The 139,555-nt window shown below is 55.1% G+C and overlaps 6 protein-coding genes across 6 annotated transcripts; 1 reads left to right on the forward strand and 5 right to left on the reverse strand.

The window, feature by feature from the left end:
- Nucleotides 1-24,146: 24,146 nt before the first annotated feature.
- Nucleotides 24,147-25,490, reverse strand: ADRA2B (adrenoceptor alpha 2B; the record flags this gene model as incomplete). The annotated part of the gene is made up of 1 exon (XM_080712097.1): nucleotides 24,147-25,490. One exon carries the CDS (start codon nucleotides 25,488-25,490, stop codon nucleotides 24,147-24,149), a length of 1,344 nt encoding a protein of 447 aa, XP_080568223.1.
- A 737-nt stretch (nucleotides 25,491-26,227) lies between these two features.
- ASTL (astacin like metalloendopeptidase) lies at nucleotides 26,228-41,331 on the reverse strand (the record flags this gene model as incomplete). The annotated part of the gene is made up of 11 exons (XM_080711453.1): nucleotides 26,228-26,397; nucleotides 28,502-28,723; nucleotides 29,445-29,687; nucleotides 31,403-31,557; nucleotides 31,649-31,730; nucleotides 34,936-35,117; nucleotides 35,627-35,744; nucleotides 36,485-36,578; nucleotides 37,251-37,312; nucleotides 40,621-40,746; nucleotides 41,286-41,331. The coding sequence occupies 11 exons, from the start codon at nucleotides 41,329-41,331 to the stop codon at nucleotides 26,228-26,230; spliced, it is 1,500 nt and encodes a 499-aa protein (XP_080567579.1).
- Nucleotides 41,332-55,477: 14,146 nt separating this feature from the next.
- STARD7 (StAR related lipid transfer domain containing 7) lies at nucleotides 55,478-75,138 on the reverse strand (the record flags this gene model as incomplete). Its single annotated transcript, XM_080711519.1, has 8 exons — nucleotides 55,478-55,913; nucleotides 56,744-56,828; nucleotides 60,975-61,074; nucleotides 61,668-61,750; nucleotides 61,829-61,939; nucleotides 63,109-63,158; nucleotides 63,675-63,883; nucleotides 74,846-75,138. 8 exons carry the CDS (start codon nucleotides 75,136-75,138, stop codon nucleotides 55,726-55,728), a joined length of 1,119 nt encoding a protein of 372 aa, XP_080567645.1. The 3' UTR covers nucleotides 55,478-55,725.
- Nucleotides 75,139-90,479: 15,341 nt separating this feature from the next.
- Nucleotides 90,480-101,585, reverse strand: TMEM127 (transmembrane protein 127; the record flags this gene model as incomplete). Its single annotated transcript, XM_080712057.1, has 3 exons — nucleotides 90,480-90,787; nucleotides 91,415-91,579; nucleotides 101,342-101,585. 3 exons carry the CDS (start codon nucleotides 101,583-101,585, stop codon nucleotides 90,480-90,482), a joined length of 717 nt encoding a protein of 238 aa, XP_080568183.1.
- Nucleotides 101,586-102,456: 871 nt separating this feature from the next.
- Nucleotides 102,457-106,311, forward strand: CIAO1 (cytosolic iron-sulfur assembly component 1; the record flags this gene model as incomplete). The annotated part of the gene is made up of 7 exons (XM_080711026.1): nucleotides 102,457-102,595; nucleotides 102,937-103,085; nucleotides 103,278-103,389; nucleotides 103,493-103,581; nucleotides 103,789-103,990; nucleotides 104,520-104,607; nucleotides 106,071-106,311. The coding sequence occupies 7 exons, from the start codon at nucleotides 102,457-102,459 to the stop codon at nucleotides 106,309-106,311; spliced, it is 1,020 nt and encodes a 339-aa protein (XP_080567152.1).
- Nucleotides 106,312-109,642: 3,331 nt separating this feature from the next.
- Nucleotides 109,643-138,766, reverse strand: SNRNP200 (small nuclear ribonucleoprotein U5 subunit 200; the record flags this gene model as incomplete). The annotated part of the gene is made up of 45 exons (XM_080711207.1): nucleotides 109,643-109,786; nucleotides 109,874-109,966; nucleotides 110,688-110,769; nucleotides 110,857-111,017; nucleotides 111,426-111,602; nucleotides 111,703-111,846; nucleotides 111,984-112,105; nucleotides 112,411-112,575; nucleotides 112,661-112,850; nucleotides 112,942-113,050; nucleotides 114,413-114,521; nucleotides 115,345-115,496; nucleotides 115,573-115,751; nucleotides 115,834-116,025; nucleotides 116,261-116,488; nucleotides 117,173-117,333; nucleotides 118,575-118,748; nucleotides 118,922-119,111; nucleotides 119,185-119,339; nucleotides 119,554-119,672; nucleotides 120,206-120,312; nucleotides 120,732-120,815; nucleotides 121,096-121,176; nucleotides 121,276-121,428; nucleotides 121,873-122,070; nucleotides 122,176-122,364; nucleotides 122,524-122,655; nucleotides 123,171-123,281; nucleotides 123,430-123,579; nucleotides 125,554-125,677; nucleotides 125,885-126,078; nucleotides 126,581-126,751; nucleotides 127,328-127,483; nucleotides 127,939-128,076; nucleotides 128,330-128,503; nucleotides 128,592-128,675; nucleotides 129,959-130,095; nucleotides 130,268-130,367; nucleotides 130,469-130,621; nucleotides 131,276-131,374; nucleotides 133,213-133,268; nucleotides 134,112-134,304; nucleotides 135,427-135,598; nucleotides 138,171-138,334; nucleotides 138,722-138,766. 45 exons carry the CDS (start codon nucleotides 138,764-138,766, stop codon nucleotides 109,643-109,645), a joined length of 6,411 nt encoding a protein of 2,136 aa, XP_080567333.1.
- Nucleotides 138,767-139,555: the final 789 nt, after the last annotated feature.

The raw sequence follows: 139,555 nt of genomic DNA on the forward strand, positions 1-139,555 counted from the left end.
GTGTCTTGGGCGCCCCTCTGGATCTCGTACACACGAGCGTGGATATTTGCCATTTACTGTACGTGTTACTGTTCTAGACACATGGGTCACTCTCAGCCAGGCGAGGTGGTGATCGCTTGCAATCCCAGTACTCGGGAGGCTGAGATGGCAGGGTCACAGGTTCGCAGCCAGCCTCGGCTACTTAGTGAGGCCCTCTGCAACTTAGTGAGATCCTGTTTTGAAAATAAAGAGTAAAAAATAGGGCTGAGGACGTAGCTTGAAGGTTGAATGTCCCTGGGTTCCATCCCCAGTACAGGGTCACTCTGTGTGTGGTCCTGCTCCTCAGGCTTCTCACAAGTGACCTTTGATGTAGCCAGCGAGCCTGTAGTCCTTTCCCTGGGGTGACACCTGGGGCCTTTTCGTGCCCGGGCAACTCCCCCTCTGGGGTACAGTTGGGGCATCTGGCCATAGCCAACAGGCACTCAGCAGGGCCTGAAGACTTCTGCAGGGACCTCGGGGTGCCTCCCAGGGAACTAGAGGTCAGGCCCCACTGAGAACCTCCCAGCCTCCCCAGGGGCGGGCCTGGGGCCACTCTCCTCCCGTGCCTGCCCTACCAGACACCCCAAATGCTCTGTCTGTGTTTGCTTTGCACCTTACCCCTGACTCCTCCCTTCTCTCCCAGGACCACTAAGTCCCCGGCCTCTCAGAGACACCGGCCCTGCGGCCAGCAAGGCCCAGGTAGGAGACCCAGCAAGAAAGCGCCGCCAGGCAGAGCCTCCGTCCCCTCCCCTGCTGCCACTCCCCGCCCCAAAATAAAACACCCTCGCACCAAAAATTAAAAATAAATAAATAAAAATTCAATATTTCTGGGATGTAAATCTCCAAATAGAGACAGACGCTGCTCTGTGGAGTTAGGCAGAGGCAGGGCGTAGGCTTTGTTTTCATTTTACCTGGGAGGAGTCTCTAGTTCAGACACATTCCTGGGGGTCTGGGGGGCCCAGGGGTGAGTGTTTGCCTGCCTGCATGAGGCCCTGAGCTCCATCTCTGGCACTGCAAAAAAAAAAAAAAAAAAAGAAAAAGAAAAAAAAAGAAAGGAAAAGAAAAGAAAAGAAAAAGAAAAATCCCTGGAGCGTGGTCTTCATGCGCCTTGCTGGTAATTAACAGCCGTTTGTTAGCATTTCCTTTGCCTGTTTATCTTGCCTGCTTGTACGCTGGCTGAGGTTTCTGAGTGGCAGGATGTCATCGCAGGGTCAGGGGAGGAATGAGTCCCCAAGGTCAGAGGTGTCCCCCGGCATTTGGGAGCTGAGCGGGTCCCACAGCCAGGAGGTCTGACTCCTGGAGTTGCAGTCTCCTGCTCAGAGCTTTTCAACTTTGTGCAGTACTGGGGATTGAACCCAGGACAGTCTACCTCCACGCTGCACTCCCAGCCCTATATTATTTTTTATTTTGAAACAGGGTCTTGCTAGATTGATGAGAGTCTCATTGTTTGCTGAAGCTGTCCTTGAACCCGCAATCCTCCTGTCTCAGCCTTAGAAGTACTGGGATTACAAGCGTGTACCACCACGCCTGGCTTCCTGCGGACTCACTAGGCTGATGAGAGCCGATGCTGGCCTCGAACCTAAGACCTTCCTGTCTCGCCCTCCCAGGTACTGGGATTACAAACATGCACCACCATACCCAGCTGCTCAGAACCTTGACAAACACGGCCACTCTGCCCACCATGCGTGTGGGACCCCAAAGGCAGTTCAGATCGCCCCCCTGTTACCCCTTCCCTTAGGAAACATCTGGAAGCTGTCCTCCGTATAAAAGAGTGTCGGCCGGGCGTGGTGGCGCACTTGCAATCCCAGCAATCCCAGCATTAAGGAGGCTGAGCCCTGAGCCGGAGGTAAGGGAGGAGACAGATCCGACCGGCCGGGGGTGAGGGGCCAGGCCATGCCGTGGCTTTTCCTCCAGTCATCTCTCCCAGGATCTCAAGTGAGATGGGTCCAGGGAGGAAGGGGACGGGCTTCTTCAGGAACATAAAGTCAGTTCCCTTGGCCGGGCGCGGTGGCGCACGCTTGTCATCCCCGCGCTTGGGAGGCGGAGACAGGAGGATCGCGCAGGTTCGAAGCCAGCCGCGTGCGCTGGCTTAGGAGACCCTGTTTCCAAAATGAAAATGTAAAAAATAGGTCTGGGAGTGTAGCCCGGAGGTAGAAGGGCTTCCAGGAACCCCAGTACCACCAAAAAAAAAAAAAAAAAAAAAAAAAAAACAGAATTACACGCATCATTGGAAATTTTTTCCTTTAAATTTTTTTTTTTTTTTTTGGCGGGTCTGGGGATGGAACCCAGGGGCCTTCTACCTCTGAGCTCCCCGGAGCCCTGTTTATTTATTTATTTTTTGTTCTTTAGAAATAGGGTCTCACTTAGTTACTGAGGAGCTCCCTAAGTTGCTGAGGCTGACCTTGAACCTGTGATCCTCCTGTCTCAGCCTCACAAGAACTGGATTACAGACATGTGCCACTGTGCCCAGATTTGTTTTAATATTATTTCGAATACTGGGGATAGAATCCAGGGACATTCTACCTTCAAGCTATACTTACACACACACACACACACACACACACACACACACACACACACACTTTTTATTTTATTTTTTTGCAGTCCTGGAGGTGGAACCCAGAGGCATTCTACCTCCAAACGACACCCCTAGCTCTAATTTTTATTCTTTATTTTGAAACAGGGTCTCACTGAGTTGCAAAGGGCCTCACTAAGTAGCTGAGGCTAGCCGCGAACCTCAGTCCTCCAGTCTCAGCCTCCCGAATGCTGAGATGGCAAGCGTGCGCCACCACACCCGGCTTTACTTTTTATTTTGAAGCAGGGCCTTGTAATGGTCCTGCTTTGACTCGCAGCTGATGGAGGGCTGTTTCAAAGCTGCTGTTTCTCTTCCTCCCCTCTGTCCTCCTCTCTCTGTCCTCCCCTCTGTCCTCCTCTCTCTGTCCTCCTCTCTCTCCCCAGTTATCAGTTTCCTGAGCAGAGGGGAGAAGCCTTGGCACCTGTGAGTCTGAGAAAGAACCAACTGGACGTCGAGGACTTGGCATGAATGGAGTCTGACAAGCCCGCCAGCATGGCTCTGCAGAGTGCTCACAGGGGTCTTGATCTCTTTGTTCAAAGAGAATCCTGAATGCTTAAAATCCACTAGCTTCTCGCTGGGCGTGGTGGCACACACTTGTAATCCCAGCATTCGGGAGGCTGAGACTGGAGGATTGAGGTTCTGACAGCCTCAGCTACTTAGTGAGGCCCTTTGCAACTCAGTGAGACCCTGTTTCAAAATAAAGAATAAAAATAGGGCTGGGGGTGTAGCCCGGAGGTAGAATGCCCCTGGGTTCCATCCCCAGACCCACACACACACACACAAAATCACTAGTTTCTCCAATTTGCTAGCAAATAATAACAAAAAAAAGTATTTTCCCTTCTTCCCAAAGGCTTGTTCCAATGATTTGATTTGGCAAAGTGTAAATTTGGTTACAGTCCCACTAAGTTGCTGAGGCCCTTGCTCAGTTGCTCAGGCTGGTGTTGGACCTGCATCCTCCTGTCTTAGCCTCCTGAGTACTGGAATTACAGGCGTCATCACCACACCCAGCTCGGGAGCCCCGTTTTCTAAGGAACCCATAGGCTGCCTCTAGGCCCCACAAGAGCCAAGGTGACCGGGACTCGGGGGAGCCAGACGTGGCCGTAGATTGGCCGCGCCCAGCCTAGGTGGCCTCTCAGATCCTTTCCTATGGGTCAGCTAGAGGCCATCTGAGGTCACTCAGGCCAGGCAGCAGAGGTCAGGGGCCTCCTTTCCTGGGAAGTTCCCCTGGAGGAGACACACAACCCAGGGGAAGAAGCGGGGTGATAACCCACCAGGCTGTCCCCCAGAGCCTGTGACAGCCAGCTGGCGGCTGGCAGCCATCTCCTCCCAGGAGCCACCAATCAAGGAGAACCCATTAAGCTTTCTTTTACTGCTGCATAATTATTGCTGTTAGGAGGGGCTTTATTCTCTTGATTTGGGTAATAAAACAGTTTGAAATTCCCACACTCCCTGTGGGGGAGCTGCAGGAGGCAAGGCGCTGTCTAGGGTGGATGGCCGGCAGGGCAGAAGCTCTACTGTCCCCAGGCTTCAGCGTCACCGGGGAGCAGAGGCCAGCGCCTCTATAGCAGAGGTGGACAGCGCAAGCCGGCGTGGGCTGTGGGAAGCAGCGGTGCCCCACCACCCTCTCCAGGCCCCTCCGGGTCCCAGCCAACATCAAACCACCTGTAACCTCAGCACACCTGCGGAGCCTGGCAGCATGGGACAACTAGTCTTTTTATTTTTTATTTTATTATTTTGATTTTTGCAGATTTTGGGGGATCGAACCCAGACCTCCAATATATCAGGCAAGCTCTCCAGCGCTGCGCTGGCCCAGGCTGGCCTGCATCTCAGGGTCTCTCTGAGCAAGGCCCTTGCCCTGAGAAGGTGGTTGGACAACCACACTCCCACCATATGCCTGGTGCTTGGAGAGAAACTGGCTGTTTGCTTTCTGCTGATTTCTTTCTTTTTTCTTTCTTTCTTTCTTTTTTTTGGTACTGGGGATCAAACTCAAGGTGAACTACACCCCAAACCCTTTTTATTTTTTATTTTGAAACAGTATCTCCCCAAGTTGCTGAGGACCTCTCTAGGTTGCTGAGGCCGGCCTTGAACCCGGGATCCTCCTGTCTCAGCCTCCCACGTCCTAGGATTCCAGATGTGCACCACCCAGCCCAGCACACCTACCAATTTGTTTTCCCGAGATGTGGGCCCCAACTCACTCCAGCCCTTCTTGTGAGTACATTCATTTCAGTTTGCAAAATCCAAACTGACGACCTTTGCAGGCTTGCAGCCTCTGCCCGCCGGGCCTGGGGCCCGGTCATCCTTGCAGCTGCCTGCTGGTCTGAGAGTACGAGAGAGAGAGAGAGAGAGAGAGAGAGAGAGAGAGAGAGAGAGAGAGAGAGAGAGAGAGACCTGCCGTCCAGCCCCCGCCTGTCTCCAGATCCCAACTCCCATCCCAGCGCACTTTACAGTTCGCAAAGGCTGCTTCTCAGCCCCTCACAGTGTCTCTGGCCGCGTAGCTTTCAGAAAGAGGAGGAAGCAGGTCATCCCCAAGACAGCACTGGTGAGGGGCAGTCAGAACTGGGAAGACACAGCTGTTTCTTGGGGCGAACCCAGCGCACCCCACTTGCAGCAGCTCTGGGGCGGGATGCCCAGGGGTCTCTTCCCCAGCTTGACAAGGCCACAAGGCCTTGGACCGACACACCCAATGGCTTTGGCAGGCACCGTGGGCCTGAGGAGGCAGCGAAGGTGGACGCTTCACAGGATTCACAGTGAGCCCGCCATTCCATCCCCAGGGCCCCCAGCCCGCCCCAGCCCAGTCCTAGGCCTAGCCAAGCCGGTTCAGCCATCAACCTGAGGGGGGGCATGGGTAAAGAGAACGTCAGCCCGGCGCCTCGACTGGCCCTCCAGGGCCAGGGACCGCAGAGCTCGCACGTCCACACATGTCTGAACATTGCATCCCATGACTGCCTGCAAAAGCCAGGGCCCCACCCCTCCACTGGGGGCAGCCGCCTCCTGCACTCAGCCAGGGTGACCCAAGAACTTGGACCTCAGCACAGAGGAACGCAAGAGCTGTGTCCTCCAGCCCTCCCGGGCCCGACCCTGCCCCCGCATGCACGGTCAGAGGCCGCACGATCACATTCTGACCCGTGGGGCTGCTGCCCCGCCTGGGCTCCCTGCCACCCTGCTCCCTGCAGGCCGAGCTGGAGTCCTGCTCCTCGCTCTGCCTTCCTCCACCCTGGGCCTCTGTGCCACTCAGCCTCGCCCACAAGGTGCCACGTGCAGTCTGGTGTCTCCTCATCCCCTTTCCCTTCCATCGATGTCCCTCCCTTGCTATCTTTAAAACTACCCAGTGTAGCCGGGCGTGGTGGCCCACACTTGTAATCCCAGCACTCGGGAGGCTGGGACAGGAGGATTGCAGTTCCCAGCCAGCCTCAGCTACTTAGCGAGGTCCTTTGTGACTCACTGAGACCCTGTTTCAAAATAAAGAAAAAAAATAGGGCTGGGGGTGTCCCTCGGAGGTAGAATGCACCTGGGTTTCATCCCCAGTACCGAAAAAAAAAAAAAAAAAGACTATCGAGTGTGGGCTGGCGTGTGCCGGCACTCACGCGTGCGGCCGCGTGGGTGGCCTCTGTCCATCAGCCCTATATTTTTAGGATCTTCGTGGGTTGGATGGCACCGTGTCCGAGGCCTCTGGTGGCAGCGTGACTGTTTATACCTGTCCATTTTCCTATTCAACCCCACTCTTCAACTCCTCACCATAAATAGCGCTGCAGGGCACACCTCGTGAAGGGCCCCGGCACAGTCACACGGGCTTGCCTGGAGGTAACCCCAGCAGCGGGACAGGAGTGTTAATATGACAGGGGCTACCAGGCTGCTCCACGGCCGACACCACCAGGCATGGCTTGCTTGCTTATTTATTTATTTATTTATTTATTTATTTATTTATTTATTTTCAGTACAGAGGATGGAACCCAGGGGTATTCTACCTCCAAGCTACACCACCAGCCCTATTTTTTAGTATTTTCATTTTTGAAACAGGGTCTCACTGAGTTGTGAAGGGCCTCGCCAAGTAGCTGAGGCCATCCGTGTACTGCAACCCACCCCCCATCTCCGCCTCCCAAATGCTGGGATTAAAAGCCTGCACCACCACGCCCAGCTAATTGCTGACGCAGACCTCTAAGCTGTGATTCTCCTGTCTCAGCTTCTTATTTTCTGGGATTTACAGGTGTGTGCCACCACCCCAGCCAGCAGCTCAGAATATGATTGTATTTGGAGCCAGGCGCATGCCTATAATCACAGTACTTGGGAGACTGAGACAGGAGGATTGCAGGTTCAAGGACAGCCTCAGCAATTTAACGAAGCCCTCAGCAACTCAGTGAGGCCATTTTTGAAAAAAAATAAATAAGGTTTAGAGCTGGGTGTGGTGGCACATACTTGTAATCCCAGCATTTGGGAGGCTGAGACAGGAGGATTGCAGTATGCGGACAGCCTCAGCTACTTAGTGAGGCCCTTTGAAACATAGTAAGACCCTGTTTCAAGATAAAGAATAAAAAAATAGGGCTGGGGGTATAGCTTGGAGGTAAAATGCCCCTGGGTTCCATCCCCAGGACCGCAAAAAAAAAAAAAAAAAAGAAAGAAAGAAAAGAAAGAAAGAAAGAAAAAGAAGAGGAGGAGGAGGAGGAGGTGGTGGTTTGGGGTATAGCTAAGAAGTAGAATCCCCCTAGTTCCAATCCTCAGTACCACAGAAAGTTTGCATTTTGAGAGTTTTCCTTTTTTAAAAGATGGCTGAGTTCTAGTGAGGTCATTAGGGTGGGCCTGAAACCAGTGTGACTCGGAGCCCTGTGAGAACGGGGACACTCAGGGGGAGGCCGCATGAGATCACAGGGAGACGCCCCATCCTCGAGCCAGGGGCCTAAGGCCAGTGTGCCCTGCAGCCTCCAGAAATGGGGGCTGTGAGCGCTGCTCAGAAGCCGGCAGCCAGGAGCGGTGGCGCACTCCTGTCATCCCAGTTCTTGGGAGGCTGAGGCAGGAGGATCATGGCTTCAAGGCCAGCCTCAGCAGCTACTTAGTGGGACCCTGTTTCAAAAAAAAATAAAGAGCCGAGTATGGTGGCACATGCTTGTAATCCCAGTAATCGGGAGGCTGAGATAAGAGGATCACAGATCAGAGACAGCCTCAGCTACTACTTACTGAGGCCCTCTGAAACTCAGTGAGACCCTGTTTTGAAATAAAGAATAAAAAATAGGGCTGGGGGTGTAGCTCGGAGATAGAACACCCCTGGGTTCCATCCCCAGTACCACGAGAGAGAGAGAGGGGGAGAGAAAAAAATAAAGGTGTGTGAATTCTACCTCAGTAGATGTTTATTTAAGACACCACCCACCTCCGTGGATGTCACTTGCGGCAGCGTGGCCCTCGTTCGCAGGACACGAGACCTCAAGGGGCCGCTGCTCCAGTACCGGGGTCCCGAGCTCAGTGGCAGGACTGCCGTCGAAGGAGCCAACCCTGGGGCCGGCTCGGCGAGCGCAGCGCCCTCTGGCCTCAGCGTCCTGGCCTCAAGGAGGGAGGCGCCAGCCGCTGGGGCCTTTCCACCCCTGGGATGGAAGAGCCGTGCAGCCCTGGACCAGCAGCCCCCGTCCAGAAACCTCACCCGCCCCGTCCTGGAGGGGAAATCTCGCCAGGAGCAGGGGCTTCCTCACCTTCAGAGCGCTCCAGACGTCAGGGCAGCCAGCGTTTCCTCGTCATGGTGGAAACAGTGAAGGAATGCAGGAAGAAGAATCTAAGATATTGACAATACTAGTATAGGGAATCTACTAGAAATAAGAAAGCAGGATATTAGAATTAAAATAGGACCCTTGTAGAAGTAAGAGAGTAACAAAAACATGTGAGAGTACTGTGAGGAAACATTCCCCTCTCCTGATAAAATTAAAATGTGAAGAATTAACCTAGAATAAAACTGTGAGTCTCTGCTTCGGTAACCCCACTTGCCAATATAAAGTACAACTTGTAAGTTCCTGCTTATGATAACTGCCTGAGTTCTGGCTTCTGTGAAACTGCTTGCTTATGTCCCAGCTACCTTAATGTTAAAAGTTGTTTTAATTTAAAAACCTAGGTTACTATTAGAAATTATTTTAAGGATAGACTTGTTTTTCAAAATTCTTGATGTTAAGAATTGTTTTTTAAAGTTTGAGATATTTTAAAATAGTATAAAGTAATTTAGGGAATGAAGCTATTTTTCTTGGAAGTGAGGCCCAAGCTCACCGCAACTTTATCTCAAGGAAGCACCCGGAGGGCTCCTCAAACGGTCAGTACTCAGGGGCCGAGCTGAAGGTTGCCATAGTAACCAAGCATGAAAGAGAAAGTCACTCTTTGGCGGGCAGTGACGTAGAAAGGCTGTCATTTAAGACTATTTGCTGTAATTCAAGTGTGTGTGTGCTTTCTTTTGAAATTATTGGTTGTACTTGTTTACCTTTTTATCTGATTGGTTATATCCTACCTTTTGGCGGGCTGTGACGTGTGTAACCACCCCTCCAGGGGCTATAAAAATAGAGCCTGAAGTGTGCTCAGGGTCGAGCTCCGACCACTTTCCTTGCTGTCTACTGAGGCTGAACGCTAGCTCGGCCAGAGGCTCCCTCTGGTAGCTGCTGGGCAATTCCTCTACTGACAGTCAAGCTAGTGAAGGAGTCTCGACCCCTGGCATGCCAGTGAGAGCTGCAGCACTATAAACTCTGCTTGTGAGTTGCAACCTTGGTGTGTCCTTCGTTATTTGGGTAAGGGGGTGACTCTCGGACCCTAACAACAGAAAGCACCTGCGTCTCGGTGAGCAGAGACGCTCTTAATAATGGGCGGCTGTGCCGCTAGGAGCGGGGCCTGGCAGCGCGGGCGGCCTGGGGATGGCTGCTGCACGTTGGGCCGAGAGGCAACGTGCGGAACTGAGCAGGCCAGGATGGCGGCGGGGACCAGGAAAACATGTTTCCAGCGAGAGACAGCGGCGGCTTGGCGCCAGCGGGATACATTGGGACTGCGGCGCAAGCGCGATCCCCTGTGCAGCGCACACTGTCGCGGTGTTCCAGTGTCTGTGTGCGCCCATGGCCTGAAAACGGGTTCCTTGGGTCAGGCAGCCGGGCGTGGTGGCGCACGCTTGTAATCCCAGCATTTGGGAGGCTGGGACAGGAGGATTGCGGTTCACGGACAGCCCCAGCTACTTAGTGAGGCCCTCTGCATCTCAGTGAGACCTGGTTTCAAAATAAAGAATAAAAAATAGGGCAGGGGGTGTAGCTCGGAGGGCGAATGCCCCTGGGTTCCATCACAAAAAAAAAAGGAATAAAAATAATAGGGCTGGGGGTGTAGCTCAGAGATAGAGTGCCCCTGGGTTCCACCCCTAGTACCGCAAAGAAAGAAAGAAAAAGAAATAAAGAAAGAGAGAAAGAAAGGGAGCGAGAGAAAGAGAAAAAAAGAAAGAAAGAAGAAAGAGAAAGAAAGAGAGAAAGAAAGAAAGAAGAAAGAGAGAAAGAAAGAAAGAAAGAAAGAAAGAAAGAAAGAAAGAGGAAGAAAATGGGTTCCTTGGAGTGCGGTCCATGGGCACATGCCGATCACAGGTGCTCCATTGGACAGGCCAACTTGAGGGCCAGGAAGCCCAGAGGCTTCCCCTAAGATGGCAAAGCTCCCTGGGGGCAGCTGCGGCAACCATAGCAAGCTAGGGGGCTGATCTGGGTCGCACCCCTGAAGATGCTACCAGGGCTCCCTCTGGGTAGGCCGCTGCCCACACAGAGCCCATGACCGAAAGCCGGGGCGAGGAGAGCGGAGGAAATGGGGAGGGGCAGGTGGGCTCCCCAGCCTTCCCTGGGCGCTGGGCCAGGCGCTCCTCTCCGGCCAGCGTCCGCCCTGTACGGCTCTCCTATGCCTCAGTTGGCCCAGGTCACAGCAGGTGCCCCCAGCCCCGGCCTCCTGGCTGGCTCCCTGGCCCGCCACGCTCCACGGGCACAGAGGCAGAGCGCCCACACTCCTGACCCTGCGGGAGGGAGGGGTGGAGGGAGAGCTCTGGAGAAGGGCTGGCTGCAGAGGGCTCCGCAGGCCAGGACACCAAAGTCCTCTTAAAGCCTGGAGCCTGGAGGGGACACAGCGGGGGAAGGCAGAGGGCAGAGGAGGGAGTCAGCCTTCCGGCCTGCTCCCTGAGCGCCCCTGCTCCCCGCCACTCTCCCAGCTCTGTCAGGGTGCTAATCAGTGCACTCACTCCCGCCCCAGAGCTCCCCGCCTCTGCGCTGAGCGCCGGCGGCTCGCTCTCCTCACAGTCCAGGCTGAGGCCAGAGGTGACGTGCGCCCAGGGTCCATCTGCCCCCTGGCGCTACGGTCTGGCGGCGGCCACCAGGGTGGCTGCCAAAGGGAAACTGATGAGGACCACGCATGGGAGCTGTCCACCTGCCGGGCTCTTCCCTGGGGAGCAGGGGCTGGGCACCGTGGCCAGGCCCTGGGTGGCGGCTCCCCGTCCCTGGCCTGAGGCTGCCCTCACAGCAAGTCACTCTGAGGGCTCTGGGCTTTGTCGTGTTGTGGTCAGCCGGGAGCCACTGTCAGCCTCTAATCAAGGAAGTGCTTCAGGCGAGTCTGGGTTGCGGGAGATAAGGCTGCCTGGGGGGGGCTGGGGGGCCTGGGCAAAGGACCAGGCCAGGCTGTCCCTGTGACTGGGAGCTGAGGCTGCCCCACCCTGTTGAACGCCCACCAGGGAAGCTCAGCTCCCACCTGGCCCTGCCATCCTGCGACCCTGAGGCCGACAGCCCAGCGCCACCCTACAGAGCCGCTGAGGGACCCATGATCACATTGTGAGGCCAGTCACTCAGGCCCAGCAGGAGTCAGCGCAGACCCAGCTGAGGCTGAGACGGGAGGATGGCAGGTTCAAAGCCAGCCTCAGCAACTTAGCAAGACCCTGCTTCAAAATAAAAAGAGGAGGGGGCGTGGTGGCGCACGCTTGTCATCCCAGCCCTTGGGAAGCTGAGACAGAAGGGTCACACAGGTTCAAAGCCGGCCTCAGCTACTTAGCGAGACCCTGTTTCCAAAAAAATATAAAATAGGTCTGGGAGTGTAGCCTGGAGGTAGAAGGCCCCTGGGTTCCATTCCCAGTACCACACACACAAAAACTTAATTAATTAATTATAAAAATAAAAATAAATTTAAAAAGCACCGGGAGTGTAACTTGGAGGTAGAACACCCCTGGTTTCAATCCCCTGACCCCTCCCCCAAAAAAAGTGTCTAAAAGGACATTCTCTGCAGGCCCTGGAGGCAGAGATGGTGAGACCCAAGTGGCGGTGGGGCAGGCACCCCCACCCTCCTCCGAGGGGTCAGGAAGAAAGTGGGCCCTGCGGCCAGTGTAGCATCTGGCTCAGCAGGGACTGAATAAACGGGGTGCTGGGGCCAGCAGTAGCAAGCTGTGAGGTGTCTGAAGAAGTGGGGCTCACACTGTCATCTAGAATCCACGGGGCTCCAACTCAAACCGCACAGGGCCTGCGGGGCTCAAAGGAGGGAGCAGGACCGAGTAGGCCCGGCCCGAGCACAGCCCTGCGGTCAGCTCCCAGACACGCCGCTCCTAGGGAGGAGCTGCACTGGCTTCTGGGGTCCCCCACTGTCAGGCCCTCCTGGGGGGCTGAGGGCCAGGGGCAGCCATGCACTGCCTGCCCTGAGCCCCGCAGCCAGAGCCGCACTGTGATCCTGGAGGAAGCGGAGGGCGCGCCTGGCGTGGCCCCCGTCTGCCTGGTCCCTTCCCCCGGCCTGGAAGAGGCTTCTGTCCATGAGTCTTGGCGTTAAAAATAACCTGCTCTTCATCATCGCGACAGCGGCACGCCGGGACAGCGTGTTCCAAGGCCCGAGCCCCTCCAGGGACCGGAGCGACAGAATAAGAAGGGCCACGGATGCTCCCAGCCGGGCCTCAGCCTCCTGCCTCCTGAGAGCCTGGGTGCTGGGCGAGGGGAGGCGCGTGCTGCCGGAGGACCTGCCGGCCTGCCAAGTGTGCCCCCTCCCCACCCCCGTGACCTGGAACTCAGCGAGGAGGAGCAGAGGGTCCCGCACAACGGCCTCCGCTCTTTCCCAAAGCCCAGCCTCAGTCCTCTCTCTACCACAGGGGTGGTGGCAACGCTCAGGGTTAAGAGGCGGAAAGGCCTGGGCTCAAATTCCGCCACAGCCCTGACCACCACACACGTGATCCTGAGAAACTTACTCGGCCCCTCTGTGCCCTGATTCCCTCGTTGGGAAAGTAGATAGATGCAGCCGGGCGTGGTGGCACACACCTGTCATTCTAGTACTTGGGAGGCTGAGACAGGAGAATCACAGGTGCAAGGCCAGCCTCAGTAGCTTAGTAAGACCCTGTTTTAAAATAAAAAGAATAAAATAGGGGCCAGGCATGGTGGCACATGCCTGTAATCCCCGCGCTTGGGAGGCAGAGACAGGAGGATCATGCAGGTTCGAAGCCAGCCGCGCATGCTGGCTTAGGAGACCCTGTTTGCAAAATAAAAATGTAAAAATAGGTCTGGGAGTGTAGCCCGGAGGTAGAAGGGCTTCCAGGAACCCCAGTACCACCAAAAAAAAAAAAAGAAAAGAAAAGAAAAAAATTCTATCAACCTAGAGAAACCCTGTTCCCAAATAAGAATAAAATCAGGCTGGGGGCTGTAGCTCGAAGGTAGAATGTCATTGGGTTCAATCCTCAATATTGTTAATTAATTTATAATAAAATAGGGCTGGGTTGTAGCTCAGAGGTAGAATGCCCCTGGGTTCAATCCCCAGTCACACACACACACACACACACACACACACGCACACGCACACGCACACACACGCTCAGGGTCCCGGTCTCGGAGGGTTGCAGTGTGGGTTAAACCAGTTCCAAGTGTTCCCAAACGCAGCATCTGACACACTGAGCACGCACTGAACAGCGTCATCACTGTCGCTGCTCTTACCATCACGGTTATTACACCTGGTTAGTGAGCCTTGGCTATGGGGTGAAGTTTTTTGTGCGTGTGCAGTACTGGGGATGGAACCCAGGGACATTCTACCTCCGAGCTCTACATCCCCAGCCCCATTTTTAGACTTTTTATTTTTTGAAACCGGTCTCACTGAGTTGCGAGGGCCTCACTAAGTAGCTGAGGCTGTCTGTGAACCGCGATCCTCCGGTCTCAGCCTCCTGAGTGCTGGGATTACAGGCGTGCGCCACCGGGCCCGGCATGGGATGGACTTTTCTAATCCTGCCTCCGCTACTGGCCAGCCGCGTGCGGAGAGCAAGCTGGGGCCTCGGATCCGAGGTTCCTGGCCTGCTGCTTGCCTCCCGGGCCTGGCGGGCGGGGCCGAGGGCGGGGCGGGGGCTCCTTTGGGAGCAGTGGAGCCCCTCCTGGCAACACACACAAAACAGCCCGGCTGGGGCTCCAGCGCCCCCCAAAGCCCGCCGGCCCCGCGCTCCCCACTGCAGTTCTGCCTGCCCGCCACCCGCCCTCCTGCGCCCCTGCTCCCAAGGGTGGCAGAGAAGGAGGGAGAGCGAGGGGGGGATGTGGGGGAGCGGTCAGGAGAGGGGAGGAGCTGGACCCAGGACCAGGGAGAGGGAGGGAGGGAGGGCGGCCCAGGGACGCAGTCGGTGGGAAGCAAAGCGACAGAGTTCTAAGACATTGGAAGACAGGTTTGACTTCTTCCCAAGAAAGGACAGCTGGCACGTGCATGTAATCCCAGTATTGAGGAGGCTGAGACAGGAGGATTGCAGGCTAGAGGCCAGCCTCAGCAACTGAGAGGCCCTCAGCCACTTAGTGAAAATTTGTTTTAAAAATAAAATCGGGCCGAGGGTCTAGCTCAGAGGGAGAATGCCCATGGGTTCAATCCCGAGTACAAGGAAGGAAGGAAGGGAGGAAGGCAGGCAGGCGGGCGGGCGGGCGGGCAGCCGGCCGGCTACGGAGCCCCAAGGTGGTGTCAAGGACCACAGTGATGGAGCCCAGGGAGCTGGAGACAGCAAACTCCCCTGCAAACAGGACTTTTATCTAGGGATGGTAATATGTCGCCATGACAACAGATGTAGCTCGTAGAACAATTATTGGTGAATGACAGAGGAAGAAGGGGCAGCCCTGGTGATGCCGGGGCTCAGCTGGATACGCCCAACCCGAGGCCACGCAGGGCCGGCCTCCAAGTCGGGCCCCAGGCCCCGCTTCCCTGTCCATCCTGCCCAGGGCTGGAGACGCAGGCACTGTGAGGTCTCTCCAGGTCGCCCTCGCCACGGCCTCGGGCGAGGTGCAGCAGCGGCCTTGTTTTACGGATGATCTCACAGGAGCCAGAGAAGGCCAGCGGCTTGTCGGGGTCACACAGCAAGCCAGAGGGTCGGAGGGGCCTCTCTCCAGGGGTCCCAGCCCGAGGCTTTCCCCCAGAGCCCAGCCCTCTGGCACCTGCTGAAAAGGGCCAGGGCTGCAGACAGGACACCGTGTTCTTCCTTGTCGCTGCAGTCTACGGCACCGGGGGGCTGCTGCTTGCCTGCAGGGTAACCGTGGGACCTGGCTCAGCGCGGCTCTCCTGAGTCAGGGGCGTGGGAACCCAGAGGCCGATGCTCCTGTCCGGCCCCCTCCAGTCTGGGACAGCCCCAGCCACAAAGCTGTGGTGGCCGCGGCTGGCCTTCCGGCCTCCATCCTGGATGTCCTGGGTGCCATCGGCCTCTCCCCCGAGCCCCCGGGAGCGGGGTGGGAGTAAACCAAGCCCTGGGGCGGCGTGCGGGAGGCCTGCTTGTTAGCGATGCTGGACCCTGGGAGGACGAGGTGCTGGCTTCTCACAGGCATCTTGGCCAGCGCTGACCAGCTGCTCAGGGCAACACCCCCAGCCCACTCCAGGCTCCTCAGTGACAGAACGCAGACCTCTGCACCCCTGAAATAACCCCAGCACTGGAACGCCCACCAGAGAGGGGCGCACTGGAATAGTGGGACCGGCCTGTGGATGGGAGCTTCCATGGGCTTCCAGAAGCTTCGAGCTGCCTTTCTCCAGGAACAGGGCTGCTGAGAGAGGAGGATGTTTGTGTAAGAGAGAGATTACTAGGCCGGGTGTGGTGGTGCACGTTTATAATCCCAGCACTCGGGAGGCTGAGACCGGAGGATGGAGCAGGTTCGAAGCCAGCCGCGCTGGCTTAAGAGGTCCTGTTTCCAAATAAAAACTATAAAATAGGTCTGAGAGTATAGCCCAGAGGTAAAAGGGTTTCCAGGAACCCCAGTACCACCAAATAAATAAATAAACAAAATAAAGACTAAAAAATAGGGCTGGGTGTGTAGCTCAGAGGTAGACTGCCCCTGGGTTCCATCCCCAGACCCGCAAAAGACAGAGAGAGACTGAGATGACTACTGAGAACAGCGGCTGAGGCAGGGCACAGAGTAGTGAACCCTTCTAGAAAATTCAAAAACAGAGGCTTTATAAAACAGGAGGCAAGTCCAGGGGCCTGAGGGGCACAGATTGTCAGCCCCGGGGCCTGCCCTGCTGCTGAGGGTGGCAGGGGCCTCTTGGGCCACCCGAGACACTCACGACACTCTCCCGCCACCCGAGCCCACTGCCGTCAGGGCACAGGGCGGCGGCGGCCACCAAGCGGGACCTCTGCGGGGCCAGGGCCGCGTGGCGGAGGCTCTTTGGAGCAGCGAGGACTGCAGGAGAGGAAAGAGGGAGGGTGGGGACGGGCGGCCCCGGGCTGGGCCTGGGGAGCCGGTGTGTGCTGAGGGAGGCCGGGGCCTGGTCACCGCAAGGGCAGCGGCGTCTTCGGAGCCCCCTCGGCCAGCATCAGGGCGAAGGGCTGCTCCGCGTCGCCTCGGTGTGCTCTGCAGGCCGGCGCCCTCTGGGCACCGCAGCCCCGCCGCGGAGCCGGCGGCAGGTGGTGAGGGTGTCCGTGGGCCACGCTGCCCTGTCTGGGCTGAAGCCCCAGGCGGAGCCGTGCCCTGGGCTGTGGAGACGGAGCTGGTGGCTCCCGCCGTGGGACAGGGGCAAGGCCCTGAACCGCCTGGGCCTGCTTTCTGCCTCTGGGGGACAAAGAGAAGGGCTAGAGATGGCGTCAGACCCGACAGGTCACGCCCATCCTCCAGACGGGGTCTCTGACACCTGGTCCTCTCACTGCCAAGCTGCTCTCCCCTGGCAGGATTTCTTTTCTGCTCTTCTTTTAGGTCCTGGAGATTAAACCCAAGGGTGTTCTACCTCTGAGCTACACTTCCAGCATCACCTCTATTTTTTTTTTTTTTTTTTTTGTACTTGGGATTGAGCCCAGGGACATTTTACCTCTGAGTTATATCCCCAGCCCTATTTTATTTTTTTAATTTTGAAACACAATGTCAAGCTGGGCGTGGTGGCGCACGCTTATAATCCCAGTACTTGGGAGGCTGAGACAGGAGGATCACACAGGTTCGAGGCCAGCCTCAGCTACTCAGTGAGGCTCTCAGCCACTTAGTAGGACCCTGCTTCCAAATAAAATATAGAATAGGTCTGGGAGTGTAGCCCGGAGGTAGAAAGTCCCTGGGTTCCATCCCTAGTACCTCAAAAAAGAAAGAATGAAGAAAGAGAGAAAGAAAGAAAGAAAGAATGAAGAAAGACAGAAAGACAGGCAGGCAGTGTTACCAAGTTGCAGAGGGTCTCAAGCCTGTGATCCTCCTACCTCAGCCTCCCAATGCTGGGATCACAGTGTGCAGCACCACGCCCAGCTCCCAGGCAGGATTTCTCAGGGGTCCCCAGGAACCAGGCATGTGGGGGGACCCAAGGGCACCACACATTCAGGGGTCCTGGCCTGACACAGGAGCAGGAGCCTAAGAGATGTCAGGCAGAGAAAAAATAAACAAGGTTTTTGGACGCCGCGGCTGAGGCTCTGCCTCCTCCCGCCCCTCGCCCGCGCTTGCAGAGGCTGCTCCCAACGCTCCTGTCCCTCCCCGCTTCCTGGAGGCTGGGGACCCTGACATCCCAACTTATTTTTAGTCAGAGACCTCTGGAGCTGGGCCCTGGCTGGGCCTCCCTCCACCCTGTCCTCCGCCCCCTAGGGGGCAGCCCGGGGCGAAGGCAGCTCAGAACCTGAGGAAGTCCAGACCCTGGGGAGATGGCCCCAGCCCCTGGCCCTGTGGTCTGTCTGCCCGGGGCGCCAGCCTCCGGGCCTCTACAGGACACAGCCCTTTCCTCCTGCCTCTACGACTGCCACCCACCGGGGACGTACTGAGCCCTGCCTCCCTTCCCCCAGTGGCACCCACTAGACCCCTGGTGGCCGCTCTCTCACCTGCTGGACCCAGGGAGCTGGGCACCAAGCTCAGCACACTGAGACACAGGGTGGGAAGGAGCCAGGTGTCCAGGCCGAGTCAGCACAGGGCCCTCCAAATTGCTTCTCCTGGACCCGCTATCCATCTTGTGCCTGCCTACGCCAGGGTCCCCAGCGCACCCCACCTGTCCCAACCTGCACGCCCCGCTCAGCCAAAGCTGCACTGTGAGGGTTCAGCCACGTGCCACATCTGTTCTCGCTCGAGTCTATTTCTGGACCCTCCAACCACTCCCCTCCTGGAAGAGCTCTCCTGAAGATGGTTTTCCCCACCTCGCCGCACTTCCAGGGGTGGCTTGACATTACTTGCTGGGCACTGCTAGACAGGGCCCCAAGACAGAGGGCAAGACATGGATGAAGGCCCACTGGCGGTGGGACGGGGGCCTCAGGGCTGAAGCCCATCGGCAGGAGGAGAGAATCGGGGTGCAAATTCCACTCCTAGAGCCCGGGGAGCAAGAACGCCCACTCTGGAAGCCAGCAATCAGACGCACAAACAGCAGGGGCAACTCTCAAACCATCCTTGCCTGCTTTTCCACTCCTGAGGGAATGCGCCTGAGAGGCATCCCTGCCCCCTTGTCCCTCTCTACCAGCAGCCATCTGCCAAGGTCGGCCTCGGCTCCCTGCAGCTTATGCACTCGGGGAGAGAGCTCTGGGGTCCATTATTGATGTCTGCCATGGGCGCTGCAGTGGGGGTTAGGGTACAGATGTAGCATTTTTTTACCACACATTTGCCTGAAAACCTTCCCACCTCCGCTACACACTGAGAGGACCTGCTGGAGCACTCCAAGAACAAAGCTTTGAAGCCCATGAAAGAAAGCAACGCGTGAAAGAGGGCAGGTACCACAGCCTGAACGCACAGGACAGCCGCCTTCCAGGACAATCACCTTCCTTCCCTCAGGCCGCTGGGCAGTAAGGGGGCGCCAACTAGCGGAAGAGGACCTGGGTTGCAGGTCGGTGGCTCTGCCATTCACAGGTGCCAATCCCAGGCCCCCGTGCACCTTAAGGAGGGCCTATTATATACGTAGCAGCACCCCTTTAAAATCTTTTTTTTTTTTTTTGGTACTGGAACCCAAGGGCACTCTACCTCTGAGCTGCACTCCCATGCTATTTTATTTTGAAACAGTCTCACAGAGTTGCTGAGGGCCTCCCAAAGTTGCTACAGCTGGCCTCAAACCTGAGATGCTCCTGTCTCAGCCTCCCAGGCATGACCTTTCCGATCTTAAAGTAGCAAGTGTCATCCTACTTCAAATGTGAGGAGATTGAGCTCAGAGTGGGTTAGCGGTCTGCCTGAGACCACACAGCCAGGAAGCCACAGGGTCAGGTTTAACTCCAAAGCCGCTCTGTGCCGGGATGACGCCAGCCACCCTCTCAGGGGCCCTCTAGCCCTCCCACTTGCACACTCTGAAGCTGGTCCCTGAACGCCCTCTGGACACCCCTGTATTTCCCTGACTCTGCGAAAAGCTTTTCCGTTTCTAGTTCAGCCGAGGGCAGGGTAGAGTCTCCCAGCAGAACTTCTCCAGGATACTGTAGAGAAAACAAAACAAAACCCGAAAACCCCAAAGCAGAGGCGTGACCCCAGAGCCCAGGGTCTCCAGCCAGGCTGGCTAAGGCCAAGGCTGCCCTGGTCTGCCAGAGCGCTCCTGGCCCGCCACGGTCCAGGGCAAGGCCGCAGGGTCCTGGCTTTGGGGCGGTCCTGGCAGGGAGATGCCCTGGACACGGGGACACAGGGCCTGCTCAGGTGGCCGCCACGGCTGAAGGACGCAGGTCTCTAGCTTCACCTGGTGACCTTCCAAGCCACGACCCCGGGGGAGCATGGCTCTCCAGGAGCCCACCTCCCTGACGGCAGCCCTGCAGCCTCACCTCACAAGCTGCTCCAGCCTCCCGTGCCCTGGTGCGCCACCTCCAGGGTGGCGCTTCTAAGGCTCAGACACCTAGGGTGGGAGGAGCCTGGTGGGCGGGTGGAGAGGCTGATTCCAGAGCAATAGATTCTCGCGGAAAAAGACAGGGCAACATGGGGCAGAAGGTCCTGGTTTCCCTCTTCCCTCTCCCTGCCCGGTGGCTCCTGGGCCAGCGACCAGCTGTCCTTAGAGGCACACGCCAGTCCTTCATCTGACAGCAAAGAAGTCCAGAGACGTGAAGGCACTTGCCCCAGGTCACCCAGCAATGTAGTGGGGGGCTCCAGGGTCACCGCCAGGGCTTCCGGGAGAGCTAAGATCAAAGGGTGCTGCCCTGTCTGCAGCCTGCTGCGGGAGAGGGCACTTTGCAACCCTGTCTCCTTCCTCCTCCCTCTGGTGCTCCCCCCGCCGGTGCTCCAGGCAGCCTCAGCTCCTCCCTCACAGCTGCCTGGTGGCTGGGTGGGAAAGGGACACAGGGACACCTGGGTCCTCTCTTGAAGTGACCCCAGGCCCCATGGGAGCTGGGGGGCAAGGGTGCTTCATTAGAACCCCAGCTGCTCTGGGATGAAGGATCCCACCTGCAGCCCAAAGAGGGCCTGCCCCTCCCGAGGGAACCCAGGTCAGGACCCCCGCGGGTCAGCCCAGCACCTCCCCCACCTGCCCACCCCTGAGTCAGGGGCCCCAGGGGGCTGTGGCGGGACAGAAATAGTCCTGCCTTCTTCGCAGGGAGCAGGGAGCAGGGAGGACGCTCTTTTTGTCCACAGTCACTTCCAGTCCCCTCCCGGCCCCAGCTACCACGACCCCGGAGCCCGCAGGACCCTGAAGAGCCGGCTGGCTGACCGGGGGCAGAAGTCAGAGGGTCCACACGAGGCTCAGGGGAGGGGCGCGGTCGCCGAGGGGGCGGGAGGGGAGAGGAGAGGACGCGGAGCGGGAGGAAATCGTAGCTCATCCCTGGACAGCCAGGAGCCCAAGCCAAGGGCAGGAGCCTTGGGCCGAGGCCAGGCCGCGGCGTGAGCGGATCAGAGCCGCAGGCCCCGGGAGGGTGCGGGTGCGAGCTGACATCCGGGCTCCCGACAACAGCCTTCCCACCCCAGTGGAAGGACAGACAGATGTAGAGCGTGAAGAATCCCGGGACCTAATTTTAGCTGAGCTCGCCCTGCCTCCCTGCTGACCGCGAGCCAGCAGGGTGAGTGGGGGCTTTGCACCCTTGCCTGGGCTCTCGCGACGCCGATCTCCCCCCAAAAGACAGAGGTCAGCGGGGTGTGGTGAGCACGCTTGTAGTCCCAGCATTCGGGAGGCTGAGACAGAAGGATCGCGGTTCGCAGACAGTACTCTGCAGCTCACAGGAGCAGCCTTTGCTGGGCTGTGCAGGGAGCAGAGGCCCAGGCCTGTTAGCGACACAGCTGAGACTAAGTTGGGCAGCTTCGGCTCTCTTAACAGGCCTCAGGCAAGTCCCCGGCCTCAGTATCCCCGCCTGTCACAGAGAGGGAATAGCCAGGTGCAGTAGCACATGCCCATCCAATAGGTCACAGGTTCAAGTCCGGTCTCAGCAACTTAGCAAGACCCTGTTTCAAAATAAAAAAATAAAATTGGCCGTCATTTGGAAAGCTGAGACAGGAGGAGCTCAGTTCGCGGATCCTCACTTCTTAGTGAGGCCCTCTGCAACTCAGTAAGACCCTGTTTCAAAATAAAGAATAGAAAATTGGGCTGGGGGTGTAGCTTGGAGGTAGAATGCCTCTGGGTTCCATCCCCAGTACGGCAAAAAAAGGGGGGGGACTGGGGGCGGAGCTGTAGCTTGGAGGTAGACTGCTCCTGGGTTCAATCTCCAGCACCAAAAAAAAAGATAATAGTAATAATCACACTGATCAGAAACAATTCATGTAAACATAGGTGTTGGGTCCTGATAGCCGTGTCCCTGGTGGTAGGCACACTGGGGTCTCTGCTGCTGTCCCCAGCAGAGGTGTGACCCTAGAAATATATGGGGAGGGTAGAAGGTCCCTGCACCCCAGAGGCTGGGCCCCCGCGCCCTCCCTTCCCAGGGTCAGCCGCACCCAGACCTATTTTTATATTTTTTATTTGGAAACAGGGTCTCTTAAACCAGCGAGGCTGGCTTTGAACCTGCACGATCCTCCTGTCTCCGCCTCCCAGGCGCAGGGATTACTGGGGATTGAACCCCGGGTCATTCTACCTCTAAACTACACCCCCAGCACTTTTATTTTGAAACTGAGAGTACAAAATTGCTGAGGGTCTAAGTTGCTGAGGCTGGCCTCAAACCTGGGGTCCTCTTGTCTCAGCCTCTCAAGTACTGGGATTACAGGCACGTGTCACCACGCCCAGCCCTCGCCTGACCCTCTGTACACTCCTGCCCCTCCCCTAGAACCCAATCCAGAGCCACCTCCTCTGGGAAGCGCGCCTTTCTCTCCTTTCTAGGCAGACGGTCTCTAGCCACCCTCAGCATGGTCACACCAAATGCATCAAGGCGGCCTGGTGGGGGACCGGCCAGTCACACCAGGCGGAACCACCGGGCCTGGGAGGGAGCCCCAGCTCACTGGGCCCCACCCAGAGTGTGATGTGGGGATAACTGGCAGCCATGACACTGCTGGCTTATTACAAAATATCCTTTATTGATAAAATAGCTCAGACTTAAAAAGAAAAAAACCGCATATCACAAGGGGGCCATGAGGCCACATTACCCGGGGTCCCATGGGGCACTCGAAGGGTCGGCGGTAAGCAGATGGTCACAAACCAGTCCCTCCCCGGCCCCAGCCCGCTGGCCACACCCCAGGCCAATGTCCTGGCCTGGCCTGGGAACTGCAGCCAAAGACCAAGATGGACAGCTGCAGGGTGCTGGGGTCTGTGCCGCTCACCCCTTCCCCGCCCCAGTGTTGAAGCCAAGAGGCCCGTGGACTGGGAAACACCCCCCATAGACTCCCATGGCTCCTGGCGGCAGGGTCTGGGGTGGGGGAGAGCCAGGAGGGAGAGGCCTCGGCTGAGCCACATCGCTGTGGGGTTCCAGACTGTCAACAAGGCGCCCGCTTGGGGGCGACCAGTGATGCCTCCCAAGGGTCCCCCGGGGCCGGCACTGGGCAGCGGCAGCGCGGCGGCTCCAGCCCCAGCACCCCAGCTGGGGGCTCCGCCACCCCCTCGGCCTCTCAGCTCACATCGCTGCTGCCGAGTGGGTATTTTTAGCCGTCTCCGGGAAAACTGTGCCTGTTTGATGACAAAAGACTTAGCCCCAGCCGGGTGGGAGTCAAGCCACCGCGAACCCTCTCGTGGCGGTCGACATGCGGAGAGGCTGCCACCCGGCAGTGTAATAAGTCAAACCTTTGTGGGCTCAGGAGCACGTTCCCAAAGGAAGCCTGCGACTCGAAGCAGGGATTCTGCGCGCCGCTCCCCACTTCCAGTTTGGGGTAGGAATTCACACACCCCAGGCACAGAACAAAATTCTCCAGGAAGGCGGGCGGCGGTAAACTCGGAGAATAGGGATTTTTATATCACTGGGTAATCACATTTGATGGTTCTCTGGTGCGTCCCCCAAGGAGCTCAGAGCTTTCCGCAGAGCCTTTCATCTCCCTGCAGCGAGTGGGCGGCAAGCCATTGTCACCCTTCTTTTGAGGGGGTGACTGCCAGTGAGCCAGGTCTCCCATGGAGGCAGAGGCCGGGCCTCTCCACGAGGCAGCCACGTGCCTCCCACAGGGGTGTCGGCGAGAAAACTGATTCATGATTCTGGTTTTAAAGGCGCCACCAGTCCAAAAGCCAAGCCCAGAGGCAGGCCGGCTGGGAGCGGCGATGCTCACCTGTAACCCCAGTGGCGGCGGAGACAAGAGGATCACAGGCTCTAGCCAGCTTTAGCCGCTCGGTGAGGCCGTCTGCATCTTAGTGAAAACCTGGTTCAAAAATAAAAATGGGGCTGGGGTGCAGCTCAGAGGTGAAATGCCTCTGGGTTCAAACCCCAGTACCAACAAAAAAAAAGGAAATGCTCCAAGACAAGGCCACCCGTGCCCATCCGGCACCCCACGGGGAGCGTGGGTGCGGTGGACGGCCTCCACTCCCTCGCCTCCCTCCGGAGCAGGTCCTTCTAGGAGAGTGGAAGCTTGGCGCCCTGGTCTTTTGGGGGCAGAGGGTGAATAAACAAGAAACACCAGACGCCGGTGCCCCGCCGAGGCACACGGATCCTCAGGAAAGGGAAGCCCGCCGCCGGCCTGGGGGGCCTGGGAGGGAGGCGCTCTTGCACCCTGGCCTCTGCCACACTGGGGAAGGTCCGAGGCTCGGGCAGAGGGTGGAAGGAGGTCCCCCGCAGCAGAGCGCAAGGAAGGCTTTGGGCGGACCCCGTGGACCTCGCCTCTGCCCCTGCCTCTCCCAGGGGGCTCCGAGCCCCAGGGAAACCCGACCCCACGCCGCAGCCGCGGGCGGCTCACCAGGCCGTCTGGGTCCACTGGCGGCAGAGGACCCTTCGGAAGGCACGGCGGAAGTCCTGGTTGAAGATGGTGTAGATGACGGGGTTCAGGGAACTGTTGCAGTAGCCGATCCAGAAGAAGAACTGGAAGAGGCCACGGGGCACCTTGCAGTGCTGGGGGCAGATGGCACCCAGGCTGTAGCTGAAGAAGAAGGGGAACCAGCAGAGGACAAAGACGCCGATGACCACGGCCAGCACGAAGGTGAACCGCTTCTCCCGGGACAGCTGCGCCCGCCGGCGCCACCACTGCACCCCCACCGCGCCCGCACCCCTGCCCAGGAGCACCTGGCCACGCAGGGTGGCCAGCACCCGGGACCCCTGCGGCTTCTGCAAGGGCGGGCCGCCAGCTGCGGCGGGTGCCGCTGGGGCTGCTGGAGGCTCGCACTCTTCCTCCTCTTCCTCTTCCTCCTCTTCCTCCTCGGGAGATGTCCCGCAGGCGCCCTTCTCCTGGCCCTGGCCTGAGCTGGGAAGGGCAGCCCAGCCGGGTGGCAGGGCCCTGGTCCCAGGCTCGGCAGGGGGCTCCCCTTCCTCCTTCTCCCCAGGAGGCCGGGGGCGCCCACCGGCCTCTCCGACGGAGGACAGAGGCGAGTCCAGGGTTGGCGCCCTGGCCGAGGCTGGAGCTCCCCCAGGGACGGGGCGCCTGGGCTGGGCCTGGCCCCCGCCGGCGCCGCCCTTGGCCCTGGGGCCTCTGCGGCCGCTGCGCTTGGCGATCAGGTAGATCCGCAGGTACACCAGGATCATGATGAGGCAGGGAGCGAAGAAGGAGCCGACGCTCGAGGCCAGGATGTACCAGGCCTCCTGGTTGAGCTGGCACTGGGGGCGCCCGCGCGGCTGGGGGCCCGGGTCGCCCTTGTAGACGAGGGGCGGCAGCGAGATGACGGCGGCGATGAGCCACACGGTGAGGATGGCGCACTTGACGCGGCGCGGGGTGCGCTTGGAGCTGTACTCGAGCGCGCGGCTCACCGCCCAGTAGCGGTCCAGGCTGATGGCGCACAGGTGCACGATGGACGAGGTGCAGAAGAGCACGTCGAGCGCCAGGTACACCTCGCACCAGGCGCGCCGGAAGTACCAGTAGCCCAGCAGCTCGTTGGCCAGCGAGAAGGGGATGATGAGTGTGGCCACCAGGATGTCCGCGGCGGCCAGCGACACCAGGAACAGGTTCTGCGGTGCGCGCAGCGAGCGGCTGGTCAGCACGGCCAGGATGACCAGCGCGTTGCCGAAGATGGTGAAGAGGATGAGGAAGGTGGTGACGGCCGCGATGGCGGCGGTGGCCTGCACCGAGTAGGGCTCCGGGTGGTCCATGGTGGCCGCGGGGCGCCGCGCTCGCTAGGCGGGGGGCTGGAGGCGGCGCGGGAGCCCCATGCCGGCCTCGGAGGTCCAGGGACGCCGGCGGCCCGCGCCTCCCACCGGAGCCGGCCTGGCAGAAGTTTTCCAAGTTGCCCCTCGCCCGGCCCGGGGAAAGGGCGCTCGGCGGCCCGGGTCCCCTGCAGACGCCGGCCGAGCCCGAGCGAGCGGAGCCGGCCGGCCGGAGGGAGGGAGGGGCGGCGGGAGGACGCCAGCCCCGCAGCCCCGCCCCGCCCCGCCCCTCGGGGCCGCGCCGGGTCTCCAGGACCCCGGGAGGACGCGCGCGGAGGAGGGAGGGGCGGCGCCGCGGACCTCGGCGGGGACTGGCTCCGGGCTGCGAGGCTGGGGTCCGAGTTGATGCCTGGCCGCCGCCCAGAGCCGCCAGGAGAGGCTGGGGGTGTTGGGATGCTGCAGCAGAAGCCGACCCCACCCGGCACCCCGGCCGCGAAGGGACGCGGGGACCTCCCGCAGCCCCCGCCCCACCCCGGGAGGACCGGCGCGTGGGACCCGCGGACCCCGGGCGAGCGCCGCCGGCCGCGAGCGCCCCCTCTGCCGGCGGCGAGCCTGCTGAAGAGGCCCCCACCCCCGGAAAGCGGCCGCTTAGCCTGGGGGTCGTGGCCCCCGCACTTTCCCCCGGGGAGGGCACGGAGGCGAGCGGGACAGCGGCCTGGACCCCCAGCGGCCACCGAGTCGGGCTAAGGTCTGTATGGGGCGTCGCCTTTAAGTGTGGGAGAGGTCTTTCTCCTGGCGTCCTGCCAGGAGACCCAGCAGGGGTTGCCGGTGGGGTCTTTCTGCAGACATTCTGGGGAGGATCCAGTCTCCGGGCCACGGGGAAGGGAGGAGATCCCCCTTGCCCTCCGCGTGCCTGCGGCGCAGCGAAAGAGGAATGGAGCCCGAAGAAATTTCACCCTAAGCCCCACCCCGCTTTGGAGAGCCGCTTTGGAGAGCCGCTGAGCGGCCCCCTCCCCTTCCCCACTCTCCGGCCACCAGCGCCAGCCCCAGCAGCCTCAGGGACGCTTTTTAAGGTCCCCAATAGCCCGGCGTGGTGGCGCACGCTTGCTGTCCCAGGACTTGGGAGGCTGAGATGGGAGGGCAGGCTTGAAGCCAGCCTCAGCTGCGTAAGGTCCCCAATACCATACGCTCAGTTTAGAGCCGGGCTTTGGCCTACACCCCCAGCTCACTCCATCTCTGAAAGGGGGCTCCCTGCACATCCCCACACCCCCTTACCTCTGTGAGAGCTGGATGTGTGACCTCTAGGTGCCCACAGACAGTGCCATCCCTCCAGGCTCAGACAAGCCAGACCCCAGACCAACCAGCCCTTGATGGCTGAGCTGCCATCCTGCCAGACAAACCCGGCTTCCCAGTTTGGTCTCAGCCTCCCAAAAGCTGTGATCCACGCCCAGCTCAGGGCTGGGTTTGGACAGGTGACTGGTACCTAACGGAGAGGCTGGCTCGAGGTCTGGGAAGTGCGGGTGAGACTCATCAACCTAGTGAGACCCTGTTCCAAAATAATAAAATAGGGCTGAGGGTATAGCTCAGAGGTAGAATGCCCCTGGACTCAATCTCTAGTACCACAGAAAGAGAAAGAAAAGGCAAGAAAGAAAAAAGAGAAAAAGGAGAGATAAGAGGAGAAAGAAGGTAAGAAAGAGGTTATAGGGGGAGGTGCCCTAGGATGTAATTGACACCATTTTTTCCAAAGAAAAGTAAGACTGTCACCCCCCGACCTGGCCGTGAGAGCCCAGACACCGCATCTTAAACAGCCTGGCGTTGCTGCTCCAGGCCAGAGCGGCGAGGTGGCAGCTCCAGGCGTCCTGGGCTGGGCTCCCGCTTCACCCTCTGCCTTCAGGACAGATCCCCCTTGCGCTGGGACCCTCACCCCAGAACATCCAACCTCCGCACTTTCCAGACCCTCGAGCCAGCCTCTGCGTTACCAGTCACCTGTCCAAACCCAGCCCTGAGCTGGGCGTGGATCACAGCTTTTGGGAGGCTGAGACAGGAGGATCGAGGTTCGTGGACAGCCTCAGCTACTTAGTGAGGCCCCTTGCAACTCCGTGAGACCCTGTTTCAAAATAAATAAATAGCGCTGAGGGTGTAGCTTGGAGGTAAAATGCCCCTGGGTTCCATCCTCAGTACCACAAAAAATTTAAAAATCAAATAATAAAGAGCCACTAGGCTCGCCCAATCCCATCTTCTTGGGGACTCACGACAGGAAGCCTGAGAATTGAAAGGCCACATGAGACGAAGCATGTGGCTTCCCAGACCCAGAGCGGTCACGGAGACCCCAACCCAGTGCCGGAGGCCGACCGGTGGCCTCCGATGTTCCTGTTCCTGACAGCTGGGGGCACTGTGTGTGGTGCCTCTGCCTGGAGTCTCCTTGGGACTGTCACCCTCCCATGGGCATGGCCAGAGCCTCTCCCTCCCCTAAATATCACAGACCCCACCTCACCCCCGGGTCCAGAGAGAATAGAAGATAGTACCCGCACCCAGATTCCTCCCTGAAGCTAGCCCCAGGATGGAGGCCGGCTCCATCTCAGAAAACTCTGGACTGGAAAGCCGGGCGTGGCGGTGCCATCCCTCATCTGAGAAGAGGGTCTGGCCCAGGGGCCTTCACAGGGCAGTCAGCGGTGACCGGCACAGAGCACGCAGCAGGCAGCCAACCTTTATTTCTGCTTTTTCCCCCAACAGCTGAGGCTCCCTATAGCACCGAGACCACACTGGCTCCTGCCTCTCCCACCCTAAGCGCCAACTCCAACCTTAGACAGACCCCAGGCAGACTTTCTTTGCCCTGAAACAGGCCTAGCTGGGCACGCTGGGTGCTTGGGAAGAGGAGTGCAGCGCTGCTGGAGGACCCGCAGGTGAACCCCCCCAGCCCCTGGGCCGTGGGGCCTCCGCTGGCCCAGCCCTTTGGGGCAAAGCTCCTGGAAAGTGCCATCGGGGGCGCAGATGAGCTGCCAGGCCTCGGTTAGGACCTGCGTTCTTGTTGAGGTTCCCCTGGGGCAGTGCGGTGGCTCCCGGGTCCCTGATGCCTGGGGAGCACACTGGGCTGTTGAAGCCCAGGTGCAGGCTGGGGGCCGCGTCCTGGACAGGGCTGATCCAGGTTCGCAGCTGTATCACAAGGCCGCCCCAAGGCAGAGCCTGCGAGGCCCCGGCTGTCCATGGTGGGAGCTGGGCCTCAGCCACAGGTGGGCTCCCTGGAGCCATCAGGGCTGAAACTCCTCACCCTTTTGAGGAGGTGACAGAGAATGTCAGCTCCCATTTTCTGTGTTCTCCAGGGCTGGTGCAAAAGTCCAGAGGCAATCCAGGCGTGGGGGCGCACGCTTGTAATCCCAGCATTTGGGAGGCTGAGACAGGAGGATTGTGGTTCGCAGGCAGCCCCAGCTACTTAGTGAGGCCCTTTGCAACTCAGTGAGACCCTGTTTCAAAATAAAAAATAGGGCCAAGAGTGTATCTTGGAGGTAGAATGCCCCTGGGTTCCATCCCCAGTACAACAACAACAACAAAAAAAATTTTTTTCTTAAAAAAAATAATTCCAGAGGCAGCAGAGGTAGGCCTGCCCTCTCCTAAAAGATCTGGGGGCTCCTTTTCCCTAGGAGCCATTGGGGAGATCTAAGGAAGGGACGGGAGCGGCAGGGGCCTCGGAGAACGTGGCCAGGCTGGAGCAAGACGAGGTGCTCAGAGGGGAGAGGGCTGGGTGACCGGCAACTCCGGGCAGAACAGGCTCTCGTGGGTAGAAGCGACGGGCTCAGTTTCCGCACATCTGTCTGAAGCGCCCTCCCTGGTCACAGCCTCCCGTCATAACTGGGCTCCCCAACGCAGCCTGCAGAGGTGCTGGCTGGTCTTCTGCAAATGGGGTTGGGGGTGCGACTGGCACTTGGGCCAGCCAGGGGTGCTCCGCAGTGAAATCAGGCACACCTGCGCCAGGCTGCGACCTCGGGGCGGAGGCCAGGGCCCCCAGCGGCCCTGCCAAGGCCTCCGCGTTGAACTCGCTCAGGTGGGGGAGCCCCCAGGCACTCGGGCTCTCTGCGGGCCCTGCAGCTATGCGCGGGCCTCCGGGCTCAGGGCTCTGGGGCCCTACCGCCAGCGCCTCCAGAAGTCTCTGCAGGTGTGGTTTGGAGACAGGAGTGGGGCTTCCACTACTGCTGAGGGCCTGGAACCCTGGGGCAGGAGAGACAGGTCGTCAGGACCAGGACTCACCGGAGGGAGATTCACGGCCGGCTCAGTCAGCTGGCTCCAGCTGTGACCCGGGGACATGGCGCCCAGCTCACATGTCCTGGTCATCGAGGTAGCTGTGTTCAGATTACAGCTGGACCCTGCTCATACTACACACAAGTCAACACTTGTGGGTCATAAACCTGACTGTCTGGACTGAACACTCCTGGAAGAACCCAGAGGCATAAATCATGGCCTGAAGTTAGGCACAACTCGATTTTTTTTTTTTTTGGGGGGGGGAGGAGGTACTGGGGATTGAGCCCAGGCGTGTTTCAAGCTACACCCTAGCCCCCTTATTTATTTGTATTTATTGTGGTCCTGGGGATGGAACTCAGAGGTCTCTACCTCCGGGCTATACCCTAGACCTATTTTATACTTTATTTGGAAACAGGGTCTCACTCAGTTACTAAGAGCCTCACTAAGTAGCTGAGGCTGGCTTCGAACCTGTGCATTCCTCCTGTCTCAGCCTCCCAAGTACTGAGATTACAAGTGTGCATGCACCATCACGCCCAGCTAGCCCCCTTTTTTAAACTTAAAAATAGGGTCTCCCTAAATTGCTGAGGCTGGCCTCAAATCTGCGATCCCTCTAGCTAAGCCTCCCAAGTACTAGAATTACAGGCATGTCACCACCTCTGTGTGCTCTGTATACAACCAGTTATGATCGGGTCCAAAGACCTCTTCCAGCTTGTAACTTGTATTTTTGCTTTGCCAGTTAGTAATTAGTATGGCTAATATAGTTGAATTTATGAATCCTTCTAGTTTTAGGGTTATTTGTCTCACTTGAGAAATCCTTCCCCATTTCAGAGTTATAAAGACATCTTCCTACGTTTTCTTCTAGAAGTTTTAAAGTTTCTCCATTTATAAGAAGACTTTTATAAATAAATGGATTTATTTGTGCATGATACGAGTTAGAAATCAATTTCTTTTTGTGTATGGTACTGGGGATGGAACCCAGAGACAGTCTACCCATGACCTACACCCCCGACCCAGTTTATGTCTTATGTTTAAATAGGGTTTCACTAAGTTGCTGAGGCTGGCCGCAAACCTGTGTTCTCCTATCTCAGCCTCCTGTGAGGCTGGGATTACAGGCATGTGCCATTAGTTAAGGAATTAGTTTATTTAATTAATACCTAATTGTCCTAGAACCATTTAGTGACTCATCTATCCTTTCCCTGGTGACCATGATTTTTTTTTTTTTTTTTTGGTGGGATGTGGATTTAACCCAGGGGCATTCTACCTCTGAGGATACACCCCCAGCCAGGTTTTATATCTTATTTGAAAACAGAGTCTCACTAAGGCATGGAGGGCCTCACTAAATTGCCAAGGCTAGCTGAATGTGGTGGCGCACGTTTATAATCCCAGTACTTGGGAGGCTGAGACGGGAGGATTTTGGTTCGCAGACAGCCTCAGCTACTTAGTGAGGCCCTTTGCAACTCTGTGAGACCCTGTTTCAAAATAAAGAATAAAAAATAGGACCAAGGGTGTAGCTCGGGGGTAGAATGCCCCTGGGTTCTATCCCCAGTACTGCAAAAAAAAAAAAAAAAAAGCATGTTATTTTCAAATGCTTTTGTCCATCAATGGCCGAGCCCCCAGTGACCACAGCCTCCCCCTCTGCAGCCTTGCCCCACCCACTTCAGCTCTGCCGCCCTCCCGGCACTCACGGCTCCCGCGGGGCTCAGGGGCACCCGGGCTGCAGGCATAGAGCCTGCGGATCCGGGCGATGTCGGAGGCGCTCAGGTTCCATCGCTGGCCCATGTGGACGCCCGAGGCCCACAGTGGTACGATGGTGGGCTGGCCTCGGCGGCTGAAGGCGAGCCTGGAAGCCAGAGCAGGCGGAGCGGGGTCATGAAGGGGCTGGGGCAGCGCGGCAGGCGGGCGGGCGGGCGGGGAGGGAGATGCTCGCTCACCTCCCGTAGTGCAGCACCGAGGAGTAGTCGTAAGGTGCCAGCATGTTGCTGCTCTGCGACTTGATGAAGTTGATTTCAAAGCCTTAAAAGATAACTTGGAGATGTAGAAAAAGAGGAAGCAGGCAGGGGTGCAGGGGAGACTTCTGGGAACTTCTAACTCCCCACCCCAAGCCGACAGGTCCGAAACCACGGCCAGGCCTGCTGCTTCTGCCCTGTCCAGCCTCCTGCGCACCGTCTGCTCTGCCCAAGCCTGGAAGAGACTCCCACGCACAGCGGGTGTGGAAGAAACTCACAGCAGGTGTGGAAGCACAGACACCCTGGCGGCTGACCTCCAGCCACCACGTCTCCATGCCTCTCCTCCCTCTTCTCAGATCCACCTGCTGTGGTCCGGTCTCTGCAAACCCACAGTGCAGTCCCGTGCCGCTTAGTGGGGTGGACACCTGCACCCTGGCTGCTCCTTGGCCCAGTGTTAAAGATCTGCTGTGGCTGGGTGCAGTGCGCACGCCTGTAGTCCCAGCACTTGGGGGGCTGAGACAGGAGCATCACAGACTTGCAGCCAGTTTTAGATACTTAGTGAGCCCCTTTGCAACCGAGTGAGACCCTGTTTCAAAATAAAGAATAAAAAATAGGGCTGGGAGTGTAGCTCGGAGGTAGAATGCCCCTGGGTTCCATCCTCAGTACCATAAAAAAGTAATAAAATATAAAAATAGGACAGGGAATGTCACTCAGAAGTAAAACACCCCTGGGTTCAATCTCAGTGTCTGTCTGTCTGTCTGTCTGTCTCTCTCTCTCTCTCACACACACACACACACACACACACACATCTGTGGTCGTGATCCTCATCCCCCAGCATCAAACCACCTCAACCTCCTGCCTAGGGCCACAGACCCCCCAGTTTGGAGCCCAGCGGTCCCTGTCACCTTAGCGGCCAGAATGCGGGCTTCTCCTCTCCCTCGGTCCTCCAGCCCTGGAAGGGGCGAAGTCCATCTCCCTTCGTCTTTGCTCCTAGGTGCTCCCAGACCCAGGCAGCCGTATCTGCCCCTCACTCCCCAGGTTACCAGCAGCCCCTTGCTCTAAGCCGATCAGAACCCCAATACCTTCATATCCCACTACCTGACACGTCTGCCCATAGGCAGTGTCAGTTTCTTCCCTTTAAAAACATTTAATTTTATTTTTTTGTGGTACTGGGGATGGAACCCTTCTACCTCCGGGCTACACTCCCAGACCTATTTTATATTTTATATAGAAACAGGGTCTCTTAAGCCAGTGTGGCTGGCTTTGAACCTGCACGATCCTCCTGTTTCCACTTCCCAAGCACGGGGATTACAAGCATGTACCACCATGCCCGGCTAAAAACATTTTATTTTTTAAATAAATTTGAATATGTAATGCATCTGACTCAAAAATCAAATATTAAAAGCTATATAATGAAAGTCCCTTTTCTAGCTCCCTTCCTGTGGGTCCCATCCCCTTATCCCTGCAAGTTACTGTGATTAAGTTCTATGTCCTAGCAGGGTTCATTCTCTCCTAAATGCAACAGTATTTCCCTATTACTAAGAGAAATGGCTGGGCGCAGTGGCGCGTGCCTGTCATGCCGGTTCTCGGGAGGCTGAAGCGGGACGGTCACAGGTGCGCGGCCAGCCTCAGCAGAGTAGGCCCTGAGCGACTTCACAGGTTCCGCTGCTTAGTGAGACTGTTTCCAAATAAAAAATAAAATGGGGCTGAGGGTGTAGCTCAGAGATAGACTGCTGCTGGGTTCAGTCCCCAGCAGAGAGAGAGGTGTGGGAAGGAAGACCATATTCTCCTCATTAGGATAGCTGGTGCCCTCTCTCACAGGCCTGGGGGTGGAGCCCAGGGCCCCTGCAAGCCAGGCAAGGGCCCCACCCCAGCACACCCCACCGGGGAAGCTGGCGTGTCCTCCCGCTTTCTTGCTGGGAAAAGCGCTCTCGAGCTCACTGGAGCTCCTTCCTAGCAGGGCTGCAGCCTCATCATGGCGATGGGGACCTAGGTGCTGGGCACTCCCGGCTCCTCCTGCCCCACACGACTGCTCATCTCCCTAGACAGCTGCAGCGGCAGCCTCTCCCTCCTGTTTCTGTGGCTGTAAGGATCTAGAGCTCCGCATTTTCTCAGAGCAGTACCTTAGTGGGGGACCCTTGGCTTTAATCCCCCCCTCTCTCTATATATAGATAGATATGGTGTGTGTGTGCTACCAGGATGGAACCCAGAGGCATTGCACCGCCAAGCTACACCCCCAGCCCTATCTTTTAGTCCTTTTTATTTTTCAAACAGGGTCTCACTGAGTTCCGAAGGGCGTCACTAAGCAGCTGAGGCTGTCCACAAATGGTGATCCTCCTGTCTCAGCCTCCCAGATGCCGGGATTACAAGCGTGCCCACCACGCCCGGCAATTCTATAATCTTTATATCTGAGAATTTTGACTCCAGAGCTAAAAGAATCAAATGTAAAGCAATGACAGAGGTGGGAGACATTTTTAGTTTGATTTGTTATTAGTTTCTACTTTAAGTCATGATTGAAACTTTGTATTGACCCTGCCTTTTCTGTGTGTGTGGTGGTGATGGTGGTGCTGGGGATTGACTCCCAGGAGCATTCCACCTCAGTCACGCTCCAGCCCTTTTTATTTTTTATTTTGAAGCAGGGGTCTTGCTAAGGGTCTCATTAAGTTGCTAAGGCTGGCCTCCAACCTGCGGTCCTCCCGTCTTTAGCCTCCCCGGTGTGCACACCATGCCCGGCTCTGGACCTGCTTTTACAGAGTTGTGGTTTTTTAGGGCATATGATAGTGCAGATACCCACAAGTATTCCATGGTATGGAAGGACCACGGTCTCCTCGGGCCCGGAGGCCTCCATCACCCTCGCACGTCCCCGGCCCAGTCCCACTGGATCCCCATCCCTTTGTGAGGTGCCACCCGTGTGCCCCCAGAGCGCCCCTGTCTCTGGGGCCTCAGGTATCTTCTGGTCCCTGGAGCAGCCAACAGCAGAGCCCTGTCTGCAGGAAGCCCTCCTGCTCCTTCCACACCCCAGATCCCACACTTCTCTGCTCCCCTCCCTCAAAAGCCTTTGTTCCTACCTCCAGCGGCCCCGCACCCGGCACGCACACCCCACTACCTCCCGGCCTTCCATCTTGGCTCAGTCCCGCATCTGGGCGCCCACCGCCCTCCCCGCGCACCACGGAGTACGCTAGTTAAGAAATGGCGCTCTCACTGCAACAGGAGCCCTGGGGAGAGGAGGCTGGAGCCCCAGGCCAGCCTGGCCCAGACACCAGCGGGCTTACCCGGGAGGATCTCGTTCCAGTTGACACGGATGTAGCGGTCGCGGTCAGCCCGTGCGTGCTCGTGCCAGAAGCCCAGCACGTGCATGAGCTCGTGCAGGACGATGCCCCGGCCCCTGCGGAGGCAGGCGGGCGCCAGGGAGACCAGCTGCATGCCTCCGCTGCGCCCCACGCCGGAGAAGCACCTGCGAGACCGTGAGCGTGAGCTGGCCGAGGCCAGCCAGGGAGGGACAGGAGACCCTCGGCACTGGAGCGCCAGGCGGGCGGTCCCCACCCCAGCCTGCAGTCCCCCATGGTGTACGCCCCAACTTGAAACGTCCACCCGCGTTATCTCAGGCCCCCGACGAGCCAGGAAGCAGGCATTGCCACTAGCCAGCCTCAAACAGAAGGCACGAGAGGCTCGGATGCGGCGGGACTCGCCTGGGCTCAATGAGCACACGTCCTAGAAGCAGGACCCCTCAGAGACGAAGGCCTCGGGAGAGGGAGGCCTGGCACAGGAGGGCCCTGCACCCAGGGCCCGTCACCTCCCGTCTGCCGCCCCGCCCCGCCCGCTCAGGTGGGACGAGCCACTTGGAGGGCAGGGGGAGTCTGAACCCAGGACAGGTCCAGATAGGTGTTGCTGGAAGACCGCCTTGTGGCTCCTTCCGAGCTCCCCGCAGCCTCTGGCTGAGGCCCACATCCCCGGAGCACTCACCCGGACATGGGGATGATGGAGATGAAGTCTCTCTGGCCCCGGTAGGCAACAAACCTGACGCACGTGAACCGTTCAAACTCAGCAAAGGCCTCCAGGATGAGCCGGCGGCTGGCGTCATCTGCGGGAGACGCGGCCTGGCTCAGCCCTGCCAGGGCGCTGCAGCCCCGGCCCTCTAGGCCCGCAGGGGCGGGACAGCCTTCCGGCTCACTCTCCCAGGGTGACGTCAAGGGAAGGCGGTGTTGGGGAGGAAGGTGCTCTCCAGACTGACACTAGCCTAGCCGTGAGAGCCGGCAGCCTGGGGGGCCACACGGCCCCTCTGTGTTCCTTCCCTCTGTTCTTCCAGGATTTCAACTCGCCAGACTCTGGAGGGAGGCCCTGAGAATAAAAGGACCTTGGCGGAAAGGCTCTTTGGGTAGTGGTCAGAACGTGGGAAGACCCCAGGCAGAGCAGGGCGTGGCGGTAGACAGCTATAATCCCAGGACTTGGGAGGCCGAGACAGGAGGATCACACATTCAAGGCCAGTCTCAGCAAACTAGTGAGACCCTGTTTCATCATTTTAAAAAGTCTTTTTTAGGAAGCCGAGCGTGATGGTACACGCCAGCCTCAGCTAAAATCTAGGGCTGGGGTGTAGCTCAGAGGTAGAATGCCCCTGGGTTCCATCTCTAGTACCACAAAAGGAAAATAATAATAATAATAAGATTTTTAAGTAGGACTAGGGGTATAACTCAGAGGTAGATGCTCCTGGATTCAATCCCAAGTACCATAAAAAAAATACAAGTAAGTAGGAAGAGCCGGGACGGGAGACGGACCTCGCTGCGTGAAGGAGGGCGTGGAGCGGGCAGTGCCGCCCTCACTCACCGTACTTGCTGGAGAGGAGGAAAGGCACCTCCACCGCCCCGCTGGCACTCCTGGGCCACTTGTTGCTGGTCACGGACAGCAGTCTGAACGGACTCTAAGGACAGAGGACACAGCTCAGGGTCTCTGGAGACACCGCCACCACGCTGTGTTCCCCCAAGGGCGCCTTGGACCACAGAACTCTACGCCTTATTGGAGACGGGGTGTGGGGTGTGGGGTGTGGGGAGACCACGAGACCTGGATGAATGGAGGGAACTGAACAGGCCACCGTGGGACTTATGGCGCCAGACACCCAGTCCTGTGGTCTAGGGCGACACGGGACTTGCAACGTGTGTGTGTGTGTGTGTGTGTGTGTGTGTGTTACTGGAAAATGAACCCAAAGGTATTCTACATCTGAGCCACACCCCCAGCCCTATTACATTTGTGTGTGTGTGGTACTGAGGATGGAACCCCGGGCATTCTACCTCCGAGCCTCGTCCCCAGCCCTACTTTTTAGTCCTTTTTGTTTGAAGCAGGGTCTCACTGAGTTGCAGAGGGCCTCACTAAGTAGCTGAGGCTGTCTGCGAACCGTGATCCTCCTGTCTCAGCCTCCCGAACGCTGGGATGACAAGCGTGGCCACCACGCCCGGCTAGCTTGTTCTTAATAGAACAGCCCCCTTGACTTTGACAAGAAGAGGTGTCTATTCAGATATAAGAGATAAAAACAGGGACCCCCCATGTGAAACCCCTGGGGCCTGCGTAGGTAGAGGCTCCGTCCTCCTGTGCTCACCGGCCGGATGATGTCGCCCTCCACAAGGAAGCTGCTGCCTGGGGTTTCCTCTGGGATGAGCCCTGGGGAGAAGGAAGAGAAGGATGTGGATTATAATGTGCTCCCCACAATGTTCTAGGGCCCTGGGGCTGCAGGGTCATCTACGCCTCCTTGGACTTTATCTTTTAAAATTTATTATTGTGTGTGTGCTACCGAGGATGGAACCCAGGGGCATTCTACCTCCGAGCTACACCCCCAGCCCTATTTTTTATTCTTTATTTTGAAACAGGGCCTCACTGAGTTGCAGAGGGCCTCACTAAGTAGCTGAGGCTGGCCGCGAACCGCGATCCTCCTGTCTCAGCCTCCCGAGTGCTGGGATGACGAGCGTGCCCACCGGAGTGTGCCCACCGCCCCGCTCTCCTTGAACTTTAGAGCTGTAGCTTCTGAGCCCTGAGGCTCAGTGACCTCAGGCAAATCCCACAAGCCCTGTGAGTCCCAGCCAACAGTACAAGCGTGCATCCCAGCCCGGTGACATCCCTTCCCTGCTTACACACAGCCCGTGGCCCCCAGGCCCCTGCGATCCGGCTCCACTGTGGGGAAGTGGCCTCTTCTTGGTCTCCCCCGGCCCAGCCCAAGCCAAGCCCTCATAACATGCCCCGGGCCCTCCTGCCGCCTCACCCCCATTTAACCCCCACCCAACCCTATTACACCCAGGGCCCATGAGGTGGCAAGGGACGGAAATCCCTGGTCCCACCACCCTAGAGGGCGGGTGAGTACTGGCTCCTGCAAGCCCCGCTCCCCCTCCCGCCTCCCTGCCTCTGCCTCTGCCTCCCATCTTTTTAGAAGCCAGGGAGGAGGGGCGAACACAGGCTCCACCTGGCACCACCAACGGGCCCATCGTGAAGCAGGGACCCGACTCACGACCCCTCCTGAGCCACTGCGGGCCACCAGGGATGGGAAGGAGGCAGCCTGCGAAGGCGGCCGCCTCCACCAGAGGCTGCTCTCGGGGACAGGTGAGGCTGTGCGGGGCGCTGGGGGTGCTCTATTCACAGCAGCTGGGCATGCACAGGTGCTGCCCGCAACGGGCATCGGCAGCAGTCAGTGATTACGCGGGCGCCAGAGTCTGGGGCCGCCAGCACGGGAGGGCTGCAGAGCCAGGGAGGGCACGTGGGCTCTGGCTACGCGGACCACCCACGGCGGAGCCTCGGCGGGTGCCTGCCCCGAGTTGCTCAGAGCAAGAAGGGGGCAGATCCCACGATGGCCCCACGTCCAGTAGGTTCTCAGCCCAGGACCATGTCCACCTGCCCCTCAGCTCCTAGCCCTGACACCTGACAGCTCCACGCCCTACCAGCTTCACCCAAGACGGCCTTCACCCTTGGTTTTGTTTTTTTTTTTTTTTTTTTTTGCGGGTCTTGTAATGGAACCCAGAGGCATTTGACCTCTGAGCTACACCCCCTGCCCTATTTTTTTTATTCTTTATTTTTAAACAGGATCTCACCAATTTGCAAAGGGCCTCACTAAGTAGCTGAGGCAGTCCACGAACCGTGATCCTCCAGTCTCAGCCTCCTGAATGCTGGGATCACAAGCGCCACCCCAGGTTTACCCTTGTTTTTCATTTTTTGTTGTTGCAGTCTGGGATGGACCCAGGGGCACTCTCCCTCTGAGCTACACCCCCAGCCCTATTCGTTATTCTTTATTTTGAAGCAGGGTCTCACTGAGCTGTAAAGGGCCTCAGTAAGTAGCTGAGGCTGTCCGAAAACCACGATCCTCCTGTGTCAGCCTCCTGAATGCTGGGATTACCAGCATGCGTCAGCAGCCCAGTTTACATCTCTGTTTTCTGCTGCAGTCCCCAGACAGGGCAAAGCCGGCTGCAGCTGGCCTTGCCTGTGTGCCCCCAGCCAGTCACACTGCAGACTGTCCTGCGGAGCGGCTGACCTGTCTACAGCGGCCAATTATTTTCTTTCTTTCTTTCTTTCTTTCTTTCTTTCTTTCTTTCTTTCTTTCTTTCTTTCTTTTACTGGGGATTGAACCCAAGGGCATTCTACCTACAAGCTACACCCCAGCCCGTGTGTGTGTGTGTGTGTGTGTGTGTGTGTGTGTGTGTGTGTGTGTGATGCTGGGGGTGGAACCCAGACTTTCTACCTCCGGGCTACACTCCCAGACCTATTTTATATTTTATTTGGGAACAGGATCTCACTAAGTTACTGAGAGCCTCACTAAGTAGCTGAGGCTGGCTTCGAACCTGTGCGATCCTCCTGTCTCAGCCTCCCAAGCACCCGGATTACAAGCGTGCGCCACCATGCCCAGCTTACACCCCAGCCCTTTTTAATTTCAAACAGGCTTGCATTTTCATGATCTGTATTATTGACCTGCATGTATTTTCTTCACCCCAACTCTTTCCTTAGCATGCAGGCTCATTCTTTTCAGTTTTTAGGTTATAGGTTCAACACAAGTTAAGAAATAACTTTGTAGCTGGGCATGGTGGCACATGCTTATAATCTCAGTACTTGGGAGACTGAGACAGGAAGATCACAGGTTCAAGGACAGCTTCAATATTGTAAGACACTCAGCAACCTAGCAAGACAAAGAATAAAAAGGGCTGTGGGTGTAGCATGGAGGTAAAATACTCCTAGCTTCGCCAGGAGTGGGGCACATCCCTGTAATCCCAATACTTGGGAGGCTGAGACAGAAGGATCGCAGGTTTATGACCAGCCTCAGCTACTTAAGCCCTCTGCAACTCAGTGAGACCCTGTTTCAAAATAAATAAAAAAAATAGGGCTGGGGTATAGCTCAGAGGTGGAATGCCCCTGGGTTCCATCCCCAGTATAGCAAAAGAAATAAAGACAAAATAAAATAGAATTGGGCTGGGGGTGTAGCTGGGGTAGAATGCCCCTGAATTCAATCCCCAGAAAACACACACACACACACACACACACACACACACACACACACACACACACACACACACACACACACACCAGCAGCTGCGTCCAATTCTGGTAGCCAAACAAATAAGTAGATAAAAACAACAATACTCTAGGAAAGACAGGGAAATACACGTGCGGCTTGGCCCCAGGACTTCAGCCAGGTGAGCCGGCGGGGCTCCTCCCAGCCTCCCTGCATACCCAAGTGCTCACCGTGGTTTGTTTTTGGGGGGGTTTTAGGTGGTACTGGGGTTCCTGGAAACCTTCTACCTCTGGGCTACACTCCCAGACCTATTTTATATTTTTATTTGGAAACAGGGTCTCTTAAGCTAGTGTGGCTGGCTTCAACCTACGCGATCCTCCTGTCTCCACCTCCCAAGCGCGGAGATTACAAGCGTGCGCCACCTCGCCCAGCTCGGCATGGTTTTTACATCACAGGGAGACCAGCAGAAAATGCGGGTCCTCACCTTGGTTAATGGCAGGGATGTCCTCGTCCCAGGCTGCCTGCGTCCCCTCCGCGGGGAGGCCTTCTGGGACTCTGGCATCACGAGCTCCTGGACATCTGGAAGCTGACGGGGCTCCGAGGATGAAACCTGGAGAGAGGGAACGTGAGGGCAGGGGTGTGTGGGTGTCGGCCGAGAGACACCCCTTCGTGAGGGACAGAGCCCAGCATGGCTCCTCCAGGCCTGCCTGCCTCCTCGCTCAGCCCGGCCTAGACTACTTCAAAGAGAGGTCTCCTGGACCAACCCTTGGCTCAAAAAGGCACGCTCTGCTCCCAGGAGCTGGAGAGGAGGGAGGAGAGAGGCAGGACGGCCTTGCTCCCGGCAGGGGTAGGGTTACGCTCAGACCTTGGTGCTGCCTGGCTCCCTCAGCCCCCAAGCTTTGGGAAAATGGGCTCTGCCTCGGTGACTCCTGCGTGGCCAGCTGAAGTGGGGACCCCACCCCCAAACTAATAGGCCTGGGGCATGACACCCACTGTCTGCTGCCAGGTACACCCTTTGCTCCCAGGCCCACCCTCGGCGTCCCGGCGGCGTGCTCTGAGCCGCTAAGTTCAACTGAGACCCCAACTGTGGCCTCCAACCACTTTGCTGGCCTCTCCTGGACACGCCCGGGGGCCGGAGCAGCAACTCACCTGGCGAGCACAGCAGGCCCAGCACGCAAAGCCAGAGGCCGCCCATGCTCCCGCACCCCCTCCGCAAGCAAAAGACCAGCAGCCTCCCCTTAAATAGCTCCCCCTCCCAACCACCTCCACCTGCAGCCCCGCCCGCCCGATGGCCTCCACCTGCGGACAGTCGGCTGGGCTCCTACCCGCTGCCCTCAGCCCCAGCCCAGGCCTCCGCCTTGGGGGACCCTGGTTCACCCCCGAAATGGCTGAAGTGGGTGAATGGGCGCGGAGGGGTCCACTTGGGAGTGTGGCTCCTGGAAGATGCCCCCCTCCCACCAGCAGAGGGCAGAGAGACATTGTGGAGGGAAGCACTGCCCGGGGGGGGGGGGGGGGCGCGCTGGGAGGGACCTCATCCTGCAGCCGGCAGACCGCTTCCTGCCCCGGCCCCAAGGAACTCTCGCAAGAGAAAGCGGGGCACCCCGTGTGTCTGGACAGAGGGATGGGCACTGGACCTTTGTGAGCTCGTGTTTGCCACGCTTATGGAGAAGTGCCCAGCCACAAGCAACATGCTCTGTGGAACCTCACACTGGACACCCGTGTCACCAGCACCCGAGAAACCCGTCTTGTGGGACACCAGCCCCCCATGCCCACGGCGGCCCGGCACGCCCAGATAGCGTTTATTCCCATGTCAGATTCAGAAAGCAATGCTCCCAAGATTCCTCCTCCTGTGTTACCAGCTGGGTCACCAGGGACCCAACCGGGTTGAAATCCTGGAGGCAGAACAGAGAGGTGCGGGGCAGGATTTGAGGACACCCACCGCTGTGACCCCCACACCCCTGACCTGGTCGTGGGACTCTGCGTCCTAAGAAGTCAGCTTTCATGATGAACCTCGGCTGGGGTTAAGGCTACGGGACCGCTGGGTGCGGGGACTGTTCTGTGCCGGCTTTGGTGGGTGTGACTGGAGGCACCGAATGGGGGCCGGAGACGCTGAGCAGCAGGATGGGGCTCGGCACGGCCACCCCCGGGGCTCGGCACCCTGTTCCCAGGCAGCTCACGGCGACCAGACATTCAGTGGGAACACGCTGGTTGAGCAGTGTACGAGCAACTCATCCAAAGTGACAGGTCCTGGCACCAGAGACTGGGTCGCATGCCTTCCGGAGATGAGGAGGAGCTCTGAAATGGAGGTGCCCCTGAGCCCAGCGTGGACAGGCAGGGGCCCAGCCCGGGATGCGAGAAGAGCCAAGGCCATGCTGTCTTCCCGAGAAAGGCCTGGGCTCAGAGGTGGAATGCCCCTGGGTTCCATCCCTAGTATTGCAAGTAAATAAATAAAATTAAAAATAAATATATAAATAAATAGGATTGGGGTGTAGCTCACAGGTAGAATGCCTCTGGTTCCATCCCCAGTACCACACAAGAAATTAAAAAATACACCAGGGGTGGTGGCGCACGCCTGTAATCCTAGTACTTGGGAGGCTGAGACAGGCAGATCGCAGGTTCGAGTACAGCCTCAGCAAGCAGTGAGACTCTCATCAACCTGTGAGACTGTTTCAAAATAAAAATAGAGATGGGGAGCCAGGCACACACTTGTAATCCCAGTACTTGGGAGGCTGAGACAAGAGGATCACCGGTTCCAGGCCAGCCTCGGCTACTTAGTGAAGCCCTCGCAGCTTAGTGAGACCCTGTTTCAAAATAAAGAATAAAAAATAGGGCAGGGAGGGTAGCTCAGAGGTACCCTCCAGTACTGCAAGAAAAAATAAAAAATAAAAGAGACGAGGATGTAGCATGGAGAATGCCCCTGGTTCAAGCCCCAGGACCAGAAAATAAATAAATAAAAAATAAAAACAAAATAGGGCTGGAGGTATAGTGTAGACGCAGAAATCCCCAGGGTTCAATCAATCCCCAGTACCAATAAATAAATAAATAAATAAATAAATAAATAAATAAATAAAGAGGGACGAGGGGAGAGCTCGGCGGGAGATCACCCCCGGGTCAACCCCCATAAGGAAGAAGAAGGGGAAGAAGGTGGCAGCTCCAGAATCTCCCTTCCAGGCATGAACTTGATACTAGACACTTGGAGATTTGTTTCTTAAACAAAACAATATTTTATTGACATATCCTCAAGGTTCTGTATAAAGTGCTAAGCTTCCGAGCCCCGCCCTCGGGGCTGGGAGGAAGTGGGGGAGGTGTTAAATGTCAGTTGAACACAAATAACTTTCCACGCCAACACAGGCCGGAAGCGCGCTCCCGGGGTCCCCGCGAGAGGTCTGTAAGGCATTACTTCCGGAGTCCCCAGCTCCCCAGGAGCGCCGGCTCCGGCTCCAGGCAGGGCTCCTGGCGGTCACAGCTTGTTCCTGGAGTACTCAGGCATCTTCTGGTCCTGAGACCAAAGGCCGTCCACAGGCCGAGCCCGGGTGATGTCTGCTGGAGGGCCGGGGAGAGCAGAGGTGCCCCCTCCTCTGCCCCTTGAATAAGGGCCAGCCCTTAAGCCCCCTGGCAGAAAAGCACCCATCAGAGACCAGCATCGACTGGGAGAGCCAGCGTGGGGGGCCTGCAGGCAGAGAGCCCCCCTCAGTGACACAGCGCCTAGGTTCAAACCGTAGCAGCTGCCCCCATGAAACTGAAGTCGGGGAGATGACGCCCCGGCGCTGCTTGACAAAGTCGAAGGCCCCGGCCAGCCGCACCGGTGGCTCTGCATCAGGCACGCCAGAGAGACGGAGGCCGAGCGCCAGATGCCCGCCTGGCGGTACACCGCACCCGGCCCCGCTGTTCTTCACCGAGTCTGCAGAGGGGAGGGCCCATTAGAGGGGAGACAGGTCCCTCCCCCTCCCCACTCAGGTCCTCTTACGATGAACCCTAGGCCTCCGGGAACCAGGCGCTGATCTCTGCCACGGTTGTCCTCCACTGGATGCTCTTGTAGGGGAAAAGGCCCTCGAAGTGCTTGGGGCAGCTGGCGGAGGCGTTGAGAGCGGTCATCCCGCAGGCCCGCAGCCCTGCAGGTTGGAGGAGTGGCTGCAGCTGCCCAGGAAGAGGTGAGGCAGGGTCCCCACGGCCACCCTGCAGGGGGAAGGCGGGAGGCGGTGGGACGTCACTGCCCGGGCCAGCCAGGCCTCTGCAGTCCTCCGACCAACCCAGGACCCGGGAGCTGGGGCCACTCGCGGAGACACCTGCCACGCACGCCTGAAGCATCCACGCGGCCCTGCGCGGTCACAGCAGGCCGCACACCCACGCAGGGGAAGGCGCACCTGCGCCTCCACGCTCTCGGGGATGCGGGCGGAAGCGGGAGGCGGCCCAGAAGCCTGTCCCCAAGCACCTGGTCCTGGGCGGGTGCCCTGGCTGGGGCTGTAGCCCCTGGCCCCTGCAGGCAGTGGTGACGCGGGGGCCTCGGCGCAGAGGTCGGGGCAGCAGGCCTGGAAGGTACCTAAGTGCCCACGGGCAGCCTCCAGAAGCCAAACCAGGGCAGCGGGAAGTGCCGCCCCAAGGGAGGCCGCCCGCAGAGCGCCCCTGCCCCGTGCCAGGGCCCGGCCTTGGGTGCTGCACACCCCCAGCCAGAGGGGTCTCCGCGCCCAGCTGCCTCTCCCTTTTCCCTTCTCCTTCTCGGGTTTCCTCCCAGGAATTGGTTACAGTAAAAACTGGTAAACAGCCGGGCGTGGTGGCGCACGCTTGTAATCCCCGCGCTTGGGAGGCTGAGACAGGAGGATTGCGCAGGTTCGAAGCCAGCCGCGCGCGCTGGCTTAGGAGACCCTGTTTCCAAATAAAAATGTAAAAATAGGTCTGGGAGTGTAGCCCGGAGGTAAAAGGGCTTCCAGGAACCCCAGTACCACCAAAAAAAAAAAAAAAAAAAAAAAAACTGGTAAACAAGTGGGGCATCGTGGCCCACGCGGGTGATCCCAGCATTTGGGAGGCTGAGACAGGAGGATCACGGTTGGAGGACAACCTCAGCTACTTAGGCCCTTTGCAACTCAGTGAGACCCTATTTCAAAATAAAGAATAAAAAAAAATAGGGCAGGGGGTGTACCAAAAAAATATTCCTTACAGTGGCGTGTGGACGTGCCTGGCTGTGTGTGTCGGAGCGTAACCAATGCGCAGCTCTTCTGTGTTTGACATGAAGCTTGGCGCGTGTGTCAGGAGGGGACAGGGGAGGCGGGCAAGAAGCCCAAGGGCTCCAGGCTCCGGGGCCTTCCTCCGCGGCTCAGGCCCACCGCGCCCTGGGCGCTCCCGAGGCGGGCTGATGCAGCAGGCAGCAGAGCCGGGCTGTCTGGCCCACAGATGCCAGAGGCCGATAGGGTGCTTATCCCTGGCATCCGCCGGGCAAGTGACTTAATGGCTGATTCCGGGGGCAAATTACAGAGCGTGGGGAAGGCCCGCTCAGGTCCAGCCTTGCTGACCAGCGGGGTCTGCGCCAGTCACCGCCCTACTGGGCCCCACAGCCCCCAGCTCCAGGGGAGGGACGACTGGACCCCTGGAGGGCAGGCATTGCTGAGGGCTTGCTCCCAAGTCACCGACCCCTCCCTGCTCAGAGGGTCATCCGGGTCGCACCCATGGCCACTCTCCTTGAGGGGTCCCCATTTCAGCTCTGGGACGGCATCGAGGAGGTCTGACAGCCACGGAGGAGGGGGCTCCCCTTTACCCCTTCTATTTTAAAACTGGGGAATCACCCCCATCCCGTGCCAGGGGTAGAAGAAGCCGTACTCCCCCAGCCATGGGTGCTGCGGGGCTTGAGTTAGGACGTAGGAGGCCTGCTCCCCGGCACCCTGAGGGCCCTGTGCCCCGAGCTGACCCTTGGGAGCCCAGAGCAGACGCGGGCTCGGTGCCCTGCGAGGGAGGACCACGCACCTGTGTCTAGGTGGGAAGCCAGCCACAGCTTCCTCTGCTTCTGTTCTGGTTTTCTTGTCTGGGCTGTTACAGAACATGCTCTACCAAGTATTTGGGGCTCGGCTTCTTTTTTTTTTCTTTTCTTCTTTTTTTTTTTTTTTTTTTTTTTTTTTTGGTAGTATTAGAGAGTGAACCCAGGGGCACTTTGCCTCTGAGCTACCCTCCCCAATCCTGGCCCTACTTTCTTTTTTCTTTTATATTTTGCGGTACTGGGGATGGAACCCAGGCGCATTCTACCTCCGAACTACAACCCCAGCCCTATATTTTACTTTTTATTTTGAAACAGGGTCTCATTGAGTTGCAAAGGGCCTAAGTAGCTGAGGCTGTCCGCGAACCGCGATCCTCATGTCTTAGCCTCCCAAATGCTGGGATTACAAGCATGTGCCACCACGCCTGGCTCCCAGCCCCATTTTTTTTTTTATTTTTATTTTGAAATAAGGTCTCACTGAGTTGCAAAGGGCCTCACTAAGTAAGTAGCTGAGGCCGGCTGCAAACCCAGATCCTCCTATCTCACCCTCCCAAGTACTGTGATTACAAGCGTGCGCCACCATGCTCGGCTCTCCCTAATATTTTAATGAAGAAGAGCAGCCCCTTCCCCAAGCATCCACATTTAGGTCACTCATTCTCTTCTGCATTTGTCCAGTGATTCAACAATTCATTTAAAGAATGCACTCTGCCGGGCGCGGAGGCACACTCTCGGAATCCCAATACTTGGGAGGCTGAGACAGGACGGTTCATGGCCAGCCTCAGCAACTTAGTGAGGCTCTCAGCAACCTAGGGAGACCCTGTTTCAAAACAAAAAATAAAAAAGGGCTTGGGGAGTAGCTTGGAGAAAAAATGCCCCTGGGTTCAATCCCCAACACCACACAAAAAAAATAATGATAATAATATATTCGGGTCAGGTGTGATGGCACAGGCCTGAATCCCAGTGACTCAGGGGGCTGAGCCCAGAGGGTTGAAAGTTTGAAGCCAGTCTGGGCAATTTAGTGAGACCCTGTCTCAAAATAAAAAGTAAAAAGGGCTGGGGCTCTGGGTTCGCAGCCGGCCTCAGCTACTTAGTGAGCCCTTTACCACTCTGTGAGACTTTATTCAAAATAAAGACTAAAAAAATAGGGCTGGGGTGGAGCTCGGAGGTAGAATGATCCTGAATTTCATTCCCAGGACAAAAAAAAAACAAAAAAGGGCTGTCTGCAAACCGCGATCCTCCGGTCTCAGCCTCCCTCCGGTCTCAGCCTCCCTCCAGTCTCAGCCTCCCAAATGCTGGCGCCGCCACGCCCGGCTTCACTTTTTTATTTTTCTTGAGACAGGGTCTCGTTGGGCTGCCAGCTGGCCTCAAACTCCCAGCTACAGGGGACCGTCCTTCCGCTGCCCTTGGGGGGCTGGGCTAGAGGTGCGCGGCCTGTGCAGCCTTGACTTCCCCGACGTCCACAGGAAAGTACTTCTGCCCGGTGCTTCTGCCTCGGCCGAACCCCAACATTTGAGCATCTCCCAAATGCTTCCCCCGGAGGGCCCGTTCTCCTTGGCAACCAATGGAGAAGGAGAGCCATCTCCCCCAGGAGGAGAGCCATCTGCCCCTCCTCAGAGGTCCTGAGGTTCCCGCTGGCATGGCAAGAACCTGACACACTCAACCAGGAAAAGCTGAGGACTCGAGATCTCGAGAAACAGAAAGTCAGGCAGGGAAGCAGTCATCCGCCAGTCATCCGTCCGTCCCGTCGTAAGCAGCGACACTTCCAAGCTGCCGACAATTGAAGTGCTGCGCAGTGGCGTGACCAAGCCGCCAGAACCAAGCACCCTGGGAGGGTGGGGAGGGAGAAGCCGCCTCATTGGAGAAATGAAATGGCTGGGCATTGTGTCATTGTGTAGAGACCAGAGGGAAAGACCCAGAGGACCCACTGGGATGTCTACACTGGCTGGCCCCGGGCAGCGGGAAGGCTGGGGAGAGTTTCACAGCAAACCCTGTAAGAGTGATTCAATTTGTGTGTGTGTGTGTGCGCGCGCGTGTGTGGTACTGGGGGTTCAACCCAGGGGCTTTTCTACCTCCCGGCTACACTCCCAGACCTATTTTATATTTTATTTGGAAACAAGGTCTCACTAAGTTGCTGAGAGCCTCACTAAGTAGCTGAGGCTGGCTTTGAACCTGCGCGATCCTCCTGTCTCAGCCTCCCGAGCGCGGGGATGACAAGCGTGCACCACCACGCCCAGCAGAGCTATTCAGTTTTTTTAATTATGTGCACAAGCCCCGTGTAGTGGTGAACACCTGTAATATGAATACATGGGAGGCCGAGATAGGAGGATCACAGGCCAGACTCAGCAACTGAGCGAGGTGTTCCGCAAGGTAGGCAGAAAACTGTTTCATATATATCTATAGATATCTCTGATTTGAGGTACTGAAAACCAGTACCACACACACATACAAAAGATGGAACCCAGAGGCATTCTACCTCCGAGCTACACCCCAGCCCTATTTTTTTCTTTTTTACTATTTTGAAACAGTCTCACTGAGTTGTGAGGGCCTCACTAAGTAGCTGAGGCTGTCCACGAATCGCGATCCTCCTGTCTCAGCCTCCCGAATGCTGGGATGACAAGTGTGCGCCACCATGTCCAGCTTCGAAATTTAAAAACTTTTAAAATAGAGCTGGGCGTGGTGGCGCACCCCTGTCATCTCAGCATTCGGGAGGCTGGGACAGTCCTGGCTGGACCCGGGGGGGGGGGGGGGGGGAGCAGCAGCTCATAGCTGCTGTCTGTCCCCAGGAACACACCCGGCGCCGGCCTGCAGCCCGGGGCTCTCCCAGGCCCAAGGACTCCCCTCTCCTCACCCTCTGCTCACACAGCTGTGGTACTCTGAGCCACGTCCTCCGTTTATTCACAGGACTGGATGCAAATCAAGGCCCTGGGGGCAGTGGCGCCCAAACAGACCCCCGCTGCCCTGTAGTTGAGTTTTCAGATCTTCAGTTGCCCCGCTGCCCTGTAGTTGAGTTTTCAGATCTTCAGGTCCCGACTCCTGGGAGGAGTCGGGACCCAGCAGGCAGCTCAGCGCTGCCCCCTGCTGCCCCACACGGGAGCTTCTGGGCTCAGCCGAAGCAGCAGCCTCCAGACATTTATTTTTAAGTGTTTGGTGTTTTTGTTTTGTGACGCTGGGAGGTCTTGCGTATGCTAGGCAAGCAGTAAACGACACCCCCAGCACTCCTTTTTTGGTACTGGGGATGGAACCCAGGGGCATTCTACCTCCAAGCGACACTTCCAGCCCTTTTGCTTTTTTACATTAAAATAGGGTCTCACCAAATTGCTAAGGATCTTGCTAAATTGCTGAGGCTGGCCTCAAGCCAACAATCCTCATGTCTCGGCCTCCCAAGTACTGGAATTAAGATGAGCGCCACCATGACCAGCTCCCAGCCTTCTGAGTCAGGGTCTGACCCGGGCTGGCCTTGAACTTGCGACCCTTCCGCCTCAGCCTCTGGAGTCACTGGGGTCAGTGTGCACCATGCCTGACTAAAAAGATTTTCTTAAAGCGGGATCTCTGCAGAGCTCTCCGTGTTACGGGTTGGATTGTGTCCCCCTATTCGTATGAATTCCCGGTATTTCAGAATGTGACCTGATTTAGTGTCATGGCAGATAGGATAGGACGCATCATAGTGGTGCAGAACGGGCCCTGATGTGTTAAGACATCTGTCCTTATGAAAGGGGGGAACAGGGCGAGGCGGAGACGGGGCGATGTGCCTACAAGCCAAGGATACCGAATTCTTCCCGTGATTACAAGCAGCTGAAAGGCCTGCAAGTTTCCCCTTTATGGAGTCATACAAACCAGTCCTGTGTGTGTCTGCGGTATTGGGACTGAACCCAGGAGGCCATTTTGAGCTTGAAGGGGGCCTCACCAAGTCGCTGAGGCTGGCTGCGAGCCCGTGAGCCTCCCGTCTCAGCCTCCCCAGCACCGGGCCTCCTCCATGGCCGTGAATCCCCGTGTTGCAGCCACTGTCTGTGGTGCCTGGTGTGGCGGCTGATTATTAGCCAGCTAACACACCCCTACCCAGGACACTCTCAGGATACTCCAGAGGTCTGCCAGCATGCGCACTGTGAATTTTAAAGGCTGCCTCAAAACCTCTGCCTACCATCCGCACAGAGGAATGGGGAACACACTGGATCCCAGTGACCAAGGCTTCGAGCCAGGCCGGGAGGAGCTGTGCAGCCCGGGTAGATCCCAACCCCCAGCACCATCTTCACGTCATTTAGAAATCGAAAGCTCCGCACGGGGGTCCTCTAAAGTGCCTTCCTTAAGACTACCGTATCCGTCCAAAGAGCGGCTCCACGTAGCTAGAAAAACTCAGTGAAACTCACCTGCCCCCGTCTCAAGGCTGCCTGAAAAGTCCCACCTGGCCGCCCAGGAGCTCACCAGCAGGCCTGGAGGGAGGCAGGGCAGCAGACACCCACCCGCGCATGACCTTCCAGAGCCCGCAGGCTGGGCTGCCGCGCTTTGGTCAGTGTGGCCCTGGCCAGGCCAAGGCCTCACCCACGTGCTGGCCGGGGACCGAGCCCGGGGCATTCCAGCTCAGAACTACACCCTCAGCCCTCGCTATCACTCTTCTTAAAATAGGGTCTCGCTAAGTTGCCGAGGGTTTTGCTAGTTGCTAAGGCTGGTCTCAAACCTGGGATCCTCCTGTGTCAGCCTCCAATTAGAGGAATTACAGGGTTTACTAAGTTGCAGCGGGCCTCCTGTCTCAAACTCCCAAGTAGAGCCGGTGTGGTGGTGCACGCTTGTAATTCCAATACTTGGGAGGCTGAGAGAGGACCCGCAGGTTCGAAGCCAGCCTCAGCTACTTAGTGAGGCTCTCAGCAACTTAGTTTCCAAATAAAATATAAAATGGGTCTGGGAGTGTAGCCCAGAGGCAGAAAGCCCCTGGGTTCCATCCTAGTACCACCAAAAACCAAAACAAAACACAGCAAAACAAAAAACTTCCCCAAGTCCTGGGATTATAAGCGTGAGCCACTACACCTGGCTAAGAACTCAGATTTTATGAAGAGTATTTTCATTTTTCATTTTTCAACAGTCTGCTGGGCAGACTGATGAGATACATTTTGAAATTAAGTGTTTTTAGAAAACATTATTTAAAGCTGAATATAGTGACACACACCTGTACTCCCAGGAGGCTGAGACAAGAGGATCCTAGCAACACTGTGAGACTCTCATTTCAAAACAAACAGAAAAAAGGCTGGGGGATGGCAGGACACGGTGGCATGTCTGTAATCCGAGTACAGACGTGGAAGGCCGAGACAAGAGGACCACACATTCAAGGACAGTCTCAGCAATTCAGTGAGACCCCATTTCCAAACAAAACATAAAACAGCCTGGCATGGTGGCACACACTTGTAATCCTGTGACTGGGGGACTGAGGCAGGAGGTCACAAGTTTGTGACCAGCCCCAGCAATCTGCGAGGCTATCTGCAACTTAGTGAGATCCTGTTTCGAAACAAAGAAAAAATAGGGGTAGGGGTGTAACTTGGAGGTAGAACGCCGCTGTTCAATCCTCGGCACCATAACCAACCAACCGACCAAAAAACCTCGAGGATCATCGCGGTTCGCGGACAGCCTCAGCTACTTAGTGAGGCCCTCCGTAACTCAGTGAGACCCGGTTTCAAAATAAAGAATAAAAAATAGGGCAGGGGCTGTAGCTCAGAGGTCGAATGCCCCTGGGTTCCATCCCCAGACCCGCAAACAAACAAAAAACAAAACAAACCTAAAAAATAAAATAAGCCTGGGGGTGTAGCTGAGAGGTAGAATGCCCCTGGGGTTCAATCCCCAATACCAATTTTTTTTCAAGATATCCCCAAAAGGCGCCCCCCGCTATATTAAAGTGCCACTGGGAGGGATGCACGTCCATTAGTTTTCCAGTCCTCCAGACACTCATGAAAACAGCAAAGGAGCCGGCTGCTCTGCTGTGGAACCAGGGAGAGTGGGTGTAAGACACATTTAACTTGTTTGTTTTGCAGTACCAGGGACAGAACCCAGGGGCATTCTACCTCCAAGCTACACCCCCAACCCTATTTTTTATTCTTTATTTTGAAACAGGGTCTCACTAGGTTGCAAAGGGCCTAAGTAGTAGCCGAGGCCACGATCCTCCTGTCTCAGCCTCCCAAATGCTGGGATTACAAGCGTGCACCACCATGCCCCGCTAAGCCACATAAAATTTCACAGATGAGTAAAAACAAAGCCTATGATCCAAGCTTGGAAATAAGCCAGAAGCCGCAGGCCTCGGCTTTAAGCCAGGTTGAGGGGAGCTGGAGGGGGTGCCTATGGGGAGGCCAAGGTGACATCACATCCCGAGTGCCCTTGAGCAAGACCAGGGCCTCTGCCTCTGGCGCCGGCGTGGTCCCCTGCAGTCCCTGAGGCCACTGAAGGGCTAAACCCCACCTCCCTCAGATGCGGAGGTCGGGCCCGGGCCCAGCCCTCCAGGTGCCGTGTCTGAGAGCTTTGGTGCTGCGTTCTTTGGTTCTGGGGCCTCGAACCCAGGGCTATTCTACCTCCAAACTACATTCCCATCCCTATGTCCTACTTTCGTTTGGAAATAGTCTCACTAGTGTCTCACACTTGCTGAGGCTGTCCTCAAACCTGTAATCCTCCTGTCTCAGCCTCTTAAGTACGAGGACTATAGGCGCACGCCATCATGCTGGAGTTCTGGAACATTATTCTGAATGATGCATGGGTGAAGTTACCTAACAATGGCCATGCTGTTATAGGTTAAAACTGGCGGCAGGCTGGGCATGGTGGCGCACACCTGAAACCTAGCATTCGGGAGGCAGAGACCGGAGGATGGTGGTTCACAGACAGCCTCAGCTACTTAGTGAGGCTCTCCACAACTTGGTGAGACCTTGTTTCAAAATAAAGAATAAAAAATAGGGCAGGGAGTGTAGCTTAGAGGTCAAATGCTCCTGGGTTCCATCCCCAGACCCACAATAAATAAATAAATAAATAAATAAATAAATAAATAAATAAATAAAGTACTTGGGAGGCTAAGACAGGAGGATTGAAAGTTTGAAGATAGCCTCAGCAACTTAGAGGTCCTCACCAATTCAGTGAAACTGTTTCAAAATAAAAAATAAGCTGGGCATGGTGGCACATACCTGTAACCCCAATACTTGGGAGGCTGAGATAGGAGGCTCACAGGTTCAAGGCCAGCCTCAACAACTTAGCCAAGATCCTATTTTCAAAATAAAGGGTAAGGCTGGGCTTGGTGGTACATGGTGGTACTTGTAACCCCAGCATTTGGGAGGCTGAGACCATTTCAAAAAAAAAAATAGGGCTGGGGGGTATAGCTCAGAGGTAGAATGTCCTTGGGTTTCATCTCCCGTACCAATAAAAAATAAGGGTTGGGAGTGTAGCTCACAGGCAGAATGCCCCTCCCACAGGCAGCCACAGCCACACGGAAGCCCATCCACACTCTGCGTGCAGCACCGTCACCAATCTTCCCTGAATACCGCTGGTTCGTCAGCCGGGCGTGGCGGCACATGCTTGCATGAGCATTTAGGAGGCTGAGACAGGAGGATTGCAGTTGGCGGACAGCCCCAGCTACTTAGTGAGGTCCTTTGCAACTGAGACCCTGTTTCAAAATAAAGAATAAAAAATAGGGCTGGGGCTGTAGCTCGGAGGTAGAATGCCCCTGGGTTCCATCCCTAGTACAGGAAAAAAAAAAAATCTTGGTTCTTGTTTTGCAGTACTGAGGGTTGAACACGGTATTCTGCTCCAAGCTATACCCCGAGCCCTATTTTTTATTCTTTATTTTGAAGGAGGGCCTCACCAAGTATCTAAGTATCTGAGGCTGGTTATGAACCTGATCCTCCTGTCTCAGCCTAAACACTGGGATTACAAGTGTAATCTGGGCTAAATCTGGGTTCTAGAGACCCACCCTGCACAAGGCCCCTCTCCACCACCGACTCTGGACTGCCCGAAGGCCAGAACCTCGTACTGGAGTCTCTACTGAGGTTCACGCCTGCAGGCGGCACCACTAACTCTGAGAACTCAAGTCAGCTCATGAAGACACTGGCAAGTTATTTTCAGTCATCAAGCTGGCGACCTAGACAGGGCTGCAGCCCGGGTGAGGTGCCAGCTGTTGGCCACGACCTGCCGAGGGAGGACGAGCCTGCCACTTGCCCTGGCCAGCTCCTGTGCAGACACACTTTACAACTGTGTGAACCAGAAGAAACAATGGGCCCAACACTCAAGCCCCCACCTGTCCAGACACTCGTTTGTACCAATCTTTGTTTATTCACACATTAGATAAAAATGTCACAGTTAGGAGCAAAATCATAACGTAAGTAACTGTACAGTCAAATCACCCTAGGTTAGAACACGGGCCACGCCTGCTCAGCACCTGCGCAGGCACACACGTTCACGCACGCACTGCTCTCAACCACAGGCGCCAAGTGTAGGCGCGGGCCAGGAATTCTTCCTGGTGCCTGTTAGGTAGGTCCTGGGAAGGAAAAGAAAAAAGCTTGATGAAAAGATGCCAGGTCACTCAAGACGCCTGCTGTCAGCGACTCAGGACACAGCCGAGCGCTGTGCGGGTATTTTCTTGGCACAAAGCCCAACAGGCAACAGGAAGGTCAAGGAGGGTTAGGTCAGTCTCGGTTTAGATTTCATCACAACAGGCTAGCAAGCAGGAAAAAGGAAGTTCAGCCATTTGAATCGCAGAGTTAAAAGGGCAGGGGAGGAGTTAAACTAGACCCCCAGCCTCCAGGCTGCACGGAGCGCAGCGAGCCAGGGCCGGTGGGCGCCATCCAGAGCGACCTCTTTACAGTGTGGCTTATTTTAAACTCTGGAGAGAAGAGAAAAATCTTTTTGGAGGAGCAAGAGGGTCATATGGGCCACATCCCCACTCTATCTGTTTCGGGGCAAGATCACACCTATTTGTCCACACAGCTGCTCCACGGTTCTCAGAACTCCAAGGCAGGGACACGGCCCCACCGGTTCGGGCATCAGCCTTCTGAGCTCAGGAGGACGGGGGACAAGTCAAATCTGAAGCGGGAGGTGAAGCCTGACCAAGAAGCTGTTTTCTAGACAAGGGCACTGTGAAGTACCCTGTTCAACTCCTTTGTGAGACAAAGTTAAAAACCAAAATGAATTTATTAACCGTGATGGTTTGAGCCTATCAGCACGGAGACACAGGCGGCGCCGTCTGCAGGCGCCCCAGCACCCCTGGTGGCGGGAGCCAGGGAGGCGGCGGGCAGGGCAGGCCTGGCAGGCAGGGAGTGACTTCTCGGTACCAGGTACCAGCTCCGTACCGGGGCTGAGTGCAAGTGAAGACAAGGCACTGGACGTGGCCGAGCACTCACACGCACCTGCACACCGCTGAGTCCTCCCAGTGGCCCCGTTGAGAACCGCCGGCCACCACGGCACCAGTGAGCAGAGCACACGCGATGGTGGGGCCTGGAATGTGAGAGGAAGCAGAGGCCAACCCTTCTGGCGGGAGAGAATCGCCCCAAGCTCGGCGAGACGCCCGATGTCCACGGTGGGCTGAGAGCAGCAAGGCCTCGGAGGCGGACTCCTGTGTGCTGAGGAGCTGCGAGCCAGGCCGAGGGCGGGACGCTCAGGGCGCCTACCCAGCCCTCAGGCGTACTCGATCCGAGCAGGCGTGCAGCTGCCCTCCTTCTTCCGCTCGGAGGCCTGCGCGGCTGCCTTGGCCTCGCTGCTCATCTCCAGAGGCTTAGCCGAGGAGATGTAGTCCTTCACCTTGATCTCCATGTTCTTGGCTTTCAGAGTGGCCATGTGCAGCTTCTCCAGGAAATCCGGCATGCCTGTCAGGAGACGAGGGTCTGGTTACACTGGCACAGAAACCAGCGGACACTTGAAGGTGGAGGTTCCACCTCGGCCTCCCAGGGATTACAAGCGTGTTCTACCAACCTGCCAAGAGCTGCCCATTTAGATAAATGTCAAATACCTAATCTCTAATTCCTCCTGAGGAATAAGAAACTGCCAACAGAAAACCAGAAGGAAAAGCACATCAACAGCTGTGTGTGGTGGGCACACTTGTCATCCCAGTACTTGGGAGGCTGAGACAGGAGGATCACGATTCACAGACAGCCTCAGCTATTTAGTGAGGAGGCCCTCTGCAACTCAGTGAGACCCTTTTTCAAAATAAAGAATAAAAATAGGGCTGAGGGTGTAGCTCAGAGGTAGAATGCTCCCGAGTTCAATCTCTAGGAACACAAAAAAAGCACGTGAAGATGATTTCCCAGGACAAGAAATGGGTAGGTGGGGGTGCCTACAGCCGTGACCCACCACCTGTCAGGTGGCGGCACTTTCCCCAGGTGACTCCCCACAATCACTGTCCAGGCCAGATCCCATGGCTTTCAACAGTGCTCAACAAGAAGATCTAAAGACATTCATGTACACAGTCTATTTATGGCACTGAAGCAAATGCCTTAGTCTCCTGTAGCAGAACGTTCCTTTCTGGAACCCTACTAATTGCGACCCCTCGAATCCCTGCTGGAAGGTAGAATGAACTGGGCAGGATGCGAGCTTCCCAGAAAGACAGTATGAACACTCCCGCTGCCATTACCGAGACAGGGAAAAAGGAAATGGCTGCCCCCACCCAAGGCGCCGCGCACGCGCACACCCTACTCACCACTGGACACCATCCAGCTAACGCAGTAGCGAGGAAACACAGTCTGCGGATTGTCGCTGTAAGTGAGCAGGTAGTCAAAGCCGTTCTGCAAAGGAACGCAGCGGGATGAGCAGGGCGGGGCACCGAGCCCTCTGTGCGCCCTGCGCAGACGAGCTCACGCCCATGACCCGGGGCCGGCCTGACCGCAAGGTGACCCTGGCCCCAGCTCCTGAGATGTCCCCTGAAATGTGAACACTTGGGAAGCTGGCTCCCCGTGCCTGGACGAGACAGACCACGGATTCTGCTGAACACCGCTCCCCTCAGAGCGTGGGATGTGGGTGCGTGCTACCTAGGGGGACTGTGTGGCAGTAACACTCTGGTGCGCAGGGCCCAAGCCGGGCACACCGCGTGCGCACGCGCACACACACACACACACACACACGTGTGTGCAGCCCTTGCTGTGCCTTCTTTCACTGCTCTCGCTCCGTCACCATCATAACTCACAGCAGAGGAACACTTTATCATGGGAAGCCCAGTGTCTGCAGCCTCGAGACCTCGGTCATCACGTGTGCAAGGCCAGCCACCAGGGCACGTCAACTCCTTGCCATGACCCTGCAGCGTGGGCAGGGCCAGCTCCCATCTCACAGGGGATACTGAACACGGGCCAAGACACTGCCCCGTGCACGCACGGCGAGCGCTAGGAGCCCTGACCACTGGGCCCACGCTGACGCGGCCCTCACTGTCGAATACAGCAAAGGACACGCAATTATTAAGGAGACAAGGCACCCCGATGCTCAGAAATCTCAATCAGTTATGTTCCCACAAAGGAACACAAAAGAGCTTTTACACCTGCGCTTTGTGTGTGTGGTACTGGGGATGGAAGCCAGGGGTGCTCTACCTCCAAGCCACACCCCCAGCCCTGTTTTGTGCAAACATTTAAAAAGCTCAAAGCCAGGCATGGTGGCGCACGCTTGTCATCCCAGCATTCAGGAGGCTGAGACCAGAGGATCACGGTTCGCGGGCTGCCTCAGCTACTTAGTGAGGCCCTTTACAACTCAGTGAGACCGGGTTTCAAAATAAAGAATAAAAAAAAAAAAAAAAATAGGGCAGGGGGTGTAGCTTGGAGGTCCAATGCCCCTGGGTTCCATCTCCAGCCCCCCACAAAAACAAAAACAACGCTCCTCTCTACCTATTTTTTCACTCCAAACACCAATCAATTATATTACAACTTGTTTATTGTCTCAAGACCACTGTGAGATCTCTAGTTACACATTTGTGTATTGATTAGGATTAGGCCCTATTCTGTTTTTTTTTTTTTTTTTGGGGGGGTGGTACTGGGAATGGAACCCAGGGGCCTTCTACCTCTGGGCTACACTCCCAGACCTATTTTCTATTTTATTTGGAAACAGGGCCTCACTAAGTAGCTGAGGCTGGCTTCGAACCTGTGCGATCCTCCTGTCTCAGCCTCCCAAGCGCGGGGATTACAAGCTTGCGCCACCACATCCGGCTTCTATTCTTTATTTTGAAACACGGTCTCACTGAGTTGCAGAGGCCTCACTAAGTAGCTGAGGCTGGCCGCGAACCGCGATCCTCCGGTCTCAGCCTCCAAATGCTGGGATGACGAGCGCGTCACCGTGCCTGGCTGCACTTTTTTAAGTGGATGGGTCACAAGGAGGGATGGTGTGGCTTTCTCAGCAGAGTCTATTTTTCCCTTTTAAACAAAGTGAAGCCGGACAGTACTTGGGAAGCTGAGACAGGAGGCTAAAGGCTTGGGGACCTTTAACCTCTCAGCAACCTATTGAGATTCTGGTTTATTTGTGGTACGGGGGTGGAACCCAGGGGCTTTCTACCTCTGGGCTATACTGACAGCCCTCTTTTACTTTTAATTTGGAAAAGGCTCTTGCTAAGTTGCTGAGAACCTCACCAAGTTGCTAAAGGCGACTTCAAACCTGCGATCCTCCTGTCTGCCCCCCACATACTAGAATGACAGGTGTGTGCCATCACTAGCTGAAACTTTTTTTTGGCTGTGCCAGGGATAGAACCCAGTACCTCACACCTGCTGGGCAAGTCTCACATGTTTCTGACAGGTAAGTGCTCTTCCACTGGGCTTCATTCCCAGCCCTTATTTTACTTTGAAAATTAGTAAAGAGGGAGAACAAGTCAAGCATCACCCTTTCCTTTATGAACTATAAAAAAATAGTCAGCTGGGTGTGGTGGCACACGCTTGTCATCCCAGCATGTGGGAGGCTTGAAACAGGAGGATCGCGGTTTGTGGACGGCCTCAGCTACTACTTAGTGAGGCCTTCTGCAACTCAGTGAGACCCTGTTTCAAAATAAGGAATAAAAACAGGGCTGAGGGTGTAGCTTGGAGGTAGAATGCCCCTGGGTTCCATTCCTAGTACCACAAAAAAAGAAAAAGTCAACGAGTATTTCTCTAAAGTTTTCAACTAATAAAAAGAACAAAGGAGTCACAAAGTCAGCATCTTAAAACCTGGTGAAAGCACCGGTTCACTAACAGCTCACTAATCCAAAGGCCCAGCAGGCACTGCCTGCCTCGTGATAAAGTGGCCGAGCCCAAAGTAACCAGCAACCTGAGTCTGTTAACCAATACCGCCCCAAGCCGGGAACCGCCGACCCTGTCCAGTGAAGCTGCAGACCCCATGGGGACACAATCTGCATGGGTGAAGCCAGAGAAGGCTGCTGCCACAGCACAAACACAAATGCGAGAAAAAGGCCAGGGGCTTAGCTGGCTTAAAGAGGCTCAAATGAAGCCAGGCGTGGTGGCACATGCTTGTAATCCCAGTTCTTGGGAGGCTGAGGCAGGAGGATTGCAGGTTCGTGGCCAGCCTCAGCTACTTAGTGAGGCCCTCCACAACTTAGACTGCTTCAAAATAAAGAATAAAAAAATAGGGCTGGGGGTGTAGCTTAGGGGAAAATGCCGCTGGGTTCAATTCCTGGTACCACCACAAAAAAAAAAAAAAAAAAAAAAAGCTGGGCATTCAGGAGGCCGAGACTGGAGGATCATGGTTCACAGACAGCCTCAGGTATTTAGTGAGGCCCTTCAGAACTCAGTGAGACCCTGTTTGAAAAATAAAAGACTAGCCAGGCGTGGTGGCACACGCTTGTCATCCCCGCGCTTGGGAGGCGGAGACAGGAGGATCGTGCAGGTTCGAAGCCAGCCACGCTGGCTTAAGAGACCCTGTTTTCAAGTAAAAATATAAAAATAGGTCTGGGAGTGTAGCGCGGAGGTAGAAGGGTTTCCAGGAACCCCAGTATAAGGAAGGAAGGAAGGAAGGGAGGGAGGGAGGAAGGGAGGGAGGGAGGGAAAGACTAGCCAGGTGTGGTGGCACACGCTTGTAATCCCAGTGCATGGGAGGCTGAGACAGGAGGATCACAGTTTCCAAGCCAGTCTCAGCTACTTAGTGAGACCCTGTTTCCAAATAAAGTATAAAATAGGTCTAAGGGTATAGCCCAGAGGTAGAAAAGCCCCTGGGTTCCATCCCCAGTACCACACAGAAAATTAAAATAAAAAAGGGTCAAATGACAGTGTGGCGGAATCTCCATTGGTAGTGCTCTGGATCAAACCCGGGGAACTCTAGTCTGAGCTATACTCAGAGGCCTTTTTATTTTTATTTTGAGAAAGAGTCTTGCTACATTGCTGAGGCTGTCCTAGAAGCCGTGAGCCTCACGTCTCAGCCTCTAAGTACTGGGATTGCAGGTGTGCGCCACTCTACCCATCACTGCAGTAAGTACTCTTTTCCAGGCAGGCCGCACCTCAACAAGAGCATCAGCCTAGCGTCCTCTTCACTGACGAGGAAGCAGCAAGGCTCCCGGCCCTGCTCTGGCGGCGCAGTGCTCACGGGAGGCACGTGCTCACTCCCTGCCGGTGCTGCCCAGATGTGCCCGAGAACCGGCGGCCCTCGTCTCCTGCTTCTGAGACACAGGGAGCGCTAGCATCACGACTCCATTCTTCCAGGTTTAATTCCCTATGGTGGGGGCTCCCAAAATATGCCCATACCGGCAGCCCGAGCCTCACACGAGGACTTCTCAGCAATGTAAATCCTCAAGCCGTACCCCAGGCCTGCTGGCGCAGAGACTCTGTAAGACTGGGTCCAACAACGTACCCAACAAGCTCCAGTCGATTCTGATGTGTGCCCCGATAGCAAATCGGCCCTTCCCCAGTTCAGACACAAGGCACGCCTCGAAAAGCCCACAGCATGACAGACGGCCTCTTGCGGGAAGCGAAACTCACCTCATCGAATGACTTGTGGGGACGGATGACCATTTGGGATTCGTATGATCGGACCCTGACGAATTCTGGAGACTCCGGCACACTCGGGTGCTCCACGGCGCTGGTAGAGGAAAAATGAGGCCAAGTTTAGTAAAGTCCACGTGTACAAAGGGAGCTAGGGTTAAGAACAAGACCGAGAAAGCTCTTCCCCTTGCTGTAACACTGGGATAGCGCCTGGGGCTCTGCCTCTCGCAGCAGCCTCTCAGCCCTTGTCATTTTTATTTTGAAACAGGATCTCCACTGGATTGATGAGTCTCACTACTTGAAGCTATCCTCAAACCTATGATCCTCCTGTCTCGCTCTCACATGGACAGGCGTGCACCACCACGTCCAAATTTGATTCTACTTTTTAAAACAAAACTGAGGACTCACTAAGATAAATGTACACAAAGTTCTGAAAATGAAGTGCATTCTCTGGCAACGGTAACGTGTGGCTACACTAGCCTGGGTGCCAGAGCTGACTGTATTTCTTCCTTCATCAGCAACATTAAGGAACTGAGGACATTTTCAAATGAAAAGCTTGCATCGCTCAATCTTCCTCGCCAATCACAGCCCACTCCCAGCTGGGGCGGATGGAGGACTGGGGGCTGCTGGGAAGCCCACGGCGACTCATCAGGGCTAGCAAACCTGGCGGGGAAAGGCAGCCACACGTACCGCGACACCAGCACCATCACGTTGTTCTCCTCATCCACGTTGTACCGCCGAACATAAACATAGTCCCGAGAGTACATGGGATACTAAAGAAATGCGGGGCAGGATCAGTATTCTGTACCACGCAGACTTAGTAGAGAAAATCCAGAAGTTGAAATACTCACAGGAAAATGAGTTACCCAGTGAAGAACCTCGGAGCCACTAACCACGTCCCTCTCGATCACCTCCAGCTTGATCACCAGGGCATCCCACTTCTTCCTGTACTCTGTATCCAGCTGTGAAAGACAAGACCATGAGGACCCCAGGACACCAAGACAATGCAAGCGGCTTCTCCAGACGCCCAGACTGCACCCTGGCCCATGACCTTATCATGGAGGAACAGCGGCCTGGCCTAACCACAGCACCAGACTGCAGAGGCCTGGCGGTGATCACAGACCATTCTCCAGGACCCTACCACACCGAGAGCAAACCTTACAGACAAAGTCAGCAACAGGAATGCAGAACACACTGCCTGGGAAAACAGCACAGAGATACAAACGTGAAAGTAAGAGAGATCGAAGTAGGAAAGTCACAAAGAAGTCAGCAGCATTTAAAACGACTTCTGGGCCGGGCGTGGTGGCGCACGCTTGTAATCCCCGCGCTTAGGAGGCAGAGACAGGAGGATCGCGCAGGTTCGAAGCCAGCTGCGCGCGCTGGCTTAGGAGACCCTGTTTCCAAATAAAAATGTAAAAATAGGTCTGGGAGTGTAGCCCGGAGGTAGAAGGGCTTCCAGGAACCCCAGTACCACCAAAAAAAAAAACAAAAAAAAAAAACGACTTCTGGCATCACAAGTAACTAAGAAACGTCAGACACCTAAACCAACAAAGCTACAATACGAACTGCAAAATTCAGTGCTTCCCAGAAAGGACATTTGCACATCACCAGTGGGTATCATTATGATCAACTTAGCTATAAGTCTGCCAAAACAAATGGGAATACAAGAAAGGAGAATTTGCGCCGGGCGTGGTGGCGCACACTTGTAATCCCAGCATTCGAGAGGCTGAGACTGGAGGATCGCGGTTCACGGACAGCCTCAGCTACTTAGTGAGGCCCTCTGCAACTCAGTGAGACCCCGTGTCAAAAGTAATTAAAAAAAATAAATAAAAAATAGGGCAGAGGGTGTAGCTTGGAGGTAAAATGCCCCTGGGTTCCATCCCCAGACCTGCAAAAAAAAAAAAAAAAAAAAAGAAAGAAAGAAAAGGGTGGGAGCTGGGAGTATAGTTCAGAGGTAGAATGCCCCAGAGTCCCATCCCAAGTACCACAAAAAAGTTTACCCAGACACCACACTGAGGTGGGATGGGCTACAGAGACACAGATGGACACGACACAGTCATCTGAGGCAGAAAAATCACTCCATGTCAACTGTGCTAACTGGTTTGCAGGAATCTGGAGCCAAAAATCTCACCTGGACATTGAAGAACTGCCGGGGCGTCACATCTGCGTAGGTTCCAAACACTGGAAAGACAAAGAGACTCAGGGTCGCACTGCAGCCCACGCAGCCGTCCCACCACCAGGCCGTACTTCAACTCAGTACACCCATCCTATGCCCGCCCCCCTTCCAAAACAGGGTCTCACTAGGTGGCTGAGGTCGGATGTGAACCTGGGAGCTTGTCTCTGCCTCTCCAGAGCTTACGCACTGGGATTCCAAGGATCGAGGTTCACGGCCGCCTCAGCTACTCAGTGAGGCCCTTTGCAACTCAGAAAGACCGTGCTTCAAAATAAAGATTAAAAAACTAGGGCTGGGGGGGGTCGCTCAGAGGTAGAATGCCCCTGGGTTCCATCCTCAGCACAAAAATAAATAAATAAATAAAACTTTAAGAGCTCCTAAGGGCAGGTTCAGAAACCAGAAGCCACGCTGGGCAGCCGGAAGGCTGTTAAGACCGACACTGGCTGTCCGGGAGAGGAAAACAACAGGTTTCCCGCGCAACAGCCGCAGCGGAGCGGCTCAGAAGGCGGGACCGTGCCGCGCACCCCGGTACTGGTAAAGGTGGGTGCCGGCAATCGGGCGCCGCCACAGCTTGAAGTGCTTCTTGTCCATCACCATCTCCCAGGGCTGCTCTCTGTCCTTCGCGTCTGCGCTCCCTTCTGTTTGGGTCTTCGATTCTTGAGGGTGCCGCTCAGCTCCAGAGCTCTGAGCTCCACCTGACATTTCCTCCAACTGTTTCATCTCATTAATGGATCTGGAAAGGACAAAAACAGGCCCGCTAGGTCAGCAAGCCCGAGAGCCAAGGGTCCACACAAAGCCCTGCAGAAGAACGCAGTGGTTTATGATTTTTTATTTTGGGTGATGGGGGTTGAACCCCCCGGGCATTCTACTTCCAGGCTACTACACCCCAGCCCTATTTTATTCTTTATTTTGAAACAGGGCCTCCCTAAGTAGCCCAGGCTGGCTGTGAATCTGTGACCTCCCGTCTCAGCCTCCCCAGCACCAGGACCGCAGCGAGTGTCCCCAAACCGGGTGGAAGTGTTTGAAAGCAGCCTGCAGCAGTAGATAAATAACTGAGGTCCAGAGTTTGGCCCTAGTCTAATGCCCATTAATGAGAACATATTACTAGGCCGAGACGGGAAGCTCACTGGTTATAGGCCGGCCTCTGCGACTCAGTGAGGCCTGTTTCAAAATAAAATAGGGCGAGGGAGCAGATCCAAGGTATGATGTCTCTGGGTTCACCCTTTAGTGTAAAAATAAATTACTTAGCCACTTCCCATTTCGCATGCGCGCGTGCGTGTGTGTGTGTGTGGCTCTCTCACTGGGAATGGAACCCAGGGGCATCTTATCTTCAGGTACACCCTGAGCCCTATTTTATTTATTTGGAAGTGGTCTCGCTAGGTTACTTAGTCTCACTAGTTGCCGACGCTGTCCTTGAACCTGCGATCATCCTGTCTCAGCCTCCCAAGTATCAGTTCCCATTTCTAAACCTATAAAATGGAGCTAACAGTACCTACACCTACCTGTTAGCTGTGATATTACAAACAAGCTTCTGGCGAAAGGCTGAAGACCCAGCATATAATAATTAGCCCTCAAGTATTAACAATTCAAATTTATTACTCTAGCAGGGTAAGGTGGTGCCTCCCAGTATTTAGGATGTGAAACAGGAGGATCCCAGGTCCAAGGCCAGTCTTAGCAACTTAGCAACTTTGTTTAGAAATAAAAAATAAAAAGGGCTGGAGATATAGCTCAGAGGTATAAGGCCCTTAAGTTCAAACCCTAGTATCACCACCTCCACAACCACCAAAAAAAAAAAAGTTTGTTAAATGTCATCTGAGCTAGGCATGGTGGTGCACATGCCTGTAATCCCAGGCTAAGACAGGGATCACAGGTTTAAGGACAGCCTCAACAAGTAGTGAGATCATTAATTGAGCGAGACCCTATTTCAAAATAAAAAAAAATAGGGCTGAGGTTGTAGCTCAGGGGTAAAATGCCTTTGCGGTCAGTCCTGGCACCACAAACATTGCTAGTGATGTAGCTCAGAGGTGGCCGGCTCCTGTGTTCAGTCCCCAGCACCAGGCACAAGTGTCGTCCGATACCTCTCATACCAGAAGACTCACCGCTCCAGTGCACAATCAGTGTCTTGTGGCGCCAGGCACTAAACTCCGGCACATTCTGCCTCTGAGCTACATTCCCAGCCCTATTTTTTTTCTTGTTTTCTTTCTTTTTTTCGTGGGTCTGGGGATGGAACCCAGAGGCATCTAAGCTACACCTCCTGCCCATTTTTTATTCTTTATTTTGAAACGGGGTCTCACTGAGTTGCAGAGGTCCTCACTAAGTAGCTGAGGCTGTCCGCGAACCGTGATCCTCCTCTGTCTCAGCCTCTCGAATACCGGGATTACAAAGCGTGCGCCACCATGCTCGACTATTTTTTTTCTTAACTTGTATTTTGAACAGGCTCTTGCTAGGTTGCTCAAAGTCTCACTACTTGCTAAGACTCTCCTCAAACCTATGATCGTTCTGTCTCAGCCTCCCAAGTACTGGGATTATAGGTATGTGCCACGCTTGGCAGTGCTTTTTAATATATTTACAAAGTTGGGCCATTATTACTGCTAGCTAATTCCAGATTATTTTCACAACCAGCCAGCCACTCCCCATTCCTGCTTCCGGCCAGCCCTGGCATCCCAGGGGCACCTTCCGTCTCTCTGAGCTGGGCTAATCTGGACATCTCAGATAGAAGCCTGCACCACGGGGCCTCCCGCGCCAGGCTTCTCTCCAGCAGGTTTGGGGTTCTGCCAGCCTCGCTCGGATGCTCTGTGACTGCGCACTCCCCTGTATAAACCTATCACCTTTTGCCTCTCACACACGGGGACTTGGGATGCTTCCACGTTCTGGCTGTTATGAATAATACTGCTAAACATTCTTTTTTTTTTTTGGCGGGGTGTGTGTGTGTGTATGTGTGTTTACTGGAGATGGAACCCAGGGGTCTTCTAACTCTGGGCTACACTCCCAGACCTATTTTCTATTTTATTTGGAAACAGGGTCTCACTAAGTTGCCGAGAACCTCACTGAGTAGCTGAGGCTGGCGCCAAACCTACGCCATCCTCCTGTCTCAGCCTCACAAATGCTAGGATTACAAGCATGAACCACCACGCCTGGATATAAAGTTTAAAAAAAAATTTTTTTTTTTTTTTTTGCGAGTTTGGGGATGGAACCTAGGGGCATTTGGCCGAGCTACACCCCCTGCCCTATTTTTTATTCTATTATTATTATTATTATTATTATTATTATTATTATTATTTTGGTGGTACTGGGGTTCCTGGAAGCCCTTCTACCTCCGGTATACACTCCCATGGGCTACACTCCCAGACCTATTTTTTTTAACATTTTTATGTGGAAACAGAGTCTCTTAAGCCAGCGAGGCTGGCTCCGAACCAGCACGATCCTCCTGTCTCCGCCTCCCAAGCGCGGGGATTACAAGCGTGCGCCACCACGCCCGGCTATTCTTTGTTTTTGAAACAGGGTCTCACTAAGTTGCAGAGGGCCTCACCGAGGCTGTCCGCAAACCATGATCCTCTGGTCTCAGCCTCCCGAATGCTGGGATTACAAGTGTGCGCCACCACACCCAGCTAAGTTTTTAATTTGATAAAGTTTAATTTACTATTTTGTCTTTGTTTTTGTATTACGTCTAAGAAATCACTACCTAGTCCAAGGTCACACAGATTGATGACAAAATTTCCTTCTAAGTTTTATAAGCTGGGCATGGTGGCAGATCTCTGTAATCCCAATACTTGGGAGGCTGAAACAGGAGAATCACAGGTTTGAGGCCAGCCTCAGCATTTGAGAGACTCTCAGAAACTTAGCAAGACTCTGTTTCAAAAACAAAACAGGCTCGACACACAGCTTGGAGGTAGAAATGCCAGGAGGAGTTATTCCAACACCGGGCACAGTGGTGCATGCCTGTAATTCCAGTACTTGTGAGGCTGACTGAAACAGAAAGAGCAAAGGTTTGAGGTTAGCCTCAGCAACTTAGAGACCCGCTTCAAAATAAAAAGATACTAGGCGTATAGCTTGGTGGTAGATGCCCCTGGGTTCAATTCCTATTACCAGAAAAGAAAAAGATGGGCTTGGCTATTCTGAGTCCTTGTGCATGAGTATGGGGAACAGCATGTCAATGTCTGACAAAGAGCCACCTAGGATTCTGATCAGACTGTAGACTGCTCGTAGGCAGCGTCGCCACGCTAACAGTAAGCATCCCAATCCATGAAGATAGGCTATCTTGCCAGGCATGGTGGCGCACGCTTGTAATCCCCACGCTTGGGAGGCGGAGACAGGAGGATCTCGCAGGTTCAAAGCCAGCCTTGCTGGCTTAGGAGACCCTGTTTCCAAATATATATATATATATATATATAGTCTGAGAGTGTAGCCCAGAGGTAGAAGGGTTTCCAGGAACCCCAGTACCACCAAAACAAAAAACAAAAAAACAAAACAAAACAAAATAGGCCATCTTTCCACTTCTTCCTTTTTGGCTGGCTTTGAACTTGTGCGATCCTCCTGTCTCCGCCTCCCAAGCACAGGGATTACAAGCGTGCCCACCACGCCCGGCTCTTTCCACTTCATTATGTCTTTTTGTTGTTGTTGTTGAGGAGGAAGGGTCTTGCTATGTTGCCCAGGCTGACCACAGGCTGCGTGGGGTCATGCAATCCTCTCTGCCTCAGCCTCCAAGTAGCTGGGATTCCAGCTGTGTGACAGTGTGTCCAGTATATTTGTGCCTTTTTTTTTGGGGGGGGGGGTACTGGAGATGAACCCAGGGCACTGTACCTCTGAGCTACACCCCCAGCCCTACTTTTTTGTCTTTTTTTTTTTTTTTTTTTTGAGACTGAGTTGCCAAGGGCCTCACTAAGTAGCTGAGGCTGTTCTCAAACTGCAATCCTCTGGTCTCCACACCTCCTGAATGCTGGGATTACAAGTGTGTGTCGCCACGCCCGGCTAGTTATGTCTTTTTAAAATTTATTTTGTCAGTTTGAGATTATCTTCACTCTTTTGTCATTAATTAATGTCTAGCCAGGCATGGTGGCACATACCTGGAATCCCAGGACTTGGGAGGCTAAGACTGGAGGATCACAGGTCTGAGGCCAGCCTCAGCAACTTAACAAGTCCTTCAGCAATTTAGAGAGGCTGTGTTTCAAAATAAATAAGGACGGGGAATAGCTCAGAGGTAAAGTGACTGGGTTCCATCCCAGCTATCAGAAAAGATAACAACTAGCATCTGAAACAAGAAAACCTCACTGTATCCAACTTTTACTCCCAATATCCAATCTTGTTGGAACATGGTAAGATATCTAAACCTTCCTACCTAAAAGGGCAAAAGAGATTATTACCAAAATAGTAACAAAATCAGATTAGCAAAAGGATCAGGGAAGACGTGTGCGCTCCCCTTTCTGCGGGTCCACGCGCCTTTGCCAACTCAGAGGCAGCCGTGGAGCTGAAGGCGGCAGAGCAGCCAAGGGGCGCTCGTCGCCCAGCAGGAGCACTCTAGGGCGATCAAAGGAGCCCCCCAAACCAACCGGAACTTCAACAAGACCACTCCTCCCTCGTTCAAACTAGGGCCGAAGTTAGGGATTTCCAGGTGCTGGCTGAGACACATCTTGAAATAAAAGGCATGAACTAATTTGGGGGTGGTACTGGGATGGAACCCAGGGGCATCCCACCGGAGCCACACCTCTGCCCTACCAGGGCCTCACTAAGTAGCCGAGGCTGGCTGCGAACCTGCGATCCTCCTGTCAGCCTCCCACACTAGAATGACAAATGTGTACCCCATGCCCAGCTAGACAGTTAATGACAAGAGTGAAGAAATCGCAAACTGAGGTCTGTGTCTAAGTTGCTCTGACACATAACTAAGAAGGGTTTATCAGTCAGTGGCCAAGAAAGTTCCTTGAAGCCCAAATGATTTCTACTCTGATCATTCATCTAGTTAAACACACTGAGAAGTCTAAGAGATTATGAATGCCCTTTTAGGGCAGAAAGAGAAAAATGGCCTATCTTCTTCACGAAGGTGACTTCTTATTACGTATTTTACTCATCTCTAGAGCAGGAAGGTGCAACTTTACAAACATAAAGCCAATAAAACATTTCCCCCGCCAGGCCAGTGGCCCAGGCTTGTAATCCCAATAACAGGAGGATGCCGGGTTCACGGCCAACCATAGCCACTTATCCAGGCTCTGCAATTTGAGATCTTGTTTCAAAATAAACAATAAAATACTCTGGGTGTAGCTCAGAGGCAGAATGCGCCTGGGTTCGATCCCTAATACCATAAAGGGGAAATTCTAAGTTTTCATATTCCTTAATATCCTTCCCCTTTTTGTTCCTATCATCATTTCTCTTTTCCAAAGCAATTAAAAAATAAAAAACTGAGCCGGGCATGGTGGCGCACACCTGTCATCCCAGCATTCGGGAGGCTGAGACCTGAGGTTCCCAGTTCGTGGACAGCCTCAGCTACTGAGGCCCTCCGCAACTCAGTGAGACCCTGTTTCAAAATAAAGAATAAAAAATTGGGCAGGGGGTGTAGCTCAGAGGTCAAATGCCTCTGGGTTTCATCCCCAGACCCGCAAAAAAAAAAAAAAAAAGGAAAAAAAACTTTCTATTGCAGGCTCCTAGCCGCCTCAGCAATTTAGCAAGACCCTGTTTCAAAATAAAAATAAAAGCCGGGTGTGGTGGTGCAGGTTTGTAATACCGGCGCTTGGGAGGCCGAGACAGAAGAATTACACAGGTTTGAAGCCAGTCTCAGCTACTTAGTGAGGCTCTCAGCAACTTAGTGAGACCCTGTTTCCAAATAAAATGTAAAATAAGTCTGGAGTATATAGCCCGGAGGTAGAAAGCCTCTGGGTTCCACCCCCAGTACCACCAAAAATAATAAAAAAGTAAAAAATAAAAACAGGCTGGACATTGTGGCGCACGCTTGTAATCCCAGCATTCAGGAGGCTGAGACCAGAGGATGGCAGTTCATGGACAGTCTCTGCTACTTAGTGAGGCCCTCCTTAACTTAGTGAGACTCTGTTTCAAAATAAAGAATAAAAAAACAGGGCAGGGGGTGTAGCTCGGAGGTCAAATGCCCCTGGGTTCCATCCCCAGACCACAAAAATAAATGAATAAATAAAAATAAAAAAATAGAAAGGGCCAGAGGGTGTAGCAAGGAGTTCAGAATGCCAGCTGGCACTCGCACTAAGAACAGTGGACGAGAATACCACAAGTATTAGCATTAGAAGATGAGCTAGCTGGGCGTGGTGGGCACGCTTGTAATCCCAGCTTTTGGGGGGCTGAGACCAGAGGATCGCAGTTCCCGGACAGCCTCAGCTACGCCCTCTGCCACTCAGTGAGACCCTGTTTCAAAATAAAATAATAAAAGCCAGGCGTGGTGGCGCACACTTGTCATCCCCGCGATCGGGAGGCAGAGACAGGAGGATCACGCAACCTTCGAAGCCAGCCTCGCTGGCCTAAGAGACCCTGTTTCCAAATAAAAATATAAAAAATGTGTGTCTGGGAGTGTAGCTCGGAGGTAGAAGGGTTTCCAGAAACCCCAGTACCACAAAGGGGGGGGGGTAGGGGGTAGAGCTTGGAGGTCAAATGCCCCTGGGTTCCATCTCCAAACACACACACACACACACACACACACACACACACACACACACACACACAGATGGTCTGCAGCAGCTGGGAGGCAGAATCCCTTTGTACAGGCTATTTCTTTGCTCAAATAAGATCAATTTTATTTGGTAAGATATTTTTAGCACAAAAGAATAAAAAGCAAGATTTTGCTTGAGCCAGGCATGGTGATCCTAGTACTTGGGAGGCTAGGACAGGAGAATTGCTGGTTCACAGCGAGCCTCAGCAACTAGTGAGACACTGTTTCAAAGTAAAAACAAAATAGGGCTGAAGAGCATAGCTCAAAGGTAGAATGCCCCAGGTCTAATCCTGAGTACCACAAAAGGAAAAAACGTTTTTTATTCTGAGTAGGGCTGAGCTTGGTGACTTGGTGGCAAAGGCCCAGCAATCCCCAGTACTTGGGAGGCTGAGACAGGAAGATAGATTTTTTTTGGGGGGGGGGGGTACAGGGGGTGGAACCCAGGGGCTTTCCTACCTCCAGGCTATACTCCCAGACCTATTTTATACTTTATTTGGAAACAGGGTCTCACTAAGTTGCTGAGAGCCTCACTAAGTAGAAGCTGCCTTTGAACCTATGCCATCCTCCTGCCTCGGTCTCCCAAGCATGGGATTACAAGCGTGTGCCACCACGCCCGTCTGCAAGTTCAAGATCACTGTTTTGAGGGCCGACTCAGCAGTGAGACCTTGTTTGTGTATATTCTGAAAGACAACTTTACACCTCCCTATTTAACCAAGATGGCAGGAGCAGAATTAGTTTATACCAGGGCTAGCTGGTAGAGAAACAATACAGAGAAGCCAAACACTGTGGTTTTGGACATGTGACCATCACTTCCTCCCATTAACAATGAAAAAAAATGTATTTGGTTCAAGACAGGACTGTGCTACATTTTAGAAACTACCAAAAAATCACTTCACTGAAACAACAAAATCCAAGTTGCTCTAAGATAGCTGTAGACAACCTCGGCTTACAAAACCAACACAATACTCAAGGTTAACCTGTACCCAAAATGTTTAATTCAATAAAATATAAGCATGATAAGCTATCAGAACACACACACAAGAGACTTCTGTACAACCAAGATAGCAATTTTTGAATAGTACTTTTATCTGCCTTCCTATCAAGGTAACAACAAAAATCAGCTTTTCTGGACATAGTGAGACCCTATTTCAAAATAAAGAATAAAAAATAGGGCTGGGGGTAGAATAGCTCAGAGGTAGAATGCCCCTGGGTTCAATCCCCAGTACCGCGAAAAATCAGTAAATAAATAGGGCTGAGGGTGCGGCTCGGGGGTAGAATGTCCAAGTTCAACCCAGCACCCACCCCCCATACGCACACAGACAACTCAAAAATGTTTCAACTGCCAGCCGGAACTGTTTCAGAGACAGCCTGAAAGAGGAGAGCACTAACCCCAGGCTGGACCTCGGCCTGCTCGCTGGCTCCTCTGCCAGGGGCAGCGCCTGTGACCGGCTCAGAGCCCACAACACTCACTTCCAGCTTGTTTTCCCTCCGAGCTCCTGCAACCAGAAGCGGTGTCCAAAGGCTCCGCGGGCGGAGTGCCATCTGCTGCCGAGGCCCCCACTGCTCAGCTCCCGCCCAGAGCCTCCCTGTGTGCCCAGTAATCCTGTTCTGGTCTTCCCCTCCTCCCCAAACAGATCCAACTGAGAATTTTCCTTCTAAGCTTCACCAGGGTGGAACATGTGGTGACCAAAAATAGAGCAAAAATTTAAAGTTAACTGGTAATTTCCTATTCTGAAAAATGTTCCCCCTTCTTTTATTTCTTGTAAGAAACGCGTAAACATAAATAGCCAAGTGAGCAAAGAATGCGAACAGGAACCAGGCGCCACATCCACCGCGCCTTCACGCTTAGCTCTTCGTAAATAAGACTGTCACCATGCCGTGTGGTGGGCACGCTTGTCATCCCAGCATCTGGGAGGCTGAGACAGGAGGATCGCGTGGTTTGAGGACAGCCTCAGCTACTTAGTGAGGCCTTTTGTAACTCAGTGAGACCCTGTTTCAAAATAAATAAAAAATAGGGCTAGGGTAACTCAGAGGCAGAATGCCCCTGGGTTTCACCCCCAGTACTGCAAAAAAAAAAGGTTGTCATTATTATGACTTAAGTTTTTATTTTGCTGGTGTGTATATGGAGGCGTGCTGTGGTTGGAACCCAGGGCCCTCTACACTGTAGACAAGCGCTCTACCACTGAGCTATATATACCCTCAGCACTGTGGCTGTGATTCTAAATTGCACTTACAGAAGTCATCTTTCAAAATACACAGACCCTGCTAGGAAAAGTGTTCCTAGTGCTAAAGATAGGCAGGCTAGCATTTACCCACAATTCAGTGTGGCTCACGTCCCTGCCTGGCATCTGAGTGTCCTACCTCCCAAACAGGCTTGGTGGAAACTCTAGTGCTGCGCGTCCATTTTCAATCTAACAAAAAATGTGGAATAACAGGTTGCCTCACTGTTCAAGATACATCTAGAACAGACAGACTCTGTGAGATCTACCAGGAGGGATGTCCCTGATTCCTGAAATCAGTCTTATAGCTCAACAGAAGTGTTTGTGTGGAAGGCACAGTTTAAAACCTCAGCTGCTAAGTGAGGTCCTTTGCAACTCAGGGAGACCCTGTTTCAAAATAAAGAATAAATAATAATAATAAAAAACAGGGCTAGGGGTGCAGCTCGGGGATAGAATGCCCCTGGGTTCCATCCCCAGCATCGCAAAAAACAAAAAACAACTGTTAAAGCGGCCAGCCTCAGCTGGGTGGCCTCAGCTGGGTGTAGTGGACACAGGTTTACAATCCTAGTTCTTGGGAGGCTGAGACATGTTCACGGCCAGTCAGAGCAAGTAGTGAGACTCGTGGGAACCTAGAGACCTTGTTTTAAAAATCAGCCGGGCGTGGTGGCGCACGCTTGTAATCCCAGCATTCTGGAGGCTGAGATAGGAGAATCACATAGGTTTGAAGCCAGCGTCAGCTATTTAGTGAGACCCCGTCTCAAATTAAATATACAAATAGGTCTGGGAGTGTAGCCCAGAGGTAGAAAGCTCCTGGGTTTCACACCCTGTGCCACGCACACAAAAAAAGTAACAAAATACACAAACCCTGTAATTCAAGTGCAAACTACAAAGCCGCATACTCAGGACTACAATTAACAAATACAATCAACAGTACTGGGTTTTTCACACATAAATTTCAATGACTACTTCGGAGTCTAATGATAACAGTATACCATACATTTTAAAGTGGCAAAATCTAATCTAAGAATTTTTGGGTGGGCCGAAGGGGGCATTCTACCCGTGTTACATCCCCGACCCTTTTTTGTTTTTAAACAGGGCCTCACTAATTGCTGAGGCTGGCCTTGATCCTGTGTTCCTCCGGTCTCAGCTTCCTAAATACTGGGATCATAGGCTTCCATCTGTTTTTTTTTTTTTTTTTTAATGTGTGCGCGCCCAATGGGGACTGAACGAGCATTCTACCGGCCACATTCCAGCCCTTTTTCTTTGGAAACAGGGTCTTTTTAAAACTGCTGAGGCTGGCCTAGAACCCGCAATCCTCCAGTGTCCGCCCCTCGAGTTGTGAGGTCACAGGTGTGTCACCGCCCGGCGTGGTGGCCCGATTCTGTTTTTATGGTTGTTTCTGGGTGGTAACAGGGACTGGACCTGGAAGCATTCTGCCTGAGCTATCCCCCGCCGGCCGATTTCATTTTTTCTTTGGAAACGGTCTCGGTGGGTGCTGGGCCTGTTCAAACCTGCCGTCGTCCTAAACACGGGGCCCCGGGCGCGCGCCGCCACGCCCCGCGACCAGCTGCTGGCAGGCGAAGGCGCGGCCAAGTCCCTCCCGGCCTCCGGTCTCCCCGAGGCGGGAGTCCAGCCCCGGGGCTCCCGCCACTCTCGCCGGCGGCCTCGCACCTGGACCGCCGCCGTGGCCTTAAACAGAGGACACGCTCTCGGGTCGGGGCGAGGGGCCGGCCCGGATCTGCACCCCTCTCTCCGGGGAGAGCTGTGCTAGACGCCCCAGGGCAAGGGCCTCCGCGCTGCCGCCCGGCCCGCTCACCTCTGCAGCTCCTCCTCCCGGATGCGCTCCTCGTCCCACACGAAGACGCCGGCGAGCGCCGCCATCACGGCAGAGGCATGGCCCGGGCCGCGCAGCCGGCGCCACAGGCGTCCGAGGAGCGCGGCGCGCGAGCCCTCGGCGTCCCGGCCGTGGAGCTGCGCGAGGACCTGCGCGCGCCGCACGCGCAGCGCCGTCACCAGGCCGCACTGATTGGCCAGCAGGCCCCGCAGGCCCCCGCCCCGCGCGCCCGCCAGCCAGGCGGCCAGGCCGGCCGGCGGCCTCCGCGGGAACATGGCGCCCGCCGGCCCGCGCCCGGCCCCGCGCCCGCCGGCCCCGCGTCGGAGCCCGCCCGCCGGAGCCGAGAGCGCGCGGCCCGAGACGCCGCGACCACCGCTCGCGCCGCCCGCGCGCAGCCTACCCGGCTCCGCCGCGCGGGCTCCGATTGGACGCGGCGCGGGCCCCGAGGGGGCGCGGCGCGGACGCCCGGGCGCCCATTGGCCGCGCCGGGTGCCCGTCACGCCCCGCTCCCCGCCCCTCCGCCGCGGCGCGCGGGGGCCGCTGGGTAGCAAGGTAGGTGGCTCGGCGGCGCGGGCCGGTCAAGGGCTCCTTGGAGAGTGACCCTCGGACCCTCCGCCGCCATTTCGGGCCGCCCGGGCCCGCCCCGCGGAGGGGCGCGGCCAGGTCCAGTAGTTCTAGGGCGGGAGACCCGGGTGGCCGGGGTCTCCGCGCGAGCCGCCCCGCTCGGAGCCCCCCTGAAGGTCGCGACGCCTGGGCGGCCCCCGGGACGGCGCCACGCCTGGGAGCCCGGACGCCGCGCAGAGCCACGCGCGCCGGCCCGCACTGCGGGGAACGGGGCTCCCAGACCCCACGAGCAGCGCGCTAAAGGCCTGCAGAGGACCTGTTATAATTGTGTCCACCTTCATTAAAGCGGAAGTGCTGGCTGTCCAGTAGGAAAGCCTGCACTACACTGCCTCTTTATCCTTAGGCCTTGCCGACAGGGGACGGGGACTGGACACATGGCCTCGCTCCTTGCAGTCAGTAAGCGTGAGCAGCAGATCGGAGACAAGGATGGTTGTTAGAGCAGGTAAGGAGAGCCCGGAGATGGCTCAGGACCGAGGAAGCCAGGGGGTTTATTGGGGACAGTCCACACTAGAGCAGTCGGCCATACTTCTTGACACAGCTCATGTATAAAGATGGCCGCCAGGACCGCGTCAGGAATAGTTAGTTCACTGTTCATCACCTCCGGGCAGGCTGGGCTTCCTCTTGCTCGAGGAGGCCCTGGTCTGAAGCATACTATTTGAAGGAATATTAGTCAACCGGGAGGCTGCAGCCCCGCCCTCACCCGCCCAAAGGCAGATGCTTAACCCACCGGTTCCTGCCTAGAAGCTCACGCGAGTCTTGGGATGAAAGGGGCTGTGCTTCTTCCGAGGTACTTAGGAATTTTACTGTAGCTAAGCACGTGTGCCGGCTTTGATCTACTTAACAAAAGTGGATATTTCTCCAAAGAAAAAATTATGCTTTGCCAGAAGCTGAAATACAGGTCTCCCTGCCCAGGCTGTTTGACACTACTTTGCAGGTGTTTTATTTTCCTTGGAGAGCAGGTCAGGAGAAATGGGTACGTAATAGGAAATCACAGTTGACACTTGTGGATCCAGGCCTCCGGCTGCCCTAGCGGGGCCCTGCTGCAGGGAGGGCCGTGGGAAGGAGCCCTTGAGGCTTGCGCAGGCGCCTGTCCACCCATGGTTTGGTGCTGCTATCCGCCTCAAAGAGCAGAGTGGAGGATTTGTCCTCTGGGAAGACAAAGTTGTCTTCTCCTCTGAAAAAGCCTCCTACACGGTTGAGTTTGGCATCTGCAAGGAATATGGAGGTTTACGTGGGTGTGGGTGTGGGTGTGGGTTTTTAGCCGAGGTCAAGAGAGAAAACTCAGTGATTGCCTAGAAAATCCAGAGAGCAGTGTGGTTATCGCCAGGGCATGTCAGCGCTACCTTACCTGGGACTTCACGACAGTCAGACAGGTGATTCCTTACATCTGTTTGGTGTTTGTTTGTTTGGGTGGTAGTGGGGTTCCTGGAAGCCCTTCTACCTCCGGGCTACACTCCCAGACCTATTTTATACCTTTTATTTGGAAACAGGGTCTCTTAAGCCAATGTGGCTGGCTGGCTTCGAACCTGCGTGATCCTCCTGTCTGCCTCCCAAGCGCGGGGATTACAAGGGTGCGCCACCGCCAGGTTCTTCTTTTCAAAGTGTCTCACACCTTTAATCCCAGCCTCATGGGAGGCTGAGGCAGGGGGATTCCTGTCTCAAAATAAAAAGGGCTGGGTTGTAACTCAGAGGTAGAATGCCCCTGGGTTCAATCCCCAGTACTGAGTTTGGGGGGTGTCAAATTTATTTTACTTTTGTGACATTGGGGATTGAACCCAGGGGCATTCTACCTTTAAGCTACACCCCCAGCCCTATTTTCTTTATTTTGAATTTTGAAACAGGGTCTAATTAAATTGCTTGAGGGCCTCACCAAGTAGCTGAGGCTGGCCTTGAACCTTCGATCCTTCTGTCTCACACTCAAGTACTGGGATTACTGGCCTCTACCACCACAGCTGGCTACAGTCAAATAATTATTATTAAGCATAAACCTTGTTAAATGCAGCTAGGCTTGGTGACTCCTCTAATCCCAGTACTTGGGAGACTGAGACAGGAGGATCACAGGTTCAAGGGCCACCTCAAGGGCGGGGTATGATGGTGCATGCTTGTAATCCCAGTACTTGGGAGTCTGAAAAAAGATCACAGGTTCAAGGCCAGCCTCAGCTACTTAGTGAAATAGCTGAGGGAGCTCCTCTGCAATTTAGACTGGTTCAAAATAAAGAATAAGCCGGATGTGGTGAGGCTGAGACAGGAGGATCCAGGTTCGCTGCCAGCCTCAGCTACTTAGTGAAGCCCTCTGCAAGTTAGTGAGACCCTGTTTCAAAATAAAGAACAAACAAACAAAAATGGGACTGGGGATGGGGCTCTGGTGGTAGAATGCCCCTTGCTTCAATCCCCAGCACCAAAAATAAAGTAAAGTAGGAGCTAGCACAGTGACACACACCTATAATCCCAGTACTTGGGAGGATGAGACAGGAGGCTAATCTCAGCAATTTAGCAAGTTTATCTCAAAATAAAAAACAAGCTGGGCATAGTGGCACACGCTGGTAATCCCAGTACTTGGGAGGCTGAGACTGGATAATCGTGCAGGTTCGAAGTCAGCCTCAGCAACTTAGAACTTGTTTCCAAATAAAACAATATAAAATAGGTCTGGGCGCGTAGCCTGGAGGTAGAAAGCCAGTGGGTTCCATCCCTAGTCTCACACACACACACACTAAAGTAAAATAGGTTTTCTGGAAGGCAGAAGTAAGGCGGGCGGTCACTTTGAGACACTGGGTGAGAATGGACAGGGGCCAGCGTATACTCACTCTCCTTACTCTACCTTCAGGACTTTTTCTTGGTGGCTCTGATGACCAGCAGGGGCCAGAGGCCCGCCACCAGGCTGCAGACCCACAGGGGCCACGGCTTCTTGGACCTCCGTGACCGTCTAGCTCCTTATCCTCAACTTGGGGAGCCGGCTGGACACTATTGGGTGTCCCTTGTATATAGCAGGTTGTGTCTGGCTTCTGTTCCTTAATAGAAAGCTTTTGAGATGTATGTATGTATGTGTATCAGTACTTTGTTTCTTTTTTTGTGTAGTACTCTGTTGTATGGATACACTGAAATTTATTCATTTGTAGGTATTTGGGTTTTTGCGGTACTTTGAATATTTGCACGCAAGTCTTTGGATAAACACCCAGAGGAACTGCTACTTACATGGTTTGAACCTTGAAGAAATTGCTACTGAGGTGTGGTGGCACACAGCTGTAATCACAGGATTGAGTGTGCTAACCTAGCAAGACCCCGCTCAAATACAAAATAAGGGCTGGGGGTATAGCTTAGGGGTAAAATGCCCCTGGGTTAAATCCCCAGTACCCCTCCCCCCCAAAAACCGGCAACAATGTCGAGTCTTCCCAACCCATGAACATGGTATGTATCTACATTTATATCTGCATTTCTTCTAGCAATTAAACATTTTTTAAATGTTAATGGTTTATTTATTTATGTATGTATTTATTTAATAGTACTGAGGATTGGCTTCGGGAACATACTACCTCTGAGCTATACCTCCAGCCCTATTTTATTTTACTTTGAAACAGTCTCACTAAGTTGCAGAGGGCCTCATGAGGTTGGTGAGACCAGGTGCAAACCTGCAATCCTTCTATCTCAGCCTCCCAAGTCCTGGGATTACAAGTGTGTGCCACCATGCCTGGCTAAGAAAATATTTTTAAATATCAACTTTTAACCCTTCATTGAGGATATGCAGGAATGCAGTGGGGTTTTTTTTTGTCTGTTTGTTTTTATTGTTCATGTGGTTTTGTTTTGGTACTGGGGATTGAACCCAGTACCAAAGCTAGGTCTGAGCCACACCCCAGCCCTACTTGTATTTTGAAACAGGGTCTCTCTAGGTCGACGAGAGTCTCAGTACTTGCTGAGGCTGTCCTTAAACCTGTCCTTAACCTCTCTCAGCCTCCCAAAGTCTGGAATTGCGGACATGTACCAGCACACCCGGTCATTGCAGTGGCTTTTATATTGACTTGGTACCCTTCGTTCTCGTTAAACTCAGTCTGGTAGCTAATTTAGCAGATTCTTTGTATATACGTTATATACACAGTCATGTTTGTGAAGGCGTGTGCCACCACGTGCCTGGCTCACAGTCATGTTTTCTGCCAATAAAGACAATTTTACTTTTCCTTTGTAACTTGAGCTTTTCTTTGCTTTCCTCGTTACATTGACTAGAACCTGCAGTAAGTACAGTGTTGGTTCAGTACAGACACCCTTACCTTGCTCCCAGCTTTAAGGGGAAAACACGCAGTCGCTTACCTTTACACGCAGCCTCTTACACGCAGCCTCTTACCTTTACACGCAGTCTCTTACACGCAGTCTCTTACACGCAGCCTTTACCTTTACACGCAGCCTCTTGCTCCTTTAATGGAGATGCGCAGCTTTGACCATCTCTCCTTCCAGCCAAGATTCACAGACACGTGCACTGCCAAAGTTGAGCCCATTGGGAGGGTTTCTTCTGAGCACTGTCCTAAAGATCACTTTTTTTTCCTTCTTGTGGTACTGGGGTTCCTGGAAACCCTGCTACCTCCAGACCTATTTTATATTTTTATTTGGAAACAGAGTCTCTTAGTCCCTTAAACCAGCGAGGCTGACTTGCGGAATCCTCCCATCTTTGCCTCCCAAGCGCGGGGATTACAAGCGTGTGCCACCACGCCCGGCTCTAAGATCGCTTTTGAATGGGATAAGACCAATATATGATGCAAAGACGTGTGTGGCCAAGAACCTGAGTTTATTTTTGTTTTTTGGTTTTATGTGGTCATTCCCATGATGCCATAGACGGAGGTTGGGAGGAGGGAGTGTGGCATAGTACAGCTGCTCAGACATCGCTGCGTACTGCGTGATGGGTCATACAATACCCAGATTTTCATGAGCAGCTCAGAACATTAGCAATTTGTGGCCACAAACAAGCGTTTAGTCTCCAGAGCCCAGTAACAAACTAGGAGCTGTATCTCAAAAGGACGAGCAGTTTCTCTTCTGCAGAGGATATGTTCCAAGACCCCAGGGAAGGTGCCTGGAACCATGGAATTGGGCACTACACATACTGTGCTTTAACTATACACACTAGTTAAGATAAAGTTTAATTTTTAAATTGGGCAGGTACATGGTTAACAACTAGCAATAAAATCAAACAGTTACAGCAAGATACTGTAATAAAAGTGACTGCATTCAGGAGGCTGACAAGGAAGGATCATGGTTCCCAGCCAGCATCAGTTACTTAGTAAGGCCCTTTCAACTCTGAGACCATTTCAAAATAAAGAATTAAAAAATAGGGCTGGGGGTGTGACTCAGAGGTAGAATGCCCCTGGGGTCCATCCCCAGTAGAGCAAAAAAAAAAAGTAAATTACTTTCTGAAATATTCCATTAGTGTTTTGTTTTTATGGTACTGAGAATTGAACCCAGGGACATCCTACCTCTGAGCTACACCCCCAGCTCTGTTTTACTTTTACTTTGAAACCGTCTTGATAGAACGATGAGAGTCTCTACTTGCTGAGGCTGTCCTACAGCCTGTGAGCCTCCTGACACAGCCTCCCAAGTACTAGGATTACAGGCGTGCATGCACCACGGCGCCCAGCTCCCTTAGTGTTTTGGACTGAAGTTGGCCAGAGGTAAGAAGCCACAGAAGCACCTGGAAAGGGGATGAAAGATGCCGGGTTGGTGGCGCACGCTTGTAATCCCAGCATTCAGGAGGAGACCAGAGAGGTTCAAGGTTCATGGACAGCCTCAGCTACTTAGGCCCTTCGCAACTCAGTGAGTTTCTGTTTCAAAATAAAGAATAAAAAAAAGGGCTGGGGAGGGTATAGCTCGGAGGTAGAATGCCCCTGGGTTCTATCCCCAGTACTGAAAAAAAAAAAAAAAAAAAAAAGATAAAGGGAATGAGTGGATGGGGGACTGGTCTCTAATTTGGTCCTGAGGCCTCTTGCTGGAGGAGGCTGCGTCCTGCCCCACCCCACCCTGGCAGGCCGGGGATCGGGTTGTTAGCAGGTGCCTCTCACAGGTGCTGCTTGCCCCTGTGGACAGCCTAATGCCTAAGCGGCTGACCTGTGACCCGCCTGGGGAGCTTGTTTATACTGGCAGATGTCCTTGTGACCCGTGTTGCTTATTCACACTGTAACAGCGCTCCAGGAGAGGCCTGCCTGGGAGAATTAGGTTGGGCGTGGAGGTCACCTGAGACACAGGCGCTAAGGCCGTGCCAAGGGGGAGCTGTCCAGGAAGAGTATTCAAGGAGGGGGGGGGGAGCAGGTGGGCAAAGCCCTGTGTGGGGGCCACAGCCTTTCTTGGGGTCCAGGGTGAGACCTCAGCAGGTGTTAGGTTTCACCAGGGAGTTGTCATTGGCAGATTTAAAACAAGGCCTGGGTTCCATGCGCTGCATGTGACTGAGATGTCATCATGGCCACATCCGTGCAAGCGAGGGGCTGAGCAGTGCAAGTCAGGAGACTGCATCTACCGCTCAGGGAGGTGGCCGCTCACAGCGTACGCAGGTGGCGGCAGAGGCAGGTGTGTAGACCACACTGAGCAGCCGGGAGGAGATGGCAGGGAGCTGCCCAGGGTGACTGAGCCTTGCTTCCGGTCCAGCGCATGCAAAATGGCGTGGTGGCACACGGCTGGAATCTCAGTACGTGGGGGGCTGAGACAAGAGGAACTCAGGTTCAAAGTCAGCATCAGCAACTTAGCGAGACTTTCAGCTACCTAGCGAGACCTTGTTTCAAAATAAAAAGGGCTGGATGTGGTGGCACACACTTGTAATCCCAGTACTTGGGAGGCTAAGACAGGAGGATCACAGGTTCAAGGTCAGCCTCAGCAACTTAGTGAGACCCTGTCAAAATAAAAAATAAAATAAAATAGGGCTGGAAGTGTATCTCAGAGGTAGAATGCCCCTGGGTTCAATTCCCAATATCAAAAAAGGAAAAAATAAAGCTGGCTGAGGCAGTCACCTACGATCGTAAGAACTCACTATGGCGAGCATAGCTTCGCTGGGGTCCTATGGGTCAGTGCCCCATGTGCACAGCATCCTGTCTACGACGATGTCTCCCTCTCGTCCCATGGCACCTGCTGGCTCCTGGGACAGTGGCAGAGTAGTTGCTAGGCAGCAGGGTTATTAGCAATGCCTTCTTGTGTTCTGGGCCCTCCTCAGAACTGACAGACTTTTTTCGGTGATTCAGAAAACATGTCAGAGAAGAATCCAGTGAGGCCTATGCTGTCTCTAAACCCCAAACCCAGCCGGGCGTGGTGGCGCACACTTGTAATCCCTGTGCTTGGGAGGCTGAGACAGGAGGATCGCACAGGTTCAAAGCCAGCCTCAGCTGCTTAGCAAGGTTCTCAGAAACTTAGGGAGACCCTGCTTCTAATAAAATATAAAAATAGGTCTGGGAGTGTAGCCCAGAGGTAGAAAGCCCCTGGGTTCCATCGCCAGTACCACAAAAAAATAAAAAATAAAAAAATAAATCCCAAACCCACAGCGGGGCGTGGTAGTGCACGCTTGTAATCCCAGCATTTGGGAGGCTGAGGCGGGAGGATCGCACAGGTTCGAAGCCAGCCTCAGCTGAGTGAAACCCTTTGCAACTGAGACCCTGTTTCAAAAAAATAAAGAATAAAAAATAGGACTGGGGTATTGCTCGGAGATAGAATGCCCCCGGGTTCCCTCCCCAGTACCTCAATAAATAAATAAATAAACCCAAACCCACTGGACACCGTGCCTCTTTCCCAGCAGCAGGAGGGCGGGATGCAGCAGCCCACCCTGCACCCGCGAAGGGACCGCAGCGCCAGGTGCCGCAGACCTCAGGCCGCTGGAAGCCCCACTGAATGTTGGTGGGATTCGTTCCCACCTTCCCACACCCACACATCTCGTGGAGAGTTGCCCCTTCTGATCAGCGTGAGACTGTTGGTGTGGCCTGAGGAGGGCGGGCGTGAGCTCAACACCTGGGAAGCCAGCCCCGGTTTGCACAATGGAAGGACGCCGCGCCCTCGGGTAGTGACTGCACACTCGGCTCCAGGGCTGCGCTGACCTGCCTAGCAAGGAAGCCACATCTGGACCAGCAGCTGCCACAAGGGACGACTGAACTGTGCCAATCTGTCCCTAGGGTCCTCCCGAGCGGCTAAGCCGAGGGGGCCGCGCGGGAGCTCAGCGCCTTCTGTCCAGCAGTGGCGTCAGTGTTCTTGGCTCGCTGTGTGGTGGTCACGGGCAAGTGCCTACAGGGGTGGCCATTCTCCTTCATTCATTCACTTATTATTATTATTATTACTGTGTGTGTGTGTGTGAGTGTGTGTGATACTGGGGATTGAACCCAGAGGCTTCTACCTTTGAGCTACGCCCCTAGCTCCCTTACCTCATTATGTTTTTATCTTATTTTGAAACATCATCCCAATATATTTATTTATTTACAGTACTGGGGGTGGAACCCAGGGGCATCCTACCTCTCAGCTGCACCCCCCGCTCGATTTTGTATACTTTATTTTGAAACAGGGTCTTACCGGTTTGCAGAGGCCTCACTGAGTAGCTGAGGGTAGCCGCACACCATCGCGATCCTCCTGTCTCAGCCTCCCAAGTACAGAGATTCCAAGCGTGCGGCACCACGCCTGCTGTATTTATTTATTATGTGGTACCAGGATTGAACCCAGGGGCAGCTATACCCCAAACCACACCTCCTGCTCCCTTACACAGAAAAATTAAGATTATACTCATTTTACTATTTCATTTGAGGGTTTGTGTGTGTGTGTGTGGTACTGGGGTTCCTGGAAGCCCTTCTACCTCTGGGCTACACTCCCAGACTTATTTTATATTTTTATTTGGAAACAGGGTCTCCTAAGCCAGCGAGGCTGGCTCTGAACCAGCGTGATCCTCCTGTCTCCGCCTCCCAAGCGCGGGGATTACAAGCGTGCGCCGCCACGCCCGGCTCATTTGAGGTTCTTTTTGTTATTGTTGCATGTATTTGGAATGGACCCAAAGTGCTACAAGTGTCCCAAGAAACTCAAAAGTCAGGAGCAGGAAATACACTTCACAAAGCACAGGAACAGCAGGGGACTGGAAAGGCCCCGGGAGCTGCGTGGCACAGGAAGCACTCTCAGACCTTTAAAGAAGAGGTGTTTCCAGAACCCAATGCAAAAGGGCAGGTCACAGTAGCCTCGAGTGACGAACACTGGTACACCCCGAGTCCCCTCATTTATTTATTTTTTTGTGGTCCTGGGGATGGAACCCAGGGGCATTCCACCTCTAAGATACACCCCAGCCCTATTTTTTATCCTTTATTTTGAAACAGGGTCTCACTGAGTTGCAGAGGGTCTCATTAAGTAGCTGAGGCTGTCCGCAAACCGAGATCCTCCAGTCTCAGCCTCCCAAATGCTGGGATCCCAGCGTGCCCCGCGCCCGGCTCCCGAGTCCTCTCATGACACGGGCCTGCCACCCCTCGTTGCCCAGGTGCATGTGTCTGATGCGTTCCCGGGCTTCGGCTACTCCAGGACCGACAAGAGGCTGCCATTTAGCTACATCTTCAGCCCTTTTTAAATGTTGAGTCAGGGTCTCACTAAGCTGCGGAAGTTGGCTTTGAACCTGCAATCCTCCGGCCTCAGGCTCCCGAGTGGCTGGGATTCCAGATGTGCGCCACCACGCCTAGCACTCTGCCTTCCTCTCCTCCCTGTGACTACAGATCCATTATCGTAGGTAAACAAGTGACTCCAAGCCTGGCCACTCAGGGGCCTGAATCCTGGCTCATCTGTAATCTGCAAGGAAAGTGTGTTTGTGCCAAGTGTGGTGGTGCACACCTATAACCCCAGCACTTGGGAGGCTGAGGCAGGAGGGTTTAGGTTCAAGACTAGCCTCAGAAAGCTGGGCGTGGTGGCACAGACCTGTAATCCTAGTACTTGGCTGATAATATAGGGCTGGGGGTATAACCTGGAGGTAGAAAGTCCCTGGGTTTAGCCTCCAATACCAAGCTATAAGTCTGTAGCTTCAAGTTGTTTTTTTTTTTTTTTTTTTTTTTTTTTTGCAGTACTGGGGATTGAACCCAGGGTCATTTTACTTCCAAGATACACCCGCTGCCTATCCATTTACTTATTTATTTATTTATTTATTTATTTATTTATTTATTTCAGGTCTGGGATGGAACCCAGGGGTATTTGACCTTCGAGCTATATTTTTTATTTTTTATTTTTATTTTTGGTGGTACTGGGGGTGGAACCCAGGGGCTTTTCTACTCAAAGCTACACTCCCAGACCTATTTTATATTTTATTTGGAAACAGGGTCTCACTAAGTTGCTGAGAGCCTCGCTAGGTAGCTGAGGCTGGCTTCGAACCTGTGCGATCCTCCTGTCTCAGCCTCCCAAGTGTGGGGATTACAAGTGTGCGCCACCATACCCGGTTTTATTCTTTTTTTTGAAACAGGGTCTAAGTTGTGGAGGGCCTCACTAAGTAGCTGAGGCTGTCTGCAAACTGCCATCCTCCTGTCTCAGCCTCCCGAATGCTGGGATTATAAGCGTGCCCACCACGCCCGCTAAGTATTTAGTTCTGGTAATGAACAAGTGACTAATAATATACGCCCGTCGCCCCGTAGCCCACTCACCTGGACCCGGCCACAGGCTGACACGCCCAGTCCTCCGCCACAGCCCAGGGAGGGGCGTGATCCCCACCGGGCAAGGAGTCATCCTGGTGCATTCAGTGAAGACTGGTGTGACCCTCTGTGGGCCAGGCGCACCACTTTTGGGGAGAGACAGCCGAAGCAGAAAGCCGGAGCAGAGGTGGAGAGAAGCCTCGTCTCCACTTCAGAGTCCGGCTCCGCCAAGGACCTGCGCTGCACTAGTTACTGGAAAGCACCAGGTCCCGCAGCGCGAGCTCTGCATCTTGCAGCCGCGTGGCTGTGTACTCTGCCACAGGCGTGGCACCCCAGGCCCCCTGGTCCGCCCGCCTCTGCCTGCGCACCGCTCCAGTGGCATCACAACCGCTCGCGACCCAGCTCAGGGTCCCCAAAGCCCCAGAGCCTTCCCGCAAGCTCCCCATCGTCCTCTTCCCAGAGCGGGCGGTTCCCAAGACCCGGCTAGCTTTGGCCCTGCGAGGTTTCTCCTTTCCTGGCGTCTGCACTGGGAAGCTCTCCAGGACAGACTCTACGTGTCAACAGCTTTGCATTCTCCAATTGGGCTCAGTACGTTCGCTGAATGAATATTTCTTAAAAAAGCATGACCCTGGCCAAGTGAACGTTCAAACAGCAAGAATGATTTAGGCCTGTCAACACAATAAAGTTGTGTGTGTGCACTCACATGTGCACATTTCAAACGGATGGGAAAGAATGAGAGACGCCCCCTCCTTATTCAAACAAAACCCACACAGGCCACCGTGGGCATGCCTCTAATCTCACAACTTGGAAGGCTGACAGGAGGGTTGCAGGTTCAAGGCCAGCCCCAGCAACTTAGAGACAGTTTCAATATTTTGAAAATAAGTGGCTGGAGGTGTATAGCTCAGAGGTTGAATGCCTTGGGTTCAATCCCCAGTACCACACACACAAACAAACAAACAAAACACTAAACAAGTGCTAGAAAAAGGAAGGGTGTTCTGCAAGCCACAGCTGGCCAGGGATGCAGACAGAAGCGAGAGACGGGAAGAAGTTGAGGACCTGGGGCCGCCGCTTGCCGCTCCTGCCTGTGGGCCTTGGAAGCTTCCCTGCTAAAACTGCCAGGACTCGGAGGCTCCTGGAGGAAAGACCGTCCTGCACAGCGCAGGGGAATGCCGAGCCCCTGCTGTTTAGTTTTGGGGGTTTTGTTTTGGTACTGGGATTAAACCCAGGAGTATTTTACCTTCAAGCCACACTCCCAGCCTTTTTTAAAAAAAAAATTGAAAGTCTTGCTAGGATCACAGATTTAAGGCTGAGGCTGGCCTTGAGCCTGTGATCCTTCTGTCTCAGCCTCCCAAATACTGGGATTATAGGCACACCACTGCCCCTGGCTCCTGTGTGTGGGGTGGGTACTGGGGATTAAGCCCAGGGGCACTCTACCACTGAGCTACACTCCCAGCCCTATTTTATTCTTATTTTGAAACAGGATCTCACTAGGTTGATGAGTCTATTTGCTGAGGCTGTTCTTGAACCCTTTACCCTCCAGTCTCAGCCTCCCAAATACTGGGATCACAGGCACGTGACATCAGACCTAGCTTTCTTTTTTCTGGCATTAGGGATTGAACCAAGAGGCATTCTACCTTCAAGCTATGCCCCAAGCCCGATTTTTTGTTTTTACTTGGAAACAGGGTCCCAAGGTTTCTGAGAGCTTTGCTACATTGCTGAGGCTAGCTTTGAACCTGTGATCCTCCTGTCTCAGCCTCCCAAGTACTAGGATGACAAGCATGCGCCATCATGCCTGGCCTAGCTTCTGTTTTATCTTTTTTTGTGTGTGGTATTGAGGTTGGAACCGAGGGGCTTTTCTACCTCGGGCTATACTCCAAGACCCATTTTTCTTTTCTTTTTTTTTTTTTTTTGGTGGTACTGGGGGTGGAACCCAGAGGCTTTCTACCTCCAGGATATACTCCCAGACCCATTTTATTTTATTTATTTTTTTGGTGGTACTGGGGTTCCTGGGAGCCCTTCTACCTCCGGGCTACACTCCCAGACCTATTTTATATTTTATTTGGAAACAGGGTCTCACTAAGTTGCTGAGAGCCTCACTAAGTAGCGGAGGCTGGCTTCGAACCTGCGCGATCCTCCTGTCTCAGCCTCCCAAGCGCGGGGATTACAAGCGTGCGCCACCACGCCCGGCTCTTTATTTTTATTTTTATTTTTTGTGGTACTGGGGTTCCTGGAAGCCCTTCTACCTCCGGGCTACACTCCCAGACCTATTTTATATTTTATTTGGAAACAGGGTCTCACTAAGTTGCTGAGAGCCTCACTAATTAGCTGAGGCTGGCTTTGAACCTGTGCAATCCTCCTGTCTCAGCCTCCCAAGCGTGGGGATTACAAGTGTGCGCCACCACGCCCGGCCCAGACCTATTTTTATATTTAATTTGAAACAGGGTCTCACTAAGTAGTTGAGGCTGGCTGCGATCCTCCTGTCTCAGCCTCTCAAGCGCTGGGATGACAAGCTTGCACTGACAGCCTGGCCCAGCTTCTGCTTTAAATAACAAACACCGTCGATGTCTCCGGCTACTCTGAAAGTGAGCACAGCAAATAGGGAAATTGAGGCAAAAACGACAAGCAGCCGTTGGCATTTACATTCTTATTTTAGTTTGTTTTTTTTTGTTTTGTTTTGCTTTTGAATTTTTTCCTAGAAAAGAAAAACACAACCAGGGGAACTTATGTGACGAACTATCCGTGCCAGGATGGCAGAGAGGAAGGGCCTGAGGCGGGGCGGCTGAGGAGCCGGACCCCGGCGGGCGGCGCTCGTTGCTCCTAGGCACGCCCGGCTCCGAGGGGACGGTCACTGTGTCGCCCGGCCTGCCTGCCCAGCCGCCCACGGCCAGGGGAGCTGGCCGCCCTGACGCTGCCGGTGATGAGCCTGGGCTTCAGGAGGCGGGCGACGGCCTGGCACGCGGCCGCCTTCTCACCGCAGAGTGGGAAGAGCGCAGCCACCGGGGCCGCGCCGGGCACTGAGCAGTGCCGCCATGTGGCCAGGCAGTCCCGTCTGGCCACAGCTCCGTGGCAGTGTCCAGTCTCCGTCCTTGCGTGGACTGTCCTTAAGGATGGGAGGAGACGCAGCCAGCAACTGAACAAGGGCGGCTGGGCCATCTGGATCTGCACTGAGGTCTCTCAGGGCAGAAATACTCGGCCAGAACTGAGCAAACAGCGCAGCCAGGTGACGGCGGGCGGTGAGGAGCCAGAGTGCATCGTGACCGCAGCACATTCCAGAAGGGGGCAGCCGCCAGCTGTGCCTGGGTCCCGGGCTAGGCTAGGGGACATTCCGCGTCTGAAGGCTGCCCAGGCCTGCTAGTGGGATGGGGTGGTTCTAACACCAACCCGGGGCCCACCGTGGGTTCCTATGTGAGGGGAGGGTCCTGCCCTGCTGTGGCCCCTGTTCCTGAGCTGAGGCCAGGTTTCGTCTCAGTGCCGCGGTCCTGAGGAGCACCACGCTGGCCGGCCAGCCAGGCCACAGTCCTCAGCCCCTCAGGGCACTCCCGGGCTCTGCTTCCACAGGAAGGCCAGGGAGCTGCGGCCACCGGGAGGGAGGGAAGGAGGACTGGACTAAGGGGGGAGAGGGGTGGGGTAGGGCCAGGTTGCATTCTGCTGAGAGAATCAGGGGCGGCCATGGCTGGGAAGGCGCTATGGTCCAAAATATTGCAGAGCCAGAACAGATGAGATATATTTCTAAATACAGCCTGTCCCTATTTTAAAAAGAGAATATGGTTGCTGTTGTTGCCTGGATTTGTTTTTTCCTTTTAAAACCACGCGCATTTTTAAAGGTGAAGGGGCTGGAGTTGGGCCCTTCACTCATCCTGTGCAGACACCAGGAGGCTTAGTCTCCCAGCCCAGGAAGCCAGGGCAGGGCGGAGAGCAGCTGCTCCGCTCCCCAGCAGCAATCCTCTCCCCTTCAAACCAGAACGTGTGAGAAGGCCAAAGACTAAAGTGCAGAGAGCCCACGGGGTGGGCGCCTGGGGCGGGGCACAGGAAGGGATGGGAGGGACAGGGTCCAGAGCCGAGCCTGGGGAGTGAGGCTGCAGGCGCACGCAGGTCTCCTGGGCCCTGCTGACAATTCTCTCTGGGACTGTCCACTCCTCGCAGCTTCCGGAGGAGTCCTTGTCCCACAGAGGTGGCCCAGGAAGGGAGCAAACTTGCCTGCCCATCCCTGGTTGGTGGTGACTAGAGACCGGGAAGGGAGCGGAGGAGGCGGGAGGGAGGAGTGCGGTGTATAAACTGGTGCCCGGCTTTGCAGAGCGGGCGCGGGGACGACCCTAAAGGCAGAGTCTCTCCTGGGGAAGGTTGGGTGAAGACGGTCAGGGTCCTACTGGAGAGGCCTGCGGGCGGGGGGCCAAGGAAGGCCTGGGGCATTAGGGCGTGTAGGCAGGGGGCGGCTGGAACTGGTTGATGACCTCGTACTCTGCAGGGTAGGGCTCGTTCTCCTCCATCTCCGACAGCAGCTCCAGCGCCTGCTCCTCCTCCTCCGTGGGGTAGTGGCGCAGGAGGTTGGCTGCGGTGGCCAGGATCGAGGCCCCGCCAGCTCCCGCCACAAGGTAGAAGCTCACGGCAAAGGTGACGTAGACCTGGGAGCCGTGGTACTTCTTGTGCTGCTGCTGCTGGGCCAGGATGAGCTCAGAAGCCCAGTAGGAGAAGCCAATGACGGTGGCGCACTGCAGGACTGGGCAGGAGGCACCGGAGGGTTAGCAGGCCCTGCGGCCGCCATGAGCAGCCCATCCCAGCCTCTATCCCCTTCTCCAAGGGAGGCTGGCCATGGGAGTCCTGGCCTAGCGAGGGAGTCCAGCCCAAGCAGATTCCGGTCTCAGAATTTACAACGGGGCCAGGAGTGGTAGCCCATGCCTACAACTCCAATACTTGGGAGGCTGAGACAAGGAGGATGGCAGGTTTGAGGCCAGCCTCAGCAACTTAGTGAGACCCTATTTCAAGTCAAAAAATAAAAAGGGCTGGAGGCGTAGCGTGGAAGTAGCATGCCCCTGGGTTTGATACCAGGCACCCCCTGCCCAAAAGAGAGGAGACACGGCCATGCAGCCTGGGAGCCGGAGTCGCTAGCGCACCGCGAGCCAAGGGATGGCAGAGCACAGCCTCGTGGGGATGCAGAACACAGGCACAAAGAAGGTCTGGGGAGGCAGGAGGCGAGGGGCAGCGCAGAGCAGCGGGCCAGCGCTCCCCGGGCCGGCCCAGGCCGAGCCTCAGTGCGCTGGAAGTGGCGCTTTAGAGAGCTGCGGACTGCAAACGCCCCTGCTCTGCGCGCTAAGCTGGACGGAGCTGTGCCCCGGAGCCCGCTTACCCGTGAGGATGTGCGCGAAGGCGTAGCGCCGCGTGATCTTCAGGGCCGGGTGCTTGGGCCCGAAGACGTCCAGGAGGAAGGCGGACAGGCTGCACAGGATGCCCAGGAAGCAGAAGGCAGCGATGACCCGCAGCAGCAGCACCGTCTGGGGGTTCACGCAGAAATCTGCCGGAGGAAGGCAGTGACCCCTGAGCCTGGCCTCCACCGCTGCCCTGGAGGACGGCGCTCAGCTCCAGGCCCAGCCGGCCGCGGTGGGTGGGAGGGCCGCTGCAGCAGGAGTCATGCGGGGCCCGCACACCTCAAGCCCTGCCCACGGACTCCGGCTGCACTGCACCGTGACCGCCATGCTCTGCTGCCAATTTTCAGAGCTCCTGACCATAACTGATCTGGCACTTTCCCCCAGTCTGCTGCAGGACGCTCTGGGCGGACAGGGAAGCCCCCGCCATAGGAGCCGCGGCAGTCAGAGTGGCCAGGGCCAGGTCAAGTGGCGTCATGCTCCCCCGACTCGCCCACGCCGCCTGCGCCAAGAGAAGCTGAGCGTGAAGATCCGCTGCTAACTGAACGGAGGGAGCCACACAGGACGCACGCTGCGGAGCCCACTCCGCAACTGCTCTGCGGCGGGAAGGAGCAGGCCGCCAGAGGCTGCGGCGGGAGGACCGGCCTTCTGTATGGCCCAGCGCTCCAGCCGGGGATGAGGACAAAAGAGAGCAACCGGAGGAGCCATATTCCAGGAGTCTCCAGGTCAAGGTGGAGGGAGAGCCCGGCATGACAGACAGAGCAAGGCTCACCCCAGCCACGACACAGAGCAACTTAGACACTGTCTGGTTTTTAAATTTCAACTACACAACACTGTTAAGTCTCCTCTGACAGTTATGCAAACTCCCAGATTGTCCAGACGCTTAGAATAGAATAAAACCTGGTCCAGAAAGAAGCCAGGTCATGATTTTGTTTATCTTTTTCCTATTTGGTAATGGGGATTGAACCCAAGGGCATTCCACCTCTATGCTACACTATCAGTTCCTTTATTTATTTACTTTTTGTGGGACTGGGTATTGAACCCAGGGGTATTCTGCCTCCAAGCTCCATCCCCAGCCCTATTTTTTTATTCTTTATTTTGAAACAGGGTCTCACTAAGTTACAGAAGGTCTCACTAAGTAGCTGAGGCTGGCTTTGAACCTGCAATCCTCCTGTCTCAGCCTCCCAAGTACTGGGATTACAAGCATGTGCCACCTCGCCTGGCTTAGCCCCGTTTTATTTTGAAACAGGCTGTCACTAAGTTGCTCAAACCTGTGATCATCCTGTCTAAGCCTCCTGAGTACTGGGATTACAGGAGTGTACCACCAAGCCCAGCTTTAAGTATTTTCAACCTAAAAGTAGAAAATGACTGGGAGTGGTGGTGCATGCCTATAATCCCAGCTACTCTAGCTAGTTAGGAGGCTAAGGCTGAAGAATCACAAGTTCAAGGCTTGGCAACTCAGCGGGACCCTAACTCAAAATAAAAAGAGCTAGGGATATACCTCAGTGGTAGAGTGCCCCTGCGACCAATTCTCAGTACCATGATAAATAAATACACACACACACACACACACACACACACACACACACACACATACACTTTTAGTACTGGGGATTAAACCCAGGGGCATTCTACCTCTAAGCTATATCCCCAGGTTCCATTTATGTATGTATTTATTTATTTATTTATTGCAGAACTGGGGATTGAGCCCAGGGACAGGGCCTCCTCTCAAGTCCTGATGTCAGGCCAGGAGCGTCGGGTGTGAGCTCCAGCGCACACTCAGCCAAGGCGCCAGGCCCTGCGCTGTCCCCCGACCCTGGAGGACCTGAGCTCTCGGCTGCTGTCGGGCCTCGCAATCTAAATTTAGAAGCAGTCCAGGTAATCCCTGCACTCCAAGAAACACTGGCTCCAGACGCCTTCAGAGGAAGGCCACTGGTGAAAGAAAGACCCAAGCAGCTGGGGAAAGCTGAACCTCACAGAGCACACTGGACCCAGCAGATGTGGGCACTAGGGCTCTTGGGCAGGAGGCAGTGGGCTTCTGTGGCCCCCACGCATGCCCTGTCCCTGCTCAGAATTCTTCAGGCTAACGCTCCCTGGCTCAGGCAAGGCCCATGCACCTCCATCTGGCCTCAGGTCACCCCACACTGCCTGCGCTGCTGGCCATCATGGTCCTGTCTGCTGACCATCTGCTGGTGCCTGAGTGGCCAGCCTCGGGCCGGCCAGCATCAGGCTTGCCTGTACACGCACTCTGCTGGTGGCTGGCAGCGGCCTCCCCTGCAGCTGGTCCTGCACGGCTTGGGACAGCATGGTGGGCCAGTCTGCAGGAGGCTAGAAACCTCCAGGGCCTTGCAAAACCCAAGCTCAAGGAGCCCGCGGGGCCTCCTATCTCTATTCTGAACACTGCTCCAAGCCGAGACATCCTCCTGGGTCTGCATGGCACACGGCGGGGCCAGCGCAGGATGCATGCGGCTGTGTTTCTGGGAGTGACCTGTGGAGGTGGGTGCCGGGCTGCCGCCAGGCTGCTACACCACAGACTCCCAGATTCCACTCACGTTACTCAAGGCAGGCAGGCACTGAGTGAGGGAGGGAAGAAGCATTCTACCTCTGAGCTACTGAAATAAGGTCTCACTGAGTTGCTCAAGGCCTCACTAAGTAGCTGAAGCTGTCCGCGAACCACGATCCTCGTCTCAGCCTCCCAAATGCTGGGATTGCAAGTGTGCACCACCATGCCCGGCTTTAAAGAGGTTGATTTGACTGGAAGGTCAAAGCTGGTATGAATGTTGTCAGAGCCGTTGCCTGGCTCCCCAAGGGAACAGCTTGAATCCTGGACCTCAAGAAAAAAGCAAAGCGGAAAGGTTTGGGGCACTGAGCAAGAAGCACTCACAGGAGACTGTGCGTACGGTGCTGGATTGACGCAGGGATATTCTACCACTGAGCTACATCCGCAGCCATTTCTGGTTTTTTGTTTTGTTTTGTTTTGTTGGTAGTACTGGAGGTGGAACCCAGGGGCTTTCTACCGCTGGGCTATACTCCCAGACCTATTTTTTAATATTTTATTTGGAAACAGAGCCTCACTAAGTTGCTGAGAGCCTCACTCAGTAGCTGAGGCTGGCTTCGAACCCGTGCGATCCTCCTGTCTCAGCCTCCCAAGTGCTGGGATTACAAGTGTGCGCCCCCACACCCAGCTCCATTTCTGTTTTGAACAAGGTGTCACCAAGCTACTTCACGGTGACCTCAAACCTGCGATCCTCCTGTCTCGGCCTCCGATGTGCTGGGATTGCAGGCCCGCAGCACCAAGCCCAGCTAGGCGGGACTGAGCGGGCAACCTGCTCACATACGGTGCGGCCTGCAGCACTGCAGTGGTCCGGCTGCGAAGTCGCAAGGCTGCGAAAGGCTCTGGACCTGCAGCCAAGCCAGGTCCACCACAGGCAAGGCTGGTCACCTTGAACGAGTCACTCTCATCGGTCACACAAGGGCAAAATGTCCCTCCTGCCCTGCCGCAGGGTGGCTGCAAGGGCCCACCCTGCCCACGAGGGGCACCTGGCAGGCAGCGTCACCCGCTGGCTCCTCTTTCCCACCCACGTCCTCCTGGACTGCAGCCGGCCAGGTGGACAGGGAGGTGCTCAGGAAGCCAGGCTGGGCTGCGTGGTGACGCGTGCCCTCTGCAAACATAAAGCCAGCTGAGGCTCTGTCCCAGCACAGTGATGACGTGGCACAGAGAAGGAGCTTCCTCTTACTTTTTCTTTTAGTGGGGCTGGGATTGAACCTAGGGCGCTCGACCACTGAGCCCCAGCCCCAGCCCTGATTGGCTGATTTATTTTGTGTGGCACTGGGCCTTGAACCCAGGGATGCACTACCTCTGAGCTAGATCCCCAGCCCATTTTATTGACATTTTTAGTTTCCTGAGGCTGGGTTGCTAAGGCGCCCAGGCCGGCCTTGAACTCAGGTCCTCCGGCCTCAGCCTTCTGCATCGCAGGGCTCACAGGCGTGCGCCATCACACCTGGCCGTTCCAGCAGGTCTCTCCGCCGCCTCCCCACTGCGCAGCTGCGCGGGGCTGCCGTGAAGGGCCCTCTGGAGGTGTTGGGCCTGCTCCAAGTCACAGGCGCCTTTGAGCAGGGGCCCCAGAGTGCACGAAGGACGGGCAGTCATCCGGCATGCGGGGCCCCTCAGAGCCTTCCCTGCCGCTGCTACCTCAGGGTTCCTGGTTTCCTTCCTCGAAACCAGCAGGACAAGGAGAGCCAGGAGCACCTGCGCCCTGGGCCAAGCAAGCCCTGCAGCGGAGGCGGCAGGTCCCGTGGGCAGGAAGGGCAGGGCCAGGCGCCTGCCCTCCAGTCCTGCCTGCCTAGCTGGCTGGCTCTTAGGTGAGCCTGGCTCTCTAGTCACCAGGGAAGAAGGCAGCGCTGTGTAATAGGAGCCCACGGAGCCGACTTTGCCCAAGGTCACTGTGAGTCATGAGGCTGGTTTGTTCTGAGGGCCCTGGCCCTTCCTGTTTGCAGGCCGCTGCTCTGACCCCAGGGAGCTGCAGGCAGGAAGGCGACCTGCCGGGGCCTGGACCAGCTGCCAGTCGCCCCGCCCCCAGCCCTTGGTCACCAGCCGCATCTGGCTCTGTACCTACGCTGCCTGCTCAGCCTCTCCACTGGGGCTCCTTTGCCTTCCAGGCACGCCTCCGACAGGCCACCAACGGGACCCTCTAGTGCCCAGGTCAACCCAGACGGACAGGCCCCAAAGCAGCAGCAGGGTCAGCGGCTCACATACCACTCCTCGGGGCCCGGGCCTTCCCGACGACCTGGATCTCCTGGTGGCTGCTCTGAGTCAGGATTCAGCTGACCTCACATCCCAAACTTCCTCGTTCTCAAGGATGCTTCCTGAGGCTATGGTGGGCAGCCCTGCACTGGCCTCACTGGAGGGGCAGAAGGGCCTGGGCGCCCCTCCCCAGGGGCATTCCAGCTCGGTGTGCTTCTCGGACCTGGGTCCAGGTTAGAGAGCTGCGTGTCAGCAGGCAGCGCCCACGGAATGCGACAATTCAAGACAGACTCTCAGGCGGCTCTGTGTTTGCTAAACCTCCAGCTCTGCAGGTGCCAGGGGAGGGCGACTGGCTGCGCCCCGGGATCACACACTCGGGCTAATCACTGAAGGGAGTGGGACAAACAGCACAGCTTTGGCTGAGCCTGTTAACAAGATGCAATTAGGAGCGGAGGTGGGCAGTGAACTCGGATCCTCCGCTCAGCCTCCCAAGAACTGAGACTAAAAGCCACGCCATTCTCACACCCGGCTAGAACACGGAAATGATAAGCCTTACATAGTTGTTTGTTTGGGGTTCTAGGAATTGAACCCAGGGCATTCTGCCCCCAGCCCTATTTTTTTATTCTTTACTGGAGTAACTGAGGCTGTCCACGAACCTACAAGCCTCCTGTCCCAACTGGGATTAAAAATACACACCACACCTGACTCATCTCAGAGTTCCGACCAGAAGAAAATCAAACATGGAGTGCATGAAGGTGCAGCAGTAATAAAGAGTACAGACTTGGGAGTTAATGTCACAGGAATCAGCTGTGTGCCCGAGTGGATTCCCCACAAGAAGAGGCCTTTGTAAAGTGGGGTTGGTGTCTCCACCTTCTAACAAATGAAAATGTTTAGAAGAGAACCAGAGGTGGGCGTGGCGTGAGTGCAGCACAGGGCCAATGCCTGGCACTGGGGCAGGTGCTGAAAACGGGAAGGCTGCCCCAGAGCCAGCTGGCCCGCCATGTCCCCATCGCCCGCAGAAAGCTGGCAGGCCTGCTCTCCTCGGCGAGCACCGCTCTGCACATCTGGCCCCACAGCTCTGCTCCCTCCTGAGATGCGAGTACCCCAGGCCTGCACCTCAGGACATCTGCCAGGCCCCGAGCATCAGCACAGTCATGCAACACATCGTATGTGTGAAAGCCCACCGAGTGCAAAACCAGCAGGCATGGAGAAACGAGAGAGCACTGTGGGCTCCCCACCACTCTCCTGATGGCTCCCGACCATTGCTGAATCCCCAGCAGGCACCGCATGTTCCTGGCGAGCAAAGGCAGACAGAAACACAAAGAAACGTCATGCAAAGACTAGGGCCAGCTGGGCGGAGTGACGCACGCTTGTAATCCCAGTGCTTGGGAGGCTGAGACAGGAGAATGGCAGGTTCGTGACCAGCCTCAGGTACTTAGTGAGACTGTATTTCAGAATAAAGAATACGCCGGGCGTGGTGGGCACGCTTGTGATCCCAGCATTTGGGAGGTGGAGACCAGAGGATCGCAGTTTGTGGACAGCCTCAGCTACTTAGTGAGGCCTCTGCAACTCAGTGAGAGCCTGTTTGAAAACAAAGAACACAAAACAAGGCAGGGGGTGTAGCTCGGAGGTCGAATGCCCCTGGGTTCCATCCCCAGACCCAATAAATAAATAAATAAATAAATAAATAAATAAATAAATAAATGAAGCCGGGCATGGTGGTGCACGCTTATAATCTTTGTGCTTGGGAGGCTGAGACAGGAGGATCGCACAGGTCCGAAGCCAGCCTCAGCTACTTAGTGAGGCTCTCAGGAACTTAGTGGACCCTATTTCCAAATAAAATATAAAATAGCCTGGAGGTAGAAAGCCTCTGGGTTCCACCCCTAATACCACAAAATAAATAAATAAAAATTAAAAATAGGGCTGAGGTGTAGCTCAGAAGTAGAATGCCCCTGGGTTCCATCCCCAGTACCACAAAAAAAAAAAGAAAAAAAGAAAAAAGAACAACAAAAAAAAAAAAGATTAAGGCAATAGGCCTTAGAAAAAAAAATCTGGCCCTTCCTTCTTCCCTTCCTCCCTCCCTCCCTCCCTCCCACCCTCCTTCTCTCTCTCTTCCCCGCTTTGTGGAGGTACTGGGAATTGAACTCAGGAACATTCTACCACTGGGCCATATCCCCAGCTCTTTTTTTTTTAATTATTTTTTATTGTAAAACATGGTCTGAGTTTCTGAGGCTGGCCATGAACCTGTGATTCTCCTGTCTCAGCCTCCCATATGCTGGGATTAAAGGTGTGCATCACCATGCTCGGGTTGGATTGAGCGATTCATTTTTTATTATTATTTTTTGTGGTACTAGAACTTCAGGGCCTTCTACCTCTGAGCTACACCCCAGCCCTAATTTTTATTCTTTTTTTTTGTTTGTTTGCTTTTTTGGTGGTACTGAGGATGGAAGCCAGGGGCCTTCTACCTCCAGGCTACACTCCCAGACCTATTTTATATTTTATTTGGAAACAGGGTCTCACTAAGTAGCTGAGGCTGGCTTCGAACCTGCACGATCCTCCTGTCTCAGCCTCCCAAGCGCGGGGATGACAAGCGTGCGCCACCATGCCCGGCTTATTCTTTATTTTGAAACACAGTCTCAATAAGTTGTGAAGGGCCTCCCTAAGTTGCCGGGGCTGGCTATGAATCTACGATCCTCCTGTCTCAGCCTCCCCAGGACTGGGATTGTAGGCATGTACCACAACATTTGTCTGGTCTGATTGATTTCTTAGAAAGAGTAAATACCATTTTCTCTATCAGGATAAAATCTGGAAATGAACTAGAAGTCCTCATCCTATTCTCGTAAATCACTGGAAAGCCTCTAAACTCCAGAAGTAAAACGTTAAGAGAATGCACAGAGAAAGACAAGGTAGGCCCTAAGATGAGACCTTACAGCCTAGACTGCAGAAGTGGTCTAGGATTGAAACACAGAGGGGAATTCAGATCGTGCTACCAAGTTCCAGGGCCTGGCTCCTTCACAGAGCAAAATGCACACGTGCCATTAGAAGGGCTGTCTGGCTGCTTGGTGGCCACAGCAGCACGGTGTACACAGGAAGACCTCCAGAATGACTCAAAAGACTGGGCGATGAACTCTGCTGCTAGTAAGAGTTGTATGGGGTCCAGTGACCATCTGTAGGTTAAAAGCCAGGTGGTGCAGCTGGGTGTAGTGGTGCACGCTTATAATCCCAGTACTTGGGAGGCTGAGACAGAAGGATCACGGGTTTGAGGACAGCCTCAACTAGTTGTGAGACTCTCATCAACCTAGTGAGACCCTGTTTCAAAATAAAGAATAAAAAAATCAGGCTGGGGGTGTAGCTCCAATGTACAGTGCCCCTGGGTTCCACCCCTAGTACCGCATGCACACGCACACACATACACACGCAAATACACACAAACAAACAACAACAGCTGGGTGGTGCAGTCCTGTTCTCACACTACACAACCTTTATGCTCACTACTGGAGACAGGACGGGTCAGGAGGAGTGAACGTGCTCCCTGGGACAGACCCTCAAGCAGGCTCTACCCCTGCTCCACCTCGGAAAGAGAACAGCCACTTCCTTCTGCCTACTTGACGGTGAAGTGGGATCATGAACAAAGCAGCTCTGTCTCAGCCATGTACACTTCTGATGGTTCCGAAGCCGAGTTCCAGCTGCTCTGCTGCAGGTGCCAATGGAACTGACTGCTAGTGACCTAAAACGTAATAAAAGTTCAACTACCATAGACACTAGAATGGCTTTTAAAAACCAGTCATATTGCTGGACGGTGGCACGCACCTGAATCCCAGAGACTTAGGAGGCAGAGGAAGAACAATCACAAGTTCGAGGCTAGCCTGAGCAATTTAGCCAGACCCTATCTCAAAATAAAAAGGGCTGGGAGTACAGCTCAGAGGTGAACACCCTGGATTTCACCCCCAGTACTAAAAAAAATGTCTAGTCATATCAAGATCCTTTTTAAGCTAGGCGTGGTGGTGCACGCTTGTAATCCCAGAATTCGGGAGGCTGAGACAGGAGGATTGCAGTTTGCGGACAGCCTCAGCTACTTAGTGAGGCCCTTTGCAACCCAGTGAGACCCTGTTTCAAAGTAAAGAATAAAAAAAAATAGAGTTGGGGTGTAGTTTGGAAGTAAAATGCCCCTGGGTTCAATCCCCAGTACCGAAAAAAAGAAAAAAAAAAAAAGAAAAAAGAAAAGAATTCCTTTTTAGCCTGGCATGGTGGTGGCACACGTCTGTAATCCCAGTACTTGGGAGGCTGAGACAGGGGAATCACAGGTTCAAGGCCAGCCTCAGCAATTTAGGGAAGTCCTTGAAATACCACGAGACACTATTTCCAAATAAAAAATAAAATAGGGCTGGGGGTGTAGCTCAGAGGTAGAATGCCCCTTCTGTTCAATCCCTAATATTACAGTAAAATAAAATAAGCGAGCATGATGGTGAACGCTTGTAATCCCAGTACTTGGGAGGCTGAGATAGCAAGTTCGCGGACAGCCTCAGCTACTTCGCGGACAGCCTCAGCTACTTAGTGAGCCCATCCGCAACTCAGTGAGACCCTGTTTCAACATAATGAATAAAAAATAGGGCTGGGGGTGTAGCTCAGAGGTAGAATGCCCCTGGGTTCCATCCTCCATACCGCAAAAATAAACAAATGAATAAATTAATTAATTAATTAAGAATAATAGGGTTTGGGGTGTGGCTTGAAGGTAGAATGCCCCTGGGTTCAGTCCCCAGTCCTGAAATAAGTAAATAAATAAATAAGTAAATAAAAAGAAACACAGCTCTCTCTTCTCCATCTGTCAGGCTGCCCCGAAGCAGCTTCCCTTTCTCTCCTCGGCTCCTTAGCTACTTGAATACTCCTAGTGCGATACTTGGCGTTTTCTCCACACACAGCGCCCCTGCACCAGCAGAACACTAGAATAGCAGCAGTCCGGATTAGCACGGTGGTGAGGAGTAAGAGCTTAGCTGATAACATTAGAATTAATGAGAGGCCGGACCCGAACAGAGCCACCTGGTGGGCATGAACACCCGGCAGGAATGGGCTGCTGCATTCAGCCAGGGGCTAAACCTGTCCCGGGTTATCTTCGCCTCGGCCGGCCCCGCATTCCCCCCGGCCCAAGGGCAGGCCGGCCGCGCCTCACCTTTCAGCAGGTCGGGGTGCACGTAGCCCAGCACGTCCGAGACGCCCAGCTCCTGGCGGGAACAGGTGCCTCCATGGATGTGCAGCCAGGCAGGCTCAGCGAGGGCCGTGCACAGCGCCGTGATGGACAGCGCGCCGGGCAGCGCCGAGGCCAGGCTCCGCTCCGGCTGCTTGGGCAGGGCGCTGCCCCCCGGACTCCTCCGCCGGCGCCCGCCCGGCAGCCCTGCGCCTCCGGGGGCATACATGCCCGGGGCCGCCCGCCGTCGCTCTGCGGCCGCTGTCGTTCCCGCCGACCTCGCGGGGCGCGCTGCGCCTGCCTGTCCCGGGGAAGAGAGCGAAGCGCCGGGCGGCTGGAGCGGGGCTGTCAGGGCGGACGCCGAGGGTGCAGGGGTGGGACGGGGCCGAGCGAGGCCGGAGGACCGCAGGGACTCGGGGGGCGGGAACCCGGGACTCCGCATCAAAGAGGGCCGGGGTAGACGTCCGGGCCCGGGGAGGGCGGCGGAGCCGCGGGGACCAGCTCGGGGGCACCGGGACCCCGAGGTCTGCAGAGGAGGGCCGCGGGGACCAGGGGCCGGGACCTGGGGCCGGCAATTTGGGGTGAAACCCGGGCGGAAAAATAGAGCCTCCCGCTCCGTCCCGTCCCCTGCCCCTCACCGGCCGCAGGCCTCAGCTGGGATGGCGCCGCTCCGCCCTGTCACCGGCTTCTCCGCTGCCCGGGGCCGAGCGATCCCAGGCCCCAAGCCCGCAGCGCCCGGACCGACCCGGGCCGATGCACTTCCGGCTTCCTCCTCCTCGCTCGGCCCCCTCCTCCCCGGCGCCAGCCCCGCCCCCATGCGTCACGAGATGCGCGCGCAGCCGGCTCCGCGCAGGGCCTCACGGGACTGGTAGTTCCGGGCCGTCTCGCGATGCTTTCCCCTGAGCGCGAGGGGTGAGCAACCACAACTCCCAGAAGGCCGCGCGGCCGCAGCCGCGGGCGCTCCAGTTCCCAGGGCGACCCGGGCCGGGCGGAAGCGGTGTCGTGCAGCCGCCCGAGCTCGCGGCGGCGGGTCGCGGGGACCTGCGCGCGCTGTGGGACTGCCGTCGGTGCCCTGACAGTCCCCACCTGCTCCCCCCGCCATGAAGGACTCGCTGGTGCTGCTCAGCCGCGTCCCCGCGCACCCGGACTCGCGTTGCTGGTTTCTGGCCTGGAACCCCGCGGGAACCCTGCTGGCCTCGTGCGGCGGGGACCGGAGGATCCGCATCTGGGGCACCGAGGGTGAGGCCTGGCCCCGCGTGCGCAGCGCGAGTGCCGAGGGAGAGGGGTCTGCCAGGCTGCAGGAAGAGCGCGGGCAGGCAGGCGCGGCTGCTGGGGAACCCGAGCTGCCGCCGCGGGGAAAGACGGGGGAGGCCGGCTGCGGGGACAGCGCCGGGACGCTTACCTTCCACCCGGGGCACTTGGCCGCCGCGGGCAGGCCCCAGCCCGGAGTCGTGTTCGAAGGCCGCCTTCAGAGGACAACGCCTGTTGGCCAGTAGCTGACTTGCTTGCCATGGAGGCACTGGCAGGCGTCTGCTGTTCTTGTGGCCCTGCTCTGGAGCCCGCCTGTGCTCTCCCTGTAGGTGACAGCTGGGTCTGCAAGTCTGTTCTTTCTGAAGGCCACCAGCGCACTGTGCGGAAGGTGGCCTGGTCTCCCTGTGGGAATTACCTCGCCTCTGCCAGCTTCGATGCCACCACCTGCATTTGGAGGAAGAGCCAGGATGACTTTGAGGTGAGTGGGCCGGTGGGGCCACAGCGGCTGCCTGTTTGCTCCCGGGGACTGGCTAAGGACCCCAGCCGACCTGGGCCTGCTGGGCTGTGCCCGGGAGGCTCCGGCTCCACTTCGCCATTTGCACTACAGAAATTGTGCTTCTGCATTTTGGCCGAGTCCCAGCTGTCGTTGTCATTCCCATTCTCTTTGCAGTGTGTAACCACTCTCGAGGGCCACGAAAACGAGGTCAAGTCAGTGGCATGGGCCCCGTCGGGCCACCTGCTGGCCACCTGCAGCCGCGACAAGAGCGTGTGGGTCTGGGAAGGTGTGTGACGTCCCTCCAGGGGGAGTGGAGAGGCCGCTCCCAGATACCCCTCTCTCTCTGTCCTCGACAGGGTCAGAGTTCTGGTCCTTTTTTCCATCCCCAGTTGACGAAGAGGACGAGTATGAATGTGTTAGCGTGCTCAACTCCCATACCCAGGATGTCAAGCATGTGGTTTGGCACCCAAGCCAGGAGGTAAGAGTCCGGCCAGGCCTGTGTCCAGCCTTCCTCTTCTCGTCAGCCACAACTTGTTTTTTAAGTAGGATCTCTGTGGCCGTAAAACATTAGTTTCTGTATAGCAACAGCCCGCGGACTGTCCCGCAGGGCAGGGGAAGGTTCTGAACCACAGGTGCTCACTGGGCCATACCGGAAACTGCTGGATTTCCTTTCCTTCTCCTGGAGCTCTTAGCCTCTGCCAGCTACGACGACACGGTGAAGCTCTACCGAGAAGAGGAGGACGACTGGGTGTGCTGTGCCACCCTGGAGGGCCACGAGTCCACCGTGTGGAGTTTGGCCTTCGACCCCAGCGGCCAGCGCCTGGCATCTTGCAGCGACGACCGTACCGTGCGCATCTGGCGTCAGTACATACCAGGCAATGAGCAAGGTGAGGGTCTACAAGGAAAGCAGGACAGCTCTCTGGAGTCTGCAGTTGCTGGGACACGTCCAAGTATCACAGCAAAGGGCTGCAAAGTAGCAAGGCCCTGAGAGGGCTCCAGACAGAGTGCTGGGAGAACCGGGAGACTTTGTAGATAGGCCCACCGTGTCCACACTTGGACGGGTACGTGCGATTTTAACAAGGGGACTCCCAGTGAAAGCCCGGTGGCACGAGTAAAGGCGTTGGCGGTGGGAATGCCAGGTTACGTGAGGAATGGAGACTTCGCTCAGGTGGGGCAGAAGGGGCTGAGGAGGAATGAAGGCGTTGGTCAGCTGGTGGGCGGCCTCCAGGACAGGCTAAGTCGTGATAGGGCTCACCACAGTGGCACGTTTCCTCCTCCTCATTCTGCCTTAGAGGGCCAGCCTGGCCAGTGTGGAAGGAGATAGGAGGATGGGGACAGGGCTGGAGGCGAGGGCGGGGGTTGAGCAGCTTCTCGGCCGGCGCCACATCTCGGGCTGATGAGAAGTCTGTCGTGCAGGAGTGGCGTGCGGCGGTTCTGACCCCAGTTGGAAGTGTGTGTGCACTTTGTCCGGCTTCCACTCCAGGACCATTTACGACGTTGCTTGGTAAGACCTCCGCGCCCCTCTCCCCAGCCTGGGGCAGGGACTTGAGAGCTATCGGGACCCCGTGTGCCTTCTGTCACCTTGGCAGTACGTGAGAGTAGGGCCGCCGCTCTCGTTTCTTGAGGTCAGGCCTGCCTACCGTGCTGGCGTAGAGCTAGCTGTCCCGGGTTACAGAAGGGAGCAGACTTAGACCCAGGCTGGTTCCTGACGAGATGCACCTCAGTGTGGCGGCGGCAGCCGTGAGAGGCCACGCAGTGTTGGATCACCCTAGAATTATTACTGAACCTATGAATTCCTGCCTGGGGCTCTTAGGGTTTGGTAAGTGACTCTATTACCCTTTTGGAGGCAAGAAAAACCAGACCATTGTATAAGAGTAGGCCAGAGTGCAATTCTGACCCTGAAAACGATCTAGGAAATGATCCTAAATCATGGTGGAAAAAACAAAAAACTTGTGTGTATCCATGCTTTATTTACATTAGCAAACATTTGGGAATGACGTGTATAGTCAACAAAAATGGACTTAGGTAAATTATGATAAATAGCTTATTGAAGCACTGTTAAACTAAGGCTAGGCGTGGTGGCGCACACCTGTAATCGCATTACTTGGGAGGCTGAGACAGGAGAATCACAGGTTCAAGGACAGCCTCAGCTACTTAGGCCCTTTGCAACTCAGTGACACCCTGTTTCAAAATAAAGAATAAAAAATAAGGCTGGGGGCATAACTCTGAGGTAGAATGCCCCTAGGTTCCATCCCCAGTACAGCAAAAAAGAAAAAAAAAAAAAGAAAAAACTAAAGCCGGGCATGGTGGGGCAAGCTTATAATCCCAGTAGTAGGGAGGCTGAGACAGTAGAATCATAGGTTCAAGGACAGCCTCAGCAACCAGAGCTACTCAGCAACCTAACGAGACCCCGTTTCAAAATAAAATGGGGCTTTGGGAGTGTAGCTCAGAGGTTGCATGTCCAGTACCACAAAACAAAAAATACTTCAAGACATGGACACCTGTTATGCCATGTAAGAAAAGTGCAATCCAGAACTGTACATAGGTTAATTATAAACTGCAGGCTAATTATACCAGGGAGGCGGGGGCCAGGCCCAGGAGCACACCACAGTCCCAGTACTCAGGCCCCAGCAGGAGATGATCACAGGTTCCAGGTCAGCCTTGGCAATGAGACCTGTCTCAAAATAAAAAGGGCTGGGGATATAGTTCAGTGGTAGAGTGCCCTGGCTTCAGTCTCCAGTACCACACGATAAACACGCACACACACTCAAATCTACGTGGATGCACCTTGGAGACTTTGGAGGGGGCGTTCACGGCTGTCGCAGGAAAGCTCTTCCCTAAGAATCTAGCAAAGGCTACAGGCTGGGAAGAGCTGGGCCGGGGGCTGTGGGAACCATCAGTCTGTGTCTGCCGGGGTGGGTAGGCAGGAGCCCCCTGCACACCCACTGCTGCCTCTGCTCCTCCCAGGTGTCAGCTGACAGGGGCCCTGGCTACAGCTTGTGGGGACGACGCCATCCGAGTGTTTGAGGAGGACCCCAGCTCAGACCCGCAGCAGCCCACCTTCTCCCTGACTGCCCACCTGCACCAGGCCCACTCCCAGGATGTCAACTGCGTGGCCTGGAACCCCAAGGAGCCAGGGCTCCTGGCCTCCTGCAGCGACGATGGGGAGGTGGCTTTCTGGAAGTATCAGCGGCCTGAAGGCCTCTGAGCCGCAGAGTCATGGCTCCCCAGAAAACACCCTAAAAGACTGGCGGTCCTTGAGGGGACCTGACGAAGCATCCTTCCCCTTCGTTTTTCTTGGCTTGCTGCTGTTAAGAAGAGTGGAGCCACAGAATTTCTTCTCCCTTTGACACAAGCGCCTTGGTAAAGAGCCACAGAACATCAGCATGTTTACTTATGCCACCCACTTGCTTCCTTTAGGGGCACTGTGTTATTGGGGGGGGGGGTGAGCATAGTGTTTATAAACCTGTGTGTGTGTATAGGAGGGGTTGTGTCCCAGGCCTTTCTGAAATTATAAACTTTATAGAAATAACCCTTCTGAATCCAAAGTCCTAGTTCATAAAAACATTGAGGTCTTTAGAATTCTGTCTTGGAAGCTGGGCGTGGTGGCGCACACATGTAATCCCAGTACTTGGGAGGCTGAGACAGGAAGATCGTAGGTTCGCGGCCAGCTTTAGCTACTTAGGCCCTCCACAACTTAGTGAGACTGGTTTCAAAATAGAGGAAAAATAAGGCTGGAAATGTAGCTCAGAAGTAGAATGTCCCTGGGTTCCATCCCCAGTACCACAAAGAGGGGGGAAAAAAAGTAACACCAACCTAGTGAGACCCTGCTTCAAGAAAAGTAAATAGGGCTGGAGGTATAGCTTGGAGGTAGAATGCCCCTGGGTTCAACCCCCAAAAAGTGAATTCCATCTTCAATTGTCTGAAAGAGGACCTGCCTTTGCAACTTTTAAGTAAATAAACTCTTGCTTTTAACAATTCAATGTTAAAGGAACTCTTTGTGTGTGATACCAGAGATGGAACCCAGGGACATTCTACCTCTGAGCTACACCCCCAGCCCTATTTTTTAGTGTTTTATTTTTGAAACAGGGTCTCACTGAGTTGTGAGGGGCCTTGCTAAATAGCTGAGGCTGTCCTGGAACCCCAATCCTCCTGTCTCAGCCTCCTGAATGCTGGGATTACAAGCGTGTGCCACCACACCCAGCATTAAAGGAATTCTTTATGTGGGTTTGTTCAGAATAGGACACGCTCTCATGCCTCCTGCACCATTAGCTCATAATAGCAGCTAGGGGGTACGAGTGAGTGGGAAGGACATGAGCTCCAGAAGGAAGAGTAATCACTGGCCACAGCCTTATATTCCCAGTAGAGCTGCAACTGGTTCTTGGAGGCAGAAAACATCTGGGAGACAATAGCTTGCGGGCCTGTTTGAAAATAAGTAGAACACAGGAGCTGGGAGCTAGGCATGATGGTGCATGCTTGCGATCCTAAGACTTGGAAGGCTGAGACAGGAGGACCGTGCGGGTTGGAAGCACTCAGCAATCTAGCAAGCCTGTTTCAAACGAAATGGGCTGGGGGAGCTCAGGCAGAATGTCCTGGGTTCCATCCCCAGGACCACGGAGAAAATCCCACACTGCAACATGCGGAATTGATGTAGCATCAAAGAAAAGCCGGAGCCACCCGCCAAAAAGGCTTCCTCACGCCGGGCGTGGTGGCGCACACTTTTAATCCCCGCGCTTGGGAGACAGAGACAGGAGGATCGCGCAGGTGCGAAGCCAGCTGTGACCCTGTTTCCAAATAAGTATAAAATAGGTCTGGGAGTGTAGCCCAGGGGTAGAAGGGCTTCCAGGAACCCCAGTACCACCAATAAAGTGGTCGACTCACCATAACCCAAACCACACACGACAGACTGAACGTAGGAGCAGCCACAGAATCCAGCCGGCTTCTAAACCAGACCTGAACCAAACTACATCATGCTACTTTTATGCCTGGACTTTTTTCTTTTTTTGGTGGTACTGGGGTTCCTGGAAACCTTTCTACCTTCGGCTACACACCCAGACCCACTTTTACTTTTTAAATCTGGAAACAGGGTCTCTTAAATTTTTTTTTTTTTGGTGGCACTGGGGGTGGAACCCAGAGGCTTTCTACCTCCGGGCTATACTCCCAGACCCTTTTTTATATTTTATTTGGAAACGGGGTCTAAGTTGCTGAGAGCCTCACTCAGTAGCTGAGGCTAGCTTCGAGCCTGCGCGATCCTCCTGTCTCCGCCTCCCCAGCGCGGGGATGACAAGCGTGCCCACCACGCCCGGCTGGACTTTTATTTTGGAAATTGTTTTTCCGGAAAAGATTTTATTTTGGAAATTGTTTTTCCGGAAAAGATTTAACAGCTGGGTGTGTTAACGCACTCCTATAATCCCAGTACTTGGGAGACTGAGACAGATCACAGGTTTGAAGCCAGCCTCGGCAACATAGTGAGGCTGTGAGTAGCCTACTAAGACCCTGTTTCAAAGTAAGAAAAAGGAGCCAGGCGTGGTGGCCACGCTCGTAATCCCCACGCTTGGGAGGCTGAGACAGGAGGATCGCGCAGGTTCGAAGCCAGCCTCAGCTACTTAGTGAGGCTCTCAGCAACTTAGTGAGCCCTGTTTCCAAATAAAAGTGTGATCTGGGAGTGTAGCCCGGAGGTTAAAAAAAAAACACCCTTGGGTCTCACCCCAAGTACCACAAAAAAAAAAAAAAAAAAAAAAAAGTAGAAGGGCTGGGGGTGTAGCACCGAGGTAGAATACCGAGTCCAGTTCCCAGTGCCACAGCCACAAAAGTAAATACTGACATAACCAAGCTTTTGGGTATATGGCACTGAGGATTGAATCCAGGGACATTTTACCTCCGAGCAACACCACTGGCCCTATTTATTTTTATTTTGAAAGAGGGTCTAAGTTGCAGAGGGCCTCACTAAGTAGCTGAGGCTGGCCTCGAACGTGCGATCCTCCTGTCTCAGCCTCCCAAGTGCTGGGATTACAAGTGTGCTTGTCACCACGCCCGGCTAAGACTGGCTGAAAATTGCTGATCTAAGAACAATGCTCTTCAGAACTATTTTTTCCCCCTAGTATTAGGGATTAAACCAGAGTAGGGTGCTCTACTTCCATGCTACACCCCCAGCCCTTTTGTTTTATCTTGAGATAGGTTCTCCCTACGTTGCCCAGGCTGGTCTGACACTTGTATCATTTGGCCTCAGCCTTCTAGTTGCTAAGATAAGAGGTGTGTGCCACCGCGCCCAGCTGCAAAGAAACATGGAGCCTGGAATCACTCTAAGGACACCTGGCTTCTCCAAGTTATTATTTATTAGAAAGTCTACTCAGAACCTACCAATGGCATGCCTAGAAGTGCTGTACATGTGTCCACTCGACAGCGCAGGCTGGCGCTGGACCAGAGTTGCGCTACAGGTGGCTACGGGGAAAGCAACGAGGTGGGGTGGCTGGGATGGTGCAGGAGTGGGGCCCAGCGCACCATGCCCACGCCTCCACGCGAGGTGAGCGCCTCGGGGCTCAGTCGGAGTCGCTGTCCGTCTCAGCTTCCTTCACGTCCACGCTGAACTTGTACTCCTGGTCACACCCCATGTAAGCGTCACTCATGAAGTACAGGGTATAGTTGTGGGCCCCAGTGGCTGGAGCCACAAAGTCCAGTTTCACCTAGAGAGCAGGCAGGAGTCAGGATGGCACAGAGCCGGGAACGTACCCGCTCACCTTGGGACAGACCGGGGATGACAGGCCACTCACCTTGGCCTTCTGCTGCAGGGTCAGCCTCTTGATGGAGATGAGGCTATTGGACTTGGCGTCTCCAATCACTACCCACCAGCCTTCTTCACGTTTCTGCAGCAACCAGAAGCCAAGAATTCCAATGTTGTTTTTTGGGGACTGAACCCAGGGGCATTCGACTGCTGAGCTACACCCCAGGCCTATTTTATTTATTCTGAAACGGTCTCACTAGGTTACTGAGTCCCTCACTAGGTTGCTGAGGCTGTTCTTAAACCTGTGACCCTCCTGTCTCAGCCTCTCACACACCCAGGTCTACCTTCCTTATCCCAAGATACTTTCCCACCTTTTCAAGATCTGAAACATTCAGATCCTACTAGTAGCGCTCTAGTACCGGGGCCCGGCAGGCCCTTAAACAGAAGGCGGGCACGCTGGATGAGAAGCATCTTAAGTGCGCCCTGCTGGCCTCCACGCATGAAGGCGCGCTCCTGAGGCTGCTGACAGCCAGTCTGCAGGCCTCAACATGGCAGTGTCTGGCTTCTGCTGCTAACCCGATTACTCTCCATGTACAGAGGATCAGGTTTTCTTGGGGCAAAACAAATGGAATCGAAGCAGCAGCACCTAAGGCTTGACAAAGCAGAGAGGAGACTCAGCAGAAGCCAGAGCATCCCGGAGCCACTTGTCACAGACTGTGAGGCTCCCCCGACGGGCCGATGAGGACCAGTCATCCAGAAACCACGGCCCCAGATCTACTCTCAGCCTCGTGACTCCATTATCCCTCCCTCCATGGGCAACGGACCCCTACCCAAGACAGCCCAGGCCTCGACCCAGCACGCACCTGAGGGAAGAGTGGGGCGATGACGGGGCCCGTGACTTCCTCCTCGCGCTCCAGCTGCACCAGCACCACCACCGGCCCGCCGCTGTGGGAGAGCAAGGCGGCGTGAGCGGCGTGGCGGGCTCTGGGCTGGCTGCGCTGTGCCTCCGGGGCCCGGGCGCTCACGGCTCACCTGCGGATGCTGTCCTTGTCCACCACCTCGTAAGACAACTCGATGTTGGGGTAGCGGTTGCAGAAGCGGGCCACATCCGCGATCTGGCTGTCGGTCAGCTGGAGCAACGCGTTCCGTTCCTCGTCCTCCATCTCCATGATGTCAAATACGCTCTCCACTCCCTGCGGTGGGTGGGAGGGCAGGGAGAGCATGAGCCCCTTGCATGCCAGACCGTCTGCACAGCCAGCCCCAGCGTGGAGAGCCCGCTGACCCCTCGCACTACCAGACCATCTACACAGCCACCCCCCCCCACGTGCATCTACACAGCCAGCTCCAGCACGCCCCCCCCAACTACATGCAGAGCCCCCTGACCCCAAACCGCACTGCCAGACCATCTACACAGCCAGCTCCTGGGCCCCGCCCACACCACCCGCAGAGCCCGCTGACCCTCTTCATGCTGCTAGACTGTCTACACAGCCAGCCCCCCGGGGCCCCTTAAGAGTGAGGAACAGAAGCTGGAAGCATCCCGGCCGAGCCCTGCCTTCACAGCCCAGCCCAGCCCAGCGGTTAGGTCAGGAGGCACCACTCACCTTGTCTGTGCAGCGTTTGATGTGCTCTGAGGTGAAGTGCGGCAGCTGCTTCAGGTACGAGTCTTTGGACCACATGGCCTGGGTGACCATCTGGGCCAATTCCATGGCTGCCAGGGCAGGGCTGAGCCACCCATTGCTAGAGAGCACGTCCACACAGGCCTGAATGAGCCGGATCGCCTAAAGCGGGCGGCAAGGGCAGGCGGGTGGGACCGAGCCTTCCTGACCGGCGAGCCCTCCCGGCCGCGGCGGCCGCGCGCTCCCGGCCACGCCCGCGCACCTTACTGAGTATCTCCTCGGTGTCCGACTGCAGCTCGGCGCTCAGCTGCATGCGGGACAGGTGAGCCTGCAGGAGCAGGTTGGTCTTCACGTGCGGGTCGTTGAACTTGGGGTTGTTCAGCTTGTGGGGGACCTTCTGTGCCAGCTGCGAAGTGAAGGAACACACCGTCTGAGACCAACTCGGGCCCGGGTGCCCTGGGGCCAGGCCACGAGGGGCGGGGCGGGAGGCTGTGGGCAGGTAGACCCAGGGCCCAAGGGGGAAGGGGCGGGGCCACGCCTCGCCTGCCGCAGGAGGTTGTCTTCATGGTGCCGGATGGGAATGTTCTCGTATTCTGCCGCGTTGGAGATGATCTCGATGAGGCCCCGCACCTTGGTCTTGGCATTCAGGGACATGCTGAAGAGCTCTGCAGAAAATGGAAACCGTGAGAGGGTCCAGAAGTAGGTAAAGAACAGGGAGAAGACCCGGCGTGGTGGCGCCCGTGTATTTCCAGCACTTGAAAGGCTGAGACGGGAGAATCGTAGGTTCAAAGCCAGACTTGGCAACTTAGTGAGACCCTGTTTCCAAATAAAATAAAATGGAGCTGGGGGTGTGGCTTGGAGGTAAAGTGCCTTTGAGCTCAATCCTCAGTACCGCGCACACAAATAGTCCAGGGAAGAAGAGGTAACCGCCAGCACGGCCCTGCGCTCCCGCGAGGCGGCCCGGGCTCACCGATGGTGGTGTAGTTGATGTAGTAGTAGGCAGCGATCATGCCCAGGTTCAGCGGCGCCACGTCCATCTCGTCCTCGATGCTGATGCACTTGGACTGCTCCAGGTCGCTCAGGGTCTGCTCCACCAGCTCCGACAGGTGGTCGGACAGGTGGCGATGGGAGATGCCTGCGGAGGTAGAGGACGCGAGCTTAGCACGGCGCCCGCGAGGGCTGGGGGGTGCCAGAGCCAGGGCGCTCCCGCGCCCACTGACCCTGCAGGTTGTAGTAATTGGGGTTCTGTGTCATCCGGCGGTACAGAAAGGTCCAGGTGAGGTAGTCCACGGCATCCTGCTTGTTCTCGATGGTCTTGGTGACAATCTCAGCGTTGAAGTGGTCGTGCATACAGTGGTCCAGGTGAGACTCCACTGGCAAGGGCTCATACAAGAACTTTTTGAAGAAGTCCTGTGGGGCGGGGCAGGGAGGGGAGGCAGTGATAAGGAGTCTGGATGCCGAGGCCCAGGGTCCCAACGGAGTGGCAGGAGCCCGGACTGACCTTTTTGGAGCCCTGACACATGATGACGCAGCGGCCCTCGTCGTCCTGCAGAGGGCGGTTGGCGTGGCCCACCATCTGGAGCACGTCGTAGATGGGGTAGTCCACGTAGCTGAGGCAGAGGAAGGTGAGAAGGGAGGGTTGTAGGGACGGGCCAGCTCAGGGGGCCTGCTGCCGTCCGCATCAGAGGGGAACAGAAAGGCCAAATCGCGCGGTCCTGCGTGGCCTTGCGAGCTCAGCAGGTCGGCTTGCTCACTAACTGGCACATTCGCTCGCAAGTAAGTCATGAATGGGCTGCTCAAGGTCCTCGAACCAAAGCTACAAATCCCTCTCCAGACAAATGTGTGAATCAACTTTCCCAATATTAAGAGCTATACACTTTACACGCTACCGAGTCAACTAACTTAAACCAACAAAGCAGCAGGTTTAGACATTAAAAATAAACTCATGAGCCATGGTGGGGCACAACTGTAATCTCTGTAGTTGGAGGCTGAGACAGGAGAATTGCAGGTTCGAGAACAGCCTCAGCAACTTAATGAGACCTTGTTTCAAAATAAAAAATAAAATAGGGATGGGATGTATCTCAGACATAGAATGCCCGAGTTCAATCCCAGTACCACAAAACAAAAAGCCACCCATAAAATAAAATTCATTTCAGCTGGGCATAGTGGTGCACGCTTGTAATCCCAGTACTTGGGAGGCTAAGACAGGAGGATCTGGGTTCATGGCCAGCCTCAACTAAATACTTAGTAAGGCCCTCTGCAACTTAGTGAGACCCTGTTTCAAAAAAAAAAAAAAGCCAGGCGTGTTGGCACATTTGTAATCCCTGTGCTTGGGAGGCTGAGACAGGAGGATCACAATGGATTGAAGCCAGCCTCAGCTACTTAGCGAGGCTCTCAGTAACTTAGTGAGACCCTGTTTCCAAATAAAATATAAAACAGGTCTGGGAATACAGCCTGGAGGTAGAAAGCCTCTGTGTTCCACCTCCAGTACCACACACACACACACACAAAAATGGGCCGGGAGAGGGAGGTAGCTTGGAGGTAGAATGCCCCTGGGTTCCATCCCCAATACCACATACACAAAAAGTTTCATTTCAAAGTAATTAGCACTTGGGGGGAAAATGCAGCTATTCAGATTTTTTCTGAAATGTATTATTTTTTTTGGTGGTACTGGGGGTGGAACCCAGAGGCTTTCTACCTCCAGGCTACACTCCCAGACCTATTTTATATTTTATTTGGAAACTGGGTCTCACTAAGTTGCTGAGAGCCTAAGTAGCTGAGGCTGGCTTTGAACCTGCGCGATCCTCCTGTGTCAGCCTCCATGCGCAGGGATCGTAAGCGTGCCCTCCACTCTCAAGCCCCCGGCCATGGCGGAGCCCTAGCTGCTCGCCAGTCTCCCTACTTTGATACTGCAGACTTCCGCCCCTCTTAGGAGGGCAGCTGTGGTAGCGCACAGCTCCGACTATACTCACGCGTGGATCTTGCCGTTGTAGTACTGGGTGTCCATGATGATGACCAGGTGGGCGGCCACGTTCATGCCCCAGCAGAGACTCCGAGAAGCCACCACCACCTGGATGGCCCCTGGGTGGCAGAGGGGAGGGCAGACTGAGGGAGGGCAGGCACGGCGCTCGTGGGGACAGGGGAGGCCGAGGGGACGCCGGGAGCAACGGCAGGGCAAGGTCAGCTGTGCTGCAGGAGCCTCAGCTGGGACTGTCTTAGTGAAGCAAGGCGATCCTGGCAGGGTGGCGATCACAGCCCAGGGAAAGCCAGGGGGGCACCAGGGCCTGACGACCGGCCCCCTCGTGGGAGCGGCTGACACTGCCTCAGGCAGGGCCAGGCCCTCAGCCAGGCCATCTGGGTGGAGCAGCTCTACTGATGCTCAAGGCAGTGTCAAAATGGTTGCACTGCATAAAATGCCACGGCCACACCAGACCTCCCGGGAGAGCCAGAAGTCTGGTCTTATATCTGTCTGACCTAACCAGCTGGGCTCGGTGGAGTACACCTGTGATCCCAGGACTTGGAAAGCTGAGACAGGAGGCTCACAGGTTCGAGACCAGCCTCAGCAATCGAGAGAGGCCCTAAGACACTTATTGAGACCCTGTTTTAACATAAAAAATAAACAGGGTGGGGGTGCAGCTCAGAGGTAGAATGCTCCCATCACACAAACGCAAGTCCTAGCCACCAGGAAGCATCCAGAATCCGTGCAGAGCAGTCTTGGGCCCAGGACACCAGGCCCTGAGCAGCACAGCTCACATGCCGGCCAGTTCTGTCATCTAGCAAGCAGGGAAAACCCTCTCCGCTAACATTCCACGGGTCTCAGGGATCAAATGTGACGTCCACAGAGAGCCACCACCGGCCCTGGAGTCCAGCAGCGGCCGTGTGGCGGTCTGCCAGGAGCTTCTACCTGAGCTGAAGAGCTGCTCCACCAGGCGCCGCTCCAGGGGGCTGAGCCCCTCGTGCAGGTAACCCACGCCGTTGAGCAGCGTCTCCTTGAGCGTGCTGTCGCTCAGCTTCTCCAGGTACGGGATCAGGTCCTTCTCCGTGCAGTGCAGGAACCTGGCAGGAGAGCACCCGCTCGGCTCAGGGGCCGCGCTCCCCCGGCCCAGCCTACCCACTTGGCGGCCCCGCCCACCTCTGCCGCTGGATGTCTGCGGCGCAGGTGGTGAGGATGTCAATCGCGGTGAGGCGGGTCTGCTTCCGAGACGGGACGAAAACAATTACAGGCTTCTTGGGAGAGTGCTTGGTGATGGCGTGGTACACGGGCTTGGCCATGGAGAGCAGGCGAGTCTGCGTGTGGCTGATGTTGAAGCCCTGGAGACAGGCAGAAAGTCGCGAGGTCACGTGACTCGGGCACCAGGAGCCAGGGCGAGCCCGAGGGCGGGCGCGGTCCTACCTGGATGTGCAGCTCCAAAGGCACCGGGCGCACGTTGGGGTGGAAGTTGAAGGTGGAGGTGGCGCTGCAGCCCAGCCAGTGAGCCACGTCCTTGGCGTTTGAGAGCGAAGAGCTGAGCGCCACGATGCGAATGGGCCGCTCGATCTGGGAGGAGATGTAGCGCATCCGCGAGCAGATCACTTCCAAGACAGGCTGCAAAGGGACGACAGTCAGCCGGGCTGGGCTCCCCTCCCGAACCGCCCCACAACAGCCCAAACTCTCCCGCTAACGTGAGCCCTCCCGCCTTGGTTCCCTGCTGCAGCAGCCCCGCCACACGACCACCCTGCTTCCAAGGGGCCCGGCAAAGCGTCCCCGGTGTCCATTTGGCCACGGCAGCGGCAGGGCCACGCGTGGGGCAGCCCTCAGCCTGCGGCCTCGCCAGCCGTACCCCGCTCTCGCCCCCGATGAGGTGGGCCTCATCCACCACAAAGAGGCTGATGTTCTGCACGTTCTTGCGCTGCTTCCAGCGCCGCGACAGGGTGTCCCACTTCTCGGGGGTGCTGACGACGACGTTGCCCTTGCCCAGCAGCTTCAGGTCCGTGCCGGTCTCCCCCGTCAGCAGCACCACCTTCTTATTGAGCCGATCCTGGAATTTGTCGTGCCAGTCCACGTACACCTGCGGCCGGGAGGGCAGGAGTGAGGAGAGCGAGCCACCAGGTGCCCGTGGCGCCACGCCTCTGCGCAGGCTGCTTGCCTGCTCTGGTGCCAGGCACTGTGCCCCGGGCACTCAACCCCTTGGGCTACACCCCACCTTTCAAACACTGTTGCCTGAAACCTGGGTCTTTCTTAGGTTGCTGAGGCTGGCCCTGAACCTGCGATCCCATCTCAGCCTTCCGAGTACTGGGATGACAGCATACACCACCAAACTGGCCTTTTTTTTTTTTTTTTTTTTTTTGAGGTACTGGGGATGGAACCCAGGGGCACTGCACCGCCGAGCCACACCTCCAGCCCTATTTTTTTTAGCCTTTTCATTTTTTGAAACGGGGTCTCACTGAGTTGCGAAGGGCCTCGCTAACTAGCTGAGGCTGTCCGCAACTGCGATTCCCGGCCTCCGCCTCCCGAACGCTGGGATGACAGGGTGCGCACCACGCCCGGCCTCCGTCTTTCTCTTTTGAGATGGAATCATGTTGCACAGACTGGCCTCAAACCATCCCCTTGCCTCAGTCTCCCGAGTAGTGGAGACTACACAGCTCAGGATACTTTCTAATCTCACACCAGCCTTTAAGCAACAGGGAAGCTTTTCTTCAGGAAACAATCACAGGTAAAATGGTTCCAGGAAGCCGCGGCGCGGCCGCCACACCTGCTCCGCCAGCGCCTCCATGGGGGTGACGTAGACACAGCGCCCCTCTGAGCTCTGCAGCAGCATCCGCAGGATGGCGAACTCCGCGCAGATGGTCTTCCCGCTGCCCGTGGGGGCCCCCACAAACACGTTGTCGTCACTGTTGTACACGGTGTTAAACACTGGGGACCAAGAGCAGCGTGGCATGAGGGTGGGAGGAGCCAGGCTGCGGCCGCCGCCCGCCCGCCTGACAGCAAGGCTCCCAGCAGTCACTGGCCTCCTGTGGGGGTACTGGGGACGGAGCCTGGGGCGTTCTACCTCCGAGATACACCCTCAGCCCTACTTAATTTTCATTTTGAAGAAGGGTCTAGGTTGTGGAGGGCCTCACCAAGGGGCTGAGGATGTCCTCAAACTTGTGGTCCTCCTGCCTCAGCCTCCCAAGCTCTGGGCTCATGGGCATGCGCCTCACTTCTCCTCCACAATCAGGGAAGAAGGACCAGTGCAGGGCTCCTGCAGACCCGTGTGACAGCCACACGGAACAAGAGCCCAAGCAGCCTTCTCTGTTTCGCAGGGAAGAGGCGCCCAGCAGAAGGGAGCAGGACACCTCTGCCCCTCAGCGCTCCCCTGTGCTGGCTAGAAACAGCCCCATGTGGAAGGCCGGAGTCCACATCTGGAAGCAGGACTGGCTTGCGCCAGGTCTGGTGGTACAGGCCTGTAACCCCAGTCCCTGGGAGGCTGAGACAGGAGGACCACAGGTTTGAGACCAGCCTCAGCAAGTAGTGAGTCTCTCAACAACCTGGTAAAACTGTTTCAGAATGGTAATCAAACTGGGCTGAGGGTGTACCACGGGGGCAGACTGTCCCTGAGCTCACATTCAGAACAACAATAACAACAACAAAGTCCATACCCTGTAATCAAGACTGGGTTGAGCCAGGTGCAATGATGCATGCCTGTAATCCCAGTCCTTGGGAGGCTGAGACAGGAGGATCACAGGTTTGAGACCAGCCTCAGCAACTTACAAAAAAATAAAAAGGGCTGGGGGTGTTGCTAGGAAGCAGAATGGCTTTGAGTTCAATCCCCGGTATCATAAAAAATGGAGGGGGTTAAAATCCCAATTCTGCTGTTTACTAGCTGGTTCAACCGGGCACCTCTCAAAGGCCTTTTCCTCATACTCAATGAAGCACTGGCTGCTGTGTTATCTCCATAGGCCCTATGAGCACTGGTGGAGGACCGCGAGGAGAACACGGGCCTGCGTGTGAGCAAAGCCGTCGTGACAGCGGGCAGGTCTTCCTCCAGCTCAGGCTGAGGCAGCAGCCCGGGGCTCTGAGTCCACCGGCACCTGAGCGCCCTGCCTGCCTGTCGCCTACTGCCCGTCTCCAGGTCACCACAACCAGCAGCCGAGACGCCTCAGACACACACGCACCTTGGGTCTGGATGGGATTGAAGAAAGGAAATTTATCTTGGTAAAGACTCTCAAAGGCACTGTTTCTCAGCGCAGATACGGGCAAGGGCTGCAGGTCCAGCAGTTCAGTGGGGGGCGGGTACTTCTCTGGTAGGATGAGGTGCCGAAAAGAGACAGGCAGCTGCGTCTCACAAGCTGCCAGAAAAGGAAGAGAAAGGGCAGAAGCGCTCTGTAAGGAGCCCAGACCTCACCACACCAGCAGCCCGGGCGCGGTGTGCCACTCTCCCATCGCGCATCGGCACAAAGGGCCACAGCCCTTCTCCTGCGCTGGGCAGGCCTGCTCCTAGGCCCGGGGAGGAGACACTCACAGAGCCAGCGGTCGGACACCACTCGGATGAAGTACTGAGGGGGCAACGGCTCAAAGACGGGCACAAAGAACGTGATGAGGTGCTCGTCCTGGGCGTACTTGGCCTTGAGCAGGAAGTACTCGTGGTGCAGAATCACCTCGCTGTCCACGTCCTCCACCAGAACCCAGAAGGCCTCCGAGGAGCCGTGGACCTGCCGGAGCAAGGGGCGGGGTGAGCGAGCGCCGGGCCGGCGCCCCCCGCGGCTCCTCTGCCCACAGCCTTGCCTTTTCATCCCACTGGAAATCCGGGGTGATGGTCAGCTCCACCTTGAGGGTGGAGCGCGTGATAGGCTGCAGGTGCACCGACAGCTCCAACTTGGGGAACAGGTGCACGTATTTGTGGATGGTCTTGCCCATCTTCGGCATGCGAATGAGCTCCCCTGCAAGCAAACAGCGCGCGGGCTGACGGCCGGGCTCCGCACACCGGGCCTGGGGCCACTGGGAAAGGGCAGATCCCACGCCAGCGAGCAGGGCTCCTTAGGCTCAGCGCAGCCCAGCGGATTCAAGGTCCTGAGACCAGGAGTGAGCCTGCCTGCGGGGTGAGAAATGGATGCGGGCTCTGCACGCAAGCCAGGAAGCAGGGCGCCCACACACCTATCTCGTTGTGATTGAGGTCATACAGGCGTTCAAAGGGGAAGTTCTTCTTCTCAATCTTCTTCACCACCTCCTCGGGGAGTTTCCGGAACTGGCGCAGGGGACACATGGATTGCCACCTACCCAGGAAGGAGAAGGCAGCTGCTGTAGCCTTCCCTAAGCATCCTACACTTCAGCCTGAACCACGTGAGACACAGTCATTCCTTTCTTTTTTTGAGGTACTGGAGATTGAACCCAAAGGTATTCTACTTCTGAGCTAATACTATCCCCAGCCGAATTTTATTTTTTATTTTGAGACAGGGTCTCACTATGTTGCTGAGGGCCTCAAAAGGTGCTGCGTCTGGCCATGAGCCTGTGATCTTCCTGCCTCAGCCTCCCAGTACCAGGATTATAGGCATGCGCTACCGCCGCTGGCTAAGACACAGTTCTCAGACGCAGACAGTCACAGCTCTGCCAAGGGGGCCAGAGAGCCACGCTGGCCGCCACCTCCCAGCTCCCTGGCCGGGTCCGAGGCCTGGCTTCCCTCTTGGCCCTCCACCCAGCCTCACGTCACACTTCAGGCTCGGCGGCTGGAGAGCGGCGCTCCGGGTCTCCCGCCCCACCCTGGGTTTGGGCCCGACTCGGCGGTGCGCTCAGCTCCCTGGGTGCTCACATGCGCTTGTCGATCATCTTGCAGAGGTTCAGGGTCTTGTCTGTCAGCTGTGCCCAGCCTCGGTTCAGGACAATTTCGAAGATGGCACGCATCAGCCGGCCTGCCGACTGGCAAAGGCGAAGCATGCCCGTCAGCCTTCACCGCCGCAGGCCCAGCTGCGCAGTCAGCCCTCAGGCTTGCAGGCAGTGCCCACACCAACTCAAAGACGATTCCCCTCTGCCAGCATGCCTCTCTCCTGCCTTATGGCCCCTTACAGGGACAGGTGACCATAAAACCCTCTGCCGTGGCCGAAGCTCACACGAGCCTGCAGCCAGCGCCAAGGCGCCTCTCTGGAAGCACAGCAGTGGCTCTCCTGGCATGCGCTTTTAAGTCTCGCCCGTCCCCGGGCTTAGCAGTCCAGCAGTGTGAACCACGCAGGCACCGGCCCCAGGTCAGTCTGGACAGAGCTAGCACTCCTTCCATCTCACTAGTGCTGCACCTCCCTCTGCAGCCCCACAGAGCGCAGAGGCCCCGGACCCTGCCTCACCTGGGTAACATACACCATGTCGGCCATCAGTGCAAAGCCTTCCAGTTTCAGCTGGGAGATGAAGGCTTGGAGAAGCACGTTGATCTAGAAAGGCAAGGCGGCCAGCAGGAGCCATCACTGAGCAGCCCAGGGAGTGAGAGGCACCATCCCCACGGCTCTCAACCTACAGACATGGAGCAACTGCGACTCCACGTCAAGAGCAGCAAGAAGAGCGTAAAGGAGAGGGGGGACAGTGCTGCCCTACTTGGCAGGGCTCGGCGCCGGCGAGGCCCAGGCCGGGTCCCCAGCCCCAAGGGAAAGCAGAGGAACTGTGCAGGCCCCACTGGCAGAGCAGGAGGGCTACCAAGCAGAGCAGATGGCCCACCTTCGCACTTGGCTCCTCGATGCTCTCCTTCACGGGGATGGGCACTCGCTCCAGCAGTTTCTGCAACTCCAACTTCTCCTCCTGCCGTAAGGGAGACAGGTGAAGGGAAAGGCACGTGCCGAGGACAGAGCTGCCCAGCACCGTGGCGGTGCGCCAGCCCTGCCCGCGGCCGCCGCTCACCTCCCTCACGGTGATGTTCTTGAACTCCGAGGACAGCGAGAACACCCTGAAGAGCTCGATCTCACTGAGCGTGGGCTTCAGCAGCTGGTTGTAGGTCTGCACTGTGTCGTTGGTGATGTAGTAGTGGCTGGCTATGCGGCCCAGCTCTGTCACCTGGAACAAGGGCACCTCAGCGCAGCTCTGCTGTTAATGAGCGCCAGCTCTACCTTGAACAGGCCGCTGCCCCAACAGGACAGCAACCGAGTAAGTCTCCCTCAAGTTACGAAGAGAGCAGCAGCCTGAGGAAGTTGCTGAATTCAAAGGGCGCAGTCAATGCCTGTCCCAAGCAACTACGCAGTCCTCAAGTCAAGGAAGCAATCTGAAAACATTTCCCCTGGGCCTACAACTTCTCTCTCTCCCCTTGGTACTGGGGATTAAACCCAGAGGCATTCTACCTTTTTATTTTTTATTCTGAAACAGTCTCAGCTGCTGAGGTGGGCTGCGATCCTCCTATTTCAGCCCTCCACGTCTTGGGTTTACCAGGTGGGTCCCACCATGCCTGGCTCAACCCTAAAACTTTGACCGGGGCCTTTGCCTCAAAGCCTTCATGCTACTCACCTGGAAGTTGCCTGTCTTCTTGTCATACTTGACCAGATTGTTTTTGTCCAGCATCAAGGCAGCAGTGTGAACCAGGTCCAGTCGCCGCTGGTCCAGCAAGGGATCCCCCTTGAGGTCATCATGGGAGATACCGTAGAGGGTTGGGGATCGGAGCATGCGGATATATAAGTAGGCATAGCCCAGCCAGTTCACCGCATCCTACAAGAGACAGCCGGGGTTCTTGGCACTGAACTCACGTCCTGGTCTTCGGCAGCACCAGGGAGGCGTGCTGTGCCCTGTTGTGCGGGGAGCGCCCTTCCCTACCTTTGCATTCTGGACGTTCCCCAGTACGATTTCCGCATTGAGCATGTCGGGCAGCTTTGACACCATCTGGCTCTCGATAGGAAGTTGCTGATTGAGGAGAGACAGGTAGTACTGCAGCTCCCCGTGAGACGTGATGAGGATGCCCTCGCCCTTGGTGTCGTACTGCGGTCGCCCAGCACGCCCCAGCATCTGGTCAGAAACAAGGAGGTGTGCTGTGCAAGACAGCCTCTGGTTTGGGCTCAGGATTCAACACGACAGAACTTGGTCTTTCATTTGCTGTCTTCCCAGCACCTTGCATGAGAGGCAAGGGAAAGTTACCATGCTAAGAATAGGCCCGAGGCTCTGTACCTGCAGAATGTCCAGCGCCCCCAGCTCTGTCCAACGCCCCTTCTCAGGACTGTACACCTGCGTGCCTTTGATGATGACCGTATGGGCAGGAAGATTCACACCCCAGGCCAGAGTTGCTGTGGAAACTAAAACCTACGGGGCAAGGCAAGGTGCTGAGGAAGAGACGACATCACGAAAGGATTAACGTCCCACCTTCTCTAACTCAGAGCATCGAATGGAACCGGCAGAGGAGCAAGAGGGCTAGGACCGGGGACGGGACGTGTGTCCTCGGACCTGTCCGTGTGACGCCAAAGAAACGCACAAAGGGGCTCTTGGGTTCCTCATCCATTCAAGGCTATTAATTTTTTTTTTCAAAGTTAGGGAGGCATCCAAGAGCCAGAAGCACAGACCTCTATTAAAAAACTTAAGGTTCCAAGAAATTCACATCAGGCGCCACGGTCCTGACTTTGAGGCGCTGTTTGGAGGTACGTGGCGTCAGAGGGTTTGCTTTGCTGCACAGTCCTCAGAAGATGCTCCCCTAAACCCACGCCACTCCCCTCCGCAGCATGGGAAGTGCTGGAGGGCCACAAAGTTCTTCCTATCAAGTGCCAGAAGCCCAGAGGCACACATGTTGGCCCTGAGCCCTTTAAAGCGGTGCCCACTCTCACCTGAATGTGTTTGTCAGCAAAAAGATCCTCCACGAGGGTGCGGTCGACTCTGGTCATGCCCGCGTGGTGAATAGCAAAGCCGTAGGGCAGGAGGTCCTTGAGCTCTAGGTTCTACAACAGAAAGACCAGGGGTGAGGCCAAGCAGCCGGGGCTCGCCAGGGACAAGGAAACCCTCACGCAGACCCTCCCCTTACCCAGCCCACGGGCCACACCCAGTCAGCGCCTGGGACCCCAGGTAGGAGGAGAGAACGGCCCTCACCTTGCACTGTTCTGCTTCAGTCCGAAGAACCTCGGTGGAGGCTGAGCCCTCTCTCAGAAACAGACCCAGCGTGTCCTTCTCCAGGCACATGTCCCGGATGGCCCTGGCTGTCTTCCCAGTCTCCTTCCGGGAATGGACAAACACTAGCACCTAGGGAGAAACCACCGGACCACAGTCAGGAGGCCTGACACCAAGCCGCTCTCTCAGCCCTGGAGGAGGAAGCAGCAGGAGTAGTGAGGCTGGGATCTCCAAAGGTCATGGCCCTGGCTCAGGAGAGGCCTGCACGGGCCGGCAGGAACCAGAGCGAGCCCACCACATACCACCAGAGTGCCGCGGCGGAAGCTCAGCTGGCCCCAGCCCACTCCCCCACAGCAGGCCGAAACAGGCCATGCATGCCAACTCAGGGGTCTCAAGTAGGATCAGCACACCGGGCGGTGGCGCACGCCTGTCATCCAAGTACTTGGAAGGCTGAGGCAGAAGGATCACAGGTTCATGGCCAGGCCCAGCAACCTCATGAGACCCTCTGCAACTTAGTGAGACCGCTTCCAAATGAAAAATAAGAGCTGGATGTGGTGGCGCACACTTGTAAACCCAGTACTTGGGAGGCTGAGACAGAAGGATCACAGGTTTGCAGTCAACCTCAGCAAATTAGTGAGGGTCTCAGTAATCTAGCAAAACTGTTTCCAAATAAGAAATAAAATAGGTCCTGGAGGTGTAGCTTGGAGGTAGAAGTTCCCCGATTCCATTCCCAGTACCACAAAAAAAAAAAAAAAAAAAAAAAAAAAAGGACTGGGTAGAGCTTGGAGGTAGAATGCCTCTGGGTTCAATCCCCAGTATCACTCACACACACACACACACACACACACACACACACACACACACACACACACAGAATCAGTGCTCCCTCCCTTCCAAGCACTGGGATTACAAGGAGCACCACCACACTGGATATGCTTCTTTTTAATCAGACAAGAACAAATGCATAACCTGTGGCTTTCCCTTTCATCTTAGTTAACACTGTTGAACTCCATTCAATTAAAAATTCTGGGCTAGGAGCTGGGTGTGGTGGCATATATCTGTAATTACTACTCAGAGGGTAAGGAAGAAGGACTGCAAATTGGAGACCAGCTTGGGCATCTCAGCAAAACTCTGACTCAAAGTGAAAAGGGCTGGGGTGCTGCTGAGTGGTAGAGTGCTTGCCTAGCTCCTGAGGCCCTGGTTCAGTCCGGGGAACCACAAACAAAAGTTCTAGGCCAGGTGTGATGGCACAGGATTGGAATCCCAGTACTTGGAGGCTGAGACAGGAGGATCACAGGTTTGAGGGCAGCCTCAGCAATGAAGCAAAACCCTCAGCAACTTGGACCCTGTTTCAAAATTAAAAAAAAAAAAAACTAGGGCTGGTGCTACAGCTCAGAGGAATAATGCCCCTGGGGTTCCATCCCCAGCACCAAAACAAAAAAAGGGGAAACAAAATTCTATCTAGTAAAATGCCCTTTCATCAGCTTCTAATCGTCACCTTTCACTGTCTTATCCTTTAAGGAAAACCACCACAAACCTTGTCTGCAAGGTCCTTTAATAATGTGGATGGTCAAGACTGATTTTCTGAGCCCAGGGATCTGGGGGCTGCAAATACACATCATTGACGATTACAGGCTATTCAAATGATTAACTTCACAGTTTTAGTAGTGAGATGTTGCCAGGAAATTGATCTGTTTCTCCTAAGTTGGCCAACTGCTGAGTCAAGCTCTTCATAGCACTGACTAGCCTTTCTTTTGCAGTCCACTAAGGACACCCAAGTCTTGCTGGTTAACCTTTTTTTTTTTTTTTTTTTTTTTGGTACTGGGGTTCCTGGAAACCCTTCTACCTCCGGGCTACACTCCCAGACCTATTTTTATATTTTTTTATTTGGAAACAGGGTCTTTTAAGCCAGCGCGGCTGGCCTCGAACCTGCGCGATCCTCCTGTCTCTGCCTCCCGAGCACGGGGATTACAAGCGTGCGCCACCAGGCCCGGCCACTGGTTAATCTTTTAATGGAAGGTTTGATAACTACCACTAAATAGTAACAACTCATTCCTGCTGTTCCATCACAAATCTTCAAAGGTTAAGAACAAACCATGAACAGACCTGGTTTTTTCCAGCATGTTCCATGATTTTCTCATAGACTATTTCATTCATTATCTGGAAACGCTTAATGGCTTTTTTCTCTGTGATGCCCACGTAGGTCTGCTCCAGGGGCACAGGGCGGAAGCTGGAAGGTCAACATGAAGGGAAAGTGAGCTTCTGGCCAGGAATGCTGCAGGAACAGGCAGGACTTTCCACCGCCCAGGGCACAACATTTCTCTCTTTAGATTGTACACAGAAGGCCAGAGGCCCTTCTAAAGTCCAACCCAGCGCTGCCCCTGAAAGGCGGGGCGTGCAGGCCACCCCGGCCGCAGCTCTCCAATCTCTTTTGTACCTGTTGTCAAAGTAGAAAAGGCCCTTGGCAGGGTCAACGCGCAGGAAAGTGGCCACGTCTTCATAGTTGGGGAGGGTGGCACTGAGGCCAATGAGCCGGACATCCTCCTGCGTCATCTCGATGTTTCGGATGGCCCTGGCCACCAAAGCTTCTAGGACAGGCCCTCTGTCGTCATGGAGAAGATGGATCTCATCCTGAGGAATGGGGGTTGTGGGGGCAGCAAGTTACCTCTAGACCAGACAAGTACAGCCCTCTTTCCTCAGGCTGGTCCCGTTTACAGGCATTATAACCTAGGATGGCTAATAAAGATGAGATAGGGAATTTTAAGGCAAAGAAAAGACTGTCTTCATCAGGAAATACCCCAGCAATGCATGCCAACTCTCAGCTGTAGTGCTTTATGGCAATAAAACCCCATGCTGTAGGTGAATGAACTCCTAACTTTCACACAAATTTCATCATAAAAAAATAAAACTTCTGAGCCAGGCGCGGCGCACACCTGGAATCCTAGTACTTGGAAAGCTGAGACAGAAAGCAGCCAGGAGTGAGATTTCAGCAACCCAGCAAGACCTTGTTTCAAAACAAAAAATAAAGAAGGGTTGGGGATGTAGCTGGAAGGTGGAATGCCCCCTGGTTCCTTCCCCGGGGCTGCTCACACACGACACCCCGCGAGCGAGCGACCTGGCAACGCGTGCTCACCAGGATGACGAGGCGCACCAGCTGGGTGTAGGTGCGCTCCCCGCCCTTGCGGGTGATGATGTCCCACTTCTCAGGGGTGCAGACGATGATCTGCGTGGCGCTGATCTCCTCCTTGCACAGCTGGTGATCCCCCGTCAGCTCGGCCACAGTGATGCCGTACGTGGCCAGGCGCTGGCGGGCGGGCGGGCGGGAAGTCAGCCAAGAGGGCAGGGCCAGGGTGCAGCCCAGTGGCCTGTCTGCCAGCTTGCGGAAGGCCCTGGCTTCTAGGCCCAGCATGACAATAAAGAACAATTCTATCTGAGCAGCCTCAGTGGAGGGTCCCGGGAAGTATCAGGTGGATCTGATCAGCTGAACATGTTCCTAAATCAATCTGAGTTCCACGCAGGCAAAGGAAGCAAGGGCTTCCTGGGGGCTCTCATGTCAGAGCGGGAAATGGAAACACACGTAACAGCACTCGAAATAACACCCAAAGTCTACCACCACGCCCGCCCGCTCGGGTTTCCAAATGCTTAAGAACACAACGACAACTCCAGACAGCACCACGGACAGGGAGAGGCAAGGAGGGCAAGCCTGTCAGCTCAGGACACTCGAGCTTCAGTCATTCTCTGCGCCTAGCTCAAGTTGCATGTTATAAAGAGCAGAAAGCACCACAGGAGGCCTTCAGGGCGCTAGCACCCGAAGCAGTGGCACGCAGGCCTGTCTGGGTACTGTGGGCGCCGCAGCGGGTAAGAACGCTCTAACCCTTACCTTTCCGAAGCTGCCCACCATCTCCTGCACCAGGGAGCGCATGGGAGCGATATAGATGATCTTGAAGTCGTCCACGTTGATGGTGCCGTCCATGTTTATGTGTTTCCCTATCTCTCGGAGCATGCACATCAGGGCCACGTTGGTCTTCCCGGCACCCTGAGAGGGAGGCCGGGTTGAGCTGGCCTGTCTGCCCATTTTCTTTCTTTCTTTTTTTTTTATTTTGGCGGGTCTAGGGATGGGACCCAGGGGTATTTGGCCTCCGAATTACACCCCCAACCCTATTTTTTTTTTTAATTCTTTATTATGAAACCAGGTCTCACTGAGTTGCAGAGGGCCTTAAGTAACAGAGGCTGTCTGCGAACCGCGACCCTCCCGTCTCAGCCTCCCGAATGCTGGGATTACAAACGTGCACCACCACGCCCGGCTTTCACAGTCATTTTTACCACACTCGGCTTGTCTCCAGAGAACAAAGCGTGTCCTGGGCCTCCTTATCCTACCACTTAACGCGTCTTTCATCAAAGAATAAGCAAATGAGGGCGAGGGTGGAGGTAAGAACAATCTTGCAAACAAAACTGCAGAGCACGCTCCACAGAACCAAAGAGGGCGCTTACGGTCGGCGCGCACAGCAGCAGGTTCTCATCCGTCTCCAGCGCGGCCCGGCACAGCTTGCTCTGGATCCGATTCAGCGTCTTGAAGCCCTCAAAGCCAGCCTGCGCGTACTTTGGCAGCTTTTCCACCGGAAGCAGTTGCTAGGATAAGGAAATGCCACACACACTGGCATCACCCTTCAGCGGAAGGTCCACCGTTGGGGATGGCCAGGGGCCGCTCTCCTGCAGCCCCCCCGTGCCACCCACTAGAGGACAGCCCAGAGACCAGTACTGGCTTCGGCTCATAATCAGCGCGGGAACTCTGAAGCAGCTTCCCTCCTGGAATGAACTAACGATGAGCAAGGCTGCACTTTGGTGGACAGTTCAAACCCCAACGGGAAGACAACGGACTCACTTCCTCGGAGCCAAAGGGCTTGGGCTTCAGAGCCGGCACGTGCACCTCCTCGTAGCCCTTACGCTGGCGACGGAAGGAGCCGTCAGGAAGCTGGCAGCGTTTGTTGGCCATAAAGTGGCTTCCCTGGGTGAACACTAAGTCCTCCAAGTCTAGAACCTGCCGTGGAGCCAGTGCCTGGTGCATGAAGAACGACAGGACAGAGTGAGCGAGCTGGTCAGCGGCATCCTCCCCCACCAGAAGCTGGGGAGCGGCCCAGCCTTACCTCTCCACCCTGGTCCATATCCATGGTCTCCAGGTCCGTGTCCATTCGGGACTGGCGCACTCGCTCTCTGCGGGACCTCTCCTCCTGCAGCAGGTAAACATATGAAGCATAATAATGGCTGGGTATGGTGGCACATACCTGTGATCCCAGTACTTGGAGGCCAAGATGAGAGGATTGCAGGCTTGAGAGTCTCAGTAGCTTAGCAGGACTCTCAGCAACCTAGTGAGACCATTTCAAAATAAAAAAATACTGCCGGGCGTGGTAACACACACTTGTAATCCCAGCATTTAGGAGGCTGAGACAGGAGGACCATACAGGTTCAAAGCCTGCCTCAGCTACTTAGGCTCTCAGCAACTTAGTGAGACCCTGTTTTTCAAAATAAAATATAAAATAGGTCTGGGAGTATAGCATATAAGTAGAAAACCCCTGGATTCTATCCTCAGTAACACAAAAACATAAAAAATAAAATGAAAAAATAAAGAGCTAGAGGTAAGCCAGGCATGGTGGTGCACACTTATAATTCCAGTACTTGGGAGTCTGAGACAGGAGGGTCCCGAGTTTATGCCAATCTCAGTTACTTAGTGAGGCTCTCCACAACTCAGTGAGAACCTATTTCAAAATAAATAATAATAAAAAAGAGCTAGAGGTAGCATGCTCCTGGGGTCCATCCCCAGTAACAGGCATACGCACGCACACGCGATGATTAATTGCTGTCCTGCATTCTTGCCCCTTTCAGTCCCTGCTGAGCTGCACCTGACCCATGGACATGAATGAGTTCCCAAATCAAAAGACAGATTTACATTCAGACAGGTATCACTGACAGCACAAAAAGATCAAAGGAAACAGACATCATAAAGGGACAGGACACACAACATAGATATCAGAAGTAAACGTTTTAGCTGGCGTGGTGGCACATGCCTGGAATCCCAGGACCTGAGATGCTAAGACAGGAGGAGGCTAAGACAGCCAGCCTCAGCAACTCAGCGAGTCCTCCACAATTTAGGCTGTCTCAAACTAAAAAATATAGAGCTGGGGGTATAGCTCAGAGGTAGAATGCCTTTGGGTTCACGATTTAGCACGAGAGCTAACCCTAAGGGCTACAAGTGCAGCCCTTATTAAGCAGACACGTGGGATCCGTTCCTGTATCGTACAGTCGTCACGGGGCTGGCGAAACGTCCCTCAACCACACCAACGCAAGTGTGCAGATTCTAGTCTATCCCCACTGGTAATCCCCAACAAGTCGAGAGGTATGCTTTGCTAGTTCAACCTCTGTTTAACAGGAGTGCAGTGCACGCTGCGGTCTTCCAATCTGCCCCTCTTGGAAGCAAAACAAGCACTCCGAGGAAGGCGCTAAGCTCCCGGCTTACTCGGATCAGATCCTCCTTGTCGGTCTCGTGGAGCTGGTAGAGGAACCTGGACAGCTCTGGGTCGGCCTCCATCTTTTCCATGGTCCTCTCCTTTTCGGCCTCACTCTGAGCGCTGGCCAGCAAGGTGCAGTACAGAACTAGCATGAAAGAAAAGGGATGGAGGGAAGAGGGGCAGGAAGAAAAGTAACCCAGTGTGAAGGCGCGAAGCCGCCAGCCCGCTCACGCCCGCGCTCCTGTATGCGCACTAGTGATCAGCACGGAGCTGCCAGCCCTGCTCGCACCCGCACCCCAAGTGCACACCGCACTCACTCATCATCCTGTGCTGCCGCAGCACTTTAATGAAGTCGAACGTGTTGAAACCCAGGAGCAGAACCAGCTGGTTCTCGCATTCCCGATCATCACTGGCCGTCTGCAGAGAAGGGGAGGCCGCGTCAAGGACACAGCCCCCGGCCCCACCACACACCGACCCCGCCTGTGCAGTGCACTGGGCAGATCCCATCTGGGCCATACCTTCAAGATCTCCAGCACTTCATCTGCCTTCTTCTGCGACACGATGGCGTCGTCGTAGAAGCGACTGAGCTGCCGCTGCAGCCAGAACGCATCGATGTCCCGTGGGTGCAGGTCCTTCTTCTTGGAGTTCATCAGCTCGCCGGAGGCCACAAGCTGGGCGGCAAGAGGGGCCTTAGCTGGCTAGGCCCTAACCTAGGCTGCAGGCTGGGCGGCCAGCAGGTCCTGGGCTGGCCAGGCCCTGCCGCCTTCCTATAGTCTAGGCTGCAGGCTGGGCGGCCAGCAGGCCCTGAGCTGGCCAGGCCCTGCCTTCCTCGCCCCCCACCATTCCCCATCCTAGGCCACAGGCTGGGCGGCCAGCAGGCCCTGAGCTGGCCAGGCCCTGCCTTCCTCGCCCCCCACCATTCCCCATCCTAGGCCACAGGCTGGGCGGCCAGCAGGCCCTGAGCTGGCCAGGCCCTGCCTTCCTCGCCCCCCACCATTCCCCATCCTAGGCCACAGGCTGGGCGGCCAGCAGGCCCTGAGCTGGCCAGGCCCTGCCTTCCTCGCCCCCCACCATGCTCTTGCCTGCCTTCCTGGAGGCCTTTCCAGAAGAAAAGAAAAAACTGCTACATTCAGTCAGGAGCACCCAGACTAAGATCTCACCAACACAAGCCTTTGAGGAAGAGGATGACTGACTAAAATCTCAAAAGCTGACCCTATCAAAACACAGCTCAGTGTGCAAGGGGTAACAGGACGCAGGCCTGAGGCAGACACGCCACACGCAGAGGTATCCTGGCCCCGGCAGCGAGGCCAGGAGACCGCACTTACATTAGCTGAGAGGGTGCAGCGCACGACGGCCTCATCCCCCTCCATGTCGTCGTCTGACGCCTCTTCTCGAACCTCCCCGTACACGTCCTCATCACCTTCCTGTGGAGATGCCTGCCTCAGCCCAGCTCCACAGTGCAGCCCTGGCACCAGGCCCCCAAGTGGCCCGCCATGAGCCCTGGTCAGCATGGCTCTGGGGGAGACCCACGCCTGCTGAACCAGGGTCCATCTCTCCAGAGCACAGCAGAAAGGCCAGGCAGCAGGTGCCTTCCTTGGACTCCCGGCCTCTGCTTCTAATCTGGCTGCCGCAATGGCAACCACCCGACTCACGATGTGATACACACACAGCTCGCAGGGAGGGCTGCACAGAGTGCGCAGGGAAGGCAGATAGTGACCCTGACTAGAGCACTCTGCACTTGCTCTCCACCGCGTCAGCTCAGAGCAGCATGTGCTCAGACAGGCTGGCCAAAGCAGGTGCCTGGTGACCACAGTTCCAATGCACTGCTGTGAGCAAAGCAGTTTGTTTCAACTTAAAATCACAAAATCCTGAGCCGGGCGTGGTGGCACAAGTTTGTAATCCCAGCATTCGGAAGGCTGAGACCGGAGGATCGAGGTTCACATACAGCCTCAGCTACTTGGTGAGACCTCTGCAACTCAGTGAGACCCGGTTTCAAAATACAGAATAAAAAATAAGGCAGGGGGTATAGCTCGGAGGTCAAATGCCTTTGGGTTCCATCCCCAGACTGGGAAAAAAAAAAATTACAAAATCCTTGGGAGACAGGAGGATGGTGGGTTCGTGGCCAGCCTCAGCAACTTAGTGAGGCCCTCTGAAATTTAGTGAGACTGTGTTTCAAAATAAAGAATAATAGCCGGGCGTGGTAACGCACGCTTGTAATCCCCACACTTGGGAGGCTGAGACAGGAGGATCGCACAGGTTCGAAGCCAGCCTCAGCTAGTTAGTGAGGCTCTCAGCAACTTAGTGAGACCCTGTTTCAAAAATAAAATATAAAATAGGGCTGGGAGTATAGCCCAGAAGTAGAAAGCCTCTGGGTTCCACCCCCAGTACCACCAAAAAAAAAGGAAAGAAAGAAAGAAAGAAAGAAAGAAAGAAAGAAAGAAAGAATAAAAGTACGGCTGGGGGTGTAGCTCGGAGGTAGAATGCCCCTGGGTTTTATCCCCAGTACTGGGGAAAAAAAAAAAACACCTCGAAACCCAATTACTGATGCCGTGGAAGGTAAGTGTAGCAGTCATCTATACCAATCATCTCAGTTTACAGACAGAGAATTGAAGGCAAACGGCCTGCCAAGACTCAACATTCACCACCGCGGCTCTTGGTTCAGGGCTCTGCCCGACTCAACTCCTAGGCCACTCCCGCGTCCTGGCTCACGTCCAGGGCTCAGCCCCACCTGACAGCCCTAGACAGCACCCCAGCTTCTGCCAGTGTTCCATTCATTCCTACCTAGCTCGCCTAGAAGTCCTGATGGGACGGTGAACACTGAGACTGCTGCAACTGTTAGGTGAATGGGCGTGTGCCAGTGTGTGCCGTGCTCCTGGCACCTGGGCCGCTCTCTCTTGAGACGGGCTCTGGTACACACAACACAAGCTGGGAGACCACTGCAGGAGTGTTGAAATGCTGCACACAGCAGGACGCATCCTCAACCCAAGCATAAACTGTACTTCCTATTTTGTCTTCGTTTTGCTGACCCACTTGGTTTGTTTTCAATTATTGTATTAGTTTATATTTATTAGCTTAAAATAGCTTTAAAAAATCTAAAAATAATCATAACTTAGGAAAATAACACTAAATTTCTAAACTGGACACTCAAAATAAGTACACTATAAAATTATCTGGCCTGAGCTACGAGCCCTCATTCCCTCGAAGGGACTGTCACCTTAATAAACTCAAAACAGATGGATGGGTCCATCCGCTGATCACTCACCTCCTCATCAGACTCAAACTGCACATTCACACCGTAGGTTTCATCAATGTTGTCATCTGAAACGGGTCGGAAAAGAGGGAAGCGGCTGTCAAGGAAACAAGAGCTGGGCGGGGCGGCGCATGCTTGTAATGCCAGCATTTGGGAGACTGAGAGAGAAGGATCCCAGTTCGCGGACAGCCTCAGCTACTTAGTGTGGCCCTTTGCAAAAACACACACACACACACACACACACACACACACACACACACAAAAGGGGGGCTGGGGGTGTAGCTTGGAGGTAGAATGCTCCTGGGTTCCATCCCCAGTACTGCACAAAAAAGGGGGGGGCCTGGGGTGTAGCCTGGAGTTCTTGCCCCTTGGTTCAATCCCCAGTACCAAAATAATAATAACAGTAGTAGTAGTAAATAAATAAATAAAAGTGGCTGGGTGTTAGCTCAGAGGTAGACTGTTCCTGGGCTCAATCCCCATTTACCCCCCCTTCTCCCACACACGCAAAATAAAAAAACCAAGAAGCACCCAAGCCCATTTCCTCTCAATCTCCTAACTTGCTTTTCCTCAGGCCAGAACTAAGGTCTAAGGACACAAAAAGACTGAGATGATCGATGTAAGAAAGCCACCCTCGCTGCCGATAGCAGGCATCGCTCAACCTCCAACCTTAGATTCAGTGTGGCTGTTCGCTCAATGCCCAAGCCTTGGGTTTAATCTCCAGTACCGCCAAAAAAAAAAAAAAAAAAAAAAAAGGCAAAGAGGGGAGGCTCAGAGTGAGAAAGGCTGCTGGAACCAGCCATAACTCCTCAAAGAAACACAAGCAGGTCATGGAACTCACAGACCTTCGAGCTGCTTATGAGTGGTGTCAGAGTCAAAGCCAGCTAGTGGGAGGAGGGCACAGAGCTGGTTACCCATGTTCTGGATCTCCTTGTCTCCACCGTAGTCTGTGATCTTTTTGCCCAGGTTCACTAGCACGTGGTATCTGGTGTCGTCTGTCTGGCCCAGCAGCAGGTCGATCTCCTTTCTCCTCTCCTTGTCCCGCAGCTTTTCATTCTTCAGGACAGCGAGAACTTCATCGGCTGCCCCACAAAGGATGTCACGTGGCTGGTGGCGAGAGAACCCTCATGTAGACACACAAAGCGTCGCCAGCCAGCAACCTGTGCTGCAGGGCGTAAGCGCGGGGCCTGCTCAGAGCCACAGGCTCGGAAAACTCTCCTTGTTGACAGAAATGCCACCTGCAGCTGGCCCTGGCGGCGCATGCCTGTAACCCAGCTGCCTGGGAGGCTGAGCAAGTTCAGCGGCAGAGCGCTGGCCTAGCAGGTGCAATGCCCAGCCTAGAAGGTCCAATTCCCAGCAATGAAAAGAGAGGGAAAAAACCTAGAATCATACAGACCAACACTCATTCTTATTTTAAAAGATTAAGGGAGCTGGGCATGGTGGTGCACACCTATAATCCCCGCGCTCGGGAGGCGGAGACAGGAGGATCGCACAGGTTCAAAGCCAGCCGTGCTGGCTTAAGAGACCCTGTTTCCACATAAAAAAATTAAAAATAGGTCTGGGACTGTAACCCAGAGGTAGAAGGGTTTCCAGGAACCCCAGTACCACCAAAAATAAAAATATAAAATAAATAAATAAATAAAAGATTAGGGGAACAGTTGGGTGCACAGGAGCATGCCCTGTAACCCCTGCTACAAGGGAGGCCGGGGCCGGTCTTGGCAATTTGGTGAGACCTTGTCTCAAGACGAAATACGAGGGACTGAGGGCACAGCTCAGTCATGAGGTGCCCCTGGCTTCGCTCCCCAGCAAAGACACGGTGGCGCGGGTGGCGCTTCCACAGCAGCCCCCTGGCGCCTCCAGGGGACGGCGCTCCCCCTCCACACTCTGGTAATCCGCGCCCACGCTTGCCCCAGCATCCACCTCACCAGAGCCCTGCACAGACTTACAGAACCTCGTAAAGGGTCTCAAGCTAATCGAGCAGGGGACAAGTTCAGAGCACAGATCCTGGAGACAAAGGACCTGAATTCATACCCTGACTTGGAAATGGCTTGACTGCTCTGCACTCTGTCTCCTGAAGACGGGAAACGAGTACTGAAAGCGCCGACTCCGTCAGTGTGCTGTCCACGTAAACCAAGTGCTTGATGGGTGCCAGGCACGTCTCCCAACTGGTAAGCCCACACGCGGAACCAGAGCCGAGGTCCTCAGACATCCTCCCTCGTGGCTCCTTACCTGGTCCCCAAGAGCAGCCTGGATGAAGCTGAGCAGCACCTCGTAGGTCTCCCGGGTCTCCTTGGTTTTGGGCTTGTAGATGATGCCCACCATCTCATCAATGCCTTCTGAAAGCAGAGTGTAGCCCTTCATCTTGTTGATGTCGTGCCGGTCCTCGTCACGCTTTCTTCGCCTGCGGAAACAGGGTACGATGGGAATGAAGAACCTTGCCCTAGCCAAGCAAGCCAAGATGGAGCGGCCTGTCTTCTCTGCTCAGCCTCAGGGTGCACAGCTCCCACTGAGACAGGGACCTGTGCCCCAGTAGACGACTCCAACTTGGCCTCGACCACATACAGACGCCTTTCTTTATGAGGCACAGTGACAGAAAGTACACGCTCTAATCCTCTCACTCGATGCACTGAATGTTTAAAATAAGACAGAGTCCGCATTAATTTAAAATACATAACCCCTAGCTGAGTGTATTAGCGCATGCCTGTAATCCTGGTACTAGGAAGCCTGAGACAGGAAGATCACAGGTTTGAGGACAGCCTCAGAAACATAGTGAGACTTTCAGCAACTTAGTGAGACCCTGTTTCAAAACAAAACAAAAGACCTGGAACTGTAGCTCAGAGATAGAATGCCTCTGGGTTCAATCATCAGCACCACACACACACACACCACCACAAAATAAGTAATCCTTTATACTTTGTATAATAGAATTCTGACTAAATTTTCATCTGTCAGATCTACTACCTTTTTCCAGCCAAAGCCACATAAGCTTCAGCACAATCTACTTCTACTGAGCCAAGCATGGTGGCGCACGCTTCTAATCCCAGCATTTGGGAGGCTGAGACAGGAGGATCTTTGCTCAGAGGTAGAATGCCCCTGGGTTCCATTCCCAGTACCGCAAAAAAAAAAAAAAAAAAAAAAAAAAAAAAAAAATCTACTCATTCCCAAGAAATCAGAACATGGGCAAGAAGTCATGGGTGGGTCAGGGAAGCAGCTTAGTGGTGAAGCACCTGCTCAGTATGCTCCCAGCCCTCGGTTCAACTCCCAGAACAAAGTCAGCCAGACATGGCGGAGCACGCCTGTTACCCCATTACTTGGGAGGCAGAGACAAGAGGATCACAGATTTGAGGACAGCCTCAGCAACGTAGTCACTTTCAGCAACCTAATGAGAACCTGTTTTAAAACAATAAAGCCAAGCCGGGCGTGGTTGCGCACGCTTGTAATCCCAGCACTGGGAGGCTGAGACCGGAGGATAGTGGTTCGCGGACAGCCTCAGCTACTTAGTGAGGCCCTCTGCAACTCAGTGAGACCTGGTTTCAAAATAAAGAATAAAAAATAGGGCAGGGGGTGTAGCTCGGAGGTTGAATGCCCCTGGGTTCCATCCCCAGACCCGCAAAAAAAAAAAAAAAAAAAAAAAAAAAACAATAAAGCCAAGCATGGTGGTGCATGCTTGTTCTCCCAGTACTTGGGAGGCTGAGACAGGCGGATCACAGGTTCCTGGCCAGCCTTAGTTATTTAGTGAGGCCCTCCCCAACTTAGTGAGACCGTTTCAAAATAAAGAATAAAAGCCTAGCGTGGTGGTGCAGGTTTGTAATCCCCAGGCTTGGGAAGCTGAGAGAGGAGGACCGCACAGGTTCAAAGCCAGCCTCGCTACTTAGTGAGGCTCTCAGCAAGTTAGTGAGACCCTGTTTCCAAATAAAGTATAAAGTAAGTCTGAGTATAGCCCGGAGGTAGAAAGACTCTGGGTTCCACCCTCAGTACCACAAAATAAATACAGAAAGAAAGAAAGAAAGAAAGAAAGAAAGAAAGAATAAAAAATTGGGCTGGGGGTGTAGCTCAGAGGTAGAATGCCCCTGGTTTAATTCCTAGTACTGTAAAATAAAATTTTAAAAAAAGGATTGGGGTATAGCTCAAAAGCAGAATACTCCTGTGTTCATTCTCCATCACCAAAACAATACATATGCATATATGTACACACAGGCATATATATGTGTGTGTACACACACACACACACACACACACACACACACACACACATATATATCATAAAACTCATAAAACTTAATGTAAATTGGACCTAGGAATTTTTAAGGCCTCACTATAACAGAAAATAGAAAACTAGGAGTCATTCAAGGTAAAAGATAATGGTGAGATGAAGTTCAACAATTATGTTGTTTTAAGATTTACCTTCCACGAAGAAAGAGAAAAAACAAAACACTCTGTCCTCCTTACTATAGATGCTTGAGTCTGTTTATAGAAGGTGAAAGCAGCCGGGCGTGGTGGGCACGCTTGTAAGCCCAGCATTCGGGAGGTTGAGACCTGAGGACTGCATTTCGCGGACAGCCTCAGCTACTTACTGAGGCCTTCTGCAACTTAGTGAGACGCTGTTTCAAATAGAGAGTAAAAAATAGGGCAGGGGGTGTAGCTTGTAGGTCAAATGCTCCTGGGTTCCATCTCCAGAAACACCCCCCCCCAAAAAAAAGAATAACAGCAGAGGAATTTAGTAATGGGGAATGAATAAAGAATTACTGAGACAAAGAGAAAAGGTCTTGAGACTACCTGGAGGAAAATGAAACTCTATGGATCAGAAACACATATAGTAAGTTATTTTCCAACTTAAGTGTACCTGTTAAACCCAAACAGCCTTTAAATTCTCGTGGCCTGCTAAGCTTTAGATAATTTCAATGATACTTGATATGCTGCTCAAATCCCAAAGGGAAGTGGGCTTTGGACTGGTGGGATCCCTTGGCACCTACTTGGCTCTTCTTTCCTCCTGCATCTGCGGCTTGGTCCGCTGAGCCTTGTCTCCCATCCGCGTGCCGTCCAGCTTCCCCACCAGGGACAGAACCTCTCCAGTGGGCTCATCGCGGCGGGTCCGGTCGATGAGAGAGCGATCGGCTTGGAGCACAAGGTTCGAGTTCTGAAAAGGGGAAACATGAAAAGCGCTTCGCCAGGAACGGGGCCGGTTCCGGTATCACTGGGACAGGGGTGATGGAAGACCTCAGGAGCGCTCATCGCCCACTGGAGCAAAGACGTACAGAAGAGCACTATGGCGCTAGGCATGGACCTAGCGCTGGACCTCCGGCCGGCGTCCACGCTCACCGACCCTTGCTCCTAACGGTGCCCAGGAAAACCTCCGGCCAGGAGTGTCGAGGGCTGGGAAGGGCGAGCGAGGGGCGCGCGCGCAGGGAAGGCCTCCTCGGACGCCCCGCCGCCCCAGGCCCGCTTCGCAGGCGGGTCGCCTCCTCGGGCGGCCTTCCACCGGGCACGCCTTCCCCGGCCCGCGTCCCCCCAGAACCGCACGCACCGCCTTGTACTCGTACTGCAGGCTGCGGGCGGTCACGTCCGCCATGGCTGCGGCTGCTCGGGGCCCTCAGAGCCCCGCTCCTCCCCACGCTGCCCACCGCGGGGCCCGGCGCCCGGAACAGGTGGGAGCGACGCGGGAGCCACGCACTGGACAGAGAAAAGAGACGGACTCGCTTCCGCTTCCGGGTCGCGCTCCGGAAGGGCGTTTTCCCGCGCGCGCGCGCCGCTTTCCCGGGGCCTTCTGGGCGGAGTGGGCGGGGCTTGTGCAGCTGGTTGCCGGCCCCGGAACGCAGGTACCCGCAGACTTGGGTTCCGTGGATACTTCGGCCCAGGGCTTGGACCCAGAGGCGGAGCCTGTTTGGGCCGTGAGCTCCCGATTCTGCGACAGCCCCGCGAGGGAGGCGGTTCGAGGGGCTAATTAGCTTCACTTCTGCAGCAGGACGCTGAGCGAGCGACTTCGCGTGTGCGTCTGCAAATTTTCTTTTTCTTATTTTTATTTTTTGCGGTGCTGGAGCTAGAACCCAGGGCCATTCTACCTCCGAGCTGCACCTTCAGCCCTATTTTTTATTCTTTATTTTGAAACAGGCTCTCACTGAGTTGCAGAGGGCCTCGCTAAGTAGCTGAGGCTGTCCGCGAACTGAAATCCTTCCTCCCAAAAACTGGGATCACAAGCGTGTGCCAGCACGCCCAGCTGCAAATTTTCTTTGGGTTTCTTTTTCTTTTTTCTTTTGGTGCTGGGAATTGAACCCAGGGGCTTTCTACCTCCAAGCTACAGCCTCAGCCCTATTTCGTTTTTATATTGAAACAGTCTCAGTAGGTTGCTGAGTCTCACTAC

This window comes from Muscardinus avellanarius (assembly GCF_963383645.1).
Source record: "Muscardinus avellanarius genome assembly, chromosome: 15".
Classification (NCBI taxonomy): Eukaryota; Metazoa; Chordata; class Mammalia; order Rodentia; family Gliridae; genus Muscardinus; species Muscardinus avellanarius.